The 144,179-nt window shown below is 31.0% G+C and overlaps 5 protein-coding genes and 1 long non-coding RNA gene across 8 annotated transcripts; 4 read left to right on the top strand and 2 right to left on the bottom strand.

Annotated features, from left to right (window-relative positions):
- Positions 1 to 11,871: 11,871 nt before the first annotated feature.
- LOC129288069 (uncharacterized) lies at positions 11,872 to 18,734 on the top strand. Its single transcript, XR_008587920.1, has 3 exons — positions 11,872 to 12,008; positions 17,640 to 17,703; positions 17,846 to 18,734. It is a non-coding gene; the product is annotated as an uncharacterized LOC129288069 (long non-coding RNA).
- A 31,010-nt stretch (positions 18,735 to 49,744) lies between these two features.
- LOC129289075 (trypsin inhibitor 1B-like) lies at positions 49,745 to 62,491 on the bottom strand. Its single transcript, XM_054925895.1, has 3 exons — positions 62,473 to 62,491; positions 59,175 to 59,617; positions 49,745 to 49,780 (listed from the first exon to the last, which is right to left on the bottom strand). The coding sequence occupies exons 1-3, from the start codon at positions 62,489 to 62,491 to the stop codon at positions 49,745 to 49,747; spliced, it is 498 nt and encodes a 165-aa protein (XP_054781870.1).
- A 1,063-nt stretch (positions 62,492 to 63,554) lies between these two features.
- Positions 63,555 to 68,254, top strand: LOC129287408 (uncharacterized). Of its 2 annotated transcripts, none has more exons than XM_054923553.1 (2): positions 63,555 to 64,430; positions 68,180 to 68,254. In XM_054923553.1, exons 1-2 carry the CDS (start codon positions 63,659 to 63,661, stop codon positions 68,209 to 68,211), a joined length of 804 nt encoding a protein of 267 aa, XP_054779528.1. In that variant the 5' UTR covers positions 63,555 to 63,658; the 3' UTR covers positions 68,212 to 68,254. The 2 variants fall into 2 exon arrangements, with proteins under 2 accessions (XP_054779528.1, XP_054779530.1); XM_054923555.1 differs by lacking the exon at positions 68,180 to 68,254 and having other exon boundaries at positions 63,555 to 63,737; positions 63,867 to 64,735.
- A 1,789-nt stretch (positions 68,255 to 70,043) lies between these two features.
- Positions 70,044 to 73,479, bottom strand: LOC129289445 (trypsin inhibitor 1B-like). The gene is made up of 2 exons (XM_054926218.1): positions 73,247 to 73,479; positions 70,044 to 70,819 (listed from the first exon to the last, which is right to left on the bottom strand). Exons 1-2 carry the CDS (start codon positions 73,404 to 73,406, stop codon positions 70,389 to 70,391), a joined length of 591 nt encoding a protein of 196 aa, XP_054782193.1. The 5' UTR covers positions 73,407 to 73,479; the 3' UTR covers positions 70,044 to 70,388.
- A 22,142-nt stretch (positions 73,480 to 95,621) lies between these two features.
- LOC129287691 (uncharacterized) lies at positions 95,622 to 96,639 on the top strand. The gene is made up of 2 exons (XM_054923916.1): positions 95,622 to 95,907; positions 95,971 to 96,639. Exons 1-2 carry the CDS (start codon positions 95,622 to 95,624, stop codon positions 96,465 to 96,467), a joined length of 783 nt encoding a protein of 260 aa, XP_054779891.1. The 3' UTR covers positions 96,468 to 96,639.
- A 32,255-nt stretch (positions 96,640 to 128,894) lies between these two features.
- Positions 128,895 to 134,019, top strand: LOC129289565 (uncharacterized). 2 transcript variants are annotated; one of them, XM_054926350.1, is made up of 3 exons: positions 128,895 to 129,024; positions 132,454 to 132,526; positions 132,870 to 134,019. In XM_054926350.1, exons 2-3 carry the CDS (start codon positions 132,511 to 132,513, stop codon positions 133,874 to 133,876), a joined length of 1,023 nt encoding a protein of 340 aa, XP_054782325.1. In that variant the 5' UTR covers positions 128,895 to 129,024; positions 132,454 to 132,510; the 3' UTR covers positions 133,877 to 134,019. The 2 variants fall into 2 exon arrangements, with proteins under 2 accessions (XP_054782325.1, XP_054782324.1); XM_054926349.1 differs by lacking the exon at positions 128,895 to 129,024 and adding an exon at positions 131,996 to 132,098.
- Positions 134,020 to 144,179: the final 10,160 nt, after the last annotated feature.

Below are 144,179 nucleotides of genomic sequence, written 5' to 3' on the forward strand. Positions count from 1 at the left end.
CTAATAGCTGAAGGTTCTTTTGTCATCTTCTCTTGCTAAGGTTGCTTCTACATTTATATCAATAACATGTTTATTTTTTTCATTTTTATTACCTCTTATTTACCTATCCACACACACACATATGGGTCTTTATGATTTGTAGTTGTTTATTTTCAATTAATAATTTTTCTTTCCACTATTGAAGAGTTGTTCTTTTAATTTGCTATTAGACATATCTGTTGGTGAAATAATTCTCTGAGTATAAAGCTTTATTTAGATTTGAAAAATAGATAGTGAGATTTTTAATCTTTTTGCTTTCAATAATAAATGGTTTGATTTTGTCTAGTTTTGAATTTTTAAGAAGGTAATGATGATAATTTCTGTTAATCATGGAGAAAAAAACTTGTTAAATATTAGTCATAATTTTTGTTCAATTTTATTATTTATTTATTTTTGTTGTAAGTATTGTTTTTGACAACTATATTACAAAGTTGATAAACCTTATTATATCTCTTAACTAATATTTAATTTATTTATTTTTCTTCATCTTTGATTTTTTATGACATTGCTAAATTTATCGTAGTTTTGTATAATTTAAAATTAATTATTTATCTTTGTTAATTATATGAATAAAATTTATTATATAAATTTATTGTGTTTTTACTAAGAAAATTACGTATATGAATTGATAGATATATAAAAACTTATATATATATATATATATATATTAAAAAGTGGTAATTTTTTAAATTTTTTTAAAATAAAAGGAGATAGGTGGCATTTTTTATGTAAGAAACGTACCTATCTCCTTTTATTTTTTAAAAATTAAGTAGAGAGGTGGCGTTTCCAGTAGGAAATGCCACTTTTCTACCTTTTTACTTTTTAAAAGTAAGTAAAGAGGTGGTGTTTTATTGAAAAAACACCACCTAAGATTTAAAATATCATTGAATATTATAGTATTTTATAAACGCTACGAAATTAAAATTTTAAATGTCACTAAAGCTAATTTCTATAGTAGTAATGGTGAATCACCTTGAAAAGAAGACGTGGGTAGTCTATTTATAAGAAAAACAGTAGTGGTGAAGGCATCTGACCAGTAATAAAGAGGCAAGGAAGATTGAGCAAGTATAGTAAGGCCTACTTCAACTATTTGTCTGTGTTTTCTCTCAATCAAACCATTCTGTTTTGATGTGTATGAACAAATAAGCCTATGAGTAATACCAACAGCAGCTAAAAAAAGGCTTAAAAGCCATAAATTCCCCACCATTATCAGTCTGCAACATTTTAATCTTAATGTTTAAATGATTTTCAATTTCAGTTTTGAAATTTTTGAAAACCGTTGACACATCACATTTCTTTTGAAGTGGAAAAATCCAGGAAAGTGACTGAAAGCATCAATAAATGATATATAATATTTGAACCCATTTGACAATTAAGGAGATGGGCCCCATAAATCTACCTCAATAAGTTTTAATGGGCCAGTATATATAGTAGAGGACGTATGAAATGGAAGCTTGTCACTCTTTCCAAACTGACATGCCTGACAGACTTTAGACAACTTTTGCAGAAACTGACATTTTGTTTAACTTGAACTCATGTTGTACTACATCAATTGATGGATGTCCGAGACAAAAATGCCAAAGCAATACAACATTATCATGTAAAGAAACATAAAAACACTGATCAAAATAAGATTGTAATGCTACATTTTGATTAACATCAGATCCTTCACGCATTGATTCAGATAGTTTGTGCATTCCAACTACCTCATGCCCATGAGTCATCAATTTTCTTGTCTGCATGTCCTTAATAAAACAAGCATGAGGCCAAAACTCTACAAAAACTCCATTATCCTTAGAAGCTTGAGAGACAAACAATAAATTTTCAACTATAGAAGGCACATGTAGAATTCGAGGCAAAACCAACACAGAGTCAGAAGTAGGAATATAAGATTTACCAACAGCGGAAACTTGTAACAAATTACCATTTACTACTGCAACTGGTCCAGCTTTCTGAGCTGAATTAATTTCTTGTATCTTGACAGCGTCCTTTACAATATGCTGAGTTGCACCTGAATCAGGATACCAGGCATTGTTAGCAACTGTGTGAGGTGTAGCTACAAGCACTTGAGCATTTGAATTTACATGATTAGTCACAGGGATAGAAGAACCAGTATTGGAGTGATTAGTCCCAACATCAAGAATCATATATTCACTAGAATCAGGATAATAAGGAGTGCAATAAACTTCAGATGGAGGTATATCATTGCAAACAAAATCATCAGACATAAGATGAGCTTGAGGCAAAGAAGAGGATGCCCCATGAGGGAAAAAATTATAATCAAACCTGTAGTAACAACGACCTGTAGTATGACCAATCTTGAAGCATACCTAACACACGAATCCTCAAAAACATATATCGTCCACAACCACCACCATTACCAGCAACAAAAGGAGGTCTAGATGGAGTACCATTACCAGAACCAGCAGAAACAAACTGACCATGATTTGGTGAAGATTGTACAGGCTGTTGGATAGTGCAAGCATAAACTAGAATATCAGTCATAAGTAACATGGGAGTCCATGGAATAGAAGCAGCAAGATGCACATGTGAGGCATGTTGAAGGTAAGTTTTCTGCCTTGCTTCAGAGTCAAGAAGCATAGTGTTAATAGTGCTGATATCAAATTGATTTTTAGCAGCATTAATCACTGCAATAACAGGCTCATATTCAAGGGTTAAGCCATTCAACATATAGGAAATTTGAGAAGAAACAGGAACTTGATAACAAAGAATGGCCAAATTATCACAAATCGCTTTTATATTAACCAAATATTCCTTCATTGTAATATCACCCTTCCTCTGATTACTTAGCAGATTCTGATAATGAAGCACCTTAGATTCAGACTTAGCAGAATAAAGATCACATAATCGACTCCAAATTTGAGCAGAAGTATCAAATCCTACCAAATCAGGAAGTATAGAACGACTGACCGTTGAGAGTAACTAGGAAGCTAGTGCTATGCCATTTTGTTCATACACTTCATATGCAGGGTTCGAAACTATCTGACCATCAGCATTACGAATCGTAGTCGGTGGAATTGGAGACGATGTTGTTTTACCATTAGCGAAACTTGCTGTTTTTCCAGATGAGAAAATTAGTGTCATCAAGGATGACATTAATCTTCTTGTTGGAGAAGGACTTCTGAGACAAAGTAGGTGCAAGAACTGGAATTTGAGCCATCGAAGAAGAAAGAATAATAAAAAAAAAAAAAAAAACAGAGCAAAATTAGAAAACAAGAACGAAAACAATTGATTTTGGAGTCACCAGGCTGGTAGCTCTGATACCATGTGAGTGAAGAAGAAACTAAACAACAGAAATGAAGAAAGTGCAATCTGACTTATTCATTATACTTTGATCTAAGTACACAACTTGTATTTAAAGACCAAAATACAAGGACTTAACTGACTAACTATTGATAACAGAGTCTTAACAGAAATCTTTCACACGAATTGGGCTTTGGGCTTACTAAATCAAGCCCATATAGACTAATAGTGAATGAAGGGCCAATTATCGGCAATAACATTGGCAATATCAAGAACACATATAAGTACTATTACGGGGATCGGCAATAGAAGAACAGTTTACATCGTTAGATTTTCCCCGACTTTCACACTAAATAAGGAAATATGTATTATATATGTTTGAGTGTCTGTATCTGGCCGTTATTTACTCTTTTTCATTGCAGTTATATGTATGTGGCTTTGGCTTGTACCATTAATTACTACAGATTAAGAATAAATCCATTACAAATGATCTTGCGACTGATTATATTCTATTCCATGCATCACAAATAGAGGCGTTACAAAATTTGAAGTGATGACACATTTGCAAAAAAAAAAAAAAAACATTACAAAGAAATTCGTCTCATAGTTTTAGGGCATTTATTGTTATATACAGATTGTTGACTTTTGATAAATGTGTCAAATTAACGTTTTAACGTTTTCCAATTTCATCCTCATGCTTCTACATAAAGTTTGAAGGGAATTTGTTTCCAGGTAAAACCATTCCAAAGTCAACGTTATGAGCATGAGTATGAGGGACCCACTTATCTTGTCGGGTTTATTGATTTGGGACTAGTAAAATTAACAATAAACTTTTAAAAATTGAATCAGCACTGAATCTGTAAGGATAATAATTCATGGTTCATTAGTTGAACTATGATCGAACTGGTGGTTAATAATATATTTTAAATTTAAATTTTATATATTAAAATAATACAGTGTTAAATATAAACATGTACATATATAGGACGATATTTACAAACTTTGTAAAGCCAAATTGAAAATAAAATTTAATACATTTTATTTTAAAAATAGATAAATAAATTAAAATGAAAATTATTATTTGCTCACATATAAAGAAAACTTTTATTAAGATTAAAATCATTATCAAAGATCAATTAAAAAAGAAATTTATATTGAAGATAACAATTAAAATGTTTTATGTCCTTAAAATATTTTGATCAAGAAAATATAGATAAATAATATGAAGTACAAATCTAAAATATATGTTTTGTATAATTAATAAAAAAGTAATGGAGATTAATAAAAAAAATATCACCAAAGTTGAGAGAAAAATAGAAAAAGGAACAAACACTGAGCTAAGAGAAGAACAAACAGTAAGCCACACAAAAGCCCCACATCGCTTGGAACGAAAGAGAAGCGCTGGGGTTCACTATAAATGGGAGCAACTAGTTATAGAATGAAAAGCACGGATAGATTTTGGACTATCAAGATTTTGATTTGGATAAACTTAAAATATTATTATATATTTTTATTTTATCTTTATTAAAATGCTGACCCATGATGCTAGATAGTATATTTGGATAATTAATATATAGTAGTTATAAAATTTTTAATATTAAATTGGACCTTCCAAATTAAATTTAGACCATATTAAAATAAAAAAATTTATTAAAATTACTTCATACTCCCTTCATTCAAAAATATAAAATTTTTTTTTGAGGAGTTAGATATTAAAAAGTGTAAGGCATTTATAGTCTATAATTATTACTTTTTTTTAAAAGTGTCCCTATTGATAATAACTTTGTATTTATTGTAGGGTGTTTGATAAAGATAAATATAAAAAAATAAAGTTAGTTTGAAAATAAGTGACAACTTTATTGAAGTGAAAATGCCTTATATTTTTTGAATAGAGGGAGTAATTTTTATAATTTTTTATTTTAATAAATATAAAATAAAATGATACTTCAAATCTGAACCATTTAGATCACAATTTGAATAGTCCACATCTTACCACACAGATGAGCATCGAAGTCAGGTCTGATAATAGCTATTACCATGGGTCAGCGTTCTTGCACGTGGAGCTCAAGTTAATTTTTAAGGTATGGTTCTCAAACTGGAACCAGTATTGTGTTTTTTGGTTATGTCAACGTTTTGTCTAGTATCCTGTTTTGAGGTTGTACCGAACCATATTCATGACCAAATCTCGTTTTAACTAGTTGAAACGGCTTGGTTTTGGTCTAGTTTTTAAAACCTTGCTATAAATGGAAGCAACATATGAAAGAATGAAGGACGCAATGATAGCTATAAGTTAAAATGGGTCAGTGTTCTTGTGTGTGGGGCCCGAGTTAACTCTTAAGGTCACGTTCTTAAAATGGAACATGTAACATTTTAACAGGTTATGTTGATTGTTGAATGGTTTGTCTAGTGTCCAGTTTTGACGTTAGTGTACCAGTACAACTGGTTGACTCAGCTGATTCAATTCGATTTTTAAAACATTGAGTAACAATGCACCGTTGTTCAAGAGTTGATGTCTTTAATAGCGCATTCTCCTGCATGTTGGTCCAAACCTTCCATAGGTAGTCCTCTCCATGTTTTCGGCTTCTTAATAAAAGTATCAATGTTACAATAACAAAAATTTAAAAGAGATAGTTCATCCCAAAGCTAGCTTTTTAAGAGAGAGAGTCATCAGAACTTATAAAATTCATTTCATTTTTTAGGCTCTCCAACATTGGACACATGACTGTCAATGGCTCAATGGATTGCTATTCTACTTGTTTTACATTTTTTAAATTAATCTATAAAAAGTTGGTTAATGTTACTGTTTTTTCAAGATGTTTATTTTCTTCAACTCTGATATCAAAATTAAGTTGTACTCCTTAAAAGGAGATGGGCAAAAACTAAAAATACAAGACCATATTTTTTTTTCCAAATATACATAACAATATATAATAAAATAAAGAGGAAATAACATTGTTTGCATGCCATTAACAATGCAACTAGCTCATTTCTTAAATCATGATGAATATTAATATATAATATTTATAAGAAACTATCTCATTCAAAAGTCATAAACAGTGGAAATCTTCTTAGACTTCGTATAAAGAACAAAACAGTGCCAACAAGTAATTTTAATGAAGGCCACACTACTAGAAAAAATCAGATTTGTGAGGAAATTTAGCGAGGACTTATATATTCCTCTCTAAATGGTTGTATTAGTGAAGAATTTTGTAAGGAAATTTAATTTCATCTCCAAGAAATTATTTAGAGAGGAAATTTAGCGATGAATAATATGTTCCACTCTAATGTGCTTAATTAGCAAGGAATATTGTAGCACTATCTAAAAGTTTAAATTGCGAGGAAATTAGCAAGGAAATAAGGTCCTATCTAATTAGCAAGGAATTGGTGAGGAATTATTATTCCTCTCTAAATAGTTAATAGGAAAATTAAAAAATAATAATAATTAGAAGGGTTCTAATTTTGTATTTACTCTTTTAAAAATGTACCTATTTTACCAAACTATTATTTTATACTATATTAATATATATTGTACTCAGCACTCATTTCTTTGTGTGTGCCTCACTAGGTGAAACCCTCACCCCTTTTGTTCTAGCATCATTTTCTTTTGGCCTCATTTTCAAATAATATAGAGCAAGAGCATGAGAGAGAGCAGAAACCCTTACCCCTTTTGTTTGATCTCCATCGTCTTCCATCGTCTTCAACATTGCTGACGTGGTTGTGAGTAAGCATGTCTTCTGCCACCGTTGAGAGGTCCAGAGCGTGATTCCTCCCTCTCCCTTGCTTCTTGCTGTCAATCATTTGCGTTGCTAGTTGCTGTTTGGCTAATTCATCCTTTACTGTCATTGTTGGAGCTGCTGTCGCTGCTAGAGTCACCATCATTTTCTGCTGTAAGGAGTCTCATCGAGGTTAAGGATTCCTTCCATTTCTGTGTTGCTGTCGATTTGTGCCCTCTCTGTCTCTATTTCGTGGTAATGCTCATATATAGTTATGGAAGCTTGATCCTCTTCCATCATCCCTCCTTATTCCTTAGGTGAGTGAATCTCAACCCTCCCCTCTCTTTGGTTTGATTCTGTGCACATATGTAATGGTGAATGAGGTTAACAATTTTCATTCCTCTCCTTTCTAGGCTACCGTAGGTCTGTGGAAAAAAAATTTAGTAAATTAAACTGACTCTATTTGGTAAGGTAGTTCAATTATTATTGATGCTATTGATGAAGTTGGATAGGAGTTTTATTTATTCTTTGGGTTTAACATTGGGTTGTATGGAAATACACACACACAATAATAATAATAATAATTAGGAAGTATGATGAATTCAAGTATTGCTGTTGGGAGCTGTGGAATGTGATTTGAAGAGAAGGGTTTAGAATTTATATTAAATATTTATATCTACAAGAGGTTCGAGGAAGTACCCATTAGAAAGGGTCGAGTTTGGTTATGAATTTTTTAAAATTTTATTAACTGTTATAAAGATATAGTTTGGTTTGGGTGTTAATTATTTATGGATTTAACCTGAGTTTTGTGAAAAGTTTTGGTTATGAAATTATTGTGAAGACGCTTTCTAAAATATTTTTTTTATATTTAATATAAGTCATAAAGAGTTATTAATTAAAATTTGTGAATGCCTTAGCTTGTTACTTAGAAACTCCTTTACAAACTCCTTGTTATTATTATTATTATTATTTTTGTAATGTAGAGGAATGATGGGCGATAGAAGTTGGATGTACAATAGACAAGATCAGAGCAGAAAGGGGTTTACTGGAGAATTCATAGGTGGCATAGATGAGTTTATAGAGTTTGCCATAACTCAAAAAGACTTTGTATCTAATGGCATGATACGATGTCCTTGCTCAAGATGTGATAATATAAAGTTTCTTGATGTAGATCTTGTCAAAACTCACCTCTATAGGCATGGTTTTATGCCCGATTACTACCAATGGGTTTCTCATGGAGAACCCTTTGTTGCAATGGCTAGAGAAGAATGTAATATCAATTTAAGGTCTCAATTAAGGGGTGATAGTATAATAATTTTCAATGAATGTTGCAATATGGTTTTCAAAGCTGCTGGTCCTAATTTTAATCTAAATTTATTTGATGCGAATGGGACCTTTAGTGGAAATTAAATGTTTGAAGTTAAGGAAGAATTTCCTAATTGTGAAGCTGAGAAGTTTTATAAAATGTTAAAGACTGTAGAGGAGCCACTTTTTAATGGGTGTAAAACACATTCTACATTATTTGTGGTGACAAGATTGCTAAATATTAAGTCTAAATTTAATATGAGTCAGAGTTGCTTTAATCGTGTTTTACAATTAATCAAAGAATAGTTACCAAAGGATGAAAAGTTGCCTAATGACTTGTACAAGACAAAACAATTAGTTGGTAAGCTTGGGTTAGGATATGAGAAGATACATGTATGTGTAAATGGTTGTATTCTTTATTGGAAAGAACATAAAGATAAAACCACTTGTCCCAAATGTGGTCATCCTCATTATAAGCCCAGGAAGAAAGGTGGTCGACGAAAGCATAACATACCTTATAAGATTTTAAGATACATGCCTCTTACCCCAAAGCTATAAAGATTGTACATGTCAGCAAAGACAGTTGAACACATGACATGGCGTCAAGAGTTAGGGGTAATGAGCCATCCTTGTGATAGTGAAGCGTGGAAGCATTTTGACTAAAGCCATCCTTCTTTTGATGTAGAACCTCATAATGTTCGATTGGCCCTTGCATCTGATGGCTTTAGTCCTTATGGGCAAATGTCACATAATTATTTTTGTTGGCTAGTAATTGTCACACCGTACAACCTTCCGCTAGGAATGTGCATGAGCAGCCCTTATATGTTTCTAACTCTTATCATTCCTAGTCCAAAGAGCCTTGGCCAAAATATAGACTTGTATTTGCAACCTCTTATAGATGAGTTGAAAACATTATGGGAGATTGGTGTAGAAACATATGATTCTTTTAGACATCAAAACTTATAAATGCGAGCTGCTCTTATGTGGACTATAAATGACTTCCCTGGTTACATTATGTTATTTGGATGGAGCACACATGGTGTTTTATCTTGCCCCATATGTAGGGACCAAAGTAAAGCATTTTATTTGAAAGAAGGGAGGAAGCCATCTTTCTTTGATTCTCATCGCCAATTTTTACCAAATGATCATGCTTTTTGCAAAGATAAGAAGTTTTTCAAAAAAGGCCAAGCTGAGAAGTCTTCTCCTTCAAAGAGGTTATCTATTGAAAAAGTATGGGATAATGTGCATCATTTACCCTCTATTATGGAAAAAATTGGGACAAATAAGCTACCTGGTTTTGGCAATGAGCATAATTAGACCAAATGAAGTATATTTTGGGAGTTGCCTTATTAGTGCACAAATCTCATATGCCATATGCACATTGAAAAAAATATGTTTGACAATATATTTAACACTATTATGGATTATAAGGGTAAAACAAAAGACAATGTAAATGCAAGGAAGGATCTTTCTATATATTGTAACCGTCCAAATTATAAGTTGATTGAAAAAAGTGATGGCAGCACCAGTAAGCCAAGAGCACCTTATACTTTAGGAAAGGAACAAAAAAATTTGGTGTGTGTATGGATTACAAATTTAAGGCTCTCTGATAGGTATGCCTCAAATTTATCTAAGTGTGTTGACATCCAAGCTCTTCAAATATCTAAGATGAAAAGTCATGATTGTCATGTTTTCATGGAGAAGCTGCTACCAATTGCATTAAGAGACTTGATTCTTGAGCCAGTTTGGAATGTCTTAACTGAAGTCAGCATATTTTTTTAGAGATTTATGTTCAAATGTGTTGCGAGTAGATGAAATGTAAAAACTAATGAATAATATTGTCGTGACACTTTGCAAATTGGAGAAAATATTCCCCCTAAATTCTTTAATTCTATGAAACATTTACCAATCCATCTACCATATGAGGCTAAAGTTGGTGGCCCAATGCAATATTGGTGGATGTATCCATTTGAGAGGTTTGTTGTTCAAATTCTATATAAAATATTATATAAATGAGTAATTAGGTGTTGCTTCATGATAAATAACTTGTAAAATATATTTTTTACAGGACCTTACATGACTTGAAAAAAATGGTTAAGAATCTTCTCGAGTTGAGGGATCTATTTGTGAAGCATATTTGATGCAAGAAGTTTCAAATTTCTATTTGAAAAAAATGGTTATTTTCTTCCTCACTTTGAAACAAAGTTAAATAGAGTGGGTAAAAATTATGATGGTGGTGAGGTTGATGCACCAGATGGATGCCTCTCATTATTTACTCATCCAGGTTGTGCTAGTGGAAGAATGCGTAAGAGATTTTTAAATTATGAAGAATTCAATGCAGCTACACTATATGTGCTTTTGAATTGTGCTGAAATTGAGCCCTTTTTAGAGTAAGAACAAAAATAGCTCTTAATTATTACATTTAATTAAATTTTTGCTATATTTAACTGACACCTCTACTTTAAAATGTAGGATTTTTTAAAGAGGAATTGATGGTAGAAAACCTCAATATAACCAAGAATGAGATTGAGAGCAAGACAAATGAAAAGTTTGCATCTTGGTTAAAAGAATGTTAGTTTCAAACTCAACTGCTCTAAGCACTAAGATTTTATTTATTATATCTTATATAAATTATTTGTTGATCTTGTTAACTTTCTATAGGTATTCAATCCAAAAAATTGTAATAACTCAGGAATTTTAAGTTAAAAAAATTTAAAATATATAATAATATGTTTTAAATGTATTTGTATTAAAAAAAATTACCAATAAGGAATGTTGGTCTAGTAAGAGTGCAATGACTTTAAATTTTAAATTAAATGAATTCTCTCCTAATTAATATTTAATTTAATTATTTTTAATTTATGACAAATGAGAATATAGAGGCTTGGTTGAATTTATGTATAAAAATTCATAGTTTAACTCTTCTTCAAGTCAAATATGTTAGTTTTATTTCCATATGGAAAAGTGCCCTTCTCTATTAGTATGAAAACATTATAATAATAATAATAAAATAATAAAATTTGATGGGGGTAAGTTTCTGTAATTTTTGCCAAAAACTTTATATTTCATTTTTCTCCCCTTCTTTTTCATTCGACTGACTTCAGAGAGCTCAGATGGAGAAGGTTCATGATTTTTCTTCACTGTTCGTCTCCTCTTTCCTATCGCACTTTCAGCCTCCCATCGCCATCAGTTCGTCCGTCGTTCTCCTCTCTATTCACTTTCGTCGGCCACAGTGGGTTGAGTTATTGGACTCTCTAATCTTCCTCCTCTGTTCGCGTTGCTCTTCCCTCTACTCTCCATCACCGACTGTTCTTTCTTTTCCTCTATCAGAATCATGTAGCATCCTTTACTTTGTGTTTTGGGAGCTGGTTCATGGGTGTAATAGGTTCGATCTATTAGTCTTTTTAATTTTCCCTGTGACGTAGCTCTTCTTTTTCCTTGTTCGAGTGTCGCCGTCGAGTATGTGTAGTTACGGGAAGCATCGAATCTTTATTTCTTCTTTGTTGCTCTGTCGAGCGTGACGACACTAGAGTACCAGCCAGAATCAGCATCGAAGATTCATTCTCATCTCCTTGGCGATGTCGTCTGTGTTCCTTCGCATGTGTAGCTGCTCAAGTGGGTCCAGATTTTTCTCTCCTCTGTTCTTCATCTTGATTTACTCCTTGTTTGTGCTGTTGATAGTCTGAGGTAATGAACTTTGATCCTTTACTTCCCTATTGCTGAATTGCTGAATACTTGTGTTGTGGGTTAAAATATTGAAATTTTTCTTCCTCCCTTTACTGCCATGAGTAATATAGGGGATGAGGATGTAATATTTTTGGAGTTAAAGATGGATTTATCCATTGTAGGCATGGAACTTTGGAAGCTTGATTTGGTTGGTTTTCTTTGAGTTGTGATAATCGTAATAAAAAAAAGAAAGAGTAATCTATTAGTTTATTTGCTGTCAGCAGATACCGTTCAGAGTTAGATAGTAGGATGGTTTAATTAATGCAACATTTTGATTAAAGCATTTAGGTACTAATAAGATAGATAAACTTCAATTAATAAGGTTGCTCTTGCCACATCATGTTTAACCAAGTTTCTTTTAATGGAGCTTTTGTAACTAGATAAGAAGATTTTTACCCTCCGAAAATTGTAAAAAAAAAATTCTCTATATTGACAGAGCTTATCTTTGATAGGTAATTTTACTTGATTGATTTGGTTACCTTAAGAAGAAGAATTCAAAGTTGGTTTTCTTTGAACTTAAACTTGATTTTGATGGATGTTGAGTTAAAAAAATGATAAATTCAGATATTAGTGTTGGAAATTATTGAGTAAAGTTTGAGAATTAGGAAGTTTTAGTGAATGGCCTAGAGAGGTTGTACGCTATATGCTTGACAAAAAGCCTAAGAGGAGATTGTAATTTAGTAAAGTGATTAGTTAAAGTTGAAAATTATGAGGAAAGTTTTATGTGTAAACTATGGTCCTAGAACTCTAAAGTTGTTATTCTTATACGTTGGTTGAGTTGATTTTTGAAAGGTATTTTGTTTGATTCAAGTATAGGCTATTAAAAAAAATGTTTTTATCTTATTATAGGGTGTTGGGAAGAACTTGGTAAAGGTTGAAAAGGAGTGACTTTTTGAATTTTGAAATTTGACAGGTAAGTGGATAGCATCCCAACTGATATTTCATTAAAATCTCTTTTATTCAAATATTACATTTTTCATGCAAATTCTTTTTACGACAACAATGTGATTATGAGATATTTTATTGATTAAATTACTTTATTTCGTGAAATTACTTTACCAGAATTGATCATTTTAGTCAATCAGTAAATACAAGTTTGAATTCTAATTATGGGATTTTATTTTGGAAATCATTCAATTGTTACAGAAAAATGATTCATGCGAGTTCGATATTGAAAAGGAAAAATTTGATTGAATAATGATCAATTCTTCGCATGTTTGAAAGTGAATTTATGGACTTTATATAGAACAATGGTTGTTAACGATAGTTCCGTTAGCCCTTGGCGCGCCATGGTACACTTAGCTAGGAAGGTGTTTATAGGAGGTGCTAGCCCCGTGCGATGGCCAACGCACGTGGAACGGAGGGATGGTTATTTGTGAGCATAGTACTCATGTTTGTTTCCTGGCTCTGGCCGCGTTTGGTTTGTATTACCCTCGTGGACTGTGTCCACATTTGTTTCGTGGCTTCAGCTGTGTTTGGTTACTTACCTTCGTGGACTGTCCACGTTTGTATTCATGACATAAGTCGCGTTCGGTTATTTACCATCGTGGACTGTGTGTCCACGTTTGTTTATTGTTCTGATAAGTCCCTAAAATTGTGAATTTAATTATTTGGTGATTTTAAATTTAATTGGTTTTTATTTAGTAAATTTTTACAAACATTTATTTCATTTATGTGCTTTCTTCAAATCAAGTGTTAATAACATTTGTTATGATAGTGCAATAGTTCAAGATTTTATTCAAAATTTTATAGAGCTATTTTATTTTGAAGATTGTTAAATTTTTATGGAGATTGTTGTCTATTTAAACTACATAATTATTTCAAACTTTTCTTTTTTTATTCATGTTTAATTGTTTATTGTTGGGACGTTATTCACTGAAAAAAGTATTTTTGGTCTCAGATACCATAGCTGGTTTTGTACTGATTGCTGATCTCTGATGGGCTCATTGCCGAATTGACTAGAGGATTAGTTTTGATAATATCATCTTATTCATGTAAAATTCAAAAACCTATGTAGTATCTTTTGAAAGTCCAATTTAGAGTGCTTCACATTAACTATAGTTAGGGTCTGATTTCTTTTTTTTTGATGTGTTAATTATTTGTTGCTAAGGAACAAAGTTCTATATTGTTGGATATATGTTGTAAACTTTTTATTGTAGAGATTTTGAAAGATCCTATGTTTAGGGGAGGTGCTATAGAAATTTTTATAAAAAGTTTGATATTTTGAATTATGTGAAAAGTAAAATTTGATACATTAATTTAGGACTTTTCTTAATTAAAGTTTTAGGGTTGTGAATTTGTGCATATATCTTATGTTAGTCATGTTAACATTTTAGAGCATGACAGAAATGGTGTTATTGATAGTCGAGTAAAGTACTTAGCTTCTGGTCCTTTTCAAGAAGTGTGAACATGGCCTCAATACATTGTCAATGGTTATAGGTTCCATACAATTTCACATGGCTCAAATAAAATGAGAATGAATAGTGGTGTCTGTATTAAAGGAATGTATTATGGTGATTCTGAGAATGATTACTATGGATTGTTAAATGATATAATAGAATTAGAATATCATAACCCAAGCCTTAAAACCACAACACTTGTGTTGTTTAAATGTGATTGGTTTGATCCTACTATCAATAAAGGATGGAAGGTGCATAATCAATTTGGTCTTGTTGATATTAACTACAAGAGAAGGTTTTCCAAGTATGAACCCTTTATATTGGCTGAACAATCTCAACAAGTCTATTTTACTGAATATGCTAGTAGAAAAAAGGATAGAGCTGATTGAAGGGTTGTGTATAAAATAAAAGCTCGAAGTATGATAGATTCACCAGATTTGGCTTATCAAGATGATGAAGTGTCAAACATAATTAAACCGGATGTAAATGATGGACTTGATTTGATAGTAGAAGGTGGAGGAATTGAAAAGGAACTTGTAGATCAAGAGGACATTGACTGTGAAATATTTGATATAGACAATCAAGAAACTGTTGATTCTCAAGACACTGAGGAATCTGAATTTGAGTCTGAAGAGGAAGATAGTGAAGAGGAGAACAATGAAGTTGCTCAGTATGATAGTAAGGATGAAGATGATGATGGAGAATCAAGTTGATTAACTACCTAGAATTGGGTGATGGTGAGGGACATAATTCATGATTTATTGATTTTTAATTGATAGATGACATGGTTAAGTTTGGATCTCGTATCAGTTTCATTGATTTTGATGCTCAAGTTTTTAATTACACAAATATATTGGCGGCATGATTATAACTAATTTGAGACATGTAAGATAAAGAACTAACTTAATGTTTAGAATTTAGAATTAGTAATTAGTACATTTGCACATCTTAATTATTCAATCTAGACATGTACGTCATAATTATAAAATTCCTCTTTGGTAGTTCCTATAACATGGTGGTTTTCATTATATTCATGTCAAATTAAAAAAAAGGTGCAAGGTTGCCCTATTATATATCCTTGTTCTGAATTTTCTAAGTGAACAGATTGAGTGGTAGTAGCGTCTGGTTCAACGATTGAGCTTAAAATGTTTGCCCTTAAGCATGCTCTAGTAAGCTTATTTCCCTATCTGATCCAGTATATGTAATTAGCACATTACCTATATCCATCTTCATGTTTTATCATTATATTGACTTCACATTTTATTGCTATAATTGGTCTTTGTTGCTTGTGGTTATGCCTACATTTCATTTATACCTACTATTTATCATGATTTGCTCCATAGAATAGACTGACTAGATGACTATATCTTTAATTTGTTTCAAGGAGTTACTGCTATAATATTCTGTGCTGCTATCAGCAAGTAGGCTGACCTTCCATTTGATTACTTATTTCATATGAACTGCTTAGTTTGTTGTTTTAAATTTGATGGTTCCCAAAGCAAGATTGTAAAATTTAGTAGAAGTCTCTTTATAGTCCCCTTGACTAGAACCCTACTTACAATAAAGTAGTGTTAAAGACGTTTGTAGTATAGTTGAATGATAAGCTGGTACTAGTCTGGCAGCTGTGAATATTAACATTAATAAGATTATTTGTACCAGGTTAAGTAATGAGCAGGCTGATAGTCTACCTATCCTTTCAATCTTACTGGCAATTGTTAGTTTGTGTAAAGCTGAAGTGTTAACCTCACACTTGCTTTACACAAACTCCTATAATGACTAGATATGCAGTTCGTACTTGCTTTTATGCAACTAGCTTCCATTTTCATATTATTTTCATTCTGCATTCTACATATGATTTCTTGCTAACGACTTGTGAGACATCCTTAATTATTCAAACCTTAGATCTAAAATAAAAATAATTCCTATGGGTAGCTACCCCCGCATCATGGACAGCAGTAATAGCACTTTGGAGCTGTGAGTGTGCTTTATACTGCTATCTTTATTTGTTTTTATTTAAACATTGTGATAACTTCTTAGATTTTTTGAAATGTCATTCTATGAAATTTTCAGTCAAGCTTTTGCCTTCGCTTAGCTTAACAGCAGTGTAATTTGATGAAATGTCTACCTTCAGTTTGTTCTTACATTTGTCTATTGGATCATTATATATTGATGTTAGGATTTTTTAGGTTTAGTCCAGTCAACTTGTTTTGGAGCACTCGTTATGACGAAGCAATGACTTTGTTTTTGGTATGCCTCAAGGAATTTGCAGAGCTTGCCAATTCTAAGGATCAGGAGAATAACATTCCACCTGAAAAGTGTTTCAAATTGCCTTATAAATAAGTTCTATCATATGCATTAGTGGCAATGGATATAATATCAACATAAGATCTTGAATGTGTATTAAGATATTAAAATTATATATAAATAAAAAGATATCATGTATCTTGAGTGGGGCATTTGCTATGATAATTATGTATTTTTCTATGAGTACAATTTTAAAATATATTGCTTTAATTATGATATATACACGGCAATAGATGGAACAAATAAGATGCCTTCTCTCCTCACAAAGCAATAAACCCTTTTTTCCTTCTCATTAAGTCATCATACACAATTCCCTCCACCCACCCTAACCGAAAAAAACATTTATGTCAACTGGCATACTTTGTAGATATACTTTTGTCACATGTCATGGCGAATTGCAAATTAGGCAACTCCAATTTTGACTTCTTAAATACATTTTAGGCCCTTTTGCTATGTATGTTGATGAAGTCGATGAATGTATGGCTTCGTGCTTATCTTAGAAGAACTGCTCAAACTCCTATAATGACTGAGGTAGCTAGATATGCTTGCTTAGATTTCACATTCCAAACATTTATTAAATTTCTTCTTGTTTCCTTTTCTTGCTGACGAGAACTTGAACATACAAGAGAGAAGGAATCTCTCCTATGAGAGTGTGACATTGGTGGAGGACTAGTTCTTATATCATTCAATACTTTAGTTAAATCATCTCATTATTTGAGCACATTCCCAAGATATTAATATTATCTTTACTCTTTATATCTTTATTTAAATTCAACAAAATGATGACATTAAATAAAAATTTTATAGGTCGAATGTATTAGTGTCTAGAGTCAAGTGGTGTGTGGTTTATTCATACATGCTCATTGCTATTTTATTTCCTTTTTTATAGCCACTGTCTGCTGTGGCTTCTTCATTACCTACCTCCTGAGTTCCTGTGTGAGTGCTATATTTAGGTAAGTTCTTTGACTTGCTTCAACTATTTTAGGTGCTTCTATCTGAATTTTACCCCCTTATTCTATGATATGTGGTTGATCCTATCTTATTGTCTAGGTTTGATATGTTAACTGATTGTCAAGGTTTCTATATACTATCTAGATATGCCAAGAAGGAGAGGTCGAAGAAGAATACAAGGGGGTAGGGGGAGTGGCATTAGTGATGGAGTTGAAACAAATTCCACCACATCACAAAGTGAAGTTCCTATAAAAGTTGTCAACTCAAACACTAGATGTGTTCAACCACACCTACACATATCTGGAAATGGGGATTCATATGTTGATATTGATTTAAAAGTTTTGTTGTGATTTTTTTCTTTTAATTTAAATACATTTGTCTTTACATGAAGGTTTACCTCATATTGTGCAATTCGTGATATCACTAAAATAATCAAAAAGTCATTTACTGGCTTATGACCTACTTGGACTTCAATCCCGTCTCACATTAGAGACAAATAGTTTGAACAACTAAATGTATGTTATGATTTTTTATTTTTTTGTTCTTAAATTTGTAGATTCAATTATTAGAAAATTTTAGAAAGCTTTGGTTTTGTTAATTTGATTGTTATTGTAGAGATTATATCATTGGGAAGAGAATGATGAAGATATAATTAGAGGCATTTTTGAAGTTGTGGGCTTTAGAAGACTCTGTGACACATTCTGTAAATTGAAAGAAAAGCTAAAAGATAAAGAAGATTATATTCCCAATTGGATTAGTGCAGACCATTGGAATGAACTTAAACAACACTGGAATACTATAAAGTTCAAGCAAATTGCAACCACTAATTCAAGGAATAGATTGGTGAATCCTTCTTTGCATACAAGAGGATCAAGTCCTGCCCATGAACATGCTTATAAATTGGTAAGGTTTGAGTCATTAAGTTGTAAAAATCTCATATTGTACCATTAATGTTTTGATTTTAAATTTATATTAATGATTATTATTTTTGTAGGAAAAAGATAAAGGAAGGAGACTTATGTTATCTGAAGTGTACAAGGCAATACACAAGAAAGAAAAAAGGTGATCAATGGGTTGATGACAAATTCAAAAATGCATATGTAATTTTAATGTTAAAAATGATAATTAATTTACTTCTTCATTTATATCTACTTACTAATTAATTGAAATTTGAATTTTATTAGGTCAAGTATAAACATAACATTCAAATCGATTTATATCAATAGCCAGTTGGAGAAGAAAAGCAACATAGAGATTTTGAGAATGTTGCAATGTTTGAAAATGAAGGTGAAGGCCAAGATGTAAATGTTAATGATGGAGACTTCATTGAAGTTCAAGCTTCTCTCTCACAAGATCAAGTGGCTCAAGCATGGTTGAAGGCAGTTGGTGGGATGAAGAAGACTGGTAAAGTTTATAGACTTGGATCACATGCTGCTATGGTATGTGGAAATCATGGCAAGACCACTTGTAATATCAATATTGTTCATCCTACTCCTCTACATCCTACACCTTCACGTCCTACACTAAATGTAGGAGATTTTGTTTAGACACCTGTATTTGAAGAAACTGTTAACCGTGCAATATAGCAGAAGATAGAATATGTATTCAACTAAAGGATGTCAGAGATGAGATTTTCCATTCAGCAGGATATTTTTAGGGCTATTCGTAGTTTAGGTAAAACAATCCCAACTCCAGAGCAGCGTGCTAGCAATGCAAATTCTTCCAAGCAATCGGATCCAAATGGTGGTGGAAAATAACCATGTTATTTCCTCAGTTTTTCCTTTATTTTTTATGTATGAGATATTTTAGAACTCTTATTGAGTTTATTACTCTACTATCTTATAATACTGTATGACTTTTGATATGTGGTTAACATATTGAACCACTTGATTATGATATGACTTTTTCATATATGGATTATAGATAGATTGAACCACTTATATTATATTGTCCACTTTAGATTTTATTTTCTAGTTAATTGCTTGATCAAATAGGATTTATTTATAATCAAAATTTTGATTCTTACAAAACTACTGTGCACTTTAGTGACCAAAGTGTGAGGAATTAATTAATCTCTAATTGTTTGCTGTCCTGATTTTTTTTGTTGCTAATTATAATCTATTAGCGAGGAAATAGTGATGACATATTCCTCGCTAATTTAGCGAGGAATACACCCCTCGCTAAAAAAGTCCTAGCTAAAAATAAACTTAGCGAGGAATTAACGAGGCATTAGATGCCTCGCTAATTTTAGAAAGGAAATAAAAAGTCCTTGCTAATTCCTCGCTAATTAGTGAGGAAAACATTATTCTTTGCTAAATATTAGCAACCTGTCATTTAGCTATGCATTAGTGAGGAATTAATTTTCTCGCTAAAAGCACATTAGTGAGGAATTAATTTCCTCACTAAATTGCTTTTAGCGAGGAATAAGGTCCTCACTAAATACTAATTTTCTTATAGTGCCACTATTTGAAGAAAATGCTTCAAGAAATGAAGGCCACATTCAAGGTAATCTCAATATTTCAATCATCACAAACTTTGAAATTACCATAGAGGTGGATAGGTGATCATGTGTGTATCTTATTTATCAGAAAGGCCTGCAGATACAAAATTAGTCTATATAGGTACTATTGTATTTGTTGAAAGTAATTCTTGGGAATGAAAGCCTACATGTTTAGGGAGAAATTCTTATATATAATAGATATACCACATCATCTATGATCTGTCTAACAAAAGCATGCCTTTCTCCATGTCCAGGATATAAAAACTGTCTGCAAAACTTTTTGTTGACATGGTAAGCCAATTAGGAGAGTGATTTCTATTGCTCACCATTCCTTGGTTTTTTTTTTAACCTTGACATACAATTCGATTAATGATTTTTGCTACATTTTCTAATAGTAACTAGTTTTGGGGTTGTTTTCAGTTTTTGATGCCTAATGACATTATCAAAATTGCACCAATTACATCCAATAAAGTTTGATCTAGTTACTAAAGATTTGGTCTACAATGAACAAGGTCATGAGTTCAAATCCCATTACCTATGTACGTGGGGGATTTATAAGTACATCTATAAATGTTTTTTAAGCTTATGTCTTGAACCTTGGTGAACTACCAAGGCTCAACTTACATAAATTTTATTTTATTGAAAAAAAAGAATTGCACCAAGATCCCTTACTGTCACGCCTCAAAATTTAGGCGTGACTAGCTTGGGATATGCATAAGAACTCACATCGCTTTAGCCTTGATGCCAATGCTTGTAATTTCATTAGGACACATTCATGGTATTGAGTGGGGTTCCTCATTTTATTTTACTTATAACAAAAGGTCATAAATTTTTGTATGGGAATTTAATATAGAATTTCCTAAAAATTTTACAACAATAATTTCAGCACAAACAACAATAAGGAATTTTGCTCTAATTAATAGAAAAAAAATCATCAATCAATATTAAGATTTTAACTATAGCCTATGTGGAGCATCTAAAATAGAATTTACAAATGGCAAAATAAATATATAAATATTCAATTTTTACAACAAATAGAAATTTAATCAAATTAATGCTTCAACTTCAATTTGAAAATATACCCTTCAATGATCCTCTGGAAGTTCATAGCTATATACCATATTTGAGGCCAAACATCTTTTTAGTGAATAACATCCCAATAATGAAATTAAATGATTCAAGATAAATAAATTCATCAAGTAAACTAGTACGCAATTAAAAGAGAATGTCAATATAATATAGTATTTAAATTTGGAAAATAAGAGATTCTATATAGCTTTAAGTAAATACAAAATTAGTAATTTACAATGACAAAACTTTAACACTTGATCTTGTAAAATAAAATGAATTAAGTAAATAAAAATAATAACATTCACTATTTAAAATCAATAAAAAGTGTGTGTGTGTGTGTGTGTATTTTTTACAATCAATTAAATTCAAGGACTTCACACAACAAGTAGCAAACATGGACACACAGTCCATAAAGGTAAATAACTAGACGTGGCTCAAAACCATAAAAATAAATATGAACACACAATCTATGAGGGTAAATAACCAAACACAACTGAAGCCATGAAATCAAACGTAGGTATGATACCCACGAATAACAAACGTGAATGTGATACTCACGAAAGTCGAACTAGCTAGTCATAATCACAACGCGCCAAGGGCAAATGGAACTGCTGTTAACAACTAGTGCTCTACGTACAGTCCTTTTAAAAAATTAATTTTTTAAACATACGAGAAATTAATCATTTTCAAAATAAAATTTTGTACTCTCAATATCAAACTCACATGATCATTTCAAAACCACAATTCTTCTCAATATAAAATTCTTTACTAGTTTCACATTTGCCTTCATCAAATAAAAAATTACTAATTGAGCTAGTAAAACTTTTTCATCAGCCTTCAAGATATATTTTGTAATGAATATATATAAATATATTATAATTTCACTACTTTTCACCATACAAATTATAACTTAAAAAGTTTAAAGCAATATAGTTAACAAAACATTAAACACTTGAAATAGTATGTGAAATCTATTTAAGAAAAATAATATTTCAATAAAAAGAAATTTGTTAGTAAATTAATTGAGATGTTATCTACTTACTTGTCATATTCCCAAATCCAAAGATTTATTTCTTTCAACTCCTAAAAAGTTTCTCTTCTTCTCAACATCCTATATAAAATATATAAAGAATTAATAAATAACCCTTACTCATATCACACAAATTCCCTCCTAAAGTTAAATCAACCAATAATTAACTATAATGATTTTAAAATTTGAGAATCAATATTTACACCAAAAGGCTTCTCCATAGCCATATCTAATTATTTAATTAAAATACAACCTCCCCTTAAAACTTTTATCAATAGCTAGTATGCATATCATTTTCAACAACCATAACACTCTTTAACATTTAGATCTCTTGTCCAAAAAATTTTCAACAGCCATACAACAGCTATGAATTCACTTAGTTACACACTAGCTCCATATTTATCAAATTTGTTTGCAATACTCAAATTATACTCACAAATACTAGTACCTAAAGCACATATGCTTCTCAATAGAGTTAATAAAATGTCAGAAAATTACCAAATCCAGCAAAACTTGTACTAATAGGAATTTTGTCAAACACCTTTCATGCATTAATTATTAAACTCAAGCCAAACCTCTTCTCCTTGATTCCTTCCTCCAAAAATTTTACCATATAAATATTGAATCAATCATCCTCCTTAATATACTCATTACTGGGAAAAATCAATCTCAAACACGAAGAAAACCCAATTTCTATCTCCACATTACTCACTAAATAAATGAACAAGAAAAGGCAAAAATCCATAACCTCAACCCATAGCCCAGTCATACAACATCCGGAAAAATTCCAACCATCAAACACACACACATCTTCGTGCAGCTCAGGGAATTAAAGAGGAAGACTCAAATTTCACAATAGTCAAATCTCAGCCACACGCACAAATTCCAGCAAGGAGGAACAACACACATGGAATTGAAAAGAAGATAAGTTCAAAGCATCAAACCTGATTCAGCAACTACAAAGAAGAGGAGGAGAAAAAACAAAAAGTCGACTGAACAGAGGAATAACACCCACCACCTAAAACGCCGCAATGACAACAAACTTCAGCTAAGATGCTCCAGTAACGAAAACGACGGTGGAGGAAGCTGTGAGTTCGATAGGACCCCATCAACAGTGTTTGACGGCAACACAAATCAGAGAAGGAGGAGAAAATTTTGATTTGAATCTCAAGCAACAGCAAGCAGAACTCTTACACTCACGTCCGCCGGCCATCGAAAGGGAGAAGATGGAAGAAACAAGGATGAAAGCGACGCCAACGAGCTAGGAAGAACAGAGCCAAACAGATCGACGTACCACCCAACAGCTGCTCGAACAAAGAAGAAAGAAGCAGACTCTGGTACTCATGATCACCAAAAAAGAACGTAAAGGGAGACAGAGAGGAGAGGAGGACGAAGGAGGCATTCGAAGCTTCTGGAAACAATCCTCTCTCCACAGAAGCAAAACATGAAAAATGAATCGGGAAAGGAGAAAGGAGAAGAAAAAATTTGATTAGAGTGAAGGGTAAAACGGTAATTTACTTTTCCCACCCTTAACAGCAGTGGGATCCGAACGCTATAATTGAATTTCTCTCCTTCATTTCTTTTTTCTTTCTAGGTTGTTACACTTACCTTCAGTATAGATAATTTAAATAATTCCAACAATCAAAGATCCATTTAATTAGTGATTTAACGGAATCAAATTCTTCCATATCACAAAAGTTATTCTCAGGCATTTATGCTAGTTTTTCACAGCCACTAATATATTCGTAAAATAGTGTCCATGATTCAATATGACTCCAAAGTCTCTTTCCCTATATATACACACGCATACCTCATCCCTGCAAATGTTCAGTAAGTTGATGAGTTGGTGAAGGCAAGTATATATATTTATATACGGGTACGTCGCTGGGCCGTAGTTTAATGCGCTCTCGTGTGGTCGAGGACCCTACAGTTAGGGCTGAGCTTTACACATGGTCAAGTGAAGAATTCCGTGATGAGTACGCTCTTATTTACACTTCTCGTTCGAACCCTTCACACACTTGCATTTGCCATTATAGAGTGAACCATGACAAGGTTATTTTCACATTCCATGACTGCTTGTGTAAAGGTAATACAGCAAGGGTAGACATGGAGTTCGTGGGTGACAGGGATTATAACGGGCTTTTCATGTTTCGCTATGCAAAAGCTGATGAATCTAGTGGGAGTTTCATAGAGCGAAGAGACCAACCATGTCTGTTCCTTTTGAGATATCAAGATAAATTTCGGCACAGAAATGGTCAGTTAGGGTTGTATAGAGTAATGAGAGGATTTGAAGTTCAATTCAATACTGGGTTTGATGGGGGTTCAGTTCTTACATATTGTATTCGAATTCAATGTCATCCTTTGAAGGGCCTTGATGTTGATTTTTCTGGTCCACACTGTGAATATGATGATTACGTTATACGACCAATTGGTTTATGTTGCCTCAATCATGTACCAGCTCCGCCTCCACATGATGTTGTAAAGGAAATGGAACAAGGGAACAATAATGTTAGGGCTCCTCTTGTCTCATCAACACAAAACAATGCTATTTTGAATGCAGGACAAACTCAAGGAAATTTCAATGGCTCTAACTTCAGGGACTGTAATATTGTTATTGACGCACAGACGATTCAGTTCAAGGGTTTTCATAGTACTTAATTAGATTGTGTTTGCATCCAAATTGTAAATTTGGAGGCTCAGGCTTAACCTAATTTAATTGGCTTTAAAATATTAAAGAAAATATTTATAAAGCCTTAGCCACTAAGTCAAGACCATCCGCACTCCATCCATGATGAGTGGCTATAATAGAGGAAGTACTTCCTAAATTTAAGGAAATTGACGATCATGGGGCTTGGGTACCAAGCCAGGATCATCTATAAATAGAGGAGCTCTCTCTCAACATCATCATCATCATCATTAGCATCAACAAACTATTAGTCTTAAACTCCGCCTCTGCAACTTTATTTTACTTTTTCTTTTATCATGTAGTTTTAGTCTTTATTTTTTTATTGTACGGATGGCACAGCCCGCCACCCTTTCTTATATTAATGTATCTCTACTTTTCTGCATCTCCATTAGTGTTCTTCACTTTGCATTCTCACATCCGGGTGAATTATGGTAAGAGAGCCTAGGTTCCTCACATTTGATTAGAAGTCAGGTTCTTCCATTCTCTTGAGACCCCGTGTCTCTGGCACACCTCGTGACACCACGCCTGACCTGATTGATTGTTTTTTATGAATAGGTTGTCATGAGTCGAATCTTTATATATCTTTCTTGAAACATAGAAAACAACAAGGAGATGTCTCTTGATGTTATTGTCTTCTCGTTTCATGTACAACAATTTGATGCTATGTAGATTACCTAACAACAATCAAGATGGATTTATAAAAGGGGAAAATTTTGCTATATGTATATACATATGACTATGATGATTAAATTGCTATAAGTACTATTTAGGGAAGTTTTCTCTCATATAATATATTCTGTTATTATTTTTTCCCATATCCAAATCAAGCTAAAATTTATTCTCAGGCATTCATGCTATTCAATTTTCCAAAGCCTAATCTCTTATATTATGTAATAGCATCATATTCCAATATACCTCTCGAATCTTCCCTTCCCCCCAATATCTTCGGATTAAATCATTCAGTCGTGAAGAGAAAAGATTATGAGGTAGTTCTTAATTATATGATGCACATATGCTGTGATCCATTGAGAGGCCTCTACGTGGCCGGACATGTTAGTTATTTTTAATTATTTCTAATTCAACAAACTTATGATAAAATTATATGCATTGTTTTTCATAGTTCTTAATTAATTAATTAATTAATTATATAACATGATAAACTAAATTAGAATTTTCGCTAGGAAAGGTACTCATATACAGTACTTGTTTGTGTTAAAATATAAATACTGCTTCAAGCCCACCTAAATCTTATGTAAAGGAAGAACTAAGTTATTTATAATTGCATTAATTTCCACTTTTCTAGAAATAAGTATAGTGTCTTACTTTATGATATATCTATAACAAATGTTCGTAGTCTCTATATTTTTCAAGCAAAAAATTTCTTAGTGTGTCTTGTGCATGGAAGTCTTGTTTTTTTTTTTTCCTTCAACTTTTTTATCTCTCTCAATCAACCAATAAGATGATATATATATATATATATATATTGCATATGTCTCTATATAATATAGAAATTTTAAGAAATCACATTAATATATGATGCAATTATAAAATAAATTAGTCCACAAATATTTGACACATTAATTATATAAATATGGATGAAAAAATCCCGAAGTGATTGGATTGGCATGGGGGGATAGAAACACTGCTTATTACCACAAAAAAGCTCTCATCAAAAGACGTAAAAGTAGAATTCTGATGCTCAAAGAAGAACAAGGCAACTGGCAGACGAACGATAATGCATTAAGGAGTATTGCATTTCCTTTGTTCCAAAATCTGTACCTCAGAAACCCTACTATAGTTCTTGCCTGTGTAAATGTTTCTTCAGCCTTCTCTTTTGACCGTCTTCCTTCTATTGTAAACAAAACCCTTGCCCAAAAGATAGAAAACCTTGTAGAATATACTGTTGTTCCTACAGATGTCCATATTCCAACTACCCAACTCCCTTTTCTTAACCCTTACAAACTATACCATCGAGGAAACTCTTTCACTCAAGGTACTACAACATTGATTCACTCAAACCGACCTCAACCAAAGGAAATAATCTAGATCTCTAGTTTGGATCAGTGTGGTTTTCATGCTACCACAACTGAACAGTACATCACTCTTGAGATTGCTCAACCCCTTATTCATGCTGGATCAACTAGGGTTATACCCACCTTCATGTCGAAGCCATTCACCTTATCCTTACCTTTCATGGAAGAAAGGTTATGGCAGCCACAATTAGAGTTGCTTTGTTATATTCTACCTTTAAGTCATATGGTAACGCTTTGATCAAAGCCATGTTGACTACCCTTAACTAAGGAAGTATAGTTTTTACTATATATAGCACCCAACTTCAACATCAAACTCACCGACAAAACTCTTTCAAAGAGAATGAAGGTTCAGATCCAGATTCATGGAGTTGAACAGGAGCCTAATGCCATCATGCTTTTGCTATTGTTGAAAGAGGTGAGGATTCTCGTTTTCCCTCCTCCTTGTTGGTTTTGTTCAGATGTGTGGATGTTTAATGGTTGAGAATCTGTTTTCAAGATGCTGTAAGATTGGGTTGTTGATTGAAGTTAATGATCTCCCCTTTCCTTGTTCATCTGTCGTGGGTAATATGGAGATAGAAAGTGGGTTTCTTCATGTTTGAGATTGATTTTTGTTGTTGTTAATGAGTATACTTGGGACGCTGATTGATTCAATAATTATATTTTAAATTTTTGGGAGACAGAATCAAGGAAGAAGAATCTTGGTTTGAGTTTAGTGATTAATGCATGAAAGGTGCTTAACAAAATGCCTATTAAAAATTTTGCTTGATTTTGCAATTTTCTGAAATTTTATTAATTCCATTAAGAAGTATATCTAGTTTGGGTATCATTATTTATTAGTATAACTTGAGTATTGCAAATAAATTTTGATGAATATGAAGCTAGTATGTAATTAAGTGAATTTATAGGAGTTATATGGATGTTAGAAATTTTTTGGACAAAGAGATTTGAATGTTAAAGAGTATTATTTGGTGGTTGAAAATGATATGCACATTTGGTATTGATAAACGCTCTAAGAGGAGATTGTATTTTAATAGAATAACTAGCTATGGCTATGGAGAAGGCTTTAAGTGTAAATCTTGGTTCTGAAACTTCAAATTCATTATAGTTAATTATTAGTTTATTTGACTTTGGAAGGGGATTTGTGTGATATGAGTAAAGGACATTGATCAATTCTCTATATATTTTATTGTATAGGATGTTGAGAAGAAGAGAAACTTTTAAGAATTGAAAGAAGTAAATCTTTGAAATTAAAAGTATGATAGATAAGTGAATAACACCCTAATTAACTTATTGATTGAAATTTTCTTTTATCAAAATATTATTTCTATTTTATTTTGTTTCAATGTTAGTAAATCACACTTGTTAATATATTCCTTTTATTGGATTCTTTGGCAAAATGGATTATTTTCAACATGTCTCTTTTATTAGATATTTTGGCAAAATGACCCATTCTTGTTGAAATTACATTACGTTGGATCGACAAAATGTTCATAAGTGTTTAACTAAGTTTATGTAATGAAGTCATGCATGAAATTTGCTGAAGACATTTTGAAATATTAGCAGATTTTCATGCATGTTTGGAAATGAATTTTTAAGAGGATTCTATGCAGAACGTTGTTGCTAATGACAGTTTCGTTAGCTCTTGGCATGTCTTGGTCAATGACTAGTTAGTTTGATTTTCATGAGTTTTGTTGTCATGTTATGTCACACCTTGATGCTAAGGGTATGACTGGTATAAAATATGAGGAGAATTCATATTCTATAAGCCTTAATAACCAGAAGTTATGCTCAAATATTGATATATGTAAGTTATATATATAATAACAAAGTTCACAAACTCTTAAGTGTTTTGTAAAAATTTCGACAGAGTCTTCCCTATAGCTCGAGCCTCTCGAAATTTTTACAATAACAGAACCTGCCAACTAGACTAGCATTCCAACAATTTATATAATAACCAAATAAGACTAGAACCCAACTATGGTATACATGGAGCACTAACTTATAATTTACAGAATACAATATAAGATTTCATCAAAAAAAGTAATTACCATGTGCTTACTTTATCCAAAAAGTAAGAAAGGCCTCAATGGTTAGTTGGAGGCACAGGGTCAGCTACAAGATTTGAGATAAAAAATTTTATTGGTGAGTAGCATCCCAATCTATATTTTAATAATGAAAATATATAAAGATAATAAAGAACAAATTAACTTCAAACAACTTAACGAAATAATAAATTATCCAAAATTGGAAATAAATAATAATTTTTCATAATAGTGTGATTGTGAATTTAGACAAGGTTGATAGAATCACAAATACACATTAAAAATTTTACTGCTCACAAAATATAAAGACTTACAAAAAAAAACACAGTTCGATGAAGTACTTTCAGAGAATTTTCAGAAAATGATAAATTTTAACTTGAAATTTTTAAGAGGACTTTATTAGAACAAATAATAAGTGTGGACACATAGTCCACGAGAGTAAATAACTAACAAGCACAGCTTAAAGCTATTAAGTAATCAAGCGCGGCTAAAAGTCATGAAACAAGTGCAGGCACAAAACCCACAAAACAAGCGTGAGTATGAGGCTCACGAATACCCATCTCTTCGTTTCACGTGTGTTAAACTTTTACTCAGAAAAATTTAGACTTTAGATCATTGAGCCAATTTCTAGCATAAATTTCTATAAATTACCCCTTTCTACTTACTATAAAACTTATTTAAATCAAATATCTATTTGAGAGAAAATTTTGTTCAATTTAAAATTTAGGGTCATTATATGTTAGTTATTCATAGGTCTCGTACCTACATCTATTTCGTGGCCTCAACCATGTATAGTTAGTTATTCTCATGGATTGTGTGTCCATGTTTGTTTTATGGCCTCGACCATGTCTGGTTAGTTATCCTCATGGACTATGTGTCTACATTTATCTTTATGACATAAGCTATGTTTAGTTATTTACCCTTATAGACTATGTGTCCATATTTGTTACCAATTCTGTTAAGTTCTCAAAATTCTAAATTTTTAATTAACTTGTGTATTTGAAATTTTAATGGTTCCAGTTAGTAAATATACTATTATGATTCACATGTGGATAATTTTTTTTTTCAAGCATGATAGAATAAAGCAAATTTCAATTCACTCTCATTTTATAGTTATGATTAAGATTTATAAATTTAGTACATTTATTATATTGAATTATCATCTTTGCAATTATTTTACATAATTGTTTGAGTTTATTATTTTTACTCTTTTAAATTCCATTTTGAGAATGCTATTCATTGAAAAATATTTTGGTCTTAGATTCATTAGCTAATTTTGACTCTCCTATGGATCATTAAAAAGTTTTTCACTGGCTAGGAAATGGAAATGATCAGTAAATCATTTTCAAAACTTTAATTTGGTTTCTTTAAATAACAATGGTCATCTCATCCTCCTCTGGGTTTAATTCCTTGACTACTCTGGGAATTATTATTATATCGATCTCTCATACTTGCTAGAGCAATCAACAAGAAAGAAAATCATTAAGATTAGGTGGGAAGTAGAATAGAATTACTTAAATGGATCGCCAAAACTTTGACAATTGGCAGTGGATGGGTTGACCTGACTAAAAAATAGGAAAAAAGATTTTTTTTTTTTTTTGCCCAAGGTATACCCATAGCTGGCAGCCATGATACTAAAGTCTCTTGAGGAATTTAAGTGCCATTTAAGAGGTTGACCTCTCTCAATAAATGTTTTCCATACACATTCAAAAAACAAACTCTAAACTGATGTTTAAGTAGCCCAGATCACTACCATTTGTGTTACACCTACTTGGTAGTAGGAAGGATATTTTAGTCATCATACATAAAAATTATTAATAAATAAAGGATTTGGGATTTAAGGATAATTTGTGCATTTTATGAGACTTTATGGTGAATGGAATCCCTACCAGGGATTTTGTAGTGATTTTCCTATTAATTTTTCCTAAAAAAACCTATAAACTAACAAAGAGTATAAAGGCAAAAGTTATAATAATGGGACCACTCGTTTCCACAAACAACTACACCGAGGTTCCTTTTTTAACAAAGACCATAGAGACAAAAGTCATAATATTTTCTTCAATCAAACGTGCATTTAATTAATTATTATTTGATTGATTGAATCATATTATTTGCAAAAGTTATTCCCATGCACATACGCTTGTTCTTCTCAGCGCACGCACGCGCACACACACATTAACTGAACAAAACAATGTCTATGATCGAATTTATATGCCTCCCTAGTCTCTCGCCTAAATACACCACTTTCCTGGTTCATGTTTAGCAAGTTGAAAAGTTGGTGAATGCAAGCATATGGGTAACTCAGTAAACCCTCCTAACTCAGTGCGTCCTCCTATGGGCTTTAAGAGTGAGGATCCTACAGTTAAGGCTCAGCTCTTCACATGGTCAAGTGAAGAATTCCCACATGAATGCGCTCTCATTTACAGTTTGCGTTACAACCCATCACTCTCTTGCTTTTCTTGTATCAGAACCAATCGCAACATGGTGCATTTCACGCTCCATGATTCCTTGTGTTTAGGAAATATCGTAAGACTTGGCATCCAGCTCCAAAGAAGAAACGATCACAACGGTCTTGTTATGTTTGGCCCTTCTAAAATTGAGGTCTTTAGTGGGAGATTCATAGTGAGAAGAGAAGAACCAGGAAATTTATTTTGGAGATGTGAAGGTCAATTTCGACACAGAGTAGGTTTGTTGAGGTTGCATAGAACAACAAAAGGAGTACGGGAAATTCAATTCACTACACTGTGTGAGGGGGTGAATTCAGCTCTCACTTATTTTGTTCGCTTACTATAGAATCCTTTGAAAGGCTTTGACATGGATCTGTCTGTTCCACACTGTGAATATGTTGATTTTCGTTGTAAACGACCAATTGGTTTTTGTCACTTTGAAATTGTATCAGGAATGCCTCCACTTCCTCGTGATGTTTCAAAACAAGCCGATATTAAAAAGAGTGAGTCGAAAGAAGAAAAACAAGGCAACAACGAAGGTGCTGTGAAATCGGGACCAACTCAAGGTAATCTCAATTAATGGCTCACGTTGTGAATTGGTTGATTTCCATAGTAAACGACCAATTAGTTCATTGAACTTTGAACTTGTACCAGGAGTGCCTCCTCATGATGTTTCAAAACAGGAAAATGTTGTCCCTTCGGTGACATCCGATAGAATTGGAAAACAAGGTAACAATAATGATGGGCTTAATCACTACGAAAAAATAGACTTGAGTCCAAAAGTTACTGCTAAAAGATTTTAGTAGCAACTTTTTGTAGCTAAAAAGTCATCGCTATAACAATCATTGTTGATAGTTTTTGACAGTAATAATAGTATACTTTTAGTGGTGACAAATGCCACCACCAAAAGTTTTTTTCCAATAAAAGTATTTTTGAAGGCAACAAATGTCGTCACTAAAAAGACTTTTGTCGCTACCAAAACATTTTTTTAAGCAATAATAATTAATTTATTTTATTGCCACATCATTCTGCCATGTGTGTATTGCATGATGTCACATCACCTTCCATATCTGTGACAAATGATGCCACATCACCTACCATCTTGTGCCACATCACAGGCTACGTGTTTGACAGATGATGCCACATCACCTGCCACTTTATGCCATGTCACACGCCATGTGTGCACATCCTCAACTCACCTCATGTGCTACGCCACTATCTCGTGCTACGTCACTTGCCACATTGTGTGCCTCCTCAAACCACCTCATGCGTCACATCACCACCACACACCACGTCACATTTTTGTTGCAAAATATGATAAAGCTAAAGTTTGAACCTTTAATCTCTCCAAACCTCCCACCTCCCACCTACAATTATCATATGCAAAATTAAATATATGTTATATAACTGCATACAGATATATCAAATAATATATGATTAAAAAGATATACATATATTTTATTTTATTTTTAATTATTAATATGACAAAATGATTTATATGAATATTTAAATTATAATTTTAATAAAATATTATTTTTTGCTAGTAAATATTATTTTTGTTAGGAAAATGAACTTAAATAAATAATTTTCAAGTATTAAATAATATTTATGCATTGTAACCAATTTTTAATTTTATTTTTTAAATGAAAATTATTGAGTATATAATTTATTTATAAATATTTATTATATTATTTTATGTTAAATATCTTATACTTTTTTCTTCTCCATCTCAAAAATTGATAAAATAAATGATTAAATTTTTATCTTCTCTCAAAATAGTTAAATATTTTCCCCTGTTTTATGAAAAATATATTTTATTGATAATTTTTCAATATCTTAAAAAATTATTTTAATAACAAATTAATTTTAACCACATAAATTTTGTTAATAGTCATTTTGAATAATTTTGAAAATAAATACTAATAACTTTTACAATATATAATAATTACAAGAATCTCATATGCGATCAATCTAGTTAACATCTAATCATTCTCAACCTCATAACAAGATAGATTTGAATAATTATTTATATTATTCTTAGTAATAATTAGTTATAAAAATATTATTAGTAACTTTTTTGATAACAATAAAAACCTAAATATACTAGGAGGAATTATATGAAATCCTTATCCAAAAGCCATTAAAGCTCAGTAAAAAAAGTAGACACTATATGTATATTAAGCTAAGTATTAAGCGCGCAATATCTCAAGTAGTCTACAATATCATTTATATTTCACGATATTTGTACAACTTTAACATCCCAATGCCATTTATGCATTTTTATGTAAATAATAATTTATGTATAACTTAACCTAATTATAATTAAAAGTAATAATCCATCAAGATTTTAATTTATCATATTAAAATACTAGCTTAATAACATAATTCTTAAAAAAATATGAGCTATATATGTCTAAAAAAAGATTATGAATAATATAAAATTTGAAATAATTTGATAATTAAACTTAGCACATATTGACTATTTTTTTTGTTTCATAATTATATATATTATTTATTTATAATTTTTACATAAAATAAGAAATTTAATTTCATAAATATATTTTGAATGATTTTATTTAATTTCAAATTTTTAAAACAATTCATCAAAATTTTTTAACAAGTTTAAATTATAATTTTACAAATTTCACTACTAAAAGTGAATTATATAAATTATTTTTATAAAAATACTTTTGGTGGCAACAAATGTAACTGCAAAAAGTAAATTATATAAATTATTTTAAATTTTTAAATTTTTTTATAAAAATATTTTTGTTGGTGACATTGGTGGATTTTATTAATTATTTTTAATTTTTAAATTATTTTTTATAAAACTACTTTTGGTGGCCACAAATATTTCCACCCAAAGTGAATTATATAAATTATTTTTTATAAAAATATTTTTGGTGGTGACAAATGTTGCTGCCAAAAGTGGATTATAGTACTTATTTTTAATTTTTAAATTATTTTTTATAAAAATACTTTTAGTGGCGACAAATGTTGCTGCCAAAAGTAGATTATATAAATTATTTTAAATTTTTAAATTATTTTTATAAAAATATTTTTGGGGACCACAAATGTTGCTTCTAAAAGTGAACTTTTGGCGACGACAAAGATTTATTGTGACTAAAAGTCTACTTTTGGCAGTAACATTTAATTATAGCTACCAAGAGTAAAGTTTTGATGGCGACTTTTGGCGATGATGATTTGTCATTGCCAACAGTGAATTTTTAACGGCGACTTTGATTTATCACAGGTAAAAGTGTACTTTTAGTTATCACTAAAAGTTGTCACTAAAAGTCATATTTTTTGTAGTGAATCCTGACTCAAGACAAAGCAACATGGAATAACTCAAGGTAATTTTAATGGCACTTGTCACGCTCGGATCGTGATCTCCCCGAAAAGGAAGGATCGATAGACGTAGGAGTCGCCACCAAAGTTTAAAAGGATAATTTTGAAAACCTTTTTAAAAATAAAATGGTCTATAATAATCAGAATAGGGTTCGAGAGTCGGTTGTGCATGGGAAAGGTATTAGGCACCCCACGACACCTGTTCATAAAAACGATTACTCTAAGTTGATTGTGTAAATTAATTGGCCTTTTAATAATATCTTAGTTGTTCTTCATTGCACATGAAAAATAAAGGTAAGAAATAAAAGAAAATAAATTATTTATTTACATAGAAGGACTTGACCTAGGATTAAAGCCTAAGGCCTACGTACCCTGTGATAGGGATCAAAGTTCACGTAGTTTGAATGTTATTATTTAGGTTTTTTAATTTTTTTATTAATTTATTTAATGAAGAGAAGGTTATTTTGTGTTACATAATTATATTTATTTTTAAATAAAAAAATTTAACATAAGGAAGTACCTTTGGATAAAAGGAAAATAACCAGTATCGAAACTTGCGGTGATTTAGTATCACTTACAATTTGTTGGTTGACACTCTAAATGCGCACGGTGATTTAATATCACTCATGGCAAACCCTAAAGGAAATTTCAAGGTGAATTTGCTATAAAATAATTTAACTTTGAAACTTTAAATATAAAATTAGATACTTGTGATGACTTAGTGTCATTCATGGTATCTCATTTGATATTTTTAGGAATTCACAGTGATTTAGTATCACTTATGAAGTAACCTAAAATATGCTAAAAGTTTTATTATTTCATTATTTTAATAATGCATAAGAGAGGAAAATTTAACAAATATTGGAACTTACGATGATTTAGTATCACTCGCAGTCCACTAATTGATGATTCTATATGTACACGGTAATTTAGTATTACTCATGACAAATCATAAAGAAATTTTCAAAGTGAATTTTCTATAGAATAATTTAATTTTAAAATTATAAATATAAAATTTGATACCTGCAATGACTTAATGTCATTCACAGTTTTTTTCTTTTGATATTTTTTAGGGATTCAAGGTGATTTAGTATTGTTCACAATATATCAAATACCCACAGTGATTTAGTATCACTCATGGATCTTTCTTTGTTTTAAAGGTTTTGAAAAATGCATTATCATTGAGACTCTTTTCTTTTCTTTTCTTTTTAAGAAAATAAAAGTGAATGATTATCTAGTCTAAAATAAAGATTGTTACAAATAAATTAATCGCAAACTCATTCTACCACATAATAAATTATCATCAAATAATCACCTTGACAGCCTACACGCCACATGCCTAAGCAGAATTGAACAGCCATACTAAGATCAATCACAATGATATCAATTACTACGGGTACAAGAACGCACAGGTAAAAGAAAAGCAAGCCAAAAGAAAATTATGAGTGATATCAATTGAAGGAATGAGAAACGCATTACGCACAGGGAGAATTGACTAAATTGGAGCATGACATCACCCAGAGCATTGGCTTACCTAAGCAAACGTTTTGATCAATTTCTAAATCCTTGCACTGGAAGGATAATGAATTTTGAGTGTCAATTTCTTCCCTTTCTTTCGTCCCCCTCTCCAATCTCTTCTCTACCTTTTTATAGGTGCTAATTAGGGTTCTCTTATTTAATAAGAGGATCAAACAAAAAAGGCAATTTTTATTTTGAATCTTTTTTTATTATTTGAGATTTCAGACTAATTAAAAACAAATCTCAGTCAAGGCACAATTCTCTCAAATCAGATTTCAAATATTCTAAATTTCCATTTTTAAAAAAAGTCAACTTTAATGGGATCATAATTAAGAGGATTTGGGGTAAAAAAAATATTGTTATTATTATCACAAAAGCCCTTCCTTTTTTTATTCCTTTATTTGATTTATCATGTTTTTATTAAGTTTTAATTTACACTTGAAAGCCCGAGCAAAATACGGTGTTTATAGCACTAATGTCCATCTCAGAGACCGCAAAGTTGTAATAGGCGTTGGAGGAGTGAAGCAATCCAAGGATGTTAATATTACATAGGTATATTCATTTGAGTCTGTCTTTGAATATCAAAATGTAACAAGGACTTGCTATGTCCCTTACGTTAGGTTTGTTTATAAATAATTTTCAATCTTGCTGTAAGCTATTATGATTATTCTGGAAATTGTATGAGGGAAACATTGACATTAAATTATCTTAGAACAATCAGAATTACTGGACCTTATTGTACTCTATATTTGAAATGTCGCATGCCTCTATATGATCAGTGAGAATGGAATTTGATCAGAGGAATAAAGTAGTTACTAGGTGGTCGATAAAGATAATAGTAATTTCTCAACACCAATGAGTCCACCTCTTGGTTGTTATTTCAAAAACCCCAAGATGACCTTTTCATTAATGAGATTTTTCACCCGCGAGTGCAAATATGCTGTTTTGTTCAAGTGTATGGATGAAGAAAGAAGTTTAACTTATAAAATGGAAACAATTTTAAGATGGCCTTCATTAAGTATTTTTACATTGCTACCGAGAGGCAGTTGGTTGGGCTAGTCAAGGGAGTCAAATCAACTTATTTTGTATTTTTGGGCTTGAGTCCTAAAATATACAATCACGTTAAATATTAATGTTAGAAGTATTTCCTAAGAATCCATTAGGAGGGAAAGAAATTAAAAAAGAAAAGTATTTTTATATTGCTTTCTCCCCCGAAGTATCCATTAGGTGGGAATGAAATTAAAAAAAGAAAAGCATTTTTATATTGCTTTCTCCCCCTAGTTTACAAGAAACTTTTTGACAAAATTACATATACTAATAAAATTCATTAAATTAAATACATTTTAAAATTTTATTTAATTTTTTAAAATACAAACACAAATTTCTAAAAGTACTCTTTATTTGATATAATCCTATTTGTGAAACATTAAATAGAGATAGAGAAAATAAAATAAATAAGTAGGGGAGGGTTAATATTGGAACAAGTAAATGATCAATGAAACTTTATTTTTATCAACATGTCTTATATTTTAAGACACTAAATTACATCTAATTAAAAGTGTCTTATAAACTAGTCTGACGGAAGGAGTAACATTTTAATTGCAATATAGTATAACATGAAGATGTAGCTTAAGTTTTAAGCAGTGCGTGCATGTTTCCGTTGATTAATTAATTTAATTATTTGTTTGGATATCTATGCCCATAATTAGCACTGAGACATTATCTGTTTCTGATGCCTTTTTAAACAATGGTATAATTGGCTAATCAATATTGCATTGTTTTTTTGTTTTTCTTTTGGGATGATAAGGTTTTACTATTATATCGGAATGAAGTGTGTATCGAATCAATCTTTCGAAAGTGTTGAATTATTGACATTTGAAAACGTACTTTTCAGTAATCAATCCTGTGAAAGTAGCATAGGGTGATTCTTTCATACGATAAGAAATATTCCATTTATATAAATTCAAAAAAGTTGGGGAAGAGTTCGGAATCAAGAAAATATGCATCAAGAAATTCATATTTTAGAACAACTTGGTCCAAGAACATGATCATGGCATAAATTATAAGCTGTAGCATGTATTCCTATTGTTTGATTAATTTTATTTAACAGGCTATACTTTATGCTAATAACTAGTAATAAAGGGTGTGTTCTCTATTAATTTGATACTTTTTTGACAATAATGGATAATATATTTTTAATTTATTGGAAAGTAATACAAATTTGATATCTTCATGAAAGGTCACATCATCTTAACTCAAAATATCAAGGCTTAAGTTTATGAGTTATTTCTCTTTATTTTATATTAGTTATTAAACTTAACTTTATTCAATATATGATTTCTTATATCATCTTAAATTCACTCATACTTGAAAAATCTAATTGATTGAATCCCCACATATTGAAGAGAAGAGAATAACCAAAAATTAATTTATATTTAACTTTATGGTTATGAAAATAAAAAATTGTAATTTTTTTATAATTGTTTATCACCAACTGATACCGTAGAGATTTAATTTGGATAGTTTAAATTTAATATTAAAACTTGTTAAATTAACTATCTAGATTTACTCTAAATGATTTAGATTTAAACTTTTTAAGTTGAATTTTTTAAAAAATATTGTTTAAAAAGTGTTAGTTAGGATATTATCTTTATTTTTAATAACTTATTTATCAAAATAAAAATTTATATTAAACATGGAAGGTCCAGAGTACATATGGAAAATCAATTTATAAAAAATCATAAAATTTTTTAATATTAAATTGGATAATCAAGAATATAGACTCTAGATTGATGACAAATATATTTATTAAAAGAATTTTATCAATTTATATTTAATAAATATAAATACAATAAATAAATTTGAAAAATTTGAACGGTTCAAATCTCATCAAGTAATGAGCACCCAAGACAACGACACATGAATCCACACACATATATGTAAACGACCAATTAGTTTATTAAACTTTTACCTTATACCAGGAATGCCTACTTTTCATTATGTTCCAAAACAGGAAAATGTTGTCCCTTCGGGTACATCCGATAAAATTGGAAAAAGGTAACAATGATGGGGTTAATCCTGGCTCAAGACAAAGCAACAGTATTGTTGTGAACACAGGAATAACTCAAGGCAATTTTAATGGCGCTGATGTCCTTCTCAGTGGCTGTAAAATTGTAATTGGCGATGGAGGAGTGAAGCAGTCCAAGGATGTTAATGCTGCATAGGTTCTTCATTAAATTGAGTCTGTCTTTCAATTTCAAAAAAGCAACAAAAGAAGTGGACTATGTCCCTTAGTTTAGATTTGTTTATAAATAAGTTTTAGTCCTACTGTACGCTGTTATGATTATTATTGATTAGTCTGGAAATTGTACGAAGAATACATTGACGTTAAAATTATCTTAGAAAATTCAGAATTAATGGACCTCATTGTACTCTATGTTTGAAATGTCGCATGCATCAATATGTAATATGATCAGTGTGAAAGGAATTTGATCCTTGGAAATAAAGTTATTACTGCGTGGTCGATAAATATAATAATAATAATTTATTCTCAACGCCAATGAGTCCACCTCTTGGTTGTTGTGTCTTAAACACCAAGATGGCCTCTTCATTAATGAGACTTATTTCCCCTGCGATTGCAAATCTTCTGTTTTGTTGAAGTGTAAGGATCAAGAAGGAAGTTTAACTTCTAAAATGGAAACAACTTGAAGAAGGCCCGTGTCTGTGAAGGCATTCGATTAAGTATTTTTACAGTGCTACAGAAAGGTGCTTGGTTGGACTAGTCAAGAGTCAAATCAACTTTTCTGAAAATCTTGGTTCAAGTCCTGAGATAAATGCATTTGAACTAAATATAAATGTCAAAAGCATCTCGCGGTGCCCATGAGATGAGAACGGTCTCACATAGTAGGGGTGGCAATACCCTCAAGTTTTTCAACATACCAAGCAATAGAATGAAAAAAATATTTTTGCATTGCTTCATTCATTTGGAAGTATTATTCATTGACATATAAATAATGTAATTTGTTTTAATATATACATCATTTTTTCACAAATTACTAAAGAGTTTTAATAAAAATGGGTTTCCATTGGATGCCTCTTAGTGTGACTGCATCAATAAGGGGGGGGGGGAATAGAACGTTTAAGAAAAATCCTCAATAGTAAAAGATGAATTAGTGCAGAGGATATGAATTAATCGCAACCAATGTTAAAGTTTGAATTATTCAGAGTAAAATTTTTAACTCCTCCAAAGGAAGAGTTAAAGCAAGAAGCAACGGTAAGTGGAAGAGAGTAAGAATTTTCTGTGGTATTATTTTGCTATAATTAAGGATAACAAATGCATAAATAATTCTATGAGCCATGTAAATTTATGATGTGACCTTGACATGTATAATTGATGTGTTAAGATGCATAATAACCAATATGATGTGATAAAATTGTCTTGAAACCATGCATAATTACATTATGCATATTCAAGACTATCCAAAATAGACTCTTTCCAGAACAATGTTACTGTTTCATTGTATAATATAAAGCAAACCATGTTCATTGCCCATGAGCATTTTAATGGAAAATTAGACACTCAACTTTACAACAAGTCCTAAATCAGATCATTTGGACGTGTCAACACGGTAGTTTTAGAGAATGAATAAACTATATTGTTTAGAATAAAAAAGGGTTAAAATGTATTTTGATCATGTAAAGGACTTCAAGAGCTTTCAAGAGAATTTTAGTGCATCCTAATACGAATTATCTGGATTTAGTTATCATTTTTCAAAGTTTAACGAAAATTCTGGACTTGCCAAATAAGCAGTAACCTAAAGATTAATTTATGAAATTTTAATTTCTAAGCTTCAATTTTTGTTTCACTTGAACCATATTGCTTCTAATTGCATAATGAAAGGGTTAAAAGTGAGGATGTAACACTATTATACACACACACACACACACACACACATTCACTAAAAGAGCATTGAAATTTAGTTGATGAGTTCTTTCAGTTTTACTCTCAATTAAGTACCATTATTTTTCAACTTCAATTAAATGCTATCATATACAAATGTACATATTCCTGTTAAGGTCTATACCTACAAATTGTAGTTTTAAAGTTTGATAATATGGACAAAAACAAATTCTACTTCGATATTGCAACGTACTGGATACAAATATAAAAAATAAGTGCAGGAACAATTTGTAAAAGGAAACTCGACCCATACCTTAATAGCCAAAAAAAAAAAATTATCAGGTTTAACTGCATCAACTTCAACACTAAAAAGTGTTACACTGTTGAAATGTAAATATCAACTTCAACTTTTCCATTCTTTCCTGGTTTACCAATGCCACACAAATGCTTCCCATCAAGTTGCTTGCCTGTATATATGCCGAGATTATTTTATATATGGCTGTTGAATTCATGATATCATACTCTAGTAGCTGAAATGTTTCAGTTATGATTTGAGTCCAACAATTGCATCGTGGAGTAGGAACTCACCTTCATCTATGTCATCTCTTTCTTCATAGTTTCCCAGATTTTATGTTCCTCTTCTCTTCTGGGTCCATTTCGTAGCTTCTTTTCTCATAAACTCATCACCCAAATTCTCAGTTTGTGGTAGAAGTTCTTGCCTTGATGATTTGATTCTTTCTAGGATTTTACCCGATGTGTTACCGGGTTTCTCTCTTTTTCCTCTGATTATGCTTCTTCCCCATTAAAGCTTCTGTCTTGATTCGATTCTTGCCTGAGATTGATTAGCTCATTTTAACGTTTAGCCTCTGAAAGTTTTATCTTTTTCTTTTCAAGGTTCAGATATGGCAACCATTGAGACAGGTCTCCTAGTTCCTTCTCCTTCTGATTCATTGTTATCCCCATACACTAACGCTTACGCTTTTTGCCATCGTTTGGTTTTCTACTTCACATGGCCCTGCGTTCTGGTCTTGAATTGGATAGCCAATCATCATAACTCCAACCTCACTCACTAATTCAGCAATTTCACTAGAGACATTATTGGGGTTTGGATAATACTGTACTTCGTCGGTGGTGGTCGCAGGTGGGTTTGGATTGTTGTTAGTGATGCGCAAAAGAATCTCATCCTCTGTGCATTTCTTGATCATTTTAGAAGCACCCTTTCCGATTGGAATCTTATCAGTTTCTAGAATGCCTTCGATATATATCATAAGATTGCTGACCGAAATTTGTACGCAGCCGTGGTCAGGCCTTTCAATCTCATTGTTGCTATATCATATGCTCTAGCCTCCTCCTCCTTTGTATCTGATGATGTAGACCCAGAAAATACCAACAGTTAAATTATACATGTATAAAGAAATGACCTGGGGAAGGATGGGATGATTTGCGGGAGACAAAGTGATCAGATTGAGGAAAATGGAAGTGGAAGTTTTTTTTTTTAGAGAGTTTTTTTATGTTTTAATAAGTAGGGGTTTAAAGGTTTTTCTCCTTAAAATTTCTATTACACCTAAGTCCCAAAGGACTTGGTGGCACTTTTTGAATTTTGCGTGGCTTATTTGTGAATAAGTTTCTTATATGAGACCTTGCATAATTTTCTCATTATTTTATTACTATTGAATTAATGATATTAGACTTTAGTACCTGAAATTACAGTAAACTCTTATCAGAGAATTTGGGCTACGACCCTCTTTTCAAACAAAAAGAAATTAGAAAAAGAAAAATATCTCATATTAAAAAATTAAAATTATTTTTGAAATATACATATGAATTTAAATGAAATCAAATGTGTAAGGTTATCAAAGCGTGAGTGAACATGAGCCAATGTAGAAGTCTCATGTTGGATGAAGTTATGATTAATTAATAACTAATATATAATAAAAGGGGAATGAACCATAAACTTGAGTTTTGAGATTTTAAGCTAAAATATAACAATCTTCTACTACTTAATTCTAACTTTCTCTCATCTATATCATGCTTAGTGGGACAACGTTTATTCTCCACAAGTGGTTCCTTATTTCGATTAAACATCTTAAATAATTTTCTTTCAGCAAGATGTGTCCTGAAATGCAATGTAAATGACTGAATGAAAAAAACAATGAAGACAATAATAGGTGAGATGGAATCAATTTTGCCGAATAAAGCATGAATCTTAATTAGTTATACATTTCCTCTTGACAATGCTGGCAAGTAGACATCTATATGAACTCTAAGGTCCCCTATAATTATTAAAAAGGAATGGAATGAAATGGATTGAAAAATATAAAGGTAAAAAATAAGATGATCAAAAAAGGTTGTGAAGCACATTCATAAGGGAGAGGAGTAGTTTAGTTTATAGGATTAAGAATCATGATTAATAAAATTTTTAGAGGGTATGATAATTCTCACATTTGTAGTATATATTAATAAATTTTATTATGTTTCCATGAGAAGAAAGGGTGATTTAGTTCATTTTTATAATAATTTTTTAATTCATTTCATTTCATTCATTTCTAATAACCAAACAGGACCTAACTTAGTCATAGAGTTTTAAAAAGCATACCTGAAGATTAACGCACTTCAGATGATATATTCCAAAGCGATGTCCGTCCTTCCTCACACATCAGACATTCATAGTGGCTCTGCAAAATCAACATGTTTTGCAAGGGAAGGATATCACTTCTTTATTTCGAAACTTTAGGAGTAAAAAAGCAACCAACTTTATCGCCAATTAACAATAACAATCGTATTAGACTTGCAAGAAGATTCTCATAGCATTTTTTATGTTTATTTATGTTTAAATAAGGGATAAACTAGACAAAAATACTTATAATATATATATATATATATATAAAGCCATATTTATAATTGAATTAGTAAAAAAGCACGCTATTACAAAAGGGACTTTTAACATTGTTATTGGGGGACATAAATTAGAAGAATATAGAAAGTTGACTTACCAACATTACTTTTAAAAGCGACATGGATAAGATTTTAAAAGTAATGTAAAAGGGAAGAAATCACATCATTTTTGGATTCACGTCACTTTTGTTCTGCAAAATTGAAGTGGTTTTTATTGGCAAAAAAAAAAAAGAAAGAAAGAAAGAAGTGGTTTCTCAACATTCTATGTCACTCTTGGATAAAAAGTGATGTAGAAAGTCTTTTTTTTAAAAAAAATGAGGTAAAAAAATATAGCTTTTTTTTTGGAAAAATAGGGCATTTTTCGGATTGAAATGATTTAAAATCACCCTCAATCCAAAAAAGAAAATACCATATATTATTAAAAGAATAGATGGAAAAATAATAATGGACTAAGAATTTTTTTTTTGCAAAAAAAGATATCTTACTAATGAGATAATAAAACTACGAATTAATATCATGAAACACAAACAAAATCACAAACAACATAAACTTTTGCAAACATGTCATTAAAACCTTCAGAATTCGGTCACCCGAAGTATGCAATGCACTTAGTGAAGTAAGCAGATCTCTAATATAATGTTTCACCATTTCAGTTTCGTAGGGAAGCACTGTACCATAAAAAAGATGCATTAGGAATAAAACAAAAGGGATTACAAAAGGAATCAAACCCCAGAGTTGGTTATTTGAAAGACTCTCTGGGATACAAAAGGATGAGCGACACAAAAAAACCTAAAGCACGACTTAAATTTACTTCTGAAATATTAATAGATTACATATCCACAACACTTCTTAAATTACCAAACTCTTATAGAATAAACCGAGTTGTATGATTTCTACTCAAATTCCAAAAAATGAATAACAGCTATGAATGAGAATTGAGACAAAACAATACAGCTACCAAGAAATAAAAGAACTAGTAGTAGAACTCACAGCATATTAATGACTAATGCAATATCCTTCCGTCAATTCCTCTGGATTTGTGTTTTTATAAAATTATATTAGGACAATAGATTTTAGGTTTTTGTACAAGGATGAAATTTTCAATGAGATTTTTACATAAGTAAATTACTGTGATGAATTTTCAAAGCAAACAAATTGAAGCAATGAGCACTCGCAATTTCATAATTTTTTAGGTAATTAATAATCAAAATATAGCATTAGGCTCTCACCTCATTAAAAGCATAATCACATTTTACTTGAATTTAGTAACGCAAGTCTTTTATTAATAATGAAAAGACAGGACTGAGTTAGCTGGTTATTGTGTTTTGTTATTACACTTCAATGCCATGGTCTTGTTGACTAGCTAAATAATGTTGTATCCAAGCATAAATTTGGGATCAAGACAAAGCATAACAGCACAACAAAGTCAGCCTAGAGGGAATTCGTTAGTTCTTATTTCTGTGTACATAATTACAAGGATACTAGATTATACACTGCCGAAGTTTTCAACTTGCAAGAAACCTTTTTTAACATATGAACTGTGTACACCGAAAACCTTATCAAGCCACATAACAAGCAACTTTACAAACCTATTTTTTGGTCATTAATAAAATCTGTTCCCACCTATAAACAACCCTTTGATTTCACGTTTTCTTATGCAATAAGAAATTTCAAGGTGCTTGAGGTTAATTTAAAAAAAAAAAACACCTCTAAAGCTTCATTGCATCTTAGGTTTTTTCTTTTTATTTTTCTAATGGTAGAAAAAAAAATAAATATATACACAACTCAGCATAAATATATGCAAGTCAAGCCAATATGAAAACTAGGAAATTCTAACTCCTTTTTCCCGAGAGTAAATGTATTATTATCAATGTATTTGAGTTGATATTGAAAAGGAGGCGAGGGTATAAACTTGAACCTGATATATGATCACCAAGAATAGCCACTGCTCGAGTAATTTGAATCTGCAAACATGAAAACTCATAACTGTTGGATATTTGACTATATCTAATATTCCAATGATAAGCTACTTTCAAAGGATGCAAGTCTTTGGATTGAAATATTTTGTAATGCAGATTAAAAAGGATCCATATATATATATATACACACACACACGTATAGTTATTCTACCAATATGCAGGGGAATTTGGTTGCTTTACAAAGGAAATGGCCTGAATATAAGCCCGAACAATACTTGATAGCTTCTTCATATGCCTTACGAAACTGAACAGAACCTGGAATGACCTTAAGCTCACTAGCGACCTAGCAAAAATTTTATGTCCAGAGATATATACCCAGAACAAGAATATATCAACGTTAACTGACTAAAATCTTAGTAAGCTTGTAACATTAAATACGATGTGGAAGATAAAAGCATGCCTTGGCATAAAACTGCTCAAAAGTACCACAAGAATACCTTATTTCCTTGCATTTGCAATCAATTCTCCTATAATGGGCACCTTGCCTTGAAGAAGGAAAAAAATAATTAATAAATAGACAGATAAATTAAAATGAACCAAGCATCTTAATTAGTTATTATATACACACAGGTATGTGTGTCCTGTTAGCAAGTTTAAGTCAAGATAATGAAAATCATATCTTCAGTTCGCACTCTGATCATGACAAGCAAAGAAATATTCAAGTTCTATGCAGTGCTTAATGGGCTCCTGTAAGAGTTTTCCTCGTTCGAAAAGGCTTTCCTGAGCATATAATTAAGTTTCTTTTAGAATACCCTCCTTTTTTTTTTTGACAGAAAGTCAAATGAATATATTAGATAATAGCATAAAAAGCAGTCTTACAATTCAAAAATAGAAATGAAGAATTAGAGAGAGAAAGATCAACAGGCCCATGTGTTACAGGCCTGTGAGGAATTTTCTCTTTTAAAATACAATCCTAAAGGATATATATCTATACACACATATACATATGCAAGTGTTTTTTCAGGATACTCTCTCAATTCCAATAAGTTAAAACAGATATATATATATATATATATACATATACACACTCTAGGATGTTCTCTTAAACCTAACAAGTTAAAGAAGACATCTTATCTCAATTACAAGCACCATATATATCTAAAATAAAAACTGCCCAAAGGAATTACTGTAAAAATGCATGAGGAGGAAAAAAGCATTTAAACCAGTTTGGTATGGAATATGTTGAGACATTAGCATGTAAGCCCAAGTTAGCACTTATAAAGTCTGAAGTCCAGAAGCCCAATACCACAACATAATACCAAGCCCACTTAAATGTTCAAATATTTTATGGGTATTATTGTAATTAGATATTTATATTCTTTATTGTAAATATATTTATTCATTATTTTGTATTAGGGTTTTTGACACTACTTCTATATAAAGTTAATAAAGGTCTTAAGTAGCGTGAGCCATTTCTGCAATTACTATTCTAGGGTAAACTTTATCTTAGTATCAGAGCCACTGTGTAGGTTTTCTTACTTTACTTCTATGGCTGACAAAAGCATTAATACCTCTCCAAAAACCCCTAGCTCCTATAAGTTCTCTCTTCACTCAACTCTTAACCTCCTGAAAATCTCATTCGGTTCAACCTCTCTTAACTAGCACTGTTTTGTCAAGCTTGATAGAACTAATTATACTTTGCGGTCTCATTGTGTGCTTCCCACTATCAAAGGCCATAAACTCGAAGGCTTCATCAATGGCACCGATATGTGTCCCTCTCAGTTTGTTATGGTAAATGATGTTTCAAAGATAAATCCAAATTTTGAAGACTGGGTAGCTGCTGATCAACTCTTATTTAGATGGCTTTTCAACACTATGACCATTGATGTCTCAGCTAAAATTACTGGAGTTTCAACTTCAGCTGGTCTTTGGAGAGTTGCTTGTGCTGTGGCAGGGGCTCAAAACAAAGCTAGGATGCTCATATCGTGTTCTGAACTTCAAAGAACTACAAAAGGTTCTCTCTCAATGCAAGAATACTTATCCAAAATGAAAACATTAGTCGAGAGTCTTGCTCTCATTAGAAGTCCAGTTTCCAACTCTGATTTACAACTTCAAGTTATGGCAAGTCTTGATGTTGAATACAATGCTATTGTGGTATAGCTTTTCTAAAGAGGAAGATCTTTGTTGGCTTGATTTTTCAGCCTCATTACTCACTCATGAATCTCGACTTGAGCAGCTGAATTAGCTTAACCAAAGTAATATTTCTACCCAATTTGCTAATCTTACTGTTTTTGATTCTTCTTGTTCTCATGGTGGCTGGCAGGGCACTCGTGATTGTGGAACTAGAGGGAAAGGATGTTTTAATCATGGTGGTGATAAGACACCGTGTGCTCTCTGTGACAAACTGAGGCATAACGTCAAGAATTGCTTTAAATGGTTTGATAGGTCCTTTAAACCACCAACCATCAGAAGCAATTTTGACTATGGAAAATCATCCTTTAATTCTATTTACTATGCTTCACCAGAAGTGGTGAATGATGATTCATGGTACTTGGACAGCAGTATTAAAACTCATATTACTAATGACTCTTTCAACCTTGAAAATGCAATGAAAATTGATGGTAAGGTCAAATTATTTGTTACTAATGGTCAAAATATGCCGGTGGAACAGATTGGTTCTTCTAATATTCAAAATGTGCTTAGTCAAAATGTTGCTCTTAATAATATTCTCTATGCACCTAGTGCTAAGAAGAATCTGATTAGTATACCTAAGATTTTAGATGATAATCATGCTAAGGTACTTCTAAATTCTTCTTCTACTATTGTCAAGAAATAGGGGGCAAAAACTACATTGCTTCAAGGAGTGAGAAGTAGAGGAGAACTGTACAAGGTGGATGGTTAAAAGGTTAATCTGCAGCAAAACTTTTTTAGCAATTTTGGAGGCTCTCATGAAGGTCTCTCGGGTGAACAAGTTGAAAACAACAAAAATAATATTGCTAGTTCTAAATCTAGCTCTATTAAAAAGCTATGGCATTATAGGCTTGGCCATCCTAGTCCTAGGATCTTAAATCAAGTTCTTGATTCTTGTAAAGTCAAGTTGAATGAAAGTTGTGAACCTATTTTTTGTGAACCTTGTAAATTTGGCAGGTCTCATTCTCTTCCATTCAAAGTCTCTACTTCTCATGCCTTACATCCTCTTGATCTAATACATATTGATCTATGGGGTCCCTCTCTAATACAATCCTTAAATGGTTACAAGTATTATATACTGTTTCTTGATGATCATAGTCGTTACAGCTAGATTTTTCCTCTTAAAACTAAAGATGAAGCTCTACCAATGTTCCTAAAGTTTAAACAATATGTTGAAAATCAATTTGGGAGGAAAACAAAGATAGTTCAAAGTGATTGGGGAGGGGAGTACAGAAGTTTCACTAAGTGTTTACAAGATGCTGGAATTCATTTCAAACATTCTTGTCCACACTCTTCCCTTCAAAATGGAAGGGCTGAGAGAAAGCAAAGACACATTGTAGAAATGGATTTGACTTTACTAGCCCAAGCTAATATGCCTCTCAACTATTGGTGGGAGGCATTTCATACAGCAATAGTATTAATTAATAGATTACCTACACCTGTTTTAAGTGATTCCTCACCACATCAAAAACTATTCAATGTATCTCCTGAGTATGATAGCTTAAAAGTCTAGTTCTGCATGTTATCCCTATCTAAGGGACTACAATAAGCATAAATTGCAGTTTAGAAGTATTAAATGTGTATTTTTGGGTTACAACAATCATCACAAAGGATTTAGGTCCTTAAGCTTTGAAGGAAGGATATATATGTCTAGAGATGTGATTTTTGATGAGAATTCATTCCCTTTTTCAGAAGGTTTCATGAACAAAAAACTACCTAAAGTAGAAATTAATCCTCAGATATTCTTCAAGCCACTGCCTTCTTTGCCTCTTGTTCGATGTCCAATTAGCCCAGTCAAATACTTCTTCTGCACAAAATATAATTATACAAGGTCAAAGTGACAAGATTGAAGAAATATAAGAAGAAGAAACTAGAAAAAGTGCTCGTGATTACACACAAATCTCTAGTGATATTCTTATTTCCTCTGATTCTAATCAATCTCACTCTATTGCAGAATTAGTTATTGAGACAATTCAGCCACCAATCATATCATCTGATGTTGGTCATAATCAACATCAAATGGTCATAAGGAGTAAGTCAGGTATTTTCAAAACCAAAATTCCTTATGTTGGCTTAGTTACTGAAAATTCAAAGGAAATTATCACTGAAACTTCAAGTACTCTAGAAGCTTTAAAATTTGAATTGTTTAGAAAAGCAATGTGTGAAGAATTTAATGCCCTTATTAGAAACAAAACTTGGGTTTTAGTACTCTATACTGGAAAAGAGAGGCCTGCTGACTGCAAGTGGTTATTCAAAAAAGTTTGGTGCTGATGGATCTTTTCTTAAGGCTAAAGCTAGATTAGTTGTAAAAGGGTTTCAACAATACCTAGGAATTGACTATGATGAAACTTTTAGTCCAGTTCTAAAGCCTTTTACTCTGCTGTTTATTCTTACAATAGCTATTTGTTTTAACTGGCCAATTTGACAGCTGGACATAAATAATGCTTTCCTAAATGGACTACTCCAAGAACAAGTTTTAATGAGACAACCAAAAGGTTTTGTTGACAAGAGGGTTCCTAATCACATTTATTTGTTAAACAAAGCTATCTATAGGCTTAAACAGGCTCCAAGAGCCTAGTTTAAGAGGTTAAAACACACACTTCTAAGCTGCAAGTTTACTTACTCCAAATGTGATAATTCTTTGTTTTCCTTCAGAACAAAATCAGATATTTTGTTTCGTCTAATCTATGTTGATGACATCATTGTTATCGGTAATAATCTGAAATTGCCCTTTAGTATTTATTAGAGAATTACATGTTCTGTTTCCTCTTATCTTGGGAATTTGCATCATTTTCTTGGAATAGCAACATATAGAGGCTCTATAGGGCTTTATTTGAAGCAAGAAAAATATACTGAAGAGCTTCTTCACAGATTTGGGATGTCAAATTGTTCCCCTGTTCCGACACCCTTAGTAGTGAACAAGAACTTACCTCTCTATCATGGTGTACCTCTCTCAGATGTTTCTACTTATCGAAGAACTATTAGGTCACTGCAATACTTAGTGAATACCAGGCTAGACATTATGTTTGCGATCAATAGACTAAGTCAATTTCTTCAAGCTCACACTACTGTTCATTAGCAGGCAGTAAAGCGTCTATTGCGATATTTAAAGGGTACAAAGGACTTAAGTTTTTATATCAGACCAAGCAATTATCTTAACTCACAAGGTTTTTCTGATGCTGATTGGGCATGTTGCATAGATGACCAATGATCCTTTGGGGGCTATTGTGTTTTCTTCAGAAATTGTCTGATAGCTTGGTCTGGAAAGAAGCAATGCATTGTCACTAGTTGAGCACAGAATCAGAGTACAGATCGTTAGTAGATCTTGCTTTGAAACTTGTATGGCTTCAATTTTTGATGGAAGAGATCGGAATAAAGCTCAATCATATTCCAATAGCTTGGTGTGACAGCTTGAGTGCTTCTGCCCTTGCTTCCAATCCAATATATCACAACTGAACTAAACATATAGAAATTGATATCCATTTTACCAGAGATCAAGTGATTGACCACAAGCTTTTGGTTTGATATGTTCCTTCTTCTAAGAACATAGCATATTTGTTCACAAAAGTGATGAGCCACTCTCATTTTTTGACGCTGCGAGACAAACTCGGACTTGTGAAGAGCCCAGTCTCTCGTTTGAGGGGCCTTGTTGAGACATTAGCGTATAAGCCCAAGTCAGCATTAATAAAGTTTGAAGTCCATAAGCCTAATGCCACAACATAATACCGAGCCCACTTAAGTGTTCAGATATTTTATGGGTATTACTGTAATTAGCTATTTGTATTCTTTACTGTAAATATATTTATTCATTACTTTGTATTAGGGTTTTTGACCCTACTTCTATATAAAGTTAATAAAAGTCTTGGGCAAAGCCATTTCTGCAATTATTGTTCTAAGGTAAACTTTATTTGAATATGACACTGACATCTCTCAAATTAAATCTTCCTGACCTAACGATTAGCTATGAATGAAAAGACTAAAAATAAGCGCTAAATTAGACAAATACCACAGGCCCATCTGAACGTGTCACTGGGTTATTATTCTATTGCATTTCCCTGATTATTAAAAAATAGTTAAACCCGTTTGGTTTGGAATGTTGAGCTCCAGGGACAGCATGGTGGATGAGCGTCAATATCCCAAATAAGCACCTGTTTCATTCAAAAAATAAAAAATAAAAACTTAATGCCATAATAAACTCACATTAATTCAAATGTAAATAATGAATTCCTATATGTGAGTAAATTATTTTCTCAAAAAACATAGCCATAGAGTCCAGGATGAGGAGTGTGAGTACAATACTTATTCCTCAAATGTTCTTTGCAAAATATTTAAAAAACTGTTTTTGTTCACTGCTTATGCCACGATGATAGCTAACCCTAAGAGGGGAGGGGTTGGGGTACATCAGTCCCTCTTGATTCTGACATTTCTTTGTAATGATATTTGATTTCTTTTAAGAATGTTAACAATAAACATTAGTCCCTAATTTTATTTAATCAAAGTTTCAACTCTCCAATTATTCATCTATAGATCTGTCAGTGCACGCGCTCATAGGTGGAAAGAAAATTTATCTATCAACATCAATCCCTCAATTTTTTTTGTTATATAAGTGGAAAGACAAAGAGAGAACTTCAACATAGTGGAACGTGCAAGCCAATAGAAGATTTGTCAAAGTAACCTAGAAAAAATTACTATTTCAAATTCTAATCCTAAATCTTAAACATAAAACCCTAATATCTTGCCCATGAAATCCTTAACATGGACAATAAAACTCGATTGTTTATTTCATTCTTTTCCAAGATCATTCATTAATTCACAATATAATTTGTCAACATATGACAATTGAACTGATATTATATATACAGTAAGTTCTATAAATACCTTATAATTTGGTATTCCATCGATCTGATAATTTATAAACCAAATACATCCTTTTCCCAAAGCTTCGACATCATCATATTCTTCTTGATGTAGGACTTTTTTGGTTGACATGTCTGAATCATTAGAAGAACCCAAAGAAAAACCTTATGGTCTGAATAGAGTTTGACGACCGCTCTTTTTAGCTTCTAAAGCCAATGTAGTGTGTATAGTGTCTGAAGACTTCAGGTTTTCTTTTAGTCCATAAGGAGGTCTCAAATTTGTGGTTCATGGTGTGTGCGGTTATGCACGTGTTTTGTACAAGTAGATTTAATTTAATCTAGAGAGTTTTAAGTCTAACATAATTTAATAAGAAACTTTCTAACATATATATTTGAACTTATGCATTTGTAGCTAATCAAATCAAATTATATATCAATACAAAAAAATGACTTTCAAAAAGTTGTCGTTGAAAATAAACAATCTACGACAATAGTAAAAGTCGTCACTAAAAATTTGACTATTTGCAATGACTATATATAGTCATTACTGATTGTCAGACTTTCAGCAGCAATAAGTGCATGTCGCTGCTAAAGGTTTAAGTTTCAATGGCAACATATAAATTGCCGCTGAAAGTTAACAATCAGCAGCAATTTTTTAGAGTTGCTGTAGAAAGTAAGACTTTTTAACATCGCTGGTAATTGTCAACATATTTTAAAATAAAAACTTATGTTATAAGTTTCAATGATGACATATTAGTCACTGCTAAAAGTTGACAATTAGTAGCAACTTTTTAGAGTTGCCGTTGAAAGTTTGCCGTTGAAAATGAGACTTTCAATGGCGACATTCAAATTCACTGCTAAAAGTTTGATTTTTTATTATCATCATAATTTTTTATTTTTTGTTTTATCTAATATTCAACTTTTTATGATATTAATTTTATTGTATTATTGTAATTTTATAATGAATATATAAAACAACATAATAAGTTTTTATTAATATATTTCATGGTTAAATTGTGACTTTAAAATAATGAAATTATTTTCAAATAAGATTAATGTATTATTTAATCATAATGAGCCAAAGTAAAGAATTAAGCCAAACATATTATTTTACATCAATTTTGTTATCAAAAAATGTTTGATTTGACTCAGTGCAACTATTTAGACCAGTTTGGTTAATTGATTTTAGTTAATTAACACTAAATCAAACTGAATTGACTAATGCATACCCCTATATGAAGTGATAAATTTATTCAAAAACCTAATATTTGATATTTTAATTTGAAATGCATATAATATGGTAATGAGTATCAATTTTCAAATGTTTTATGATTATATTGATATTTTAAAAATTAACACTACTTGTTTATCATAATTAGATATGTGATAGTTAAATTTATTCATTCATAGAATAATATTTCATCTAATTTATTTTTTCAATTCAAATTCTACATTTAATACCAATAACTTTAAAGCTTGATGCCAATTTAAATGTTCCCAGTTTTATAGCTAATGATAGAAAAAGAAAGATAAAAAGAAGAAAAATGAGATATTCTAAAATTCTACTTTTAACTTTTACAATATATGAAATATATCTATGTATGTGATGCTATATTATTTTTTTTTGTTTGATGCTATCTTGCAACATAAATATATAATAAAAAAGATAATATAATGTACAATTTTCTTATAAAATTATAATTTAAAAATGAAAAATAATTAAAAATTAAAATGTAATGTAAAAACAAGCTAATTACATTACTTAAGAGTTATTGTTAATTAAAAGTAAAAATAAACTTTTAAATAAAACTATCTAGAAAAATAAATAATTATGAACTAATTTATAATCATATATATTTTTTTACTATTTATTCTTAGATATTTTTATATTATAATTATAAATAATAATAACGTCAAGAAGTAAAAAAAATAGAATAAATAATACAAATGATATTGTGTCAACTATATTTATAGTTTACTTTAGACAAAATAAATAATATAATTTACAATTTTAATAAATTAAAATAATTAAGTTGAAGTATTTAATGATAGTAATGATATTTTATAATATTTAATATTTAAAATATATGTGTGTTTGTATAGTTTAATAATATATATATATATATATTTAATTATGCAACAATAGATGGTAGGTTCATTCCAGCTCAATGGTAAAATGGTGGGACACAAAAAGAAGAGGTCATAGGTTCAAACCTTGGAGGAGGCAACTTGTGAAATGAAATATAAATTAGTGACATAATGACACATGGCGTGAGGTGAGGGCGACAAGTGGAGGGGTGACATGGTGCCATATGGGTGGTAAAACCAACATTAGTTTTCAACAGTGACTTTAGTAGTTTCTGTGGCAACAAATGTCACAGCTAATACTTAACATTCAGCGATGACCAAATAGTTGCCGTTGATATGTGGTTTGTGCGACTACATTTGTCATCACTGATTCTCAACTTTCAACAATGACTATCTTTCTATGATGGCAAATTTTCCTTTTTGCAGTGACAATTGTCACCTTTGATTCTCAACTTTTAGCAATGACTTATATTCTTGCCACATATAAAATTAACAACAAGACCTCTTGCAACGACAAAATGAAAACTTCCAATGGTGACTTTTCAAAAAGTCAATTTTTTTGTAGTGATATTATCACTAACAACATGTGTTTTAGAGATGCTAAAACAAAATATAAAATTTGTGATGATTAGCTTTTTATGATGAGAAGGTTCATCATAAAACTTTTGTGCCAGATCGAAAACTTTTATAATCCATAAAAAATTCAATTTCTAGTGGATTTTTCATAAATTTTATAACAATTTTCCGTCACAACGCAAAGTGGCCAAGCTTGCTAGCTAGCTCTAGTTAAATACAAATGCATCTAAGTCAATATATATATATATATATATATCACCACTTTTAAATACAAAGTAAATCTTGCATATTTAATTTCATAAAATATTTTTCTATGGAATATTTTTCACTAATTGGACCATATGACTTTGACTCAGTGCAACTCAATAATTGTAATTTAAATCATTAAAAATATTGGTTCCTGATGCCCACAAAATTTAAACACATCAAAAGTGTACAAATCAAACATAGTATAACAAATCTAACTCATCTCACAAGGAACTAGATAAAAGGATTTGGGCACAAACAAAAGTTGTCTTCATCTCAATTAAGTTATCCAATCTAAGAGTGAATTTTTTATTAAATTAAAAATATCAATAAAATAAAGTCAAGATATCTGAGGTAAAATTAACAACTAAAGAGCATTTTAGGAATTTCAATCTCCTTTTATACTTTGCAATTCAATTTCCTCTGACTATCATATTTTAATTCAACTTTAAAATCATGGCTTTAATTTAGATCATGCATCCGTGGATTATGCAATCTGTGATCTAACTATACTATAATATCTTAATCAAGTCTTGATCTAATTATGTACAAGTCTTAAAAGATTGCCTAAGGCTCTTGAATATATGTCTATTGCAAGTGCAAATTAGATTAATTCCAATCTTAGGTTGCTTAAATAATATAATTGAGATTCCCCTTTATCAAAGGTGAATTCCAAGATCCAAACGCATACTAAACTCGGCTGTCTCTGAGAAGTCAGCTGCTTTCGTAGTAAGGCAATTATTGGAATTTACTTAATGGTTTAGATATCTCTTCCGAAAAGTTAGATAAGAGTTTTGAATTAAGAAGTCATCAAATGGATTATAAGAAAGATGATTGTTTCAGTTTTAAAGCAACGCTACGTATTCCATTGATTCGATTTGATTAAATATTAGGCTATCCTTTGTGCCAATAACTAGCACTGGGTTGTTCTGTGTTTCTGATGCCTTTTATAACAATTGGCTAATTGGATAATTTTATATCACTACTTTACTTGAAAGCAGTATAGAATCAATCTTTTGTCAACATTAAATTGTGGAAATTTAATTTGGATACTCTTTTTCTTTTTCCTTTTTTAAATGCCAAAACACCTTCTCGAGGCAAGTGGCATAAGGTGATTCTTGTAACATTTTGAAAATCATGAGAGAATAAAATATGAAGAAAATGATTAATTATTAATATTTTTGTATAAAGTGATTTATAAAAAAGACCATAAATTCATTCTAGAATAAGACTTATATATAGGATTAGAGGTACTACATATAATTACTAATAAAAAAAAGGAATTACTTGGCTTATTGATGGGAATAGGAAATGATGGAATGAAAAAGAAATAATTGAAAATATTGAAGGTTTAAAGTTTGAAAATACTTTGACTTACTAATTAAGAATATTTTGTTTTAATTATCATAATATTTGAATTATTATTATCTTTCAGTATTTATTATTATCTTTTTATTTATGGTTATCATTTCATTTAGTTTTAAAATTTCTAGAATATTCATGTTTTTAATTCTTGGGTTAGGAAATTGAGGTTTATAAATAATATCTTAACTCACTTATTTTGTAAAGACACCCACTATTGAAGAAGAATTGTTATCGCATTGCGTTTCCTCTAAGATTTTCTCTTTTCTCTATGTCATCTCTACTCTCTTTCTCTTTTTTCCCCCTTTACTCTCTTCCCCCATTTCCGCCTCCCCTGCCCCATTCTGCATTTAAAAGTGGATTTCAAAGGATGTACCCGAGATATCCATGAGACCACCAATAATAAAAATGACCCCATACAATCGGAGTCTAAGTTAGTGTTGATGGGTGAATATAATTTTACACTAATTGATAGAGTGATTTTTTTTTAAAAAAAAAACGTAGCTCGGCAATAATCAAATTTAAAGACCCTTTTAAAAATATAATTTAAACAGAAAAATATTAAATACTAAGTAGTGAGCACTGAGCAGTGAGTAACCTCGTCACACAAATGTTATCATAGTCACATAACGTAAAAATAGAGTAAACAATTAATTTATTATGGTGGTCGACCAATAGTGTTTCAGAGGTTATCTCCTTTATTATATTTTTTTTTTGAATTACAAGGCTATGGTAAAATCGTGCAAAAGACTAAGGTCTAGTCATGTCTAAAACCATAAAATTTCTATAATCATGCGGTGGCTCATAAAAAATTATAATATTAAAGGTATCATACGGAGGCCGGTGAGCTAAGAGATTTCCTTTATTATATTCAATGCAGGAGATGCCATATAAGTGAATGCGTGCAGCACAATTTTTTTTTTCGTACTAATTAAATTGGGTGCTCAAATGGGTTTAGAAGGAACTTTATTTTCTTAAAAGATATTGATATTTATTTTTAATTTAAAATAAGTAGAAAATAAAATGAACGTTAAATTATACATATAATCCTTTAACTTTATATAAAATTTCATTTTGGTCCCTTAATTTTATAAAATATTTTTTCAATCCTTTAACCCTAACACTGTCTTAGTTTCACCAACCAGAAATTCCTATATTAAATTTTTTAAATATTTACAAAACATTATCAAAGTTTAGCATTTTAAATTCAATTCTTTAAAATAACAATGCTTGAGATAAAAATTAATCATTGGAAACTCGTGTCAAAGTAAAAGGATTGAAAAAATACTTTATAAAATTAAGAAATTAGAATGAAATATTATATAAAGTTAGAGGCTAAAATGTACACTTCAACCTAAAATTAAATTAACCATCCATCTCGATTCAAAAAAATACATAATTTTAATTTTAAAATTGAAAATTAAAAAATGGCATGCGTGGAACAACAATTGTTTATTTAATCGATTTGTATATAAATCCACAATACATGAAAAGAAAGCCACAGCTTCAGCCACACAAGTTTATTTAACGTAAACTCTACTTATGTAGTAATTAAGCCAACCATCCTCACATCAAATACATCTTAATTGGGAAAATCGCACATAAGAACCACTCAAATTTGTTATTCCCAGACAATGAGAATAACAAGTCACCAATAAGGAAAAAATAAGTCCCTCTTCTTATTTTAACAACAATTAATTTTATATTGATCCTTGTGTGCGATTTTTCCCTTAATTTAACTCTCTCCCCTGAATAATTTATAAGACTTTCTTGAACACAACTGCAAGCGGACTCTCATCAGTCACAAAAACCAGATGTCTTTTTCCACTTTGATCATAATAAAACCCAAGATCTCCACAAGGATCGCCAGTAGGACAGAACTTAAGCTTATAGAAGAGGCTCTGATATTTAAAGATCTTGAACTTACCTTCCACTGTATTGTTATAACCACTGATTTTCAGAGACATTCCCACAGGTTGTTCGTCGACGATAGTCCACTTCGACGGCATTGGAGAACAGTTCGGAACTGCGGAGAATGCGATGTCTAGAAGAAGACCCTCCGCGATGTATGCGATTCTAGCCGCAGATGAAATTGTCAGTGGCAAGCCATCGGTTTCCTCGGAAGGTTTCTGCACCACCGTCAGTGGGCAGGTTTCGTTACCTGTAGCAGCTAGTCCAAGGCATGCAGAGAAACCACGAAAACGAAGGACTTAAACACCGTTAGCTCAATATCACATATATGGCTCATATAATTTGACAATTTATCGCATTATTTTAATGTTTTGGAAAATTTTTAATTTAGTTTTATGTTTCTATTATGGGGAAGACAGAAACATTTTCGTTTAAATATATAAATGACAATGAGATCCTATAAAATATGATAATTTTTCTCAAGTTTCTTAGGACATTCCTGACGTTAATGTATTGTATGAAATGACTATAATGCTCCATTTTAAAATAAAAAAGAAATGGATCAACGAATGAAAAAATTGCAAAGCTGAAATTGTCATTTGCTATCTTGTTTTAGTCATTACTAATAAAAAAATAGTCATTATTTTGGACTTTAGTGATTAAAAAATTTGCTGAAGGAGAAGTTGTAATTACTTATATTGTTTTGATAATAGTTAGAAGAAAAGTAATAACTAAAATAGTCATTGCTATTTGTATCACTTGAAGTGATTTCATTTGCTATCTTCTTTTAGTCAATTATAGAAAAAAAGTAGTCATTATTTAAATTAAAAAAGTCATTAATACTTACAACTAATGTTTACAACACTTGAGAGCATTATAGTAATTTCACAAAATACAGTAATGTCAGAAGGTACCAAGGGACTAGAAAAACTTATCACATATTATGGGATCTCATAATCATTTGCATATTCCAAGGAGTTGTTTTTGGTAATTTCCCCTTGAATTTTTACCAGTATGGTCATAAGATTTCTTGATTTCATCATCCCTGTGTCATCTTCATTAAATATTATCGATGTAATTGATATTCAATACAAAATATAAAAAATAGAGCAAACATGCATTATTTCCAACTTATAAATAGTAAAAATTAATCATCATATATCCTGCACATTGGAAAAAAGAGCATGTCTAGTTTAAAGGAAAAATTGTTGGGAAAATTATTCCCAAGAACTGAAGAGCCCAATTCAAAAGTTATTATTCCCAAGGACTACTCCAAATTCAATATTTACTACTATTTACAACTTTAAACAACTCAAATTTACAACAGGTATATTTACAGTTAAGGATCCTTAGAAATAAATAACTTTTGAATTTGATCGTCCTTGGGAATAATTTTTCCAAAATTATATTTTAAACCTGTAAAGATTCGCTAATTTCTTTTAGCTTCCTTCTTAAATAATAATTAAAACCTTATAATTTAAATCATTTTCAATTTAGTCTTTTTTATATTTTTACAATATTTTTCCACATACGTATTTTTTTTTTACCTTTTCTATCTATACTTTTATCACTTTTATTACCATTAATTATATATGTTCACAGTATTAATATAATATATAATCAATATGTTAATAAAATTTCAAAAATATTTCACCAAAAGAAATTCAAAAATATTTGCAAACTCAGACCATAAACATTAAATTAATTTTTTGATAAGATGTAAATTTTATTTTTGTTTTTAAAAACTAGAAATTTTGTAAGGATTAAATAATAATTTGACCTCTAAATTATAGATCTAAGAATATCTAGGATCCTCAACTCATTTTTTTGTGCAATGTTTTCCATCAATTTTTTCAAATTGTACAATATTGTCTTTACTATTAACAAAAGCTAACTTTAACTGTTAATTAACCTAAAAATAACAGAAAAGAATTCAAAAATTACAAGAAAGGACCAAGAAAATTATCTGTAAAGCTAACTTTTGTTAATGGTAATGGCTACATCACACCATTTTAAAAAGCTGAAAGAAAATATTGTACCAAAAATGAGTTTTAGGTCTTAGACATTTCAGGACCTATAATTTAGGGGGTTAAATTGCCCTTTAACTATTTTGTATTTTGAAATACAACAACTATAAGGATAGGTTTATAAATCAAAGTTTATAAATCAAAGAGAATGAATTAAAAAGTATATGAAATCATACGAATAAAAACATTCATCCAAACATTATATTTTATTATAAAAAGGACAAACAAAACGATTGGTGTGACAATTTTTAATTCCAGCAAACTTCCTAATAAAACGCGTAGATATCTAGGACATAAATAATTAACCACTATCCAAATGAAAACAAAAGGTCAAATTCCATAACTAAACACTTAATTAAATAATTATTTTAAAATCTGTTGAGCAGGTAAATAATTAATTAAAATATAACATTCACATCACCACCTCTTCATAATCAATAAAAATACAATCAAAATACCTCATCATTAATTTCATATTTACCAAAATTTCTGGGTTATTACATCAGGTGTGGTGCAATATTGCCCTTCATGTATTAAAAATAGAGCAATGTTACCCCTTTGTTAAATATTTGTTAATTTGACTATTAGTTGACCAAAAAAATTATAGAGAAATAATCTGGTAAGAAAATTAATACTGATTAAATCCATTAAATTATAAATAAATTATAATAGACCAGTGTCATTTTTCACCCATATTAAATGTAAAAATATCATTTTAGCCAACCAACTTGACTATCTACCAGGTGATTATGGGTTCACGAATGCTAGAAACATAAGTAAGTAATTAAAAACTACTATATTTATTTTAATAAATCATGCTAATATATTAAATATTTTAATATTTAATAATTTAAATATTATTATTTATAAATATTCATCCAAAATTTATAAAAGGACCTTACAAGTCAACTTTTAAGATATGTAAATTAGAGAAGGAGAACCTATTAACTTAGCATATTATTTTAATTTACAAATCACCATTAAATTTTTTTAAAAAACTAGTTTTTCTATTAATATTTAAAAATAATTTATAAATTTTGGATGAATATTTATAAATAATGATATTTAAATAATAATAGTTTCATAAGCATAAAAACCCAATATTATAGGCTTTTGAGGTGCTTACAGTTTCTTATTTTCGTCATTTTCTTTGAACAGGGATCTTTTAACATTATTTTCATCATATTCCTTTTTTTGATAAACTATTTTCATCATATTCTTTATTTCCATCCAACTTCTATTTAGTTAAGGATAGGACGTAGCCTAATTGAGATGAAACACTTAAAACTCTAATATTCCTCTATTTTGATTTGATCCACTTGGTTATTTCTATTTACTTATGTTCCTCGGTTTAAGCAAACATGATAACAATATAACAATAAGAATAATCTTCGCATCCAAATATTGGCCTATGGAACAATTACTAATAACAATTGTTAATAAAGTACACACACACATTCATTTATGGGAGAATCTCACTTAGGATCTCCATAGTACAAGATTTTGCATTTAGGACCCAATACAATATGAAAACTTTGTGCAGGCCAAAATATGTTTTGACGAAAAAAGATGCATTTTCTTTTAGACATTTTGTTGTCAAATACAAGACATTATGTTGAAAATTTATAAATATTATATTGTGCATTTATGAACATTCCATTATTCTTTCATCCTACGCAACTTGTATATTTCAAGCTAAACTATTTTCTACTAGATTGGTTCTAGATTACTAGACATTGTGATGAGAATTTATAGATATTGTGTTGTACATTCATGGAGAGAGGGAGGGCAAATGCATCTTTTCCATTAAAACATATTTTCACTTAAGGCCCTTGGGTTTGTAGAGAGTTTTCAGATTGTATTGGGCCCTAAATGTAAATTTCTATGCTCCTGGCGCCCCAAGTAGCTTCTCCCTATATTCTATGAAAGAATGCATAATGGATAAATTCTAACGAAGAGTATAAAGACAAAAGCTATAGTATTGGGAGCACTCTTTTCAAAAAGCAATTATACCGCGTGAGGTCCCTTCCATCCCCACATATGTATTTAGAATATCTTCATCTATCAAACGAGGTTTTAATTAATTATTTAATTGAATCAAATTTTTTCAAAAGTTATTCTGATGCATATATGCTAGTTTATCTCTAAAACAATATATATATGTATATATGTTTACATGTGTCTGTGTGTGTGTGTGTTAATTGAACAGTGTCTATGATCGAAGATGCCTCCCAAACCTCTCCCGATATATACAGCTTCTCTGTTAAATACGTTTATCAAGTTGAAGAGTTTATGTATGAAATAGCAAGAATATGGGAAACTCTTTGAGCTCTCCTATGGGCCTTAGGATGGAGGACCCTACAGTTAAGGCTCAGCTCTTCATGTGGTCAAGTAAAGAATTCAAAAATGAATACGCTCTCATTTACACTTCGCGTTCCAACCCATCACTCACTTGCTTTTCTTGCATCGCAAGGGATTACAACAAGGTGCGTTTCATACTCCATGATTGCTTGTGCGTAGGTAATAACGTAAGAGTCGGCATCGAGTTCGAGAGGAAAAGAGAAAACAATGGCTTTCTCGCGTTTGGCCCGACTAAAATTGAAGTATCTACTGGGAGTTTCATCGTACAGAGACAAGAACCTGGGAATTATTTTTGGCAGTACCAAGATCAATTTCGACACAGATTAGATCAGTTATGGTTGTGTAGAATACCAAATGGAGCATGGGACATTCATTTCAAAACACGGTGTGATGGGATGAATTCAGTTCTTACTTATTTTATTCGCATACTATGGAGTCCTTTGAAAGGCCTTGATGTGAATCTTTCTTTCCCACACTTTGAATATGTTGATTCCCGTTTTAAACGACCATTTGCTTTGTGTCACTTTGATCTTGTATCTGGAATGCCTCCACATGATGTTTTAAAACAAGTAAATGTTGTACCTTCGGGTACATCCAATAAAATTGGAAAACAGGCAAATGTTAAGCAAAGTGAGTTGAAAGAAGAGAAGCAAGGCAACAATGATGGGTCTTCTCCAACATCAACACAAAACAACACTATTGTGAACTCAGGAACATCTCTAGGTATTTTGAATGGCTCTAATGTCAATCTCAATATTACTATATAGGAGGCGATTACTGTGTCCCTTATTTTAGATTTGTTTTTAAGTAAGTTTTAATCTTACTGTAAGCTTATGATTTGTCTGGAAATTGTATGAAGAAAACATTCATGTTAGATTATCTTAGAACAATCAGATGGATCTTATTGTAATCTATATCTATGAAACGTCGCATTCATCTATGTATGATCAGTCTGAATGGAAATATGGAGAAAACAATGATATTAGATTATCTATATATGAACAAACGTGTGGAACACATTGAAAACAATAACAAATTTATTTTGATGCCATATGGATGTGAAATTTGATTTTACTTTTTCAAGTTTAATCAACACAATGAGTACTTGATCGATTACTTGGGCCACCAATGATGAATTGGATAATAATTGAAAACTTTTTTAAGTGCTACTCTATGGAACATAAGATAGCTTAAGTTTTAAGCAGTGTGTTCCCTGGATTTAATTTAATTATTGTTTAGATATCTATGCCCATCATCAATAGCACCTGGACATTGTCTCTTTCTGATGCCTTTTTAAATTTGTCCAATTGGCTAATGGATATTGGCCCCTTTTTTTTTTTTTTTTTGTCTTTCGTTTTTTGGGATGATAATGGCTTTACAATTTTTTTTTTTGGGAAAGACGTTTACCGAATCAATCTTTTCCAAAAATGTTGAATTATTGAAATTTAGTGACGAATTTTTCAAGAATCAATTCTGTGAAAATGGCACACGGATATTCTCACATGTCAAAGGATTTTTTTTTTATTATTTACATATATCTTTTTATTGAAGATAATTATGTTTGAAACAAAACAAGTACTAAATTAAATGTGAGCGCTTCTCCTAACAAGGGTTCAAATTTTGATTCATTACGTTACAAGGGACTAGGTGCTTTCTCTGGACTTAGCTCTCAGTGATTTTTTACTTCTATATATTCAGTTGGGGAAGACTGAGCAATTTTTATATCTATCTCCATCTCCATCAAAATCTGAGCCCCTTTTAAGACATATTGGGAACTTTTCCCATGACTACATGTTTTACTTCCCTAGGGCCATTTCTTGCAATTTTGTCTTAACTTTCTCCGCTTGTTCCAGTCACTCGAAGTGGTGTGATGGTTATTATTTCCTCCTATTAACATCTTCTCTTCTGAAAACTTGAAATTGGTTTAGACTAAAAATTAAATTTTATACTAAGCAAGTATTGTGTTACATGAATAAAGTTGAAAGCGTTTTCGACCAACAGTTATGATTATATTCTAAATCTAAATAGAGTGCTGACGTTTATCTATGAGACGTCAACTGCTTTCGTAATAAGGCAATTACTCGAATTTATTTGATGGTTTAGATGTCCCTTCCGAAAAGTTAGATGAGAGTTTTGAATTAAGAAATCATCAAATGGATTACAAGAAAGATGATTGCTTCAGTTGTAAAGTAACACTGTGTATTCCCTTGATTTGATTGGATTAAATATTAGGCTATCCACTGGGTTGTTCTGTGTTTCTGATGCCTTTATTAACAATTGGCTAATTGGATAATTATATATCTCTCCTTACAGTATTGAATTGTGGAAATTTTGATACTCTTTTATTTCTTCTTTTTCCCTTTTTAAATGTCAAACCAATCCATTTCGAGGCAAGGGGCATAAGATGATTCTTGTAACATTTTGAAAATTATGAAAGAGTAAAATTGAAAGAAAATAATTAATTATCAATATTTTTGTATAAATTGATTTATAAAAAGGAACATAAATTTATTCTAGAACAACACTTTATATATAGGATTATAAGTACTATATATAATTAATAATCAAAAGAAAGGAATTACTTGGCTTATTGATGGGAATAAGAAATGATGGAATGAAAATAAATAATTGAAAGTATTGAAGATATTTTATCTTACTAATTAAGAATATTTTGTTTTAATTGTGTAATATTTGAATTATTATTATATTTCAGTATTTGATATTGTTATCTTTCCATCATGGTTATCTTTTCATTTAATTTTAGAATTTTTAGAATATTCATGTTTTTTTAATTCTAGGGTTAGGTAATTAAGGCTTATAAATAGCGTCTTAATCCATTTATTTTGTAGAGATGCCTATTATCAAACAAGAATTGTTATTGTATTGCCTCTCCTATAAGTTTCTGTCTACCCCCCAAAAATATAAAGTGTGACTGACATAGAATACACACACACACACACACACAAAACTCATATCCCATAAGCTCTAACTCAAAAAATTTCAAACTATAAACACATTTAGCATAGAAATATTATATATATAATATTTTTATTTTTATTTATTTATAGTTTTCATGCAAATAAAAGCCATCATTTCTTATAGAAATTTCAGTAAAATCTCTCATAAAAATAAGACTTCCCAAAATTTCTCAACGAGAAAGAACATTTCAAATAGAGGATCTTGCCTATAGCCTACTTGAAACACCTAGGACCAAATGATGATATTATTACACATCTCAAATTTATATAAAATGAGATTTTCCTGAAATAATTCTTTCGCTACTCCATTTCAACAATACAATGCATAATTGAACACTTTGAGATGCAAGTTTTGCTATACGATGAGGCTAAAAATATTTTTTAATGAATAACATCTCAAATTAAATTTAAAGGAAATAAAGAAAAGAAATATAAATGAAGTAAGCATGAATTTAATTAAAATAGTTATTTAGAATAGCATGAGTGCAGAACTCAAATCATATAATCTCATTTAAACACTTAATCCAATAACATCTTCATATGATGATAACAAAACAATCAACTCCCACTTTTTAATTACCATGTTTGTATCAAATAGTTAGGAAATGCAATACTCATTATAAAGAAATTCATACATGAAAATCAAATTGTTTAATAGGATTAGTTTAAAAATATAAGTTTCAAAATATTATTTACATGATTTTATCAAACGAATAACAAGTATAGATACAAAATTCACAAGGTTAAATAACTAATCAACTGCGGTTGGAATCCACGAAACAAGTGTGGACATATAATCTACGAGGTAAATAATCAGCAAATATAGACATACAGTTCATGAGCATAAATAACCAACAAGAATGGTTTATATCCAAAAAATGATCAAGCACGGCTGAAGCCACAAAACAAGTACATACGTGAAGCCTACGAATAATAAGTATGGGTACTAAAGTCACAAATAACAAGCATGAGTACAAAGCTTACGAATACCAAGCTACCTAGGATTTAACCATGATGTGCAAAAGGCTAACGGGATTGTCATTGGCAACCAGCACTCTGATTCAGTCTCACAATTTAAATCAAGCATGTGTAGGTCTATAAAATCAACATTTTTATCTCTTCTTGACATAAAACAATATCATCTATATTCTTTATGTGTAAATCATAATGATAAATTATTCCCCAATATATAAATCAAACATTATCAATATATTAAACATTTAAGAATACTCCTTCAAAGAATAATTCTTTCTTTCTTTCAAAGCATAGAATTAACATTTATTTCCATTAATAATAATCAACACAGGAATTAAAATTACACCAATATAATTATGTGAATATATTCAGCAATAATTTGAAAATAAGAACTCACTGACATTTCTTTTGGGATATTATCCACTTATCTGAGACATCCCAATTGTATAACTTATTTCTAATTAACCACTTTTGAAATATTATCTGAGCCTTGGTTCCCAAAATTGAGTGACAAAATAGGGAAGAAGATATACGAGCGAGCTAAACGGTGACCAGCTACAGTGGACGGTCGTTTGCAACGCGAAGGAAGAATACTGGAAGCTTTGTACACGCACTCACACCATTCCAAAAAGGCAATGCGAACAAGGGAAGAGAAGAGATATCTAAGGATGTGTAGAACGAGACAGATGATGAAGAAGAAAAATCTGACAGCTCCAACACCCACGCCTTGATTCACAACAGCAACGACATCTAAAAATCACTCACTCATCGGCGAGAAAGAGGAAGAAGTTTGGTGCTAGGAGAGGAGTGGAAGAAGAGGATTCTTGAAGCTCCTCTTGTGGAAGATGCTGAAATAGAAATGAGGGCGCGGGGAAAAATTTTCTTACTTGTGCTGCTTGTTTGTTTTTTAAAATAGGGGCATTACGGTAATTTCAGTGTTAAAGCAAAATAAAATATCTTGTCAGGCGCAGTTGGGATTCGAACTCAAAACAAGAAAGTTGACAACAAGAATGAATTACACGGAGCCAGCAGCTCATCCCACTATTGTTGTAGGAAAACTAGAATATTAAATTAAAATACTCATTATTAATTTAAATTTCATTATTATTATTATTATTATTTTAGGACGGTACATGCTCTCTACTTTTTGTCCTCAATTGCCAGTCCAAATTTTTTCACAATTATTGATTTACTTGGTCATTAAATGTTTGTCGCATATTTTAAAAATTTATAAACTCCCAAGTCATTACAGTTTTTCTCTTCTCTCTATATTATCTCCACCCTTTTTTTTTCTCTTTGCTCTATTCTCTTCTCTCTCTCCCCCCTTCCCCACCATTCCGTATCACCATTCCATATATTTAGGAGAGTAATTATACAAGGTGACTTTTTCTGTTTCCTATTTGCATTTTGTAGATCTAAAAGTGGATCTCAAAGGATGTACCTGAGGCATCCATAAAACCACCATTAGTAAAAATAACCCCATACAACGGGAGTCTTAAATTAGTATTGACGGGTAAAGATAATAATATTAAACGATCGAATCATAAAAAATAATGTTACACTAATTAAGAGTCAAATATATATTTTTTAAACGTAACTCAGCAATATTCAAATTTAAAGACACTTTAAAAAATATAATTTAAACAAAAAAAAAACTAAATTTTACATACATGTTATCGTTGTCACATCATGTAACAATAAAGTAAACAATTAATTTATTACGGTGGATCGACGAAGATTGTTTGAGAGGTTATTTTATTTCCCTTATTATATTCAATGCAGGAGCCGACATATGTGTGAAAGCGTACAGCACAAAAATTATTTTTGTACTAATTAAATTGGGCACTTAAATGTGTTTGGACGGAACCTTATTTTCCTAAAAAAATATTGATATTATTTGAATTTAAAATAAGTAGAATATAAAATGAAGGTTAAAGTACACCGGTAGTCATTTAATTTTATATATGATTTTATTTTAATACTTCAATTTTATAAAGTGTCTTTTCAGCCTTTTAACGCTAACAATGTCCATCAACAATAAATTCTCATATTAAACTTTTAAATATTAATAAAACATTCTCAAATATTGACATTTTAAGTTTAATTTTTAAAAGTAACAGTACTTGAGATAAAAATTAATCATTGGAAACTAATCATATTAGAGTTAGAGGACTGAAAAATATTTTATAAAATTAAAGGATCAAACAAAAATATCATATAAAATTAGAGGTCCAAATATATACTTTAGCCGAAATTAAATTAACCATCCATCTCCATTTAAAAAAGAATGCCTTTAATTCTAAAATTGGAAATTTAAAAATTTAAAATGCTAACATATCAAATAAAATATTTACATAACTGTCATACATTACAATGGCATACGTGGAACAACAAATGTTTATTTAATTGATTGGTATATAAATCCGCAATACAAGAAACGAAAGCCATAGCTTTGGCCGCACAAGTTTATTTAAGGTACACCATACTCACATCAAATACATCTTAATTGGAAAAATTGCACACAAGTACCGCTAAAATATGTTATTCCCATACAATAACCAATAACAAATCACCATTTGGTAAAAAATAAGTACATGCTCCCATTTTTAACAACAATCAATTCTTTTTTGATTCTTGTCTACAAATAACATTTTTCAATGGTCCTTGTGTGCAACTTTCCCTTTAATTCAGATCTTCTCTAAATATGTTAAATTAAGGGGAAAATATGTTATAAGGCTTTCTTGAACACAACTGCAAGTGGACTCTCATCAGTAACAATTACCAGATGTCTATTGCCACTTTCATCATAATAAAGGCCAAGATCTCCACAAGGATCACCAGTAGGACAGAACTTAAGCTTATAGAAGAGACTCTGATATTTAATAATCTTGAACTTACCATCAACTGCATTGTTATAACCGCTGATTTTCACAGACATTCCCGCAGGTTGTTCCTCCACGATCGTCCACTTCGACGGTGTCGGAGCACAGGTCGGAACTGCAGAGAATGCGATGTCCAGAAGAAGACCCTCTGCGATGTATGCGATTCTTGCCGGAGATGAAATTATCAGCGGCAAGCCATCGGTTTCCTCAGAAGGTCTCTGCACCACCGTCAGCGGGCAGGTTTCGTTCCCTGTAGCAGCTAGTCCAAGGCCACCACCTGATGCAGAGAAACCAGGAAAACGAAGGACTTGAACACCCTTAGCTCAATATCACATATATGGCTGATATAATTTGATAATTTATCACGTTATTTTAATGTTTTGGAAAATTTTTAATTTAGTTTTATGTTTCATTTTTGGGAAATTGACAGAAAATTTTATTTAAATATACAAATGACAATGACATCCTGAGAAATGTGACAGTTCTTCTCAAATCTCTTGGGACCTTTCTGACATTAATGTATTTTATAAAATAACTATAAAGCCCCAATTTAAAATAAAAAAAGAAATGGATCAGTTATTAAAAATTTCCAAAATCTAAAATTATCATTTGCTATCTTGTTTTGGTCATTATCAAAAGAAAAGTAATCATTACTTTGGACTTTAGTAGTTAAAAAATTTTCCAAGAGGAAAGTTATAATTACTTATCATATTTTAGTTTTTATCAGAAGAAAAGTAGTTACTCCTTCCGTCCTAAATTATAAGATACTTTTAGATAAAATCTCACATACTAATAAACCTCATTAAATACACCTAACAACCTTATCTTTTTAAAACAAAAATATAAACTTTTCAAAATACCTCTCATTTAACATATTAAAAAGAGAAGAGACAAAAATTAATTATAAAAAGAGAAAGGATAATATTGTAATTAGTGTATTTAATAAAACTTTAATATATCCAAAGTGTTTTTATTTTGAGACGGAAAAACTCTTTCAAAAGTGTCCTATAATTTGAGATGAAGGGAGTATTACTTAAACTAAATTAGTCATTGCTATTTTCAATATTTGAACTTTAGTTATTAAAAAACTTGCAATGCAGAGCTTGTTATTTGCTACTTTATTTTAATTATTTACAAAAGAAAAGTAGTCATTACTTAAGCCATAGTCACTAGTATTTACAATACTTGGGGCACTACAATGATTTCACAAAATACATTAATTTCATAAAGGTATTGAATGACTTAAAAGGAATTATCCCATTTGGAGAGACCTCGTAGAGTCATTTGCATATTTTAGGAATTTTCTATCATTTTCCCTTGAATTTTTATCAGTATGGTCATAAGATTTCTTGACCTCGTCATCCCTGTGTCATCTTTATTTCATATTATCGATGTAACCTATATTCAATATAAAATATAAAAAATATAACAAAACGTGTATTATTCCCAAGTTGTGCATAGTACAAATTTCCTGCACATTATAAAAATAGAGCATGTCTAGTTTAAATGAAAAATTATGTTGGGAAAATTATTATTCCCAAGAACTGAAGAACCAAATTCAAATGTTATTTATTCCCAAGGACTCGTCCAAATTCAATATTTAATACTATTTACCACTTTAAACAACACAGATTTGCAAATGAAACTATAGGTATATTTACAGTTAACGATGCTTAGAAATAAATAACTTTTGGGAATAATTTTTCCAAAATTATATTTTAAACCTGTAAAGTTTTACTCGATTCTTTTAGCTTTCTTCTTAAATTATAATCAAAACCTTAAAATTGAAATCATTTTCAAGTTAGTATTTTTTATATTTTTAGAATATTTTTCCATATATGTAATTTTTTTACTTTGTCTATCTATACTTTTATCACTTTTATTACATTAAATATATATGTTCAAAGTATTAAGATAATACATGATCAATATATTAATAAAATTTCAAAAGTATTTCACCAAAAGAAATTCAAAAATATTTGCAAAATTTTGACTATAAACATTAAATTAATTTTTTGATAAGATGTGAATTTTGTTTTTGTTTTTAAAAACTAGAAATTTTGTAAGGATTAAATAGCAATTTGACTGTTAAATTATAGATCTAGAAGTATCTAGGATCCAAAAGTCTCAACTTTTAAAAATAATACAATATTTTTTCTATTGTTAACAAAAATTAAATTTGACTGTCAATTAATCAAAAAATGGCAATAAAAGGATTAAAAAGTACAAAAAAGGACCAAGAATATAATCTTTTGCTGTAATTTTCTTGGTGCTTTTATGTCATTTTCTCAAAAATAAATGATTAAAGCTAACTTTTGTTAATAGCAATGGCTACATCACACCATTTTAAAAAGTTGAGAAGGAACATTGTATCAAAAATGAGTTTTAGGTGTCAGACATTCCAGGTCAATAAAAGGATAGGTTTATAAATCAAAGAGAATGAATTAAAAAGTAGATGAAATCATACGAATAAAAACATTCATGCAAACATTATAATTTATTATAAAAAGGACAAACTTAGTGTGACAATTTTTAATTCCGGCAAACTTCCTAATAAAACACGTAGACATTTAGGATATAAATAATTAACCACTATCCAAAGGAAAAAAAAAAGTCAAATTCAATAACTAAACACTTAATTAAATAATTAATTTAAAATATGTTTAGCAGGTAAATAATTAATTAAATATAACATTCACATCACCTCTTCCAGACAAGGCTGGGACGATATGGTATGAGCCACCATTTTTAAGCATGTCACCTTCTGCGTCAAGCACCATATCAGCTGAAGCTGAAGCAAATTTTGATGAAGTGAATGCAAAGAGAAGAAAGAAGATAACCAATATGGTAGTCTTCTTCGCCATTGCTTATAAGATAATTTGGTGATGGCTTTGAGAGAGACAACCTTGAGCTTTGTGCGATGTGGTGATGCGTGGATGATAAAGAATGAAAGGTTATTTATAGAAGCACATCAATCCTTGTGAGTGGCACTCGTAGATTGTGGATTCAAAGATATGCATGGATGGAATATGACAATGATATACACCAGAACAGATCTTGAACGTGTGGTAATGTCTCATTTTGGATAGGAAACAAACAAGCAAAATGAGATAGAAGTAATTTCTATCCTCAAAATTGTGGTTTATGCATCATGCATGATGGACATTTTTTCTCTCAATAATAGTACATGAAATTTAAATAATGAGTTGCACTATATGTAAGGGCTGCACAAAGGACTGGACGACACTGGACTTCAGCCTAACTCAAAGTCCAGTCTCTTTCATGAAAAGGATTGGGTTAGGCAACCCATAATCCAGTCTTGTCTAGTGATAATAACATGAAGTTTAGTAGGACTAGATTTGGTCCATAAGATTAGGAGACTAGTCCTATTAGTTTAGTATTCGCTTAGTTTATCTTTTTCTTTTTTCTCTATGAGAGGCAATAATCTATTTTAACTTAATAAACTCAATTAAAATAATAAAAGACTAGAGAACTTTTGCACAGCCTTATTATACATGACATGTGAATAGCATAATTTGAATGAGTTTTATATATTTTTTATTATACCCTCTGTTAAAAATATAAGATATTTTTAATTTATTAATGTATAGTTAATGATTTTTTTCAAAAACATTCTTAATAAATAAATCATTCAACCATTTAGCTTTAAGTGAGATACTATATTAAATAAATAGAAAACATGGAAATATGTATTAATTTAAAGATAATTAATTAATTATTGGAAGGTGTAATTCAATTAAAATTGTCTTGTATTTTTTAACAAAGAAAGTACTATATTGATTCAATTCGGAATTCGTTAACCTAATATGTATTTTGGTTTAATAAAAAATTAAATAATTCAATAAAAAAATTAGAAATATGTGTTTAGAATATTAATTTGCAATACATACAGATTTCTTTAACTAGCCTGACAAATCAAGATATGCAAATCGCTCTCCTCCTCAGATGGTCAAGTTAATGCCAAAATGCATGCGTCAACAATTATGGCGACAAACATAAATGGTGGGAAAGAAAGTAGAATAATAATTGTCGTTTTCTATTTGGGACCGATGTAAGAAAAAATTAAACCTGTATATGTTGAACGCGTGTATTAAAGAAATGGACCTATCTATTTGTTCTCATGCAGATCACATTTATAGAGCCCAAACCCATTCTCATTCCTTTCGCTATCGTAGAAATATTGTTGATAGTTGTGACACGTGTCAACATAAATTAAAGTTGATTTGAGAAGTAGGGTTTCGTCAATTAAGCATGTAGTTGAAAGTTTAAATCTCAGCCATTGTCTATATAGAAATTTAGTTGGGAGAGGTATACTCTTTGCTCTTAGTACTTCAGTCTTCGGAGGAGACAGTCTCAGTCTTTGTTGTTAGTGAAGCATGCTCCTTGTGTTTACCCTAATTAAAAAATTATATTAGAAGAATTATATATATATTTGGTTCCCCACAACATAACTAAATGTTACAAGGTTGATTAATAATGGAGCATAAAAATGTGGCATTTAATTAACATATGGTATCTAATTGTGTGTTGTAAAGAACTTGAATGTAATTAGCTCGTTAAATTACGAAGTCACGCATGTTGAGTCTTGTTCGTTGATTCTCATGCAAGTGAAATAGTTTGACGATCGTTCATAATTTTTGCCTACATATATAATTAAGAGTTATAATACATGTAAATACTTCCTCCAGTCTCAAACATAAGACAATTAAAACTTAATGAAGAGTGAGTTTGGTCCAAAATATAAGACATTATATTATTTCTGGTTTATTAATTGGGTTTTCATTTTTTTTAAGATTTTACATATCATTAATTAAAATTAGAAATTCAAATAAATATGAAAGAGGAATTATATGTTACACTAAGAAAAATACAATTTATTATAGAGAGAGGCTAACCATTTAAGTGGAGCGAAATTAATGTGAAAGGGAAATTATGTTTTAATATAAATTTAATGAGTAAAACTAATTTTCTTAGTACTTGCGAAGTAGCTACAAATGTTTTATATTTAAGGCCAATTGAGAAATAAAAGACTTAAAATCCTTTAATCAACATTTCAAGTCTGGAGTTGGGGAGGGGAAAAAACACTCTATTGTAAGAGCTACAGATCTTATATGTATGTATGATCTAAAACAAATTTGAATCAGGAGGTTAAATAGTACTCCCTCCATCTCAAAATATAGGACACTTTTTAAAGAGTTTCTCTATTTTAAAATATAAGATACTTTGAGTAGTTTAAAATTTTATTAAATGCATCAATTTTAATATTACTCTTTCTCTCTCTATAATTAATTTTTACCGTTTCTCTTTTCAATATATTAAATAATGGGTATTTTAAAAAGTTTATATTTTTATTTTGAAAAGATAATGTTGTTAAGTGTACTTAATAAGATTTGTTGATATGTAAGATTTTGTCTAAAAATGTCTTATAATTTAGAATAGAGAGGGTATATTGTTAAAAGATAATAAATGTAAATATATTAAACACAACCTCAAAAGACCCATGATAAAAGATACAATGTGTGAACACTGTATTTTGTCAAGATATCTTTTAAATTTAATGAAAATAATAATAAATTCAACCAAAACATGAAATTATAATAATATAGATAAATTAAAAAAAAAAAAAAATTAATTAATAGACTTTAATTTTATTTTGAACTAGACAATATTTTGTTGGCTAAGATTTTATTTCTTTTAGTTTAATAAAACAACCAAAAAATATAAAAATACAAAAAAATTTAATTCTTTTAGAGGATTATTTTTCAAAAAATAAAATAAAGAAGATAAATAAATTTAATTGGTCTTCAAAATTAATTTTGAAAATAGAAGAGAAAATATTGCTTAAATATTAAAAAATCTCTCTCAAATTATCTCAACAATTCAAAGATAATAGGAATCAAATTGTTGAGAGTTAAATTTTTTAACAAAAAAAAAGAGAGGATATTCTTGGTTCATTCAAAATCAAATTTTCCTTCCTAACTAATTTCTAAAAATTACCTTTTTTAAAAAAATTTCTTTAAACATAATATATATATACATATATAGGGAGAGTGAAAAGTTGATCTCTGTAGCGTTTCACTCATCCCTTATTTCCCTTTGCCTTGCATGAATGAAAAAAGCAGTGAGGAACCCAGAGACGAAAACACAGAGGAGGGCAAAAAAAAAGCAAGGAAGCCGATAGAAACACAGAGGAAGGAAAGAAAAAGTGAGAAACGTAGAGGAAAGAGCAGAACAAAGAGGTGCTTGCAAGCAAGGGGAGTGTATAGTTGGACCGGTAGGAAGTTGGCGATGCAGAGAGAGACAAAGAAAAAGTAGATCTTCGACTGAAGCATGTGGGATTGGAGGAGCAAATAGCGGGGAGTAATCATAACTTTTGAAAAAATCCACCCCCTCTACTCTCTATATAAGGCTGACGAAGTCTGCAAAGGAAAGGGGATTTGGATTTGAGAGAAGGAGAGCGGAGTCGAAGAGAGACTCGAGGTCTATAGGGAACAAAATCTAAATCCAAAAGCAAAAAAAAATAGAGAGAGAACTGAGAAAGCACGAAAGGGATTCAGAGTGGATTTTGGGAGGTAACCTGAAGCTTGGAGGGCAAGAGAGATTTAGAGAAATTCTTGAAAATAGAGACTAGATTTAGAAAGTGTAACATTTAAAAATTTTAACCCTGGTTTATTAACTTAATTAGGGTAGTTAGTGAGTTAATGAGGTGTATGGCTAGGGGGGCTTAATTTGGCATAATTGTTGTAATTTTAGCCCTAGAAGTGGGTCCAGATTGATAGCAGGCCACCTAGGTAAGGAAAGAGGATAAAAAAGTGAAAAGTTGTGTTCTGTGCCACACATTGCGGTGTGTGGTTGGTCCATCGTGGTGCACGAACACAATTTGAACATAACGGGCTCCTCTATGCCATGCGCCGCGACGCACGACCAAAAATTTAATAAATCTGATTCGTGAGTTGCATGAAAACAGAAGAGAAAGAGAGGAGGAAAATGAAGAGCTTAGTTTTGGCTCTACTAGGGCACGATATTTGGTTCCATTATGGATAGATTGAAGCTCCCAAACAGCTAAGGTAAGATTATGGTGCTTTCTTCTTACCTTCCCTCTCTCATTTATGATTAGTTTTGGTAGGGTTTGAGTTGGGAGATGAATTTTTAGTCCCCAGGAAAAGGGTCCAATTCCATTGGTTAAAATGAGATTAATGAGAGTGATTTAATACATTGGTACACCACATTGATGATTTTGGAAGTGGTTGGTCCATAAGAGCATTTAATATCTAAAAATTGATATTTATGAGGTAGTTGGGAGAGGTTAATGTGCATTAATGATGGTTTGAGATGTTATTAATAATAATGTGCATTAGTGGAATCTAATGAGCCTATTGGGTATGAATGGGTAGTGATTATAATTTAGTAAAATAGTGTATGAGGAGTTTTATATTGATTAAACTTGAAGAGCTAGATGATGATGATATCCTTATGATTTGGTTGTAGAGAGGTTCGTCTTGGCACCTTTCGAGCTCATTAAAGCTTGGGGAAGTTGCTATAGTAAGGGGTAAACTTTTGACTTCTCAAAGATTTGAGGTAACCGGGGGAAACTTAATTTTTATAGCTAAATGTTAATTGTGTTGTAAAATGTGATTTGTGAGTTAATTTAATGATGCATCTTAGCAAATGCTTGAGTATGAAATGTTTTTGAGAAAGAAAACCTTGATTCTACCACCCTTGATGTTTGTGAAATTAATTGTGATTTATTACTATGGGTAGGGAATTACAAATTAGGTGTTAAAATGTGGAGTGTACGTGTTATGTGAATTCATGTGTTGAGTAATAAATGTTGAAATGCATAAAATGTGTGAAATGTGTGTGGCATGATCATTGGCAGGAGTTCACCTAAGGAGAGGAGTAGTTGATTGGAAATCCATGTAGTATTGGTAGTGATCATTGGAATTGAGAACTAGCCTTGGCATTGATCGTTGGAATCGGGAGGTAGCCCTTATCCTATGGTTGATTTGGGACTGTCCCACTTGTTTTATGAAAGACTCAAAACTAACTAGTCTCCACTGATTCATGAGGAGGCTAAATTAGGGATACGACACCCCATGGTTGTTAGTATTGGGGAAATTAGATTACATAAGTAAGTCAACCCTAGCCCAATAGCTCCACACAAGTGGAAGGTTGGGTTAGTCCGTAAAGGATGTATCCTCGTAATAGCCACCATTTTCATGTCAGAAGTAACAAAAGGATATAAGGTTAGCATATGATCATGTATATAAGTCCGGCCACATGGTTGTTAGTTTTGTGGTCCGACACATGTTAAAGGCACATGGTTATTATTTTTACGACTCTGAGTTATGTTTTTGAAAATAACATGATATAGTATTTTATGAAAGCCCAGTCACATGTTGTTAGTTTTGTGAATCGTAGCCCAATACTATGTGATATATGTGTTATGTGCTTATTTGCATCTATTTACAATTAATATGTAACTGTAAAGATTAAGCAAAACTTGGTTATTGAGTGGTTGTACTCATCTCTCAATTTTCAATATTTTTAGGGACTAGCTCATTAGATCCGAGTCGGGAAAAACACACAGAGAGTTAGGATTTGTAGAGTAAATCCTCTTAATGTCTCTCTTTAGTAGTTAACATGTGTAATTGTTAATGTATTTGCCAACTAGGATAAATTGTTATGATTGCTGTACTACTTGCATGATTTTGTGTTTAACTAATGTATTTTGTGCACTGGATCAGTGAGTTTTTGTTGTTGTCACACCCTAAAAAAATCAGGTGTGATCGGTACGGGATATAGGCATAAAACTGACATCCCTTAAGCCGTGATCGGAGAAACTTTGAAATTAATACATTGAACACACTAATAGCATAATTAGAAATTGTTACAATATTAAATCAGATATTTAATTTTAAAAGAAATGTAAGGATCCTAACTGTAGTCTAGATGGAGCACCTAAGGCCAGACGCCAACGCAGGTATAAAGTTTAAATTTTCATCAAATTAGGATTTGACTAAAATAAATCTTCTGTTTCAATCCAGCAATAAAACTCCTCAGTGGATATCTCGAGTCATGAGTTCAACTATACTATCTGAGACCAAAATATCTTTTCCAATGAATAATGTCCCAACAATAAATAATTGAACATAAATAAAATGAAAGTTTGAAATAATTATACAATTCAAAGAGGCAACGATTTTCATAAAAATTTAATAATCTTCAGAAATAAAAAAATTTTATAAAGTTTAAATCTTGAACTAAAGTAAATAAATAAAATAAATAATTATAAATAATCTACTAATTAAAAACTAATGGAATGTAAAATCATCAAATAATCAAATTCATATTACAGGGACTTATCAAAACAATTAATAAACGCAAACACATAGTCTATGAGGGTAAATAATCAAACGCAGCTCTTGCCACGAAGACAAGCATAGACACACAATCCATGAGGGTAAGTAACCAAACGCAGCTAAAACTATGAAACAAATATGGACACATAGTCCACAAGAGTAAGTAACTAAACGTAGCCAAATCCATGAAACAAATGTGAGTACGATGCTCATGAATAACCATGCCTCCGTTCCACGTGCGTTGGCCATTGCACGAAGTTAGCACCTCCTATAAACACCCTACTAACTAGATATACTATGGCGTGTCAAGGGCTAACGAAACTACTATTAGTAATCAGTGTTTTGTATAAAGTCTCCTTCAAATTCACTTTCAAACATGCGAGAAAATTATCACTTTCACAATAAAATTTTTCTCTTTTTAATATCAAACTCGCATAAACTGATTAAAATATCAATTCTTTTAAATATGAAAGTTCACAACTAATATTTCATAAACTTCTCCATCGATTTTCATGATTTCCTATTGCCTTTATTAAATAAAAGAGTACTAGAATTTATAAAATTATTTTCATCAATCTAATAAGTATATATCATGACTCCAAGAAGTAAAACAAATTTAATTAACAAAAGGAGCTAATGCAAGAGAAATATATAATATCTATAAATTGTTAAATCAATATTTTGATAAAGAAAATTTTCTAATTCATAAATTGATTGGGACATTATCCACTTACCTGCAGTATTCTCCAAGTACAAAATTCACTCTTAAAATCTTCAATCCTCCTTTACTACCTCAATCGAGATTTTCTTTCTCTAATTCTCCTATTCAATAGTACAAAATTTTAGTGACCTTTATCCATGTTTAATAAACCCCCTTCCCATAAGAATGCTATAATCACTAAGTTCTTAAATCAATTCAATATATAACTAAAGTCCTTCAATCCCTACAATACTTTATATATATATATATATATATATCCAAAGCTTTGTCAATATCAGACTTATCTTCCCAACTTGCCTCAAGCATAAGTAACTAAATTTTATTTAAAGTGTATACATTACAAGCATGCACACCCAAACTCTATTTGTAATAATCCTGACTAAATTTAAAATAAATAAATGAATATATAGGTTAACTTACTTAAAGTGTGTTTATATTAATTCTTGGAATAAATATAACAAGTTAGAGACTTGGTCTAGTGGCAGTTGAGAAAGACTTCATATATCAAGTTTCTAGTTTGAATCCAGAAAAGACCAAATGAAGAATCAATTTTTTTCCTTCTTTTTTCTATGCGAAATTACCAAATTGCCCTTCTCCCATTGTGATATAATTCCTTCTCTTTTCCTTTCTCCAGCAGAATTGGTGCGTGAGTTAAGAAAGCTGTAGGCTTCACCAAAAACTTCAAACCCTTGTCGTTCAACCCTTCATCCATTGTCATCATCCCTGTCGTTAAACTACTTGCCGGTGACCTTGGGAGCGCCAGAAAAATCCACCATGGGAGACGTTCAATGACTGGTTATTCTCCCCTGTTTTTACTCCATTCTCTCTTGCTGTCTGTAAAAGGTGTGAACGTTCCAAGCTTCCTCATCATTTTTCTTTCGTTCGTCTCAAGTGTTGTAAGTTTGCCAAAAGTCTTTTGCTCTTCTCGCGTTGGAGTCATGCAGCGAACCTTCTCTCTTCTTCTTCTTCCTTTAAGCTAGTTATATAGAGTTATGACTAATCTTGCTTCCTTGTTTGGTTTCGGTTGAGCGAGGTATAGATTATAAGATTTTTTTCTATTGTTACTGTCAAGTTTCTCAACTATGTTCTTAGTTTGCTATGCTTCCTTCTACTCATCCCGATTCTTGCTCTATTTTCTCAAATTTCATTCATATGTTGCTACAGAATGGAAGAAATTAGCTCACTGGAAATTGGTGGATTCGGTTCTCTTCACTTTCTTTTGAATAGTGCTTCGTTTTTCCTCTTGCTCAGCAGTGAATTTCATTTTCCTCCTCCCCTGCTGTATGCCGTTGGATTATTTGAGGTCAAGAATCTTGATCCCTTCTCTTTTTCTTCTTGGTAACTAATGCACCTATGGGTATGATGAGATAATATTGAAATTGCTTTTCATTTCTTGATTTTCTGTTGCTGCCCATGACTGAATTAACAAAAAAAATATGCAGTAGTATTGAAGAATGATGATGAAACAGATGGGTCATAATTTTAGATTTAAATTGATTTTGTTTGATTTGGTTAATGCTAAAGAATTTATTGAGGTGAAATTGGAAGAGACAAGCTTAGATATGTTGTTGGTGCCTATGAGATGTCATTGAAGGGCTTGTATAAGGAAAAAAAAATTTAACTTCTAAATAGTAATGGAAATTATTGATTAAGAATTCACCTGTAGATCTATAAAGGAATTTAAATTATGGGTTTACACACACAGTTATTTGTATATTTGAAGCTCGTTTGATTTTTGGTAAATAGTTGAAGGTTTTAGATTGAAAAGGTGGAAGTAATGCACCTAAGGTAAGTGGTGCAGAGATTAGGAGAAAACTTCTACTCCAAGAAAATAGAATGGCATGGCTAAAGTTTTATGGAGAAAGTAAGAGAAATGAATGATAATTCTTGAATTAACTTTAAATCATAAATTTGGTTTTGAAATTTTGATGGTGGTTAGTAAAGGGTGTGTTATAAATTAAAAAGTTATTAAAATTGTATATATTTATATTTTATAGGGAGTGTGGAAGAACAAGACCCTAAAAAGACTTAAAAGAAGAATACCTTCGAGAATTTAGAACTTCAACAAGTAAGTGAATAGCATTCCTTATGAGTATTCATTGAAAATCTTTTATTAAAATATTTCATTTTTATGAATTATGTTAGTTTTAGAAATTTTGAAATAATGATGAAGAATAGTCATATTATGATTTGTGCATTTTCTCAAGAAATATATTTCTAATATTGATGAAGGCACCTTTGCCTATTGAATTTGAAAATTTCTTGATTACATGATTAGCGCAAGTTTGTACATTCGTTATGGTATATCGATTTGACAAGCTTCATATATTTGAAGTAATTCATGCAAGTTTGATCTTGAGAATGAAAATTTGACTTCACAAATAATTATTTCTCTTGCATGTTTAAAACAAAATTTCTAAGAGAACTCTACAGAAAACTGCTACTAACGGCAGTTTCATTAGTCCGTAGCGCGCTGTGGTTAAACATTAGCTAGTTTGTTTCGTAAGTTTTATTCTCACGATTGGTATTCGTGGGCTTCGTACCCTCATTTCATTTCGTGGCTTGAGCCACGTTTGGTTACTTACCCTCGTGGGCTGTGTGTTCACGTTTGTTCCATAGCTATGGTTGCGTTTGGTTACTTACCCTCGTCGACTGGTGTGTCCACATTTGTTTTTATGGCATAAGCTGTATTTGATTATTTACCCTCATGGACTGAGTGTCCACGTTTGTAATCTATTCTGTTGAGTTCTCAAAATTTTAAATGTTGATTAATATGTGTTTTCAAAATTTACTTAATTTTAACTAGTAATTTGTATCACTTTGAGTTATATGAGAGCAGATTGTTTTTTTTTAAGCATTATAACATAAATTGTTTTCAATTTACTTATTTTATAAATATGGTTATGACTTACATGTTTATAAATTTTAGTGGAATTGCTTTTAACTAGTTGACACCATTATTAGAAATTATTGATTAAAATTTTAAGAATTTTTTTATGGAAATACTATTCACTAAAAAATTATTTTGGCCTCAGATTTGTTAGCTGATGCTGATCCCACCAACAACCTCTAAAAGGGCAACTAGCTACAATGGTGGACCTTTTTGATTGGTATTGTTGCTTTAATATAAATATATAATTTGTATATCTCTTTGATTTGAAAGAAAGAGTAGATGCTTCACATAGCTTTTTGATAAATCTTATTTTTGATTTGTATATTGGTTTTTGGCTAGAAGGAGCTACGCTCTTGATTTATATTGATAATTGTAAACATTTTTGTTGTAGAATTTTTGGGAGATCCTAATTACAAAGGAGGTTCTGCCGAAATTTCTACAAAAACTTTGACACTTTCTTATGATAATGAATTTAAAGAAGTTATTTTAATTCTCATATGATTTGATTGAATTTTGTTCTTTTCTTGAAAAATAGAATAAATATTCATTTGGAGGCTTACGGGAATGTGAGAATGGTTCACACCCATGCCAGTCACCCTTTATTTTTAGGGCGTGACACTATTAATTTAAAAGGAAAGAAAAATACTTCTATAACTCACTTTGTCAAACACCATAATTTATAAATAATCAATGATGCCATTTTCAAAATTTGGCTAACTATCCAATAACAACATAATCAAATTCTCCACAAGGCTAAGTTGACTTAATTAAAGCCCATACCAAATGCATCATCACAAGAATTAATAAAATTCATAAATCACATTATTAGATAAAACTCTTTCAAGTAGACATTTTTGTCAAACACCTTTTATGTATTAATTCTTGAACTCAAATCAAATATTTTCTCCTTAATTCCAACTACCAAAAATTTTACAAAATAGATATTTGAATAAACCAACCTTCCAAATTCTATAAAAATAACTGTCTTCTACTGATAGTTTATTTAATCAAACAACAATATTATCATATACATACATACATACATATATATATATCATACCGTTATAGAACAAGACTCCATTTTAGTCATTTTATTGAACATCAATCTCTTACTAAGCTTTTTTTTATTCAATTCTAATTTTCAAAAATTTCTCAATATCAATCGTTGAATGACTCTACTTCTAAATAACTAAACCCATTTTATTATTATTATATAAATATATATATATATATATATATTTAATAGCTCTAAAGTACTTAAATCATAAACACCTACTTAAGGATTGTAAAAAATTCATTCCAACTTTCTTAAATTTCACACAAGTTATCTCCTATTTAAATGATAGTCACAACTAAGGAGGAGCTTAACACCCCAAATCAGCAATGCAGGACAAGAAGATTCGCAGTCTCAACCACTACAGCATACACTCGCATGAAACCAACAATAGAAATGGATTCAACATTCCTCACCTGAAGCAGTAATGACACGAGCACAGAAGAAGAAAAGAAGAGATTTGCTATTCAGATCCATAATGGCAGAAGCTGGAAGAAGGAGTTGCTGCTATTCGAACCAGGAAGATGAAAATAAACGTTACGAGTGACGTATGAAGCAGGGAAAACAGAGAAGGAGACCGACAACATCAACCCCCATAATGGCACATCGACAGAGAAGCAAGTGAGAATGAATGAACTCAGATCAGAGCAACGGTAGAACATCAACATACTCTTACCTATGACGGTCAAAACTACAAAGGAAGATCCGCCAAGTGAACGACGGCTTGTTAATCATTGTGCTCTCTCACTCAATCTCTCTCTCGTTTGATTGGACTAGAATGGGGAAGGAAAGTAGAGAACATAGGATGAAGGCAGAGTTTGAAGCTTTGAGTGACACCTCTACTGACTAGAACACACGAGCAGATCAGGAAAGAAGAAATATCTGATGGGTTAAGAGAGGGGTAATACCATAATTTCATTCAGGTTGAAAATGAGCTAGAAAAAAAAATAAAACCCCTATTTTTTTTCTCCAAGAGGCTTGACCTCAATGTAAATAACCAAAGTCATTTATATTGAGCCACCAAATTACTTTTAATAAAACTATCCCCCAAAATTAATAAAATTATAATCAAAAAATGTTTTTATCAATTTTAATATTATTAATTAATTAATTTTTATTAAATTTAAATTTTTTAAAGGTTATTACAGTTGTGAACACGAGGATAGGGCCAAAATACTTGTGCAAGTAGGAACATATGTATTTTTGAGAAATATGAATGACATGGTTGATTTTGTGCAACTTTTCCTCCCCCTCTATGTTTTGTGAAAATTGGGGTTGAGAGGTGATTTTGTGAAATAAGTGTGTTTGATTGCATGTGGTGTGTTACACAAGTCCACAAGAGTCTATTGAGTGTGGTCGGAGGGTTAGTGTAGGCTATTGGCACTGTGATTGAGTTGAGACATCCCATTTGAGAAATTTTGTGAAAATGTGTCAAAATGGATTTTAGTGTCCAACTTTTGATAGAAAATGAATTTGAGTGTGAAACTAGTGCCGTTAGCTAGAGTTAGGAGAAAGCTCCGTGTAAACATCAAAACCACCCCAATCCGACGTCGGACGGAGATTTGGGACGCGTTGGAAGTTCGCTCCCTGTGCTATCAAATGACAGCACTAATTTGTCAAATTTCATGCAATGCACCGCGGTGCATGGCACAAAGAAGATACACTGCGGTGCAGAACTATAAGCCGTGGTGCACGTGTCAAATTCAGTGTAAAATCTATTTTGAGTTTTAAAACTTATTATTTGGGTCTCAACTGATTTCCAAGCTTTCGCTTTATTTTTAAAACTTTGATTTAGAGTTCTTAAATTATATTTGAGATTTGAAATGGAAAATTGGAATTCCCTTGAAATAGATTTTGAGAAATCATTTATAAACCCTACAGTTTGGTAATTCTTGTGAGTTAAGCCCTGGATTACTATAATTTGAAGTTAAGTATGATTTAACCTATAGAAGGTTATAGAAAAAGAAATAGAATTTCGAGAAAGAGAATGAAAAGGCTATGGGAGGCATAGAGATGGTTAGAATTTGAAACAAGAAGCATTGGGAATACGATTAAAGTAGAGACCAAAGAAGTAGAAGGGGGGACTAATCTAACTGAGACTGAAAGTGAAGAAGACACCATTTTGGTAATAATTTTGAGACTAACTTCCATTTTTTAAATTTTGGTTTTTGATTTCAAGTTTAAACCGCTCATACTACTTTGTAAAAGTTTGATTGATTTTTGGACTGTACCAATCTTGTTTGTAAGCCTAATTCTGAATGGTTAGATACTAGTCTGCATTATTTAAGCAATTTTTTTAGGATATGTTTCATAGAGACTTGATTGGACATATGGATTAGGTGTTGAAAGTAGTCATTTTAATGTTCATCAAAGGTTTTATCATGGGATTGATTTTTTCCTGCTGCTGTAAGAACAATGCTAGATTATATACTCTGTTCATATGATTCATTTGCCTTGCTATATGGTAGATGAAATTTAATCTCAAATTATGCCTCTGATCATGATTGAGGTTGATTTCACAATCTATTAGCTAGCATTTTGTTGAGGATCTTTGAAGATTTTGATTAAATAACCACATTTACTTGCATCCTACTTCTGTCAAGGTTAAATTGTTATTTAGAGTTACTTTGAGATATATAAGCTTGAGTTAGTATGTGCTCGTATGTGTGGTCCATATGAAATTGATTTTGGGTTTTAGATGTCATGTGTTTAGATTCATATTGCAATATATGGCTTCACATTAAGCATTGAAATTTTGTTGCTCCTTTTTTAGGAATAGATTTGAACAGCTCTTTTTGTTTAGTTTGATGGAATTTTGTTTTAAGGTTATGATGTAGGCTAACCTTGATGATGGCGAGAATTATGTGTGATAGAGGTCCAAAGCTGTCATAGGTCTGGCTTTGTTTCAAAATCTTGTTTGGGACTGTTGATTTGTTTGGAATTTGAGAAAAAATATCTAACTTATTTCTCCATGAATAAAACCTAGGCACTTTTGCTATATCATTCTATTTTCTCCCTCTAAGTTGTGTTCTGCAATATCAACATCTTAAATATGCTCCAATATGTGTTTATTTGCTTCCATAAATGAGATTGATTTAGTTATAATACTTTCCCATGATGTTTTTGATTTTAACATTTAGAAAATTGTTGAGATTTGTTGGGCTAAGTGATAAGTTAATTTCAAGTTCATCTCTTAGCATGAACAAGTATTAATCAACCCAAATCTGATTTCTATCTCTTCGTTTCTCAAAGTCATGACACTATTTTGCATTTAATTTCCATTTGAGATCAATTGAGTGGTTATCGAAAAGAGTTTTGATTTTAAATGACATTATTTTCATATGGAGATTGTTTTAATTTTAAATATGTGGATGTTGCTGTCATTTTTCCTCCATTTTATTGTTTCCTTTTTTGAGTACTTTCATAAACATGAAATCATTTGTATCATAGTTGTTAATAATTTAAAATCTTCTCATAATTATTGGAACCTCATATAATTTCATACCGTGTAAGTTAATAAGATTTTATAGGTATAAAAATATATTTTTTATATATAAACTTACATATTAAATATAGGTTTCAAAGGCTCATTATTAAAATTAACTCTTTTTATATTAATAAAATATTTAAGTCTCATGTGAGATTTCGAGAACCTTCATAGAGAACTAAATTAAGTGCATTATTGTTAGGATAATAAGTCCTCATAGATACCACGCGCGATTCTCAATTTGTATAGTAAATATAAATGAATTTTGTAAATAAAATAGTAAACTTTTTTTAGAATTAATTAATGAAATTAATATATTTAAATCATATTTACTGATTAGGTCTTTTGGTCACATGGGATTTTTGAACCTTGGTGGACCTCTATGATAATTATTTTATCGTGTGAGTCAATAAAATTTCGCAGGTATAACGATTAAGATTTTTATATTTAAAAATATAAATTGTATATTTACACATTAAAATATATTTAAAAATATATATATAAGGATTTTGAATCTTTGTAGATGTTTAGGATAATCATATTACTATATAAGTCAATAAGGCTTTGTAGGTATAATGATTAATATTCTTTAAAAATATATATATATATATATATGTATGTATGTATGTATGTACATACTTAAGAAATTGCTATTAATACATAAGAATATAAATAAATAAATTAAATTGTTAAACTATTTTATCGTGTGAGATTTTGAAATCTCCACAAATATTTAGAATAATTGCATTATCGTATGAGCTAATAAAGCTCTGTAGGTACAGTAGTTAAATTTTCAATAATAAAATACAAAAATAATAATAATTTAAACTCTTTTTTTTTTCTTATTTCAAAATTTTAAAAAAATAAATAGTGAATTTTTTCCGAAATAATTTCTCTTAAAAAATTATTTTCACCAACAAATTTTTAATCCCGAACTACGCTGATTTTGATCTCCATCACAGGGTACGTAGGCTCCAAATTTTAATTCTGGGTCAAGTTCTCTCTTGTAAATAAATAAATAATCCTGATTTTATTATTATCAATTTTTTATATTAAACACATGAATAAAAAAGGGATAATTATAATAACTTTTAAGCTGTATTATTTTAGCACAATAAACTTTAGATAATTATTCTTATGAACGGGTGTTGTGGAGCCTAACATTTCTCTCACACTCAATTAACTCCTGAATCTATTTTCTGATTTCGTAGATTATCCTTATCTCCTTTAAATGGTTCTCCAAGATTTTCTTCAAAATTTTGATGGCGACTCCAATTTCACCATTTTTCGCTCTGAAGGCCAAAACCTCTACTCTCGTGCACCGTCTGTGTTAGGTGCGAAACAATGAATATTCTGCAATATTTGATTTATTTTTTTTCAAATGTATGCAATAATACCAGACTTCGAACTGATAACCCCCCGTTAACGTAACCAATCTTAGCCAGTGAATATTTTCCTTTTTTCTTACTCTTCTTTTTTAATTATTTTGTGTGTTTCTATTTTGGATCTTAACAAGTGATGTGAAAGATATCAATCATTAATTTTTAAGGTCTAAAAACAAAGAAGCAGAGATGTGACATTAGTAGTCCAAAATGAAATGATATTTACCAGTAATGGGTCTCTTCCCCACGTTAAGATGTTGGGAATGGTATATGTAACAGGACAATACGATTTGCAATGTGAGAGAATTTGTTCCTCTTCTTCCCAGCATCGTCAATGATTGACACTTCCATCAGATTTATTATTGTTAAGTTTTGTGTTCTTGGTAGATTGGGACAAAGCCCATTTTGTGCTTGCCGTCTATTTATTAAAAGACGCCCACAAGCTGCTAATTGAATTAGTTTGGGTTAAAGATCTGGAATACTAAAGCCAAAGCGAAATGAAGTATGACCTTCAAGTCCAATTTGATCCCAACCCTCACACGATCAAAAATAGGAGTGTGGAAGTTGCCATGCAAAAAACACAGAAGAAACTAACAAGGGAGAATTACATCCAAAAACTTTTCAAGAGAATTATTTACAAATAAGAGCCACTATATAATTGTTTGTTGCCGACATAGTAACAGAAATTTGTTTTTTTCCAGAATAATGACTTGTATATTGTTGTCCTTCTCTGCGAATAATTCTCTCGGGAGGTCCTTGGATGCTACTCTCTCTCTCTCGTCAAGTTCTCTCTCTTTTCTCTAATCTCGGTGTGGTGTTATTTGTTGTGTATTCAGAACTGTTTTTGAGCCATTCAGTTCAACCGTGTAGGCTAAAGTGTAAGCATTTAAATCCAGCTATGTCGTCCAATTTGTCAGTTATCTATATATGGATGTATTGGAATATTTTGAGGGGTAAAACTTATGTATTTAACCTTCTATACTTAAAGTACTTGTCTTCAATTAAATTAAGACATGTGAATTTTTTATAGATTATTTATTCCATAATAAACTCTTGTTATTAATATTATTACTACATTAAAATCCATTTGTTTTAATATGGTTAGATAAAAGTATATTAAATAATAAAGTTAAATACATAAGTCTTGTCCTATTTTGAGAACAATCAAAAGGACTTTTAATTAAGGAATGGAATTGATTCTTCCTTTTCAAATGTTATGCTCATGCAACTATTCTAGTTTCCCAAAGCCACACAAAGGTTATCTTCAATAATATCTATAGATTCTTCACCTATATACCCAAACTCTTGTCAGTAAATGCTTATGGCAGCTTGAGTCGGTGATTCTAAGGACTTTGTGTTCCTCAACATGGATGTTAATATTAGGCTATACACATGATCAAGTGAAGAGTTCCCTGAGGAACGCGCTCTCATTTACACTTCACGTTCCAATGCTTCAAGAACTTGTTCTGCTCGTTTCAGGATGAACCACCACAAGGTGGTTTTCACACTCCAAGATTACTTGTCCGAGAAAAATCCAGTCAGAGTAGATATGGAGTTCACTGTTGAAAGAGATGACGGCAATAATGATGTTTTCAAGTTTGGTTCTGTTAAACGTCATTTTAGCGGGAGTTTCTCAGAGAATAGAAACGAGCACCATCATTTGCTTTTGAGGTATCAGGACATATCTGACACCCCAGGAGCTATATTTCGTGCGTATAGATCATCAGAAAGTATATTTAGGAAGCTCTCGAACAGGGAGGAATGGACAATATGTCATTTTCCTGGTATACTACTTCCATGGTATCAATTGAGGATTGTACGTGATCCCCAGAATAATGGTCCTAAAATGAACCTTTTCATACTCCTTTTTAGTTCCATTCAGAAGGTAACAGGTAAGCCGCCTCCAAATATTTCTAACAAAGCTGCAAATGGTATAGTAATTTCACATGATAACAAGCAAGGTGAGGTATCAGCAGGTAGGCCTTCAAATATTTCAAACAAAGAATTTGAGAAAGGTATAGTGCTTGGAAAGGGGAGCAATCGCCCGGAAATGGAGGAGAAGACAAATGAGAAAAGAGCAGCGGAAAGACAGCCCATCAGTGCTCTAATTCTCGCGCCACAAACTAATACTTTATGGAATGAAGGACGAATTGAAGGTCATTTCAATAACTCCAATATCAATATTAGTGACTGTCAAATTATCGCAATCAAGGAGTTTACGGTTCGGTTGAAAAGCTTTACAGTTTAGGTGTTTTTATTTTAAATGATGTAATTCTAGGAATTGCCTTCTAGTGCATCTAGCTCCTGCTCTTCTATATTTCTTTATTATAGCAGAAACCGCAGGTCTGATCAACATGTCACAATTTTTAAAATAATAGATATATGTTGTACCCTTAAAAATATGAATTTTAGTTTTGTTGATTAATTTCCAAATTTCCACACATAATAGTTTATGATCTGAAGGAGTTTCCTAATATTCGGGAGATACTACGAAGAACACAAACAATGGCTTGAATTCTAAGCTGTTCAGTTATTTCCAAAATCCATGTTTTGTGCTAGTAGTCAGTACTAGTGATGAGGTTAATTACTTTCCGTTTGCAATGCTTCTTTTGACTAGTTCACGGTAGATTATTAATTAGTTTATAAGAAGCCAGGACAAAATAATGGTCTGTTTGTATATAGAGAAAATATGGGAGGAATTAAAATATGGAAGGAAAATAGGAGAGAAAATGACTTTTCCTCTGTTAGAAGAAATAAAAATGACCCTCCTCTCTCTCCCTCTTATAGATTTTCAAACCCATGCATGCATCGGCATCGATCGTCTTCCACTCCAGGTGTTCTTCTTCACTGCTCATTAATTCCTTGACAAGGTTAGGTCACTTGTAACCATGAAATAATATGGCTGAGAAAATATTCAAAACAATGTGAGCGCATCGCTGCGGTGTAAAACCCATTTGCGTACCTTCAAATCATTAAACTCCACCCATGTTTATAGAACCAGCAAAAGAAGAACAAAATGAGAAAGAAAAAGAAAAAGCGCATAACTAAAAAGACAAAAAAGGGTTAATTACTGGGTTTTGAGATGCTTTAGCGACTAATTTGATTCAAAATTATTTGGTTTTAAAATATAATAATATGAAAATCCATTTTTAATAACTAATTGATAATTACTTGAAATATGATATATTTTGATATAAGGGTGTCATAGTTATTATGATATTTTCTCATTTTCTTTCTTCTTTATTTTCTTCTATCCATTCAAATAAAATGAGTGATAACATTTTTTTTTTCAAGTTTTCTCTTCTTTCCACTTTCTCTCCTTTCATTTTCCTTCCTCTCTACTTTTCTTCTTACCCAAACGGAGAGTAAATCTTCTAACAGTTGTATTGTATTATTATTGTAAATTTTTTGAAACAATGATAGTTAGATCCCAAAATATTGAATTAATGATAGTTAAGTCTGTGACTTCTTTTTTTCAATTGCAAATAAGTATTTAAATATCATATATAACTCTTGAATTGTAGCAGGAATTTTTATTTGTAACTGTTTGAATTGATTTTTATAATTGTTTTTTTAGAAAATTTTTGTTGGGGACCTAACTATTATTTCAATCTTTTGAGACCTAATTGTTATTTTTTCAACTTTTTTTCCGGTATGCACAAGAAGTATACTCTAATGATAGTAAAGATTATCTTTCATTACGTAATGAAGATAGAAGATAGACCTCCCAACAATTTTGCTACATATACAAGAGTAAGGGATAATGAAACTTGTAGTCCTTCAAGTTTATCTCATTCATCAATTCAGTCCGTTAAGTTTAAGTTTTGTCAATTTAATTCTTTATATTTTCTTAAATTATCATATAAGTCCTTTATGTTTCAAAACACTAATTGACTCTCAAAATAGTCTAATGTGTAAAGAGTATTGATGATTTGGCATGTATGTATTGCTAAATGAGAATAAATTAGGTCTCAAATGAGTTTAATTTTTATCAATATAATCTCTTATTATGTGTTTTGTTCTCTTGTTTTTTTAAAATTTTAGAGTCTATTTTTTTTTCCTTTACCTTAACAATTATACCTCTTTTATTAATTTATATAGTTGCTATCAATATATATTCTATTATCTAAGTTAGCAAAGTTTAACCATGCAATCTCTTTTATAAACAATAAAGATTAAATAGGTAATCGAAGTTAAGTTAAAGAACTTAATTGATAAAAATTAAACTTGTAAGGTCAAATTAATAATTGAGACAAACTTAAAAAATTAAAAGTTGTATTATTGTAAGAGTGAAGTTTCGAACACTTAACAACTTGCTTAATTGACAAAAATTCCCCAGCTTAAAGTCAACTATTATTGCAATTTTGGTACGTGCTTTTGATTATAACAGAGAACCCCAAAGTCAAAACCCCCCAACAACTCCACAGAAAATTGGAAAAAAGAAATATAATTTTTTAAAACAAAATTGTTTTGTAATCCTTTCTATAAAATTTCCAAGGGAAGGCACAGAAACAAAAATCAAAATTCTAGATCTTTTGTAAAACTGAATAATATATGTGTGTATGCATATGCTTGTGTGTGCATGTATGATGCTTGTATAATATATAGTATTATACTACCTAAAATCAAAATCAGAAGTTAACCAATTTCCCTTCCTTCACTAAGTACACGTATTTTCGAATATTTGCACGACAATGAAATGTGCTTTTAATTAATGGGGATCAAATTCTTCCTTTGCAAATAGTCAAAAAGTTATTCTCAGTCATTTATATTAGAAGTCAAAATTTCCTTGCTTTTTTAATTTTTGGGCCAGAGAAGCGGAAATTTGGATACGCACTTGCAAAGGAAGAATTTGATCCCCATTAATTATTTAAATAAAATTTTATATGATATTATATTAATTTATTTTATTTTTATAATAAAATGTATAATTAATTTATTATATTTTCTCCCTGCTATCATTAATATCATAATCAATTTATATTTAATATCATACGAATATCATATTTTTATTGAATAGATTATACATAACACAACGTACTCAGTCTATGTCATAATTTCTTCAAAAAGTCTACAAGGAAATTTCATTCTGTTATTATCTCTATTATTTTTTTAAGCCCAAAAAGCAAATACTCAAAGACCAACAACTACTAAAACTAAATATTAACAATTAATTAAATAGGATATTATGCTTTCTATGACAAACATGCATGACAAAATGTCGTTCCATTACTATCTCTATTATTTTTTTATTCTCTTAAAATTTTAATCACCAATTAATATATAGGACCACGTTAGGTCCCAGCCTTTTTCCAGAGCCATCTTGAGTGCCCATCAGGGTGATGCAATCTAGACCATCCAGATTTTTAATCTGAATGGTCCAGATTTAAAGAATTAATTTAATATTTTTATTTATATTTTTTAAAATAAAAATTTATAAAAATTATAAAAAATTTAATAAATATTTTCAAGACTAATCTAGTCTATATTTAATTTGGAGAGTCAATTTTATATTACATTTTTTATATTTTTTATATATTGACAATCTAGATGTATTATGTACAGTTTACATTTAAATTTTTTAACTCATATTTTTTAAAAAATTATAGTTAAATATTATATATTTTATTTTTTAATATTTATCTATCAAAATAAAAAATTTAAATCTAAACCTTACAGATAAAAATTTAATATTGAATATGGACTGTTTAGAGTACATGTACATAATCAATTTAAAAAAATTATAATGTTAAATCATACCATCCAAATTATATCAGTATTATCCAAATTGATAATGAACATATTTATTCAAAAAATATAAGCCACAATATATATATATATATATATATATATAAATGTACCTTTAGCCTTCCAATTTTTATAAGATTTTAGTAGGAATACTTAATTTTATATAATATCTTTTTAGTCATCTAACTCTTACACTATTAATCTCAAACAATTATTTTCTATACCAATCATTATTATTTAAAAAAATTAAACTTAATATGTCAACATTTGAAAATATTTTATTAACATTTAAAATTTCAATATGGACATTGTTTATGATCCAACAATCCTCCGGAATCTCTATCTCTAATGCTATAAAGACCTGTTCGGTGTAATTGTTCAGTCGGTTGATCAGGAGGTGAAGACAAGAATATGGGCAACTCTTCCTCACTGAGCCGTGGGGTTAAGACAAATCTATACCAATGGTCAAGTGAAAAATTCCGTGAGGAGTACGCTCTCATCTACACTACGAGCGGGCCTTTAGTCCCAACAAAATCTTGTGCTATTTATTACAGAGTGAACCCAGACAAGTTGATTCTCACCATCGATGATCGCTTACCATTACTTTCTAATGGCCTCAGAGTAAATATGGAGTTCGAAGCTGTTAGAGATTGCTATGGGTTTTTTCATTTTGGTGCTATAAAATTTAAAGATCAAGGTGATAGTTTCGAAGATTGCTATGGGTTTTTTCATTTTGGTGCTATAAAATTTAAAGATCAAGGTGATAGTTTCGAAGAGCGGAGCATTGGAACAAGCATATCCAAGCAGGTATTGATTTTGAAGTATCATGAATCTCCGGTGAGCAGATTTGATCGGATAGACTTGTATAGATTGAAAAAAGACAGAAAAGTAACATATGAGCTTGTTTTCGTTACATATGATCAATCAGGTGACTATTTTATTCATGTTTTAAGCATTCACTGTGATCCTTGGGAAGGCATTCATGTGAACCTTTCAGGTCCGTATAGTGTTTACTCAGGAAAGAAGGCACTATGGGACACAGATTATATATCAGGTATGCCTCCGGATGATGTTATACAAACTGCAGAAAAAATTCGGAAAGACTTAAAGCCAGAAGTTTTGGAATCCAAGGGAACAGACAGTGTTGTTGAGGCTCCTGGAGTCCCACTACCAAAAAATCTTATGGTGAATAAAGGATCAATTAGAGGCGATAACAATTGCAATATCAACATTTATTATTACGCCGGTCGGCATTAGAAGAACAGTTCACAACGTTAGATGTTAGATTTTCCCGGTGACTTTCTCACTAAATACCAAAATATGTACTGTGTTTGAGTGTCTGGTCGTTATTTACTCCTTTTCATTGCTATTATATGTGTGTGGCTTTGGCTTGTATCATTTACTACAACAAACGCAGGTGATCATTGAAAGAAAATCCCTCGCAAATTAAGAATAAATCCGTTACGTATGATTTTACGACTGATTATATATATTCTATCATAGATAAAGGCATCACAATTAAAGTAATGACAATCGCCAAAAAAAAAATCCATTACAAACAAATTCGTCGCATAATTTCAGGGCATTTATTGTTATATTCACACCGTTGACTTTTGATAAATGCGTCAAATTAACGTTTTCCTATTTCCTCCTCATGCTTCTGTATAAAGTTTGAATGGAATTTGTTCCTTGCTAAAATCATTCCAAGCTCGATGTTACAAGCATAAGTCTAAAGAGACTCATATTTTCTGAGGCTTATTGACATGGTACTTATAACAATAGACCCCCGTTCAAGGGCCAATGTCCTTTGGTGGCTCCACACCACAAAACTTAATTTGATCTCTCCTACCGGTCAAAAACTTTCATGGGTAACCCTTTTCATGATTTTGACTTCTCAATAAAAGTACTAATGTTAAAAACTAAAGTCTAAAGGGACAACTTTTAGCCCAAAAGACGGGTTTTTTAGGTGGAAGGCCCTTTAAACTTATATTGTTCATTTACTAATATACTTCCACTACTACAAAATTATGGATATATGATACCATTAAAAATAATGATTTTAAGAAAATTCGTCATTTAAAAGAGAGGTGGGTGATGGTTGCAAAATAAATGATGGGTGTTTTAAACACCCGTCATTTATTTCATTAACATATATGATGGGTGTTTTAACACCCGCCATGTAAGGCTTTGAATTCTACCTCTAAAAAAATAAAAATTAATATCAACATGAATGACAGTCTTTTTAAAAACCCATCATTTATATTGATAACATTATATGATGGGTGTTTTAACACTGGTCATATAGTGTTAAGTTTCTAAAATTTAAAAAAAGAAAAAGAAAAAAATGAGACTTTATATGACGGGCTTTTAAAATGCCCATCATATAAAGTGGAACAAATGACAGGCATTTAAATGCCTGTCATTTATTCTTGTTTAAAAACTTTTTAGTTCCTTCCATTTCATATTCTCTCTTGCGTGCCCGATGAACTCTCCTCTCTTCTTTTCTCCACTTTCACACGAAATCACAAGTAAACCTACAAAGTGACTTCATTTCCATAGCCAACTATCACCCCCCACCTCCATCGTGTTTCCGCCATCCTCCTTACTGTCTTCATTGTACCCTGAATTTGCCATTGCATTTCGACCCATTTTCTTCCAAGGTGCATTTTTTTCGTGTTTTCTACCATTTCTTTTAATGTCCTTTGGCTTTTTTTGCTGTGGGAATGATTTATTCATTGTTTTGTAGATTTTTATTGTTTGAATTTACGTAGTTAACTTTCTGTGCATATTGTTGCTTGAATTTGGTAATGTGGGTGGTAGAAATTGATAATATACGATGTGTTCTTGGCTTGAGGATGCTAATGGAGGTCATGGATAGCCTCAGAATAATTATGAGGATGAAAATGAGTGATCAAAATGTATATTCATGATGATTGTATTTTTTTTCGCATTTTGAATGAATTTTTGGAATATTTTTTTTAAAATTATATGCCTTATTTGATTTGGATAGTTTATCATTAGAAACTACATATTGAAATGTACTAATGTACTAAATTTCATTACAATTGGAGTTGATTTGAGTGACCAAAATTGACACACAATTTTTCTAAAAATTATAACTATTTTGTTGAGATTTTGACAATTGCTATAATGAATGATATTATATTGGCATGAGATTATTACTTAAGGTATGAGTAACATTAGAATGATAAATGAGACAAAAAACAATAATGGAATTGATGTTTATGGTATTTTTCTTTGTTTCTGTGATTTTTCAATGATTTTTTTTTTTTGGAATTGTGTATGATTGAAAATGTCATTTTGTTGGATTTTGTTGTTGTTGAGATTGTGTATGATTAAATTTGGCTTATTGATATAAGATGTTAGGTTTAAAAAGTGAGTTTGAGCATGGGAAATACTTGTTTTTATGACATTATACTGCCAAATTTTTTTTACATGTAGAGTAGTCAATTACTTTTTTAATCAATTCATTATCATTTCTTCTCCATATTTGTTTTTTCTATTTTTGTATCTAAATGGCTTCTCAAAAAAGTATTGATCCTAGTGGACCTAGCAATATTGACCTAGCATTGACATGAATGACTAACAAATTCAACAAGATGCAAATCAAATAACGAGGGGATTGACATTGATAAGCAAGGTGAATAAGAGAAGGGCTCCTGACAAAAATATGGGCTTGAATAAAATTACAAAGATTAACCTATCAAGACTAACAGAAATAAATTTATTAGTTACACAGGGGTTGTGGCAAAGGCAAATGTGCCCATTACAATTAGGAGTTGGAACAATGTTAGTCCAGTAACAAAAAATTATATTTGGGAGCAAGTAGAGGTAAAATACTACACTCATAATCATTATAATTAATTATAATTACTTGACTACAAATCAAATTAATTTCTTGTTTTACAATCAGCGTTCACAATTGATACTAGTCGAATGAAATTTGTCATTCAACAAGATAGAAAGGCAATGCGTACATTTTGATATTTTGTTGGAACAAAATACATTAAAAAATTGGCTAGGAACATTAGTGCTGAAGTTCTTGAATTAATAAGGCCATAAGTCTCCCAAGAATAATAGAATGAATTTATTGCCCAACGTTTCGAAGGGCAATTCCAAGTAAGAACTATAATTTTTTATTATAAATATATATATTTTTATGATTCTGTTTTTAGCATAGGAATTGAGCAACCAAAAGAAAGAGTTACATGAGAAAGATGTATACCCTTACAAGAAAGGGTGCATAAGATATGAAGGAATTGAGCAGCAAATAGTATGTTAATATTTAGGCTATATAATTTTAGTTTATTTTATTGATATGTGCACTATTAATGTTCAACTTTATTTAAATGCGTAGATCGAGCGAGAGGGTTCAGGAGTAAGTTCTGTTTCATGTCATAAACTCTTCATAGAAGCCCAGACCAATAAAGAAGGAAATATTGTTAACGAACGAGTTCAGGAACTTGCTAGCAAATGTGTAAGTACATTATTTTAATATTGTCATTTTTTCTTATAATCAATTAATAAACTTAACTTTCTCACTATATGTTGCACAAGTTGAGATAGAGAAAAGTGGCCTACTTGATGATGGAGATGTCTTGGGCAAGACACTAGGTAATCCTGAACACTCCGGTCGGATTAGGGGTTATGGCTTCAATGTCATAAAAAAATAAATATTTGAGACATAAAAAAAGATGAAGTCAACAGACGAAGTGGGCACAAGGGTTGAGATTGCCACACTGAAAAAGGAGCTATTTAGGCAACAGGAATTAATTGATACCTTACTAAAGGACAAGGAGAGGCGGGAGAGGCAGTTTCATATTAGTCCTAACGGGAAAGGTAGTTTCAGTGTAATACAGCCCATTAAAAATCTCTCTGAGGTAAAATAGTACTTATTTATTTTACTTATATTTCACTATTTTTATTTTTCATAACATTAATACAGTATATTACTCATTAGTATAAGGCGAGAATATATGTGAGTTGTTAGCAAATAGCCCGAATCATCACATGGTTGCTATTGGTTGAGTGTTCAATATGCTTGGAGACACATTACATAATATGCCACTCCCTGCATCCTATGTACGAGTTGCTATTGATGTGCTTAAAGATCTCAACTATCCATTACCTATTCCCACTGAGGATGCAAGATTATAGGAGAGGCGATAGATAGCTTTGTTGGATGGCAAGCTATTGATGTTAAGATGTCAAGTCCAAAAAAAGCTAACAAAGATGCATAATCCAAGAAAAAGATTGTGCCCAATCTAGGCTTTCATCAAAAATTGTCTCGCATGTAGCTATGCCTGAATAAGACCCTTAATTGTCAAGCCAACATCAAAATTTACTTCAAGCATATGCAATGATTCATGGATCTAATCTTTCAATCTTGTAAATCTCATTTGAGGCAGGAATATACGATGCACCATGATATGATATGCCTTCGCTCAATATTATAGATGAAGTGTTGCAGCATGAGATAACCAGCCTCACTGTTCTTAGCTTTTATATACGGTAAATTATCTTACATATATGAATGTTTAGTATTTTAAATATATACTAATCCATTTGATATATTGATGGTAGGTGCTTGTATGAAAAATTTATTGTCCCTTTTGGCCTACAAATGAAGTTCATTTTTGTTAGTCCCCATGAGGTTGGCGCACATGCTTTAATTAAAAAGAACAAGATTTTAGATCAAGCCAAGCAATTAAGTGAAAATTTTAAAGCAAGGGCTCAAAAGGGGACATTATTCTTAATACCATATTGCCAAGGGTAATCTACTTCTTACTTATATTAATGGATTTGTTAAAATTAATTTAGTCAATTAGTTATAATTTTATAACACTTATTAATGCTATTAGGGACCATTGGATGTTGATTGCCACTGATCCATGCGGTAGCACTTCAAGGATATATTATTTCAATTCTCTTGGTGAAAAACCAGAGAATAGACAATTTTATTAGAGTTGATTAATACCTAAGCGCAAAAAAATAAGTATTTTATATATTTATTTGCTTATTTCTATATTGAAATTTTTTTTCTTTTTTTATTAGGGCAATTGTGTTGTATCGCACAAACACTGAACAAAAAATTCTAAGGTCATTTACAAATTTTGATATAGTCTACACTTGAAATATAATAAAGGTAATCAATATCATTTTTTAATTTAAATATTCATAATTTTTAATGCATTAATATGTACTCATTGTTCCTTTAATTTGTAGTACCCAAGACAAATGAAAAATAGCTTCGATTGTGGCTTTTGTATTATGAGATTTATGAAAGATACCATTATCCATAATGAGAGCGCAATTCCTATAATGGTACGCCAACAATTAATTATCAATTTATAATTGCTAATGAATTTAATTTATTAAAATAAATTTATTGTGGATAATTTATATTTTACAATACTATGAGGATTCCTACATTGAAGAGTTTGGGCATGCACAAATAAATGAGATAATTGAAGAGTGGTGCTAATGCATATTCCATGTGTGGTCATTGCACAAAGATGAAAATCAATAGATTTAGCACAAGTAGGATTAGTGTTTATAGTTTTACTAGTTTTCATTCATTATTTGATATTAGTTGGTAAGTTACTTTCCTTTAAAAAAATTCTATATGTTGATTACTTGATAGATTAGAATAACATATTAGTTTTTATTTCATTTTGTTGATTATAATTAAATTTCAATTGATATTTATATATTAAAATGTTGGAATTGCTATCTGGTTATTATTTGTATGTTGTTACAGGGAGGCTGTTATAAATAACAGACCTTTATTTAAAAAAAATCATAGAATATATGACAAGGCAACTATTTGCTCGTCACTTATTCTCACCATAAATGACGGATATTTGCCTGTCATTTATTGTAACCAAAAAACTTATGATGAGTAAATATTTGCTCGTCATTTATTGTTTGGTTATAATAAATGATGGTTAAAAAATTTTCCATCATTTATAATAAAAATAAATGATGGATATTTTAAACACCTGTTATTTATTATTACAGATGACATAGAAGAATATATTTTAGGTTATTTAACTATCATTTTTATAAAGGAATAAATGATGGGTAAATAACCGCTATTTATTTGGGAGAACTTTAAATGATAAGGTCATAAATGACGGTTCTTTATAAGCAAAAAAATCATCATTTATTTCAATTTTTTAGTAGTGTTCATTTTAGTTGAGAGGCTCGCCAATGAGACTTGTAACAATCAATGGCTTAATGGTTCTAACTATTCCACTTACTTTACATTTTTCTTAATAAATCTGCGGAGAATCACATTCAAGCCTCCAAAAACAAGAAATTTGCAGACAAGGCCTAATGGAATCTAAAATTATTTTGAAAACCCAAAGGTCTCATTTGCAATTATCTTTTTGGTGAAATAATCTATAATTGTCTCTCCCATAATTAGCTGCTAATTTGACAACTTTCTTTTTCCTCTCTCTTCCTCTTTCAACATCAATGCACTAATCAAATTCCTCTTCCTTACCATCATACTTCTTTCTTCCCTCTCTTCTTCTTCCTACCTATTGATTCTTTCTCTTCCTCCTCAAGGTCGCATCTAAAATGTTTTCAATTGATGGGTATGAGTAGGCGATCTACTTTTATACTGATGGGAAGAGCATAAAAGAAGATGCTACTTGCATATCTTTGTTTATTGTGCTTCTTTAGTGATAACTTCATTTTCATTTACATTTACATGTTGGATAAAGAATTTCAGCTCCTAAGAAGATATGGAGTTGTCAAAAAAATAATGAACAAATAAAAGATATGCAAGTAGCATCATCTTTGATGCTCTTCCCATCAAGATAAATTAAAGTAAACTACCCACTTATACCCATCAACCAAATATGTTTAGATGAAGGGAAAGAAGGGAAAGAAGGAAAAGGGAGGAAGAAGAGAGGGAAGAGAGGGAAGAGAGAAGCGTGATGGGGGGAGAGAGAAATTTGGTTAGTGCATTTGTGTTGAAAGAGGAAGAGAGAGAAGGAAGAGTGATGAAGAAGAAGAAAGGAAGAAGAGAGTCGTTGAATAACAGATGATTATGCAAGGGGCAAATGGGTCATTTTACCAAAAAAAATTCAAATGAGGCCTTTGGGCTGTCAAAGTAATTTCAAATTCCACCAAGCCTTGTTTGCAAATTTTTTCCTTTTGGGGGCTGTAAATGTGATTCTACCATTAGTCTATTAAAATTTGGTTAACGGTAATCCTTAGAAGAAGATGGCCAAAAACTAAAAATACAGGACCGACTCACTCTTTTTCCAAATCTATACAACAACGTATATAATAAAATATAGAGAAAATTACACTATTTTATTTGCATACCATTAACAATATAATGTAGCTAGCTCATTTCTTAAATCATCGTCAATATCAAAATATAATATATAAAATCTATAAGAAACTATCTTATATATAAGGCATAAATAATATGAATCATCTTAGACTTCGTATATAGCCTAGCATAAGGTCTCCAATCCTTATTGCAGCTCAAACACAAATGGTGTCATTATAATCAAGTGCATTGGTTTCTATGTTACGCTACCACGTGCCCTTGTAAGAAGGGCATAGTAAAATCTACAGCTTGGATATATTGAGAATCACGAGCTGCTACTTATAGGCGAGCAGACACTCATCTCTATGCCCTTCCTCTATACATCTCTCCATACACAATCCTACCCGTTCATTTAATTATTTTTAATTTACTTAATAGTGTGAGATTACTAATTATGACATTTAAATAAATAGATTATTTATTTATCATCACTTAAATTCTTTGGAAAATTAAATTCTTGATGCTTATTTAATTATCATAATCATTAAATGAATCATATATTTCTTTTAACATCATAATTAGCTATCCAACACCATTAAACCAAATGAATAATTAAATAAATAGATGAGATTGAGTATGAAAGGATGCATTGAGGGAGGGTACAAAGAGAATCCAAATCTACTAGGGTATACCTTGCCATTCCATCCCCATTTCACCACTCACACCCCTTAATTTCACTTAGGGAGCTAGCTCACACAATCACTTCTCGCCCCCACTTAGCAAAATTACAACATAATTCACCTCTACTTATTTCAAAACACTTGACTTAACGTAGGTTTAATCTCAATTCTCCTTTCCAAACACTATACCTCACAAAGTCATTTGCTTCACATTCAAGGAACCTAGACCAAGCTATTGGAACTAGATGCAACACTTAACACATGTGTTCCTAGCTTTTCTAGCTCATATCAAAACTTTCTTATTCTAGAATCCTTGAAATCAAGATGAGGAGATAATCCATCAAAAGATCCCAAGTTTGAATCAGGTTAGGGCCAAGGAGTTTATTTTATTTTTTAGACTTCATGAAATTACTAAATTGCCCTTATCACAATCATATTTTTTTAACTCTTCTTTCTTTCTTTCTTTGATTATTCTGGGAGTAGAGAGAGAGAGAGAGTTGAGCGCTTCGGATATTGTCTCCCAACGATCGCTACCTTCTCCCTTCCTAACCACTGGTCATGCTGCTGTTCGGGTGAGTCACCATCACGGCTGTACCTCCCATCATCAAGCAAGCCATTGCTGAGTTATTCCTTCTATTTCACCGCCATTCCTTCTCCTCTGTCATTACTTCAAGTATGTCCAACTTCTCTTCCCTTTTCCTTGCTATTTCATGTGTGTGTAATTGCTTGGATGAGCTAAGATTTCTTTCTTCCTCTTGCTCATCCTGTCATCGTCGGTTTACTCATCCTTTCTTCATTCACAGTGATAGTTCCTCCACTGTTCATACACGAAGCTGCCTCCTTCTTCCTCTGTTTAGGCATGTGGGACATTTAAGGTTAGAAGCTTAGATCTCTTCTCCTTTTCTTTCTATAATTTGTGTGTGTGAGTGGCTGGAATGATATTGTTGAGAATACAAATTTTTGTTCGGTTCTACCGTAGCCCGTGCTAAATGTGGAGGAGAAATAAATCAAAATTTAAGCTAGAAAATTTATCTTGAAGCTTAATAATGATAAATATTTATATTATATATATATAGTTGAATTAAATTAATTTGTTGGGAATGGTTGATCTTGAAGCAATTGTTAGAATAAAATTGGAAGAGAAGAGCTTAAATGAGATACTTGGAATTTATTGTCTATAAGATGTTTGCTAAAAGGTTTGTTAAAAGAAATCGAACTTGATTTTGAATATTTTAAAATTTCATTAGTTTTTGGGATTTGTATGGGTAGAAATAATGCACCTAAAATAATTGGTGTAAAGCCTAAGAGAAAAGTTTGCTTCAAGTAAATAGAGTGGTGTGGCTAAAACTTTGTGGAGGAGGTTAATGAGATGAATGATAATGTTTGGACCAACTCTAAAACATGAATTTTGGTTTTTGAATTTTAAATGATAATGGTTGATTAGAATTGTATTAGGACTAGAAGGAAGTCTTTATAAATTAGAGAAAATTTATTAAATTTTAATTACTCATATTTTTATAAGGTGTGTGGAAGAAGAGGAACCTATTAAAAATTGAAGGAAGAATATTTTGGCGAAGTTGAAACTCTAACATGTAAGTGAATAGCTCCCCCATTATCTTATCAATAAAAGTAGTCTGTTATTAAAAATATTACATTTTTACATGAATCATTTTTTTCACTATGATGAATTTCGAGTACTTTGTTAATTAAATTATTTAATTTTAAAAATTATAGAATAATGATGAAGTATGTGCACATATTTTTCCTTGAGAGATATTTTCAAGACTGTTGAAGGCATACTTTTTTTATTAAATTATGTAAATTCTTGGTTACTCAATCCATGCAAGCTTGTACATTGGCAATGAAGTATTATTTTGGCAAGTTTTGAGATTTGAAAAAATTCATGCAAGTCTGGCATTGAGAATGAAAATTTTATTTCAAAAATAATTATTTTTCTTGCATGTTTAAAATGTAATTTCTAAGAGGACTCTAAATAAAACACTACTTCTAACGGCAGTTCCATTATCCTACAGTGCATTGTGGTTAATAACTAGTTAGTTTGTCTTATGGGCTTTATTCTTACATTTGTTATTCATGGGTCTTATACTTGCGTTTATTTTTCATAGCTACAAGCTGTGTTTGATTAGCATGACTCTCGTGGATTATATGTTCACATTTGTTTTGTAGCTCATATTACATTTGGTTACTTACCCTCATGAACTATGTGTTCACATTTGTTTTCGTGGCACAAGCCACATTTGATTATTTACCCTTATGGATTGTATGTCTACATTTATTACCTGTTCTATTAAATCCTCACAAATTCTAAATTTTGGTTAACTTGTGTATTCAAAATTTTTAGTGGTTTTAGTTCATTCTCATTTTATGATTAAAATAAAAATTTATAATTTTTATGATTTTTTATATTGAATTATCATCTTGTCAATTATTTTACATAATTGTTTAAGTTTATTAATTTCACTCTTTTGAATTTTAATTTTTTGGGGATGTTAATTCACTGAAAATTTATTTTGATCTTAGATTTATTAGCTGACATTAATCCTACTACTAACCTCTAAAGGGCACACAACTTTTTTAAGCAAGTTTTGCTTGGCAATATCCCTTTTTGGTGTAAATATTTGAATTCATGTATTTTATTTTGGAAGTAAAGTTAGATGCTCCACATAGCATATAGCTAGGGTTCTATTTTGATAAATGTGTACTACTAGCTAGAAGGAATTGAGCTACTTATTGATACTATATTTTGTCTAAAATATTGTGTTGTAAAATTTTTGAGAGATCCTATTTACAAGGGGGTTCTACCAAAATTTCTATAAAAATATTGAACCTTTTTTATTAATATGATTTTATTACGTATGTCAAAATTTTCAGTAGAAATTCAATTATATTTTAAAATGGAAAGATTTCTCAATTTAGAGTTTAATGGATGTGTGATGTGATTCACATCCTATGCTAGTCACCCTCTATTTTTAGGACGTGACATAGGCACTTGATAGTCAAAGTCAACTCCCAAGGTAGCCTTGTTCTTTGCCCTAACAAACCTCTTCCTCGTCTCCTCAAAACTTGGCATAAACCCTAACTTCTCCTCTTTGCCCTAATGTTGATTCATGACTTATTAAATATGATTAAGGGCTATGCACCTCAATGCAACATGCACAAGCCATGACTTGTGGCACAATGAAGAAACTTTCATCTGTGTCATGCCATCCTATCTTGATTCTATCCAAGCTCCATCCTAACCCGACCCTAGAGCTACTCGATGGTTCAAAATACCCATTAGTAATTCAACAACATGATTAATTAAATTATTCTACTCATTTACTAATTTAACCCTCATTTGTGTGAAAACAAACGGTGTTTAATCAAAATCGACAAAAAGAGCTAGATAGCCTATTTTGTATAGTTGATAATTTTCTTTACACTATCTAATAATATAAGCTACTCAGTGCTCTTGGAAAAATAGTTGGTGGTTAAATTTGTAAATTTTTCCATTGCTAACTGTATGGCATAATGATAGCTTTGGTGGTAAGCAGTGATATGGATTCTCTGTTTACGATGCCTTTTTCAACAATTGGCTAACGGATTACTATTTTATTGGAAATAAGTACAGAATCAATCTTTTGAATGTGTTGCATCATGGAACGTTCGATAGTACTCTGCTTTTGGGAAAAATAATCCATTTTTATATCACATGTTTCTTGCCCGATGCACACATGAAAAGCACTCATGTTCTATGACTTTAAAGCTGTCTAAACATTGGTTGCCCCCCCCCCCCCCCAAAAAAAAAAAAGCCAGCCTTAACATTGAACTTCACCTATATCAATTACATTTATTCATATGAGTGAAAATAATAATGGTAAGTTCTTTAGTTACAAAGAAAATATAAGTGAAGCAATATAGATTCACAAAAATTTGCATACAATATATATATATATATATATTTTATTATGACAATAGTTAGCTTAAAATTGTTTTTCAAGATAAGTGAAGTACAAGAGTGTTTTTCAAGATAGAAAGAGGCAACAACTTTCTTAATATATATTATTAACCTTGACTCGAGGAAAAAAAATTAAATAAAAGAATAATTATGAGCAACACTTGCCATTCGTTACCTCAAGCAAAATTGGCAATGATTCATATCTATTGCTCATCAAATACCTATTTATGCAACACAAATAACTTTTTCCCGTTGATAATAAACAACAACTTAATATTGTTGCCTAATTTTTTTTTTTAAACGTAACATGTAATATATACTTGCTGCCTGTGGTATTAATTTATACAGGCAACATCATGACCTGTTGCCGATTAATCATTTTACTTTTTTTTTTTACAAAAAATCTATATATATTATTGTTCTTTTTTTCAAAAAAAATATTTACATATTATTTTTTTAAGAAATTATACTTATCAAGAGTAAAATATATTTAAGTGATATAATGACAATAGTTAGCTTAAAATTGTTAACTATTGTCTAAGTATAGGCAATAAATTTTTTTCCATACCTAAAAAGTTCCCAAAATAAAATGTTGCCTTAGGTAAAAAGTAATGGCCGCATTGGCTATAGTAATTAATTAAGAAATCATTACCTGTAGTTATAAGTAACAGTTTTCTCACGACCCTACAACAACAGTTTTCACTTATTGTCATAAGACAAAAATGTGTCGATGAACAATAAAAGAAACGAATTAAAAAAATTATACTCCCTCGGTGCCTAATTACAAATCTCATTTTTAGATTTTTCATGTCCCTAATTATAAGTGTAATCGCAAAGTTCTTGATATAATTAAAATATTTTTCTTAAAATACCCCTTTTAAAAAATTCAAAGCTACCTGTTTTTCTTAATAAAGGTGTAATTTTCAATGGTGACATTTAATCATGGAAAAAATTAGAGAGAACAAAATAAATTTTTACATGTTAACTAGAGTTTAGTATTTTCTTAATAGGATGTGTTTTTTGAAAAACTGAGGGGTATAAATTAAAAGAAAGAGTCAATAAGCAATGGATAAACCATGCAAGTGCATAAAGCTAAGCCATAATAATTGTAGTCCACTAGTAGTCGATTCGAAATATAATCAGAATATTTTTATTCTCTAGGACTTTAACTTTTCGCCTTTGAAATTTTCTCTAAAGTGTGTCGTGGGTTGGAACTCCTTGGGTTATTTTATAACCATTTTTTTTAATCTCAATCTTAGCTTTTATGATTCATGAAGATTTAACCTTAGCACGTAATGATGCCTACTTACTATTTCTTTTAAATGGTCCCCAGCTTCACGTTTGGTTTTGTTTATCTTTTTTTATTTTAGCTGCGAGAAACAGAACATAATATTTTTTTATATATTAAAAGGGTTTAAATTATCGATATCTACCTATCCCTCATCTTACTTTAAAAAAAAAATGTATAAACTTGTGTTGATAAAACTTTTAATCTCTTAAGTCTATCTAAATTGCTGATTTGATTTATCAAGTTTAATTCTTATTGATTTGGTCCATTAAATTTACCTAAATTATCATGTATATTACTGTTAAAATATGCTAATATAGGTAATGAAATATTGCGTTGGAAGTCATGTGCATTAATGAAAAGAAGTATAATTATTCCGGTTGAAAAAATTAGACTAAGAAATTGAAAAAGAAAAAGAACAGAACACATCATATATATAAAAAAAAGAACAAGAGAAAATAATAAGGAGAAAAAGAAAATAAGAATAAATGAAGAATATAACAGACAAAGCTGATTGTTCTCAATTAGCCCCACACACACATGCCAAGTTATTGACATACTTTAGAAACTAATTTGAGGGCCAATTTGTGTTTCGAAACTTAAAGAACTAACATGATAATTTAAGAAAATGTAACAAAATAGATTGATAAATATTAAACTTGAGATAAAAAAATCAGTAATTAAAACAAATTTAAGAGATTAAAAGTATCTATTTCTTATAATTAAATCAATCAGGGCATATGGTTGAGTCCAACATGCACCAATTTTCACAGTGACAAATTTATTTTGATGCATATGGTATGAAATTTGAATTTTATTTTTCAACGCACTGAGTAATCTTTTAATTATTGAATATTGACGTTTATTAATCGTAAAAGATGATGATAGATTCAATTGTAAGCAGTGGCATAGATTCTCTGTTTCCGATGCCTTTATTAACATATGGCTAACGGATTACTATATTAATCGAAAGAAGTACATAATCAAACTTTTGGAAGTGTTGCATTGTGGAAAGTTCGGCACGTACTTTGCTTCTAGAAAAATTGATCCATTTTTATCCTGTTTTCTCTTTTCCGACCACTATAGTATGTTTTGCTTGTGGCAACGCCTTTTCTTGCAAGTGTTGTCTATGAATAAGAATCAGATTTTTGTATGTTACTCCCTCCATTCAAAAATATAAAGTATTTTTTGAGGAGGTGGATATTTAAAAATGTAAGATATTTTAATCTTTTAAGATGTAATTATTACCTCTTTTTAAAAGTGCCCCTATTGATAATAACTTTATATTTATTGTAGGGTGTTCAATAGAGGTAAATATTAAAAGATAAGGTTATTTTGAAACTAGGTAACTATTTATTGTAAGTGAAATTTGATTAAAAATATCTAACATTTTTGAATGGAGAGAGTATTTGTTATCCCTATTTTAAGTAACAAATATTTAATTAGTAACACTGAAGGTTGCTTAGGCGCTTTTTGGCTAAAAAAAAAATTTCACTTAGGTGCAAAGCCAACTACACCAAAGTGCTCCATGAAATTTTCCTTTAAAAAAAATCCAAACTTGTTCTTATTTTGCCTATGAGAAAGTCCTGAGATGTGCCATGAGTAGGTCTCATTCGGCTTGCGTGGGCTTAATCATGAGCAAATACAAAGTTGTTTGAACTGGGCCGTGACTAACATGAACTAGCTTAGGCTCTGGCTTTGAGAAGTTCAATATAATTCAACCAAGAATTTGAAGATCACCAACTCTCTCTCTCACTGTCAAGCATTAGAATTTTCTCCACTTTTCTGGATATAAAGAAAGCAATACCAAAGGCGGTGAAATAAAAAATATAAGAAGGATCTGGATCTAATGTATCCACTGCCAATCACCAACTATAAATATATGTAGATTAATTTGTAAATGTCTGTGAAGAGAAGAAGCTGAAGCAAGTGTGTGTGGTGCGTGTAGGGAAGAGAAGAGAGAGAGAGAAAAAAGAGACGTGTGTGTGATGTGAGGTGAGAAGCAAAGTCAAAGTATGTTATGTGTAAATTATTGCTTGAGGTAATAATAAAAAGTTTCTCTCATTTAAGTCCTTCCTTCTTCGTCCAAGCTTACACCATTTTTTTTTTTAAGTTTCTCTCAATATGAACCATTATTAAATTGATAAAGATTTCATCTTCCCCATACGCATTGAATAATTTAAATGCAACCTTAGGATTTAAAGTTTTGTTTAATCTAAAAAACTCTATTACTTACTTATTAAATTTACTATTCAATTATTTTAATTGATAATTATAGTAAATAAGTATATATATCAACACGGTAATCAATTGTCACAAATTCTTTATGTCAATGAGATATAAGTATACCATAATAAAAATTATTCATATAATAAATTTCAATAGCTTGGCTGTTACATAAAAAAGTAATTTTTTCTAGAAGAACATATCTTAATCATAATCTCTTAACTTTTAGATAAGTGATTTTACATAAATATCAAGCACATAACATTTAATATATCCTAGGAATGAATGCAAAATCAAATAATATCAATTCTTTAAGAACAACTATAACATTATCTTGTTAAGAATAAGATCTTATGACAACTATATCTTTAAAACAAGTGGACTATATATATATAAAAAGTTATTATAGAATTGAAATGATAATTTCATCTAATGTTTCAAGGCTTTTATAATGTAGTAAGTTAGGGAGGCCAAAAATGTTAACTCCTACATTTTATTAAAAAAAATAAAAAGTTAGGGGAGCCATGGCTCCTACTAATCCCTCTATTTCCACCCTTGTTTATAAAAGAAGGGGAAATTTTGCTAATATATAAGTATTATTATGATGATTAATTTGCTATTCTCTTATTATTTTTTCCCATATCCGAATCAAGCTTAAAATTATTCTCAGGCCCTTATGCTAGTCAACTTTCCATAGCATTATATCTTATATTATGGAATGGCATCATATTCCAATGTACCTCTCGAATCTCCCCCCCCCCCCCCCCCACCTCCGTATCTACAGATTAAATCATTTAGCCGTGAAGTGAGAAGATTATGAAGTAGTTCTTAATTATATGATGCACATTTGCATTGGCCAAAAAAAAAAAAACTCTTTATATATATGATGCACATATGCTATGATCCTTGATAAATACTTAGGTAGACTGGGTGCATTATATTATTTATAATCTGTCCAATTAAAATACTTTAAGTAATAATCTAAATAAAATCTTATGTGATATTTTTTAAATTAATTTTATTTTTATAACATAATGTATATTTGATTTTTTACATTTTCTCTCTCTACTATCATTTATATCAAAATCAATTGATGTTTAATTTACCTAAATATCGTATTTTTATTGGACAAACTATGAATGATGTGATCCATCTGGTCTATCTAAATGATTCTAGCTATCCTTTGAGAGGCCTCTACGTGGCTGGATAGGTTGGTTATTTTTAACTTATTTCTAATTCAACAAGCCTGTGATAAAATCATATACATTCTTTTTCATAGTTCTTAATTAATTATATATAACATGATAAACTAATTTAGAATCTCATAGGAAAATATGCTCACATTTAATATCGGCTTTTTTTAAAATATAAATTTGACTCCAAATCCAATTTTAGCCCAAGGCCACTTAAGTCTTGTAGAACCGAAGAACTAATTAATTCTATAATTGCATTAATTTCAAAATTTCTAGAAAAAAGTGTAGGGCCTTACTTTATGATATATCTATAACAAGTTACATATGGATATATAGTTTTTCTTTGCAAAAATATTAGTAGTCTCCATATTTTCAAGAAAAAAATTTCTTAATGTGTCTTATGCATTTGCAGTCTTGTGTTTTTTTTTTTTCCTTCAACTTTTTTATCTCTCTCAATCAACCAATCAGATGATATATTGCATATCTCTATATAATAATATATAAACTTTAATAAATCACATATTAATAGGATGCAATTATAAAATAAATTAGTGCACAAATATTTGACATACAAATTGTAAAACGTACATGCAAAAATCCCAAAGTGATTGGATTCGCATGGGGAATAGAAACACTGCTTATTACCACACACACAAAAAAAAAAAGAAAGAAAAAAAAAGAAAAGAAAAAGAACTCTCATCAAAAGACGCAAAAGTAGAATTCTAGTATTGCATTTTATTTCTTCCAAAATCTGTACTCAGGTGATGGCCAACCTTACGCTGCTTACGGCCCCCCTGGCAGATTTCCTTGCTAAGGAAGTTCATTTTGCCCTCTTTGAAATGAAACCTCTCAAATCTCCTAGCCTAGATAGTATTGATGCTCTCTGTTTCCAAAATCAGTGGGATATTGTTAATTGGGGACATTGTTTAATTTTGTCAATAACCTTTTCCTGGGTGGACATCTGGATCCTAGCTTGAGTCACACTCTTATAGCTCTTATCCCAAAAGTGGACCATCCCCAAACTATAATGGTGTGTTTGAATTTAATTTAAATTTTTTATTTAAATATACAAAAATTTATGAACATAGATTTCATTCAAATCGAAATTCATTTCAAATTACAATTTTTTTTGTAATTTTAAATTCCATCTAAATCTTAATCATTTCAAATACTCTATTCTTTTTGTATTTTTACTATTTATATTTCTGTGAGTCTTGTATATTTTTTCATCTATTGTCAATAAAAAGATAAAAATAAACTTGTTATTTTCAACTTTTCATTTAATTTCAAATCTTAGTTCTATCACACTTCAAAATATAAAAGTGACTGTGTCACGCCCTAAAAATAGAGGGTGACCGGCACGGGTATGAACCACTCTCACATTCTCGTAAGCCTCCAGGTGAATATTTATTCCATTTTTCAAGAAAAGAACAAAATTCAATCAAATTATATGAGAATTAAAATAACTTCTTTAAATTCATTATCATAAGAAAGTGTCAACCTTTTTATAGAAATTTTGGCAGAACCTCCCCTGTAACTAGGATCTCTCAAAAATTCTACAACAAAATTTTTTACAAATATCAGTATAAATAAGGAGCGTAGCTCCTTCCAGCTAGCAATCAATATACAGACCAAAAATAAGGTTCATCAACAACCTATGTGGAGCATATACTCTTTCTTTCAAATCAAAAAGACATACAAATTATATATTTACATCAAAGCAATAATACCAATCAAAAGGTCCACCCACTGTAGCTAGTTGCCCTTTAGAGGTTGATGGTGGAATCAGCGTCAGCTAACAAATCTGAGGCCAAAATAAATTTTTTAGTGAATAGCATTCCCATGAAAAAGTTCTTAAAATTTTAATCAATAATCTCTAATAATGGTGTCAGCTAGTTAAAAGCAATTCCACCAAAATTTATAAACATGCAAGTCATAACCATATTTATAAAATAAGAGAAAATTGAAAACAATTTATGTTATTATGCTTAAAGAAAACAATCTGCTCTCATATAACTCAAAGTGATACAAATTACTAGTCAAAATCAAGTAAATTTTGAAAACACATATTAATCAACATTTAAAATTTTAAGAACTCAACAGAATATATTACAAATGTGAACATTCAGTCCACAAGGGTAATTAACCAAACAGAGCCGAAATTACGAAACAAACGTGGACACACAGTCCACGAGGTTAAGTAACCAAACGCAGCCGAAGCTACGAATCAAATGTGGACACACAGCCCACGAGGGTAAGTAACCAAACATGACTCAAGCCACGAAATCAAACGCGGATACAAAGCCCACGAATACCAAACGTGAGAATAAAACTCATAAAACAAACGAGCTAGTATTTAACTATAGTGCCCTATGTGCTAACGGAACTGCCGTTAGCAGCAGGGTTCTGTATAGAATTCTCTTAGAAATCTCATTTCAAACATGCGAAAGAAATAATCATTTTTGAAGTCAAACTTTCATTCTCAAGATCAAACTCGCATGAATTACTTCAGATATATAAAACTTGCCAAATCGATACATCATAACGAATGTACAAACTTGTACTAATCCCAAGAAATTTTCGAATTTCAATAAGTAAAGGAGCTTTCATCAATATTAGAAATATATTTCTTGAGAAATTGCCCAAATCATAATGTAACTATCCTTCATCGTTATTTCAAAATTTCTAAAGCTAACATAATTTATGAAAATGAAATATTTCAATAAAAGATTTTCAATAAATAATTATAAGGAATGCTATTCACTTACTTGTTGAAGCTTCAAATTTTCAAAATATTCCTTGCCTTTAATTCTGATCAGGGTCCCATTCTGCCTCGCACCCTATCAGAATATATATTATATAAATAAATGAAATTTTAAACATAATTCCAAATCAACCACCATCATATTTAGAGTTGATTCAAGTGTTATCGCTAACATTACTAATCCCCACTAATTTGTTTTAGTTAAGCCATCCATTCATGATTCCATAGCTTGCACACTTATATACTTCTCCCACCAAACATTATCCTTCATACTTACAACCTTCTCCATTTTAAGGTAAAAATTTTTCATAGGTTTTGCACCAACTACTTTAGGTGCATAAATTCTAATTATTTAAATTATATATCCAAATCACTCTCTTCCTACCTTTCCTTAATAGTTTCTTTAACCATATTCAATTTAATTCAAATTTATTTAGCTCATAGGATTATGACCCACACATACACACATATATATAGCAAATCTTTAAACAACTCCCAACTTAAATTTGAATCTTCTCCCTCCTAGAACAGCACAGCATAACAGTAACAAAAGGCATGCATAATATATATATATATATATATGCTTTTTGTTTTCAGCTTCTTGACACACGTACAAAGAGCAATAGAACAAAGCAAAAAATGTTGAAACTTCACACATATGGTAGCAACAACACATATTTCCTCTAAACACATATAACATGCTAACAAATAGAAGGTCCAAATTCCCTCACCTCAACTCAGCTGGCCTGAACAGTGGTGAACCAAGAGAAAAAAGAAACGGACGTACTCTTGAATGCTGAACAGGGGAAGCTATAATTTGAACGTTATCACCATGTCCAACAATGGAAGAAGAATGATTCAGCCGCACAAACACAAACTTATAGTAACAGCCTTTCAGCACTCAATACTTTGTGACTTCACAGCCTAGAACGACACGGACGAACAGCACATAAAAAAATGCAGAAACAGGGATCACAGAAAGGAAGGGATAACGAGGCTCACAGCTGAACTTGAGAAGGAAGAACTCATGATAAGAACCTTCTAGCTTCAACGATTTGGTCCTTTACTCCATCTACAACTTATACGTGGATGATACAGGGAGAGCAACGGATGAAGAAGGAAAAAAAACAGAGATAGGAGATATGTAGATGAACTTGAACATTTTTCAGAGAAACTGTAAGCCTCCTCCAACATCGATGACGGCAAGGAATGGAAAAGGCAGAGATGAGTCGGTGATGGTAGAGGAACAAAGAACAACACTCTAGATTCTTCTCACTTTCCCTTCCACTCTCCTAAACCGACAATGCACCTAAGAAAGGAAAGAAAGAGAAAATTAAATCTAATGAGGGGAGGGTATTTTAGTAATTCTATAAAAGCTAAAATCACAAAAATGGACCCCTTTTTGTGCCTTATCAGGTTTGAACCTCAAGTTTAATAATGAGTGAATTATGTACACACTTCCACTACACCAACTCCCTTTCTTGCCAAAATTATCCTAAAATTCATATATCTATAGTTATAATATAATATTATATATTAAATTTTTATTTAAAATTCCTGAATTATTACAGACTGGCATAGAATATGTGTACAAAACACATATCCCTTAAGCTATAGTTCAAGAAAATTTTCTAGTACTTAATTATATTTGTCTTGAAATTAGGAAATCCAAATTTTTTTATTTAAACGAAAGCCTTAATAATTTTATGTGAATTTTGGCAGCACCTCTCTTATAAGTATAACTTTCCAAAATTCTTACAATACAATTTTTACAAGCAGAATATCACTAAAATCAGGAGCATAGCTTCATCCAGCTAGCAGATAGAGTATATAACCAAATAAGGATCCTAACTATAGTCTATGTAAAGCACCTAACCATATTTTTTAATTTTTTTGAGACATAATACATAAATTTCATAATTACATCAAAAAGAGATATTTACAAAACAAATCTCTACCTTGCTCTACAAAAAGCCCTTCAGTAGTCAGCAGGATGTACAGTATCAGTTACATTATCTAAGATCAAAAATAAATTTTTAGTGAATAATGTCTCAATTATGATTGATGGAAATAATAGAAGGTACACCAATGAATTTCTTATAAACTTAATAAAATAATCAATTGAAAATAATATTGCACATATCGCATACATACACATCAATTATTATGTAAATGTAAAAATCATGAGTCTATGAATTCAATTCACTTTAAACATAAACATGTTTAAACACTTTGGGAATAATATAGCTAAATATAAAATCCAAATATGGCAAATATAACAGTTTACTTTAAAAGATCAAATTTTAAGAAAAATTAATTTTTAAAATTCAATATTTAGTAGGATTTAATCAGAACAATTAACAAGTATGGATACACAGTCTATGAAGGTAAATAACTAACAAGCGTGGCTTGAAACCATGAAAATAAGTACAAGCATAAGGCCCACAAAATCAAGTGCAGGCGCAAAGCCTATGAAATCAAGCTTGAGAACTATACTCATGAATAACCATTCCTCCATTCCACGTGTGTTGGCCATCGCACGAGACTAGTATATCCTAAGTACTCTACTAACTAGGTGTATCATAGCATGTTAAGGGCTAACAAAACTGCCATTAGTAACTAACATCTTGATTCGATCCCACAATTTAAATAAAACATGTACATGTTTGTAAATTCAACATGATTTCTCTTACATATAGATCAACATAGCAATTGCCTTCAAATATTCATTTGAAGAAAATAATCTCAGATATTTTTATAAAATTCACTTATGCAGAAAACATTTTCAAATTCAATCATCGATAATAAAATTAAAATCATAAACCATTAAGATTAAATTAAAACATTTTATCATTTATTTTTAAGGAATCAAAAGGTTTATATAAATAGAGGGTGTGGCACATAACTATGCTTAAGCAATATTTTTAATAAAATAAGTTTGATAACAAATCATTGAGACGCTATTCATTTATTTGAAATGTTCCCACAATTCAAAGTTCACCTCTTTATGACTTCCATCAAATTTTTTCCCTTCTAAATACCTTATAAAATATATTAAGGTTTTAGTTAACTTTGAACAAGTTCAAAAGTTCTCTCCCAACATTATCAACCTTAATATTTACTTAGAATAGATTTTAAATTTTAGAACCAAGACCATAAACCAAAAAAAAAAATTACTTAGTAGCTGCTGCTAATCACTTCATTAAATTAAGCTTTCGTTAGAATACCAATTATACATTATTTCCAAACCACACAATAAAACCTTTTAACATTCAACTAACTACACATATCTTCATCATCACTTCATTGTTAAATTCCTTTACAACTTTCAAGTTAAGTTCAAGAATCATTAACACCCAAGGAAGATATGCTTCTTATATATGACTTAGTTAAATCTCAAAAATACATATTCAAACAAAATTTCTTCTAACAAACATTTTATCAAACATTTCATATGCATCAAGTCATGAACTAATACTAACTTCTTCCTTATCAATTTCACCTCCCAAAATTTCACAATAAAGATATTTAAATCCATCAACCTCCAAAATATATATATATTCCTCTGGTCCTATTTATAAATCACTTGCAACATATTTTACCAGTATTAAGAAAAATATCAAAACTCATTAGCTCTGTTTTAAAATTTAATAAGTTCTTAACTTTGTTCTTATCAAATATATATATTTTAATAATATAATTTCTCTCTCCAACGTTCAATGGAGGATAAAATATGAAATTTGTGATGAAAATTTAATAAAATGACTTATAAATAAGACTAAAAAAATTATTTTCTTTCTACTCTGTAAATAGAACTAGAGGGAGTATATATATACCTTAACAGAAAATTAATTTCAAACACAAAGAAGTAACAAACGGTTAAAGAAAAAGGAAAGAGTCCATGACTTAGCCAATAACACACACGCGGAACAGCAAGAAGGAAGAGAATTCGAAACTTCCATACTTCATATTACCAACCAGAGAAAGAGAAGGGAAGGATAATTCAAAACTCATGCTGAACAGGGGAAGGAGGACTTCCAGTTACTGAATCAACAGGGAAAAAAAAAGCAAAAAAAAAAAAAAAAAAAAAAGACCAACAGCAACCTCATTCAGCAACTACAGGACCCTCCTCCGTGCACCACCTCTCCGGCGACTTACTTCCCACGCAGATGACACCGGCGATGAAAGGAGGAAGGGACTTCGACCCACCGCAGCAACTAGAAAGGGGAAGACGCACAGAACCATGTCAGACACTCTCAATCACACCGACGAGCTGAACGGTAACAGAAGGAAGTTGGAGGGGACGGATGACGGAGATGATGGACAGAAATTTCGGGCATGAAGGTTCAAAGCATCTAGATCGAAATTTTTTTGGCTCTCTCCTAAATACAGAGCACGCACAAGTCGGTGAAGGAGTAAGGGGGGAAAATTTCTGATGGCTTAAGGCTTGGGCAATAGGCTAATTTCATAAAGCTATAATAATAATAATAAATAAATAAATAATAATAAGAAGTAAAACTCCTTTTTTTTTATTACCTTAAAGATTTGAACCCAAAGTTAGAAAGTTAAACACTAAGAAAATTCCCACTAAGTCATCTCATTTGTTTTTTTATTCAAAATTAATAAAAATACATTTAAATACCTCATGAATTTTAATTTAATTTATTTAATTATCATTATCATTATCATTTATTTTATTTTATTTTATTTTATTTATATGAAATTTTAGGTTGTTACAAGTTCATTTCTCTTCTGTGATTTTTTTTCAAAGTGTCCAAAAAAATAATTTTAAATACATAAACTTTAAATGTGAGATTTATAATGTAAGATTTTAAATTTAAAATCCAAATCTATCAATTCAAATGCTACCTTAAAAAGAATTCTGCCCAATTAACTTATGTTCTGTTGTTTACAAAATTGTCACCAAAATGATTGCCAATAGGTTGAAATTTGTTATGCCTCACACTGTCTTGCCCTAACAACAACAAGAAGAAGTCTTTATCCTATTAGGTGGGGTTGGTTACATGGATTGTAAGATGCTATTATGCTCTATCATTTATCAAGTTTTTAGGAATATTATTAATTAAGAGATCGTGTTCAACAACTTTCAAGAGTGTTCTCTTAAGCCTTCCTCTACCCTTCTTAACCTGGCTCAAAGTTGTATGTTCCACTCTTCTCACTGGTGCCTCCCACGGTCTTCTTTATACGTGCCCAAACTATCTCAAACGATTTTCTACCATTTTTTTCTCAATAAGTGGTACCCTCACTTTTTTATGTGCTCATTTTAATTTTATCTTTACAAGTATGTTCGCACATCCATCGTAATATTCTCATCTTTGCTACTCTAACTTTATACTCTTACTATCCTATTAGAACCCAGCATTCACTACTATATAACATGACCGGTCTGATAGCAGTACGATAAAACTTTTCTTTAAGTTTATTAGGCACCTTACGGTCACAAATAACTCCTTTAAATTTTCTCTAATTAAACCACCCAGCTTGAATTCTTTGTAAAATATTCGCATTGGTTTTGCCATCATTTTGAATAATGGCTTCCAAATATCTAAACTTTTTTACTTGAGGTATAATTTGATCTCCCAATTTCATTTTTAAATTACTGTTGACTAGTCTCTTACCAAATTTACAACATAAATATTTCGTCTTATTCCTACTCAAATGGAAACCTTTCGACTCCAATATCCTCCTCCGTAACTCAAGTTTACAATTAACCTCTTCTCTTGTCTTTACTATAAAAACTATATCATCCATGAAGAGCATACATTTAGGAATTTCCCTTTGAATATGTTCTGTCAAAACATTTAGGATCAAGTTAAGTAAATAAGGACTCAAAGATGATCCTTGATGTAGTCTAATCTTTATAGAAAAGTCTTTTGTTTAACCACTAGATGTTCTTATACTAGTTTTTACCCCCTCATACATATCTTGTATGACTTTAATATAAGCAATCTGTACTCCCTTCTTTTTCAAGGCTTTCCAAAGCACTTCTCTTCATATACAATTATAAACTTTTTCCAAATCAATAAATACCATGTGTAAATCTTTATCTTTACAATGATACTTTTTCATTAATTTCGTTAGTAGATAAATTGCCTTTGTAATTAATCTACTTGGCATAAAACCAAACTGATTCTCAAAAATATTTGTCTCCAATCTCAACCTGTGCTTAATTACGTTCTCCCATAATTTTATTGTGTGGCTCATGAGTTTAATCCCAACAATCTAGCTATATCCAAGGGAGGAATATTGTTGATAATGTTCTTATAGCCCAAGAAGTCTTCTACTCAATGAGAACCAAATTCGTTAAAATTGGGTGGATGGCTCTTAAAATGGATTTATAAAATTAAAAGTTTTCAACATACTGTGCTAGGACTTTATTGAAGACATACACTCTCAAGAATGTGGGTCTTTCGGATATGATTGTCATTGTTATCATGAAATGTATCCCTAGCCCCGGAATTCAAATTTTCTATAATGGTAGGGCTTTTTTTACCCTGGAGAGGTATTAGACAAGGAGACTCTTTCTCCCCTTATATTTTTTATGTTATGTATGGAGAGGCTTTCCTAAAAGATCACTAAGCAAGTTGAATCTGGAAAATTGCAGACTATCAAGCTTGGGAGGAAAGTCCCCATTCGTGCCCCTATGATTTAATTCCCCTTGGAGTTGCTCCTGATTATCAATAGGCTGACCTGGTGCGTAAAATTCTTGATGAATTTTGTTTCTCTTGTAGTCACAAAGTATGCCACATTAAAACTAGAGTTTTCTTTTCCAAGAATGTCTTGACCTTTATTGGAGGTCTCATAATCAATCAATCTATCCTCTCTGCCATACTCGGACATTTATACTTTGCAATCCATTAGAATCCCTTCCCCATTGTCCTGACAAGATTACTAGGATGATCAAAAACTTTGCGTGGGGGACTTCGGATTTGAATAGAAAGACTAGCTTAATAAAATGGGAAATGTTATGCCAACTTAAGAAGTTTGAAAGGACAAAACCTTGGTTTTCTTACCAAGATCGCTTTTGCTATTGTGACCAAGCCTGATTAGCTTTAAATTTAGGTAATCATGCTCCTTCCTTTAGCAAAGCCTTTGGCATGTTTGGGAAGATGTTGATCTTGAGCTCAGATGGGAACCTAGCAATGGAGAGCTTACTCATTTTTGGTCTAATAACTTGGTAGGTCAACGGGGTCCGTTGAGACTCCTAGCTTTCGCTCCCATCCTCAAAGATTTTCTTAATTGCACTATCTCTCAGTATGTTACACCTAGCAGTACTTAGGAGTGGAATAAATTTCAAGATCTTGTACTTGTGAACATTCTTGCTGAGATTAAGGCCATTCCCCATCCTCATGTAATAACTCAGGAATTTAAAATAAAAACTTAATATATAATATTATATTATAATTATAGATATATTAATTTTGGGATAATTTTAAAAAGAAAGGGAGTTAGTATAGTGGAAGTGTGTACATAATTCACTCAATATTAAGCTTGAGGTTCAAATCTGATAAGGCATAAAAGGGGTCTATTTTTATGATTTTAGCTTTTATAGAATTACTAAAATACCCTCCCCTCATCAAATTTAATTTTCTCTTTCTTTCCTTTCTTAGGTGCATTGTCGGTTTATGAGAGTAGGAGGGGAAGTGAGAAGAATCTAGAGTGTTTCTCTTTATTCCTCTACCATTACCGACTCATCTCTGCCTTTTTCATTCCTTGCTGTCACTGATGTCGGAGGAGGCTTATAGTTGCTCTGAAAAATGTTCAGGTTCATCTATATATCTCCTATCTCTATTTTTTTCCTTCTTCGTTGCTGCTCTTCCTGTGTTGTCCACGTATAAGTTGTAGATGGAGTAAAAGACCAAATCATTGAAGCTAGAAGGTTCTTCTCACGAGTTCTTCCTTCCTAAGTTCAATTGTGAGCCTCGTTATCCCTTCCTTTCTGTGATCCTTATTTCTACGTCTTCTCTGCACGCTGTCTGTCTGTGTTGTTCTGAGCTGAAAAGTCACAAAGTATTGAGTGCTGGAGGGCTGTTACTGTGAGCTTGTATTGGTGCGGCTGAATCAGTCTTCTTCCATTGTTGGGTGTAGTGATAATGTTCAGCTTATATCTCCCCTATTCAGTGTTCAAGATTACATTTGTTTCTTCTTTCTCTCGGTTCACCACTGTTCAGGCTAGCTAAGTTGAGGTGAGGAATTTTTGACCTTCCATCTGTTGGCTTGCTGTACATGTGAGTGTGTTTGTACTGTTGTTGATCTATGTGTATGGGTGTAGCATTATTCTTTTTGTTTTGTTGTTGTTGTCTATGCATTGTAGGAAGAAGAAGGTGCAAATTTGAGCTGAAAAAAAATGTGACTTAAAGCTTGGTAATGATATATGTATGGGCTAACGTTTGAGTTAAATTCATTTTGTTTAAATTGGTTGATAATGAAGAATTAGTTAGGATTATGTTAGAAGAGATGAGATATGCAACTTGCAAAATGATGGCTGTAAGATGGTTGTTGAAGTGATTATTAGCAGAAATTGAACTTGGTTTTTGAATATTTATAGAGATTCATTAATTCTTGTGGGAAATATGAAATTCAATTCAGATGTTGCAAAGAATATTTGTCTATGAAATTTATAATTTGATTTTTTTTTAAATTTTTGAAGATGGATAGTTGTGGAGGAAATATTGAATGCTAGCATTTTTATGAGATTGAAAATGATTTATGTTTGGTGCCTTGACCAAATGCTAGTGAGGTTTTTTAAAAAAAATCAAATGTATTATAATTTAATATTGGTGGTGAGTGAGCTTGGAAAAAGAAATTATTATACTGGTTGAGAGTTAAAGAAAGTTTTAATATGATTTATAAGGAATTTGGAAGGGAAGAAATTTGATTAAAGATGAGGGGAGAAATTTAAATTTCAGATATTTCAGGTAAGTGAATAGCATTCCCTTTAATTTATTTTTATTTATACTTTTATTTTTAATAGATTTTCATTGAGATATTTTATTCTTGGGAATTACATTAGTTTTGAAACTTAAAAATATCGACGCGAGATGGTTAAAGAATGATATATGCATTTATTTCCTCAAGGAATATGTTTCAAAGATTTATGAAATTATTTGGCTTAGTAAACTCTTGAAATCCTTGATTATTTAGATAATGCAAGCTTGTATATTATTTTATGAAAGACTATTTTCAACATGTCTTAAATTGAAAATTCAGATGATGCATGCGAGTTTGGTATTAAAAATGTAGATTGTATTTCAGAAATAATTATTCTTTTCGCATGTTTGAAACGTAGTTTTTGAGAGGACTCTAAATAGAACACTGCTGCTAACGACAGTTCCGTTAGCCCATGGCGTGTTGTAGTTAAATACTAGATAGTTTGTTTCGTGAGCTTTGTTCTCACGTTTGGTATTCGTAGGCTTTGTACCCGTGTTTGATTTCGTGGCCTGAGGCGCATTTGGTTATTTACCCTAATAGACTGTGTGTCCACATTTGTTTCGTAGCTTCGGTTGCATTTAGTTATTTACCCTTGTGGACTAGTGTGTTCATGTTTGTTTTCATGACATAAGCCGCATTTTTTTATTTACCCTCGTGGACTATGTGTTCACATTTGTAACCTGTTCTGTTGAGTTTTCAAAATTTTAAATGTTGATTAATGTGTTTTCAAAATTTACATAATTTTGGCTAGCAATTTTACCACTTTGAGTTATATGTGAGTAAATTGTTTTCTTTAAGCATGATAACATAAATTGTTTTTAACTTACTTATATTTTACAATTATAGTTATGACTTATAAGCTTATAAATTTTTGTGGAGTTATTTTTAATTAGTTGACACCATTATTAGAGTTTATTGATTTAAATTTTAAGAATTTTTCCATGGGAATACTATTCACTGAAAAACTTATTTTGGCCTCAAATTTGTTAGCATGACGCTGATTCCCCTTGACCTCTGAAGGGCAAACTAGCTACAGTGGGTGAAAATTTTGATTGGTATTGTTGCTTTCAATGTAAATATATAAAGAGTAAATGCTCCACATAGATTGTTGATAGACTTTATTTTGGATTGTATATTGGTTGCTGGCAATCTTGATACTGTTATTTGTAAAAAAAAAATTTGTGAAATTTTCGGGGGATCCTAGTTCCAGGAGAGGTTCTGCCAAAATTTCTACAAAAACGTTGACACTTTCTTATGATGATGAGCTTAAAGGAATTATTTTAATTCTCATGTAATTTAATTTAATTTTTTCTTTTCTTTTGAAAAATAGAATAAATTTTCATTTTGAGGCTTATGGGAATGTGTGAATGGTTCACACCTGTGTTGGTTAGCCTCTATTTTTAAGGCGTGACACCTCATCCCTCTCTCTCCTCGAGGCTCAGTGTTGCTGGGCTTTTTCTAAATTAAAATGGCGCTTGTACAGTAAAGTCAGCATATTAGCTTAAGATGTCTGATTATTGATGAGAATGACCCTTTTTGAAAAGCTAGCTTGGCTGTGGTCGGGGACTCAAAGAGTCAGTTTTTCTGGCTAGCTTTGAAGTATACATTACTAACCCACTGTGAGAGAGTTAGAAGACATGTCATAAAAACTGATCTCTGTGATTCTTCACCTGAGACCCTCTTGCATATCCTTCATGACTATGATATAGCTCGAAATTGCTGGCATTTACTGGTTTCGTGAATCTGATTTTTCAACTTTCTTTCATCTTCCCCTGGAGAGGTAGTTCGTGTATAACCTTAATCCCCATAGTCAGGACAACCTTGGAGAATCTGCTTCCGTCTCCTTTGTTGGAAGCTTTGGGATGCTAGCAGAAACTAGAGGTTGTTTGCTAATGCTTTCTTCACTGTGCACAGGCTAGTTAATGAAGTTTTAACACTTGCCATCGCTGATCATGCTGCTAAAGCTTCTCGTGTTTCTTCTTCTTTACTTAATTGAGCTAATTGCTTTTGTACAGCCCCTTAGCGGTCTTTGTTCTGTAAGCCAGTGTTGCTTTTGTACTTCTCCTTTGAGGAATGGTATATTTCCTCAAATACTCAAAAAGAGTTAAAAAAAAAAAATTAGTCCTCAAATTAGTTATTTTTAATCAAGTTAGTCCCTTATGTTACATTTTATTCTTTTTTTTTTAATTCTTGAGTTTATTTTTTCCTACCTATATATTATATATTTTTTTTAATCTACACATTCTCTTCATTCAAAAATATAAAACTTTTTTAATCTAATCTCACCCTTCAATAAATTAATAAATATATACTTGTTTGTAAACTATTACTATTTTTTTCATATACACCCCTATTTTATAGAGTATTTTACTCTGAAATAAATATAAAATGATTTATATTTAATAGAGAATTTCACCTTGAAATACTAAAAATATTTTATATTTTTAAATATCTAACCCCTCAAAAAATATCATACATTTTTAAACGTAAGGCGTGGTTATTATCAATATTTTTTTATCTATGTTAGTATATTTTAACTCTATTACCTCCATTTTAAATAATAAAAAACAAATCAATAATGAATACAAATAATTTATCAATTGATAATTGAAATAAATTTAAAGAATTAAAAATTTTATTATCTTTTCATTTTTATCTAAAAAGGATAAATAGTGCAACGCATACGAATTCTTTAATTTGAACAAAGTTCAGTAGCCAAAGCAAACGGAGATTGATTATAAAGTGGTGTGCATTATGGTAATTATAAAGGGCCTAACGCCATTAGAGTCTATTGGGTCAATCACACGTTCTTGGGCCGATATGATTGAGGCAGAACGCTGGGATTATTTGAAACCTAAGCCCACAATCAATATAGAGTTTAAGTCCATGTGGAGGAAGACGTGAATAGCCCACATTCCGCAATAATTAGTTATTGTGAAATTTTTGTTTTGGAAAGTATTTGGGTTAAATATCATTTTACCCTGAACTTAATTTTGGTTTATTTTTGCACTTGAACTTTAAAAATTCAACATTTCATTGTTTTGCCATTCACGCACCACTTGTTAACTGTTATTTGCTTAGGTAGATGTGTTTTGTTAACTTTTTTATGCCAAGTGATATTCAAATGGATGCCTAGTCAAAATTTAACACCTCAAAGTATTCATTTAGAGACACTTGATATCTTGAATTCAATTTTTTGGATTATTTTCCAGCTTAAACATTGAAAAACCTAACTACACATGTCTAAACTAAAACCCAACTACTTGGCTACCACATCGTCCAAAAAAGTGTCAACAAAACATGTGTAGCTAAGCAAATAATAGTCAACAAGCAACACATGAATGATAGAATAATGAGATGCTAACTTATAGAATTTTATATCATTTGATCATTTTTTCTTTAGATTTTAACATATTTTGGCACAATTTTACTTATTTTGAACACTTAAGTTATAAAAATATGCATATTGTTTTAAAAATTCAAACCATGGCTCTATTTTAGTGTTTTGAAGATAACTTATTGATATTTTAGTTTTAAGTTTAGTTGGATGCATTTCTAGACTCTTAATGATACTTTTGAAAGAAGAAATCAATTGCAAACATGATAAATTTTGTTAATTAAGAGAACAGTGCAAAACGGAGCAAAGTCATTCAAAGTTGTGACTTTGTTCGTGACAAAAAAAAATAAAACATTTTATTTAGTTGATAAAGTTGGGGTTTTGAAGTATATATGACCCATTATCAACTTTGGTTGTCATTTTGGACTTCTTGGGAATATTTAAGAGCTTTAGGTGTGCTGATGCAATGGTAGCTATGTTGATATGCTTTCACTTGGTCCCAAGTTCGAATTTGAGCAAGCCTATAAGGAGTTTCATTTTTTCCTACTCATTTGCCTTGTGAAATTGCAGAACTGCCCTCTTCATATCTTTAAAAAAAAAAAAAAACTCCCCTTCCCTCTTGGATTATTCCAGATCACACGTGAGAGAGAGGGGGGCTCTGATTTCTCTTCCCTTCATTGTCTCATCTGATCGCTGCATCTCTTCCTTCTCGTTCCAGCGCTCACTGACTCTTCTTCTCCTTCGTGTCTCTAGTGGTCGCCGGTGAGAGTGAAGCTCGTTGCTGTGCTGGTTCGTTCCTTCCATGCTCTCTGTTTTTGTTCTCTTTCTCCATCTTTGACTCGGTCTATGTTGTCACCTTTGAGTGGCCGCTGGGATGAGAGGCCAAGTTGCCGAAGCTGCGGTGGTGCTGTTGTGCGCTTGGGTTGTTGCTGTTGATTCGGTTGCTGTGGTTTCTTCCGAGTAGTGTCCAGTTCCCTCTCCCCTATTTGCTATAAGTTTTGTTCTTCTTCTTCCCATAACGTGGGTAGCGTTGGGCTCTCTCCTCTATTCAGCATTCAAGATATCTTCTCTGTTGTCTGGCGCTGTCTGGGCTACCCAAGTTGAGGTAAGGAACTTTGGACTTTCCATTTATGGGTCAACTGTATGTGTGAGTGTGCGTGTGCTGCTATTGCTGCTCTGTGTGTGTAGTTGCAGCACTTTATTTTTGTTTTGCCATCGCCTATGCTGTTATAGAGAGGAGAAGATTGAAACTTTAAGCTTGAAATCCGTCTGAACCTGGTAATAATACATGATAAATGTGGTTTGAAGGTTGAAGTTTCAGAAATTCATCTCCCCTGTGACTACAAGTGCATGCATAGAAAGGAGAATTTTAATTTAAATGGATATTGTGGCTGTACAAGGAAGGAAGATGATATTGCAGATTGGAGTTCCATTTGAAAATGATTGAATTAGTGATATTGTAAGGTTTTAGAGAAGTTGAAATTTAGGAAGAAAATATTAATATTAGCTTAATAAATTATGCCTGAATATTGTTTGATAAAATACTTAATAGAAAATTTTACCTTAAAAAAATGGAATGGCATGGCTAAAGCTTTATGGAGGAAGTTATAAGGATGAATGATAATGCTTGGACTAACTTTAAATCATAAATTTAGTTTTGAAATTTAGATGATAATGGTTAATTTGGAATTTTTTTAAAGATTGGAAATCTATTAAAATTTTATTTATTTATATTCTGATAGGGTGGGTGGAAGAATAAGACCTTGACAAGAATTAAAGGAATAATACTTTTGAAAATTTTGAACTTTGACATGTAAGTGAATAACATCTCCTTTAATATATTTTTATTCTTAATAGACTTTTACTAAAATATTTTACTCTCACGAATGACATTAGTTTTGAAAATTATGGAATAGTGGTGATGGATAATTAGATGATGCTATATGCATTTATTTCCTCAAGAAATCTAATTTGAATAATTATGAAAATTATTTTTATTCATTAAACTCTGAAAGTTCTTGGTTATTCAATTAATGCAAACTTGCACATTATTTATGAAATATTATTTTTGAAAAGTATTAAATTAGAATTTAAAATGATTCATGTGAATTGGATATTGAAAATATAAACTGTATTTTAGAAGTAATTATTTTTCTCGCATATTTGAAACTAATTTTTAAGATGACTCTAAATAGAACACTGCTGCTAATGGTAGTTCCATTAGCCCATAGTGCTTTGGTTAAAAACTAGCTAATTTGTCTCGTGGGCTTTGTTCTCATGTTTGTTATTTGTGAGCTTTATACTCGTGTTTGATTTCGTGGCCTTGAGTTATGTTTGGTTAGTATTGCTATCGTGGATTGTGTGTCCATGTTTGTTTCGTGATTTCAACTGCGTTTGGTTATTTATCCTCGTAGACTGTGTGTTCATGTTTGTCTTCGTGGCACAAGTCGCATTTGGTTATTTACCTTCGTGAACTGTGTATTCACATTTGTTACATGTTCTGTTGAGTTTTCAAAATTCTAGATTTTGACTAATATGTGTTTTTGAAATTTCAATAGTTTTGGATAACAAGTATATCATTTTGATTTATGTATAAATAAATTATTTTCTTTAAGCATGATAAAATAATTTGCTTCCAATTTACTCTCATTTTACAATTATGGTTGTGATTTACATACCTAGAGTTGAATTATCATCCTTTTTAATTAGTTTACACCATTATTTGAGTTTATTATTTTAATTTTTTTTTAGAATTCTACTTTGAAAATGCTATTCACTAAAAAACTTATTTTAGTCTCAGATTTGTTAGCTGACGTTAATCCCACCACCAATCTCTGAAGGGCAATATAACTACATTGGGTGAAAATTTTGTTTGATACTATTACTTTTTGATGTAAATATTTAAGTCGTACATATTTTTTATTTTAAAAAAAAGATTAGTTGCTCTATATAGATTGTTGTTAGAATTTTATTTTGATTTATATACTGTTGCTAGCTGAAAGGATCTAAGCTCCTGATTGATATTGTATTCTATGAAAATTTTATTGTAGAATTTTTGGGAGATCCTATTTATAGGGGAGGTTCTACCGAAATTTCTACAAAAACATTAAAGTCTTGTTATGACAATTAGTATTAAAAGTGTTAGAATTTCTATATAATCTAATTTTTTTAAATGGAATGAATTTTCATTTTAAGACTTATAGGAATGCACGATGTAGTTCGCACTCATATCGGTCACCCTCTATTTTTGGAGTATGACATGAATGATGCTTGAGAGAGCTAGCATGAGTGCAGAACTTGCATAAAATTGTACGAGAACTTAAAGTTTGCAAGTTGAATAGATGGTTTTGTTAATGAGGTAGTAATACACTCATTAACCTCTTATATAATCACATAGGATTTGCAAGAAAAATTGAAGTTTAATTAGTTAATTAAGAGATTAAGAGATTAATTAAACTAAACACCTACTTGGAGACTTGAGAGAGTAGTTGTGAGTAATTTGGTATCCTTGACTAGCATAATTCATCATTAAGAGCAAAAAATATTGGGGGTTGATTGAGTATTCTTGAAGTATAAAGGGAAATAAATAATCCTAAGGCTAATTACTTTCAAAAAGCCTTGAATCAATTTCTTTTATATGTTTTCATACTCTTTCATTCATTTAATTTATATTTTAAACCCCAATCATGTTTTGGATTCACTCAACTTAATTGAATTTGCATTTTTTTTATTTGACCATATTTTTAATACAAATCTTCATGAAAACGATGCTTTACTCACTCTGTATTACTTATTATGACTCGTGCCCTTGCAGAAGGCAACATGAGACATCAAATTCTAGAAGTTTAAGGACAAAAATGATCCAAAATTGAATTTAGGACAATCATAGAACTTACATGAAAAGTCTAAGGGGAAAAATGACCCTTAATCTAGATTATTTAATTCTTGACGTTGCAAGTAGAGTGAATGTAACAAAAGAAAAAGAAAAAAAAAAAAGGGAAGATCCTTTGCTTATATTACGTGGATGCTTTGCTTCTAACTTTTGTACTTGGCTCAAGCTTAAGCAGGAAGAGAGAGTGAGAATACCATTTAGTGAATAGAGAAAGTTACTCTAGCCTGTGTCGTCCACCACTCCACAATGGCGTGTGTGTGACTTTTGCAGCGATAGATCCAAATCTGGTTCAGTCTCTTCCCCCATTTCTATGTATCAATTTCTTCTTCTTCTTCTTGAGACTCTGGCCTGCCTGAATTTTAGTAGACCTTCAGGCTCCAAAAAACTTCATGTTTTCTTCGATTTCTTTTAGTAGACATATCTGCATGTAAAATCTTGTTATAGCTTTTCATTGAATCACTACCAATTCTATACATTTCATAGGGGTTAAGATGCCATACTAATTTAAAAATTTGTATTTTAAAGTACAATTTTTATAAACAATTTTCGGTAAAATATAGAAATTATATTTTATTATAATTCACAACCTCTTTAATATTTTTGCCTTGCCATTAAGAAAAAGAAATCATCGTTGATTGGCAGGTATTTTTTATTCAACACCACATGCAAGCGGAGAGCTAGCTAACTGGAGCGAGAATTATGGCTCCATTTCCGTGTAAGTTAGCTAATTTCTAATTCAATCTTTCTAGTGGTTTGCTTTGCAAGCTGATTATTAAATGCATTCCCAAATATATATATATATATATATATAAAACTTAGATTGAATTTGTATATTCTATCATATAAGTAATTTATTTGCCTTTGACAAATGCTGTCATATATTTTTGCCCCACACCCATAAACCTTTCTAGTGCCTTGCTTTGCAAACTGATTATTACATGCATAACCAACACACACACACACACACACACAACTTGGATTGATCGAGTTTATATATTATATCATATAAATAATTTATTTGCCTTTGCCAAATGATATCATACTATGTGCGTGGTTAGTTATGGACATTTGGATGGGCATAGAAGCGCGAAGAAGGCTATCTCAAGTGCTTCCAGATTCTATGTTGGAATGGTGGAACCAATGGGAACTACCAGGACTGGTTTTCATTAGCCTTCTAGCACAGGTCTTATTAACACTTCTGGGAAATCGTAGAAAATACGGAACTAACAAGGTCAATGAATGGATAGTTTGGTGTTCTTACTATTTGGCAGACAAGGTGCCGGCTTTTGCCCTTGGTGTCATCTCCAGTAAGATTGGAGATTTTTATAATAACAAGCAGGATGAAGGACGAGGAAGTGATCCTGAGATGACTGCGTTCTGGGTTCCATTTTTTCTGATGCACATTGGTGGTCCAGACTCAATCACTGCATATTCTTTAGAAGACAATGAGTTATGGTCGAGACACTTGGTTGGATTGGTAGTTCGAACAACTGTGACTTTCTACATAATTGTTTTGTCTTGGAGCAGAACTAGTTGGATTTCATGGCTTAGCCTTCCCATGCTTGGAGCTGGGTTCGTCAAGTATGGTGAGAGGACGTGGTCCCTTTACTCTGCTAGTCTCAACCATTGTCGTCATTCCTGGCTCACTGTTACAGAAGCAGAGAAAGCTAGAGGCGAGGAGCGTCTCCTACATCTCAAAGGTTTCATGTCTTGTTTTGTTAGTGTCTTCTCAGATGTGGTGTTGGATAGAGATGATGTTCGGGAATTGAGGAACATTTTTTACAACTGTTCATGTGAAGACTTCTTTAGCTACATGGATTTTGTCCATGGATTCTGCTATGATATGTTTTTCACCAAGTCAATTGTGACACATACCTTTTGGGGCATCATCTTACGTCTGATCACTTTGATTACCGAGGCGGTCGCGTTCATCTGTTACGCTATCAATTTTCATACTGAAACATGGCAATTATCCAGGTTTCGATCCCATCATCACTTACATGCTATTGTTGACAGCTGTCGTATCAGAAATCCTTTCAATTGTATTGGGGGTCACTTCTTCTGAATGGACGATTGACATTCTCCGCGTCACTCATGATAAATATCGATTCAAGTTTCTTCTATTGATCATAAAACGGCTTGAGCAACGAAATGTCAAGAAAAGAAGGTGGAATTCAGTTGCTCAGTGCAACTTCTTGACCTTTTTTCTTTCATATAATAAGCCTTTTGGTGATTTCTTCTCACCATCAAAATTGGAGAAGTATTCGCATACATCTTGGATCCTAGTCCCCCCAGATTTGAAGAGAATGTTATGGGAAAATGCTAGAAACAATTCAATTGGTTCGACACCAACTCAGTATAGATCAACCCCTTTATATAAGGAATTGATTGAAGCTCAGAGATTTCGCATTCCAAGACTTAAGATTTTGGAATTCCACCAAAACATTCTTCTTTGGCACATTGTCACCAGTATTTGCTACTACTATGATGAAACAAGGGATTGTGTTAGTCTGGGGAACAGCGTCCATTCAAGAAACAGCAAAATGGTGTCTGATTATATGTGTTATCTCTTGGTGAATCGTCGTCATATGTTGCCAGTTGGTACAGGATTGCTTACCCTTCGAGACACGTATCTTGAAGCGGTTAGATACTGCAAAAACCACCCAACGTTAATCCTTCCCTCAGATGAGCGTGAAGCCTACAAGACATTACTTCAACATGTTTCGAACAATACAAAGCATGAAGCCAGGAGTCCCCGCATAGATCGATCCATTTTCCGTGATGCATTCATGACAGCCAATGAGTTGTTGGCACGACAAAATATGACAGAAACGTGGAAGTTCTTGATGGATTTGTGGATGGAGATCATCAACTTTGGTGCTGCCCATTGTCGAGTAGATAAACATGCTCAAGAGATTGGAAATGGTGGCGAGTTTATCTCTTATGTTTGGTACCTTCAAGTCGTGTCTGCTTTCGCGCAGCAAAGTGATGCAGAAGATGAAACAGCATCAGCAGTACATGTATGATTTATCATTTAGTTTTCAGGTAAAAAATGAGAATCACATCCAAGGGCCTCAAGAAACTTAGTCACAGACAAGACTAATATAAAATGGATTATTGTTAAAATGGGAACAAGGACTTACTTTCTTTTAAATGGGACTTGTTATTGTAAATGAGTTTCTTAAGTAGTTTTTGAATGTGATTTTCCTAAAATAAAAAAACACTCTCAGGAGACATCAACATCGGAATGAATATGACTTTACAAGCTAGAGCCACCCTTACAAGGCTTTAGCTATTCTGTTTGTTTTGTAGGTAAGAGTTTGGAAAAAGTCAAAAACGTTAGGCTTGGCAAATATTGTAATAAAGCAGCATATGACACAATATATATATATATATATATATATATATATGTATATATATATATGTATATATATATATATATGTATATTATTCATATATAGAAGCGTGTAATTGATTAAACTCTTTAAATAATTTATCATAATTATTAGATTAGATAAATCATACTCGTGCTAAACCAATTCAGTATGCAGATGACTATGAATAATGTAGACGAATAATATATAGTCATATAAATGCTCTGAAAAGTTATTTTATATATTGAATCAGAGAGCTTAAAAAGGAATTGCAGTTGAATATTCACATTTCTGACTCTTATCATAAAGCAAATGCGATCTCCATATATATAAGCAATTTAATCCATTGCAAATATGGCAAGTGAACTCTAGATTATTGATACAGGATTCGGATAATTTAATCATGAGTGAATTTTCCGTTTTGTAAAGTATTTAATTCGAACACATGGAATTTTTGATGCTGCGATCCGTGTTTTGAAAAAAGTACAGCAACTTCAACTACTAGAGTGAATATAACAAAAAGGAAAACGTAAAAAGAAAGAGAAAGGAAAGTAGATGCTTTGCTTGAACTACGCGGATGCTTTGCTTCTACCTTTCGGATTAGGCTCAAGGTTAAGGAATAAGGAGGAACAGAGTACGAGAATATATGCCATTCAGTGAATAGAGAAAGTTGTTTCAGGTTACGAGGTAGAGAAAGGAATCAACAGCTTGTCTATAAATAGAGGAGGTCACCTCCATCTAATCATCACCAACCATGATCAACAATCAACTATGAACTACTCAACAATGTTCTTAGGCCACGCGTCAGACATTTAACCCTTCATATACGAGTTGAAGGACAAAAATATCATTTAACCCTTCTTATAAAAATGAAATGATAAGCCTCCAAAACACATTGATGGAACTTCACCCCATTCAGGACTGGCAGTATTCCTCAATCACATATTTAGGACATACAAATTATGTCATGCCTCAAAAATAAGGTGTGAGTGGCACAAAATATATATACAAAACTCATATCCCTTAAGCTTAATTCAAAAAACTTCTAATTTGATATTTTGAACTTTTAAATAATAGGATTAGAAATTCTTACTATGCTTTTCACAACGGTAAAGACGAATCATATGCTAAAAAAAATTGACAAAATCTTCCAAAATTTTTACAACAACAAATTTATAACCATTCAACAACAAGGAGCTTCGTTCCTCAACAAACAATCCACTTATATAACAGGTCAAGATCTTATATGAAAAGCACATGAAGCAGACTATAAGAAGAAATAATACATAAGATCACATTTAGATCACGTTGAGATTTGTCCAAAGAAATTCTTTTACTTTACGTCAACAATAAAGTCCTCAATGATTTATAGGAGATATAAATCCAACTATTATCTGAGGCCAAAATATTTTTCTGTGAATAAAGTCTCAATTCAAAATTAAAAAATAAAAAGAATATGTACTAATGACATAATCCAAAATTTAACAGAAATATCTAATTGAAAACAAATTAGAAACTCATACCGTACCCCATAAGCCACATGATTCTATATATCTTAATCTAAATAATGATGACATAGTATTGAAATTTCATTTTCATATTACAATATATGTTTCAAAATATATATGTAACTCTTTTCAGAATTCTTAAGTAAAGAAAATACAATTCATTTAACAAATATCATTTTGAACCAATGATAAGTTTCAAAACTCCAATTTTTAAAGGGGCTTAATTAGAATGATTGACAAGCGTGGACACAAAGTCTACGAAAATAAATAACTAACAAGTGTGGGTACACAATTCATGAGGATAAATAACTAACAAGTGTGGCTGTAAGCCACAAAACAAGCATGGCAAGAAGCTACAAAACAAGCGTGACAAAAGCCACAAAACAAGCACAGTAGGAAGTCGTGAATAACAAGCGTAAGCATAAGGCCTATGAAACAAGTGTGAATATGGTACTCACGAATATCAAGTTAGCTAAGATTTAACTATTGGGCCAAGAGCTAACAGGACAGCTATTAGTAACCAGTGTTCTAATTGAATCCCACAATTCAAATCAAGTATACATAGGTTTACAAAATCAACATTTTATCTTATCTCACTGAAGTCATCATAAAACAATATCATAGGCGTTTTCCCATGCAATAAAATCAATCTATATTAAAGTAATAATACTTGCAAACATTCGTTTGAAAAAAAAACTTAATTCCAATTCCTTTCAGAAGATTTAATGTGAAGTAAGAATTTCCAAATACAATAGTCAATAACAAGATTAAACCACAACATTAGATACATATATAATATAAATTAAAATTTAAAAAATGATTATACTATCAAATTATTGGGATGCTTTTTACTTACTTAGTAAGCTTCCAAGACTACTCTTGGAATAACCCATAAATTTTTTTAAAAAAAAGAATTAACTATATTATTGTGTTTAAAATTGTAGTTATATTAATTTTGGGACAATTATGACTAGAGGGAGTATTGGTTTAGTGAAAATGTGCATATAGCTTCTTTCATTTGGTCTGGAGTTTGAATCTGATAAGGCCAAAAGAGTTTTATTTTTTCTGCTTTTTTGCTTCATGAATTTACCAAATTGCCCTCCTTTCAAAATATGAAATATCTCTTCCCTTCTTCGATCATTCTAAACGTGAGAGAGAGAGAGAGAGAGAGAAGTTTGGAACCTCTGATGCAATCTCTATCTTCGTTTCCTCTGCCATCTCCAGACCTCTAATCTTTCTTCTTCATCCCTTGCTATCACCAGCGAGAGAGATGAGTTGCTGTGAGGTCACCGTCGCTGTGCGATGCCCAAGTTCTTCATCATTCTTCTCTGTCTTTGCTTGTCTTCTCTATTGTTGCTCTGTTTTTACTATTCTCATATGTGTAGTTGGTGTGCGTGAGAGTCAGGTTGCCAACATTGCAAAAGTGGGCTGTGATCATCCATTGCTAGTAGTCCCAGTCGTGAATCCATGGTTCTTCACACTATCATCAATCTCTGCGCTTCTCTTCACTATTTGTGTTGTTGAAGTTTCTTCTTCTTCCTTTATCCTTCCCATTCATAAGTGATAAATGAATGAAGGGCTGGTATGATGCTATCGGAGGATTGATTCTTAGGTAGGAGGCTAGTTTAATGTTGTTATTTTGTTCCCTTATTCAGCTGTGGTTGCATTTTCTTCTACCCATTTGTGCTACTGTAATAACCCTGACTAAATTTAAAATAAATAAATATATAGGTTAACTTACTTAAAGTGTGTTTATATTAGTTCTTGGGATAAATATAACAAGTTAGAGACTTGGTCTAGTGGCAGCTGAGGAAGACTTCATATATCAGGTCCCTAGTTCGAATCTAGAAGAGTACAAAAGAAGAGTTGAATTTTTTTCTTTTCTGGTCATGCAAAATTACTAAATTGCCATTGGTTTCATCAGATTTTTTTAACTCTTTCTTCTTTCTTGATAAATTTGGAGCAAAGAGAGAGATTTGAGAGAACCGATATTCTGCTTTGCCTTTCAACCGAATCTACCTTCTTCCTCCTCCACTGAAGCCAACACTGTCGTTCGTGTAGTCGCCATCGATGCTGTGCTTATCTGTTTGCTTCAGCTGTGATTTTGTTCCCGAGTTGCTGCTGTTCGTCCGCCTCTGCTGCTGATTCAAGTATAAAAAAAATCTTTCTTTCTCTTAGCTTCTAGTTCGCGTGGGTATAAAAGATTTGGGTGAGCAAAGATCTCTTCCTTTTGGGTTCGTTTTCTGATTATTGGTGAGCTTATTCTTCTTCATTCATGGCGGCAGTTCTTCTTCATTGTTCAAAATCATTTTTCCTTCCTCTGTCCGTACGTGTGAGTGGTTGAAATGGTATTAAGGTAATTATAAATCTTTGGTTGCTGTTGTTGTGCGTGAGGCTGTCGTTGCGCTATGTGTGCATAAAATTTTGGAAAATGTGGTTGCTCTGTTGTTGCCGTACTGTTTTAGGGAAGGGACAACTCAATATTGAGTTGGAAATTGATCTCAAAGCTTAATAATGGTATATATTCATGACTGAAATTATAGAGTTCTTTGAAAGAATTTTATTACTGCCCGTACGTTGCAAGAAGGTGATTTAAATTTGATCTGAAAATTTGACTTAAGGCTTGGTAGTGATATACATATGGGTCATAATTTTGGAGTTAAATTAATTCTATTTGAAATGGCTGATACAAAGAAGTTATTGAGGTGAAATTGGAAGAGAATGGCTTAGATATACAACTTGAATATTGGTGCTTATAAGATGTTTGTTGAAAGATTTGTAAGAGGAAATTGAACTTGATTTCTGAATATTTATAGAAATTATTAATTTAGAAATTAACCTGTAGGTTTGTAAAGGAATTTGATTATGAGATTGCATGTTGCTATTGGAGTACTTGGAACTTGTTTGGTTATTGGTGAATTTATGGAATATTTTAAATTAAAAAGTTATTAAAATTATATATATTTATATTTTTAGGATGTGTGAAAGAACAAGACCCTGATAAGACTTAAAAGAAGAATACTTTTGGAAATCTAGAACTTCAACAGGTAAGTGAATAGCATTCCCTTTAATTTATTCTATTAGTATTTTTATTTTTAATCAATTTTCGTTGAGATATTTTATTCTTGTGAATTACATTAGTTTTGAACTTTGTGATATCGATGCGAGATGTTTAAAAGAAGATATATGCATTTATTTCCTCAGGGAATATGTTTCAAAGAGTTATGGAATTATTTGGTTTATTAAACTCTTGAAATTCTTGATTATTCAGATAACGCAAGCTCGTATATTATTTTATGAAAGACTATTTTCAACAAGTCTTAAATTGAAATTTCAAATGATGCATGCGAGTTTGGTATTGGAAACTCAGATTATATTTTAGAAATAATTATTTTTCTCGCATGTTTGAAACACGATTTTTGAGAGGAGTCTAAACAGAACACTGCTACTAACAGCAGTTCTGTTAGCCCATAACGCTGTGGTTAAATACTAGCTAGTTTGTTTCGTGAGTTTTATTCTCACATTTGGTATTCGTGAGCTTTGTGCCCGCGTTTGATTCTGTGGCCTGAGCCGCATTTGGTTACTTACCCTCGTGGGCTGTGTGTCCACGTTTGTTTTGTAGCTTCAGCTGTGTTTGTTACTTACCCTCATGGACTGATGTATCCGCATTTGTTTTCGTGGCATAAGCCACGTTTATTTATTTCCCTCGTGAACTGTGTGTTCACGTTTGTAACATGTTCTGTTGAGTTCTTAGAATTTTAAATGTTGATTAATATGTGTTTTTGAAATTTACCTAACTTTGACTAGCAATTTGTATCATTTTGAGTTATATGAGAGCAGATTGACTTCTTTTAGTATGATAACAAAAATTGTTTTTAACTTATTCTTATTTTACAAATATGATTATGACTTACATGCTTATAAATTTTGGTGAATTACTTTTAATTACTTGACACCATTATTAGAGATTGTCAATTTAAATTTTAAAAATTTTATCATGGGAATGCTATTCACTGAAAAAATTATTTGGCCTCAGATTGGTTAGCTGATGCTGATTCCACCAACGACCTCAAAAAGGGCAAATAGCTACAGTAGGTGGACATTTTGATTGGTACTGTTGGTTTAATGTCAATATATAATTTGTATGTCTTTTTGATTTGAAAGAAAGAGTAGATGCTCCACATAGGTTGTTGATAAACCTTATCTTTTGATCTGTATATTGGTTGCTAGTTGAAAGGAGCTACACTCCTAATTTATACTGTTATCTGTAAGAATTTTGTTGTAGAATTTTCGAGAGATCCTAGTTACAGGGGAGGTTCTGTCGAAATTTCTACAAAAATATCGACACTTTCTTATGATATTGAGTTTAAAGAAGTTATTTTAATTCTCATACGATTTGATTAAATTTTGTTCCTTTCTTTTGTAAAATGAAATAAATGTTCATTTTGAGGCTTACCGGAATGTGTAAGTGACTCATACCCGTACCGGTCACCCTGTATTTTGGGGCGTAACAGCTACGTTGGTGCATCTAAAGTGAGCAACTTTGATTTTTTTTTCTTTTTCTTTTCTTTATGGAATCTGTGAGTGTGTGAGGTTATAGAGTTACATGGAACATTTTTCTTTTGTGTTATGTTGATGCTCATGGCTATTTGTCCAAATATGAAGGGGAGGCTTGAATTAGGAAAAAAACAAGAAATGAAAAGGATGATGTGGATTTGAGATTTAATTGAGTTTGATCTGATTATTGGCTATAATACTGACCTTATGAAATATTTGAAAGTGAAATTGATGAGGAAGAAGATGGTATTTGTTTAAGTTATAATGCCCATAAAGTGTTTGATAAAATACCCATTAGGAGAGTTTTGTTTGAAATTATAATTATTAAAAATTTGATTAAATTACTTGGAAGACATAATTGGTTGGAATGCTATTATCTTATGAACTTAGTTTGAATTTTTCAAAAGGAGATATTTGAGTGGGTATTTTTCTATAATTTTGTTAGATCTTGCACGAAACATGAATTGGCTTGGGTATTGCTCATTTGTGAATTTGAATCAAATAATGTGAAGAAATTTATTTATGTTATTGAGATATTAAGTGAATTCTTGAAAGTTTTATGGTTATTAATTTATAAAGTATAGTGTTGTCTTATGATTTAATTTTGGAATCAAATTAGAACTGGAAAGAAATCTTTATAATTATAGGAATTTAATTAAATTGCATTATCTTATACTCTTATAGGGGGTTTGGAAGAAAAAATTTTAATAGGAACTAAAAGGGAGAAAAGTTTTGAAAATTTGGGAACACCACAGGTAAGTGGATAACGTCCCAATCAATATATAATAAAAATTTTTCTTTATCAAAAGATTATTTTTAATAATTTACGGATAATTATATATTTCTCTTGCTTTAGCTTCTTTTGTTAATTAAATTGCTCTGCTTCTTGAAGTCATGACTTATACTTTTTATATTGGTGAAAATTCTTTTATAAATTCTAGTAGTCCTTTATTTAAGAAATCCAACTATGAAATTTTGTGAACAATTTATGAGATATTAATTGTGAATTTTCATATCTAGAAATATTCATGCTTTATATGTTTCATGCCAGTTAGATATTAAAAAGAGAAATTATATTTTGAAAGTGATTATTTTCTCACATGTCTGAAAGTGAATTTAAAAGGGGACTGTATATAGAACGCTGGTTGCTAACGGCAGTTCCGTTAGTCCTTGGCGCGCCATGGTCAAGTAGTACCTAGTTTGATCTTCGTGAGCTTTGCTCTCACGTCTGTTATTCGTGGGTCTTGTACCTACGTCTATTTCGTGGCTTCGACCATATCTGGTTAGTTACCCTTGTAGACTGTTTGTCCATGTCTGTTTTGTGGCTTCGGCTGTATCTGGTTACTTACCTTCATGGACTGTGTGTTCACGTTTATTTTTGTGGCATAAGCCGCGTTTGGTTTTTTATCCTCGTGGACTGTATGTCCACGTTTGTTACTTGTTCTAATAAGTCCCTATACTTATAGGTTTTTAAATTTTTATAGATCTATTTTCATTAGTTTTGATTAATGACATGTTTACAATTATTTATGGCAATTATTTGCTTTATTAAAGTTAAATGATAATGATATTTGATAAGATACTTTAATGAATTATGATTTTATTTGAAGTTACATAGAATCCTTTTATTCTGAATTTATTTAAATCTTCATAGAGATCGTTATGTTTTTAATTTTCCTTTTATTATTGGGACGCTGAACTACCCACTGAATATTGAGGGGTTTATGATTGATTAGAAGCAAAGGAGCCAAGGATTAAACTTTTGCTTGACATAAAGTTTTAATTATAAAATTTTGTTTTGTAAACTTATTCTTAGGTGCTCCACATAATCTGTGGTCAGGTTGTTTATGTGGTTATAATTTTGTCTATCAGTTGGAAGGAGCTCTACTTCTGATTGGCTTGATGTTTTTGATTGAAATATTGTCTTGTAGAATTTTCAGCCGATCTTATTTACAAAGGAGATTTTGCCAAAATTTCTACAAAAATATTGAGACTTTTATTACTACCAAAAATGTTTATGCATGTTCTAATTCAAACTAAAACATAATTATGTTTTAGTTATGAAAAGATTACCTAATCTGAAGCTTAAGGGATGTATAATGGATCACATCCTTTGCCGATCACCCTCTATTTTTGGGGTGTGACAACTATTTACTCTCTCAATGAGCTCAAGGTAAGTCACCCTTATAGCCATCTGATATCCAAATGAGAATTATAATTCTTCTTCAACAACACATTAACATTGCACATACTCCCAAAGTTACTCTTCAATCAATGCATTATCATCAACATATCATAGTTTCTTAATTTAATTTTTTTTCTTCATGTTACCTATCACATTTTAACTTGTGAACTCGTGAAATTGTCCTGTCTACTTTTTTTTAAAAAACCTATTCTGAAGAGTAAAGTTATATTTACCTATTTAATAAATTTCTTATCTTTATAAGATAAATATAAAATTTCAGAACTTTACTCAATGTTTAATCGCATTTGGGATATAGTTTAGCCACCCAAGAAACACTTTTAAAATTTATCATATTTACACCAACAAATTACCACCTACCATCCATCATCTTGGTCATTAATCAAATGTTCTCACAAGGTTTCAAGCACATCATCTTAACATAGATATGATACACAAAAGGACACAAACACACAAACACACAAAACATATATTTACATATCCATGCATTAGTGAAAAATCAAGTGACCTAAACATTAAACTTTAACTAGTGTTAACTTAGTCAAGTTTAGGCACTCATTTAAATAAAATTTCTTCATTCAAACATTCGGTCAAATACTTTATGTGCAAAAGAGAAAAATCAATATAACAAGCTTCTTAACTCCCAATCACTTGCCCAATAAATTTTCAGCAACTTTTGTTGCGCCATTTTTTCAAATTGTCCGTTCATCTATTATGTTTCCTGAC

This window comes from Prosopis cineraria, unplaced genomic scaffold, assembly GCF_029017545.1.
Source record: "Prosopis cineraria cultivar Desert tree isolate PC_DT_omini unplaced genomic scaffold, ASM2901754v1 PC12, whole genome shotgun sequence".
Taxonomy (NCBI): domain Eukaryota; kingdom Viridiplantae; phylum Streptophyta; class Magnoliopsida; order Fabales; family Fabaceae; genus Prosopis; species Prosopis cineraria.

Bases quoted from the DNA above. Each gene is read 5' to 3' on its own strand.
- LOC129289075 (XM_054925895.1), bottom strand. The intron at 49,781-59,174 runs GTCTTATAAATT...TAGACTTTTAAG, and splicing joins TTGCAGTTGTGTTCAAGAAA to CTATCATACTCAGGAGATAC.
- LOC129287408 (XM_054923553.1), top strand. From the start codon at position 63,659: ATGGGAAACTCTTTGAGCTCTCCTATGGGCCTTAGGATGGAGGACCCT. The intron at 64,431-68,179 runs GTATTTTGAATG...GTGACAAAATAG, and splicing joins GAACTCAGGAACATCTCTAG to GGAAGAAGATATACGAGCGA.
- LOC129289445 (XM_054926218.1), bottom strand. From the start codon at position 73,406: ATGGCGAAGAAGACTACCATATTGGTTATCTTCTTTCTTCTCTTTGCA. The intron at 70,820-73,246 runs GTGATGTGAATG...TCTCTGCATCAG, and splicing joins CCCAGCCTTGTCTGGAAGAG to GTGGTGGCCTTGGACTAGCT.
- LOC129287691 (XM_054923916.1), top strand. From the start codon at position 95,622: ATGGGCAACTCTTCCTCACTGAGCCGTGGGGTTAAGACAAATCTATAC. The intron at 95,908-95,970 runs GTGATAGTTTCG...TTAAAGATCAAG, and splicing joins TATAAAATTTAAAGATCAAG to GTGATAGTTTCGAAGAGCGG.